Source organism: Vulpes vulpes, chromosome 11 (genome assembly GCF_048418805.1).
Source record: "Vulpes vulpes isolate BD-2025 chromosome 11, VulVul3, whole genome shotgun sequence".
Classification (NCBI taxonomy): Eukaryota; Metazoa; Chordata; class Mammalia; order Carnivora; family Canidae; genus Vulpes; species Vulpes vulpes.
In genome coordinates, this window is record NC_132790.1 from 86,067,101 (window position 1) to 86,211,279 (window position 144,179).

At 42.7% G+C, this 144,179-nt stretch overlaps 2 protein-coding genes across 4 annotated transcripts; one reads left to right on the forward strand and one right to left on the reverse strand.

Annotated features, from left to right (window-relative positions):
- The first annotated feature begins 52,408 nt into the window (after nt 1-52,408).
- On the forward strand, nt 52,409-73,556 carry MRPS22 (mitochondrial ribosomal protein S22). 3 transcript variants are annotated; one of them, XM_026018573.2, is made up of 8 exons: nt 52,409-52,612; nt 64,184-64,347; nt 65,434-65,598; nt 67,626-67,769; nt 68,066-68,149; nt 69,410-69,555; nt 72,403-72,511; nt 73,422-73,556. In XM_026018573.2, the coding sequence occupies exons 1-8, from the start codon at nt 52,441-52,443 to the stop codon at nt 73,515-73,517; spliced, it is 1,080 nt and encodes a 359-aa protein (XP_025874358.2). In that variant the 5' UTR covers nt 52,409-52,440; the 3' UTR covers nt 73,518-73,556. The 3 variants fall into 3 exon arrangements, with proteins under 3 accessions (XP_025874358.2, XP_072583065.1, XP_072583066.1); XM_072726964.1 differs by lacking the exon at nt 52,409-52,612 and adding an exon at nt 52,680-53,055; XM_072726965.1 differs by lacking the exon at nt 52,409-52,612 and adding an exon at nt 63,169-63,222.
- Nucleotides 73,557-74,034: 478 nt separating this feature from the next.
- Nucleotides 74,035-103,787, reverse strand: COPB2 (COPI coat complex subunit beta 2). The gene is made up of 22 exons (XM_026018572.2): nt 103,608-103,787; nt 95,456-95,593; nt 91,918-92,004; nt 91,397-91,523; nt 90,403-90,551; nt 88,342-88,488; nt 87,418-87,517; nt 86,427-86,569; nt 86,007-86,206; nt 84,166-84,276; nt 81,960-82,048; nt 81,769-81,875; nt 80,442-80,585; nt 79,692-79,822; nt 79,205-79,412; nt 78,082-78,192; nt 76,897-77,111; nt 75,396-75,488; nt 75,122-75,302; nt 74,888-74,956; nt 74,658-74,729; nt 74,035-74,415 (listed from the first exon to the last, which is right to left on the reverse strand). The coding sequence occupies exons 1-22, from the start codon at nt 103,608-103,610 to the stop codon at nt 74,320-74,322; spliced, it is 2,721 nt and encodes a 906-aa protein (XP_025874357.1). The 5' UTR covers nt 103,611-103,787; the 3' UTR covers nt 74,035-74,319.
- Between the last annotated feature and the right edge of the window lie 40,392 nt (nt 103,788-144,179).

Consider the following 144,179-nt stretch of genomic DNA (forward strand, 5'->3'; position numbering starts at 1 on the left):
GTGTGGTGCTGAGCCATGGGGAGGGCGTCTCCAGAAATGTCTGCAGAGACAAGCCCCAGTCTCCTCTCCTCCCTTGGCGCTCCAGGCAGCCTCCCCCCACGCACGTGTTCTGGCCAAATTGTTCCTTGGTTTATCTCTGACCTCCACTGCAAACCAGGCTCACTCTGACAAGGCTTTGAAGTCAAGTGCCTGAGTCTCTCCCTGTGAGGCTGGGCCTAGCCCAGCTGGACACGGGCTGAGCACAGGGCAGAGGTTGGGGTACACGTGGCTGGAAGCAGGAGCAGGGAAGGCCCCCAAGTGTGGGCTGTGGAGGTGGATTGGGAAGAGAAGCACTAGGAGGGGAGGGTGTATGTGTGGGGTGCTGGGGCTTGTGGAATGGGGGTTGGTGTGGTAATGGGGGAGAAGGCCTGGGGGGGGTTGGAGGTGGGTGTCAGATGGCTTCAGGGTTTGGCAACCAGTAGCTGGTGCCCAGGGCCTACCCATGAGCGAAGTGCTGGGTATTTCTGGGCAGCAGTCCTAAAAAGCTAACATAAGGCAAGTGTTGGATCTACTGCTTAAGTGGCATGTACTGAGCTTCCCCGGGGTTCTCAAACTCTCAGCCTGCGTCAGGATCGATCACCGGGAAGGCCTATTAAAGCACTTACTACCAGAACCCACCCCAGAGTATCTGCTTCGGTGGGGCCCAGGATTTGCATTTCTAACAGCTCCCTGGGGATTGCTGCTAGTCTAGGGACCACCCTCTAGAACCGCTGCCTGAAGTCTGTGCTTCCCCACTGTCTGGGAAATAAGGGTGAACCAGAGCCAGAGCCAGGGAGGCTGTGTACACTACAGGGAGGCAAAGGGGACCTCGAAATTCATCTTTTCAGAGTTAACTGTTGGAGTAACATTGGTTGAGGTTTTATTGGGTCTCATCTGCCTACATTATCTTATCAAATCCTTATAAGGACCTTGCCAAGGGGGATTAGCACTCCCATTTTAGAGAAGGATAAACTGAGACAGAGTTGAGTCACTTCTGACCAGCAGCAGAATTAGGATGTGAAGACGGGCAGGCAGGCCGGCCCCAGAGGCCACGTGCTGGGATATAATACTTTGGCCCTTCAAGACAGACCATGGGATCAGTTCAGAGCCTGGAGAAACCCCTGTTCATGGAAGGCTCAGGGTAGGCCTGGGCATGCCCCAGGGCAGTACTCCCTCTGCCCCCTGATGCTGCCGACCCAGGCAGGAGCCTCCCTAAGGCCAGCCAGATTGGCCTAAAATGGGGGATAGTCAGGGGGGAAATGGAGGGTGAGCAGTGAGGAGGCCTGATTTACCCTCGGAACTGCTGCTGACCTGCTGGGCTCCACTGACAGGTGCTGCCCCTCTCTGGGCCAGTCTCTGCATTTATATAATGGGGGACCAGAGAGGGCCCTGTTGTGCCTTAGTACCTAAAGAGACTTCACACAGAGAGCAGCTCCCCCTTAAACGTGGCCAGGTTCACAGTCCCCTGTGGGTCTTCTCCTGAAGCCTTCAAGGAAGTGGGGACAGAGACCAGGCCCTGACTTTCACAGGATGCCCCCTGTGTCCCACACTGCTGGGCCCTGCCAGAGAAGAACAGCTCTCCGTGGAGTAGGGCTGAGCCCGTTGTTAGCTCAGTCCTATCTGATAGCATCAGGAGTGCTAAGATGTTGGCTTAGCTCCTTCTTTTTTTTTTTTTTTTCTTTTAAAGCTGTTTCTGAACCTCCTTAGCCTATATTTTATTTTTCAGTTGAAAGCACTCCTCCTGCCCCCCTCCAATCTACTTGGCTGTATAATTCCTGGACTGAACGTGCTCTCGGTGATGTGAGAGTGTATATGTGTATCTGGGTGTGCACGGGCCCTGTGGACGCATGTGGGTGGCTGTCTCTGCAGAGGAGGGTGGTGGCACGGTGCGGCTGGGTGCACAGGCATGAGGGTCTGAGCGCGCACTGCCTCTGCGCTTCCTGGATGGGCACTGACTCCTAACTGTGAACAGATGTGCCTCGCAGGGCCAGGCAGGGATTGCAGCTGTTTGGCTGCCAGAAGGCGGCTAGTTCTGGGGGTCTAGAAAGGAGCCTGGAGCACCTTGACCCAGCAGAGGAGCACCTTACCCTTGGTGGTGCTGCTGCTGGCCAGGAGGCTTCCTCTCTCCGCCTGTGCTGCCGCGCATCGTGTGGGGGAGACAAGGCCGCCAAGCTATTTATCAAGCCCTTTGAAATGGTTGGGGGCTGCTGGCCAGGCCCGCAGCTGGGGGTGGGGGCGTGGAGGGTAAAGCAGTGCTTTCTGGGCCTGACTTGGTGCTGACCCAGCCTCTTGCTCCTCATGCTCTTCTTTGGCCATTCAGTTTCCTAGGCCCACAAGGCAGTTGTCTGAGAAAGCGGGGGTTCCCTCCTCTTCATTCATTCCCCACCCTCTGGGGGAAGGAATAGTTGCTGGAGGATGGAGAGGGGCAGGAGGGCCTCTGCATCCCAGGGCAGGCCTGAGAGCCAGGAAAGGATGGTCTTTCAAGGGCCTGGCTTTGTCTGTCCCCTCTGTGGGTTATGAGGCAACCCTGATCTCCCTCCTTAGCCCACAAAGACCCCTAAAGGAAGACAGAGTGGAATGGCATCCACTAGAACATCCCTATGTCTGCCAACCCTTTCCATGCCCAGTGCTTGGCATAGCCCTTGATACATAACAGGCACTTACAAAATGTTTATGGGCTGTTTCATAAATATTGCTGAATGAAGAGGGAAAGAGCTAGAAGCTTTGGGGTAAGGGTTGGTAGAGAAAATGAAGATGAAGAGGCCAGAGAAATGCCAAAGAGAGAAGTAGGGAGCCCAGCTGGCTGTGAGGTGCTACACAGGGAGGGATGAGAGAGGGAAGAGGGAGAGAAGAGGAGAGAGGTGCAAGAAGCAGCTGGCAGTGAGGGCAGGGAGGGGAGATTTGCCCCCATATTCCCCAGCTGTAAGAGCCTGGGAACCCAGTGCTCACCCCACACCTGCCCAAGTGCCGGCACCAGCAGGATCACCCCCGGCCAGCAGGCTTTCTCTCTGCCTTCCCTCAGCAGTGGGTAGCTTGGGAATGGATGGTGGGAACTTCGAGGCTGGTCTGGATTCTTTTTTTGGGGGGTGGTGGTGGTGGAAGTGCAGGTTCCTCCTCTGTAGCTTCAGAGAAGTGCATCAAAATCAAACCTGGTGGGGTGAGGGTGAAGTAGGGCATGGGGCAGAGCGGCCATCTGGACATGAAGGCCGGGCTTGCTCTTAGAAGGGACGTGCTTTCCTGAACAAGGTGCCCAATCACCGTGTCACCTCATCACTGTCACCACACAGTTGCTCTGGAGGATCAGTCTGTCCATACTGCAGCTGAAGAAACCGAGTCTGAGAGAGGCTAAGAGGTTTGGGGGGGGGGGTGGCAGGGAGAGATTGGCGGGGGAAGGGACCCAGATGTGCCTGATGCCAGAGCCCAGGGGTCAGGACGGGGCAGGAAAGCTTCTTGGAGGAGGTGGAATTTGATCGGCTGAGACTTCGGTGACAGTAAATTGCATTATCTGTAAGAGCCAGTTGGAGAGAAGAAACCCCCTGTGTTTTCTTAGTCAGGAGAGATGTCCTGTCTCGGGCTGCCACGGCTGCCACCCTGCATTAGGCTGCCCCCGGGGCCCCCTGCATGGAGCAGGGGAAATTAGAGCCAATCAAGGCGATTTCAAGGCAGCAGCTTCCTTCCCAGCAGCCCGTGGCCATGCCTGTTAACCAGCCTGCAGCCCCACTAGCCTGATACCACGAGCAAATGGCCCCTAATGGGGACCAGACCTCCTCTGCCCTCCCACCTGCCTGCCTGTGTGTCGGCATCCTGTGCGCTGAGCTGAAAAGTTGCCCTGGGGGCCCCTGTCTTGCCTGCAGGCCCTGAGTCCTCTCACCCGTATGGGGCCAGAATGGGGCTGGGGAAGGAGGAGGCTTGATCCCTATGCGTGGCCCCTACTCTGGATCAGGGAAGCTCCAGCCTGTGGGGTGGGCAGGGCAGGGCTCAGCTCCACCTCAGGCTGTTGTAACTGGTCATCTGGTGACTCCAACCTCTGGGCCTTCCTCTGCGCACCGGAGGGTCCAGGAGTGCTGTTCCCACTCTACCAAAGGGAACCCGAAGAGGCTGGGTGCCAGGGCTGCTGGAGAGATTTCTGCAATGTGTATTGCTCTCGTCCAGGTCCTCCTCTCAGACCCCATCTCCCTAGACTTGGTTGGAGTCCTTATCAGTCCTCCTCTGGGATTCTTGGACTCACTCTTTATGGGTCCTCCTGCTTCTGATCCCTCTGCCTCCTGGCTCCCTTCCACCCTGCTGTTGTTGGGAGATTTTCTAAAATACATTTGATGCCATTACTTCCCGTCTCCATGGTCCTCTGTGGCTCCACTGCCTTCAGGGGGGAAAAACAAAATTCTGAGCTGAGAGGACCGCTCCCGGGGCCCCTGTCTTGCCCACTTCCCAAGCCTCTTGTCTTGAACGAGTGGCGACTATGAGTGAAGCACTCTCCCGGGGCAAAGTAAATAAGGGTGCCCCAAAGCTCGAACTCACAACACTGAGATTCAGAGAGCTGAGATCAAGAGTCGAGCACTTAACCGACTGAGCCACCCAGGTGTCCCCAGATAAGCCATGTCTTCATGTAGTCTGTTTTCGAATCAAAATTAACGCCAAAAAAATTCCGTGATAAAATATCCAAATTTTGAATGAAGAATTGGACCAACAGGGCCAGGATTGATGAGGGAAGTGGTGAGTTGTGCAAGGCAGGACCAGATGCTGCCTTTCTGTGGGCCTTGTGCTGGTCCTGTGTCTGGATGCACTCATTCTCCACCATCCAGCTGGACCGGGGTTAACCGCTCAGCATCCCCCAAGCAACACCTTGCACTGCTGTCCCCTCCTCCTGGAATTCTCTCCCAGCTCCTTCTCTGTTCTTCACCTGGATCTTTTACAATACCTCTGAAACTCAGCTCTGGCAGCCCCTCCCCTATCCCCAGGTTAGGAGACCTTCCACGTACCCCCCTACCCGGCTCCCCTCCCTCCCCCAGCACTGCCCATTATTTGGCCTCTGCTCCTTCAGAGTGGAATGTTGACTTGGTCATCTCTGCATTCTGAAAGCCCATCATGGGGGCTGACGCAGATTAGGCTTTGATGGTTTTTGGCTGACTGATGAATGAATGGACAAACGAAAGAATAACAGGGCTGTGGGTCATATGCCATTGCAACTAAAACTTTAATGACCAAAACCAAACAAAACCCCTGAAGTTCCTCAGACCCAGATGGGTCCACATGCTGCCAGCACCATAGAATAAGTGCTGCAATGTTTTGGCCCAATAAAGAGATCCTAGCAGTCTCTGAAACTCTCGACAATGGAATTTGACCTATACTTATTAAAAACACTTTTTTTTTTTTCCGTGAATAAAGCTCTTCAACTAAAAGATAACATAAGAAGAGGGAGATCATGCTGGCCAATCCTCTCCAAATAAGGCAAAACCCAACTTTCTTTTATTTTTAGCAATGATTTTCTCAACTGTAAGAAGGCACAGTTCCATGAACCAGCCTTGCATTTTGGTCCAACAGACCCACCAATTCCAGAAAAGTTTCAACAACTCATGAAGATTTGAATGCCCACGATAACCCAATCACCCCCTTTAGAGATGGGGCCCCCAGACAAAGCCTGAAGCATGAGTTGGCGCCCAGTTGCCCTGTCCCCAGGACTACTCCCCAGCCAGAGTGGACAGTTTGAGGTGAGGTGGGGTGTCCCAGAGCAAGCCTGGATTCTCTCCTCAAACTTCTGGAGAAATTCAGTTTTGCATTTCCCTGAAGTTTGGTGGATCGGACACCAGAACATCCTTGAAAATTCATATTTTCTGGATAGTCTGACTGAACCCCCACTAAGAAAAAAAGACTGTCAGTTAACTTCCTTGAGACTCCTGGAGAGCTCAGCCCACAGCAGAAATGCTGGAAGAAGTTAAAGCACCTCATTATTACTATCCATACCCTCACTGTCCTCATCTCAACAGACTGGCCTGGTTCACTCTAACCTGAGAATGAGCCACCTATAAACTGGATGGCTGGAGGGAAATGCCTGGGCCCTCCTGTGGTCAAGTCAGGAGCGCTCGGTGCGCAGGGACTCATCTGGAAAATGGGGGGTAACGTCAGGATGAGCTAATCAATGTGAAAGCCAGAGAGCCTGCTGTCTTGCCATCCCTGTTTCCAATATGATTTTTATGGCCTCCAAGCTGGTGTCTCCTTGTATTCTTTCTCTGCCACAGACTCCTTTTACTCCTCAAATTCCTCCGTGTTTGGCTAAGAACAATGTGTTTTTCCTACATTTGTCAAGTTGCTCAAAATTCCTAATGCTCATTCATGTTCTTTCCAAGGATTAGCAGAACACCCCTTGCTCGTCTTTCACCACACTCCCTCCGCACGTGGGGTAAAAATCATACTTGGGTAGAACCTTGGCTATCAATGCCCATAAAATGGAGACTTTGGCGAGACTCACTTGCATGGGGCAGAGTGGGAATGAGGCTGAAAAGCAGGCCTGAGCATCTTTAATGACGTGCAGAAAGAGAGGGGCCTCTGCCTGCATGGGCAGATGTGCACAGCTGTTAATGGAGAAGCCCCTAATACTGCGACCAGCGCAGAGTAACGGATACCCTCAAATGCTTCCTAGTGGAGTTAAGAATTTTTTGTTGATCGTGCCTTTGAACTAAGGTCATTTAAGTATACAACAGATGTTCCTCTGAGGGAAACAGACTTATAAAGTCAGGAACACAGAAGGGACCTAATGGTTTACTGGGGGTGGCGCATTAAGTTCATAGCAGTTTAACTCCTTTCAATGTTAAACAAAACAATGACGCAATTTTATGCACAATAAAAACCTGTCAAAACAATCATCCTGGGCAGTGGAGGTCCTTTCAGTCATTCTCCTTCTAAAGATGAACTGAGGGCACAAGTGACGGACATTTCTGGCTTCTCCGTGTGGTTAAAGCAGTTGGTTGGCAGCCTCAGCAGTTCAAGGCTGAATCATCTGGGATGGTCAGAGTTGGAAGCGTGGGGGGAGCGGGAGAGGGCAGGCGTAACATTAAAAGGCAGAAAATTCATGGTCTGTGTGGCTTACAGGCCTTGCTAGCCTTCGCAGGTGGTATCCACACTCACCTGGGAGATGAGGTTGGTGGGGAGCTAGGTGAATCCCATTCCTGTACCTGCTTCCACATGTCACACTCCATCATTAGAGCTTTATCATTCAGACCACAAATAGTTTTTTGAGTGCCTGTGAAGCATCAGGCCCATCCAGCGGGGTGTAGCATTGACCCCCTCAGGGGCCTCAATGGCAGTGTGGTTCTCCCTGAGAGAAGTCCTGGAGCAGAGCAAGAGAAAACTGGATTTGAAGTCAGATCAGAGACTGAATCCTAGCGCTGGTCTTTATTAGCTGTATGACCTTGGGCAAGTTGCTTAGTACCTCTGAGCCTTTCTAGCTCATTTGTGAAATAGAGGTGGTCATACCCACATCACGAGATTATTACCAGGCTTGAGCGAAAGAAATAGATGAAAATTCCCAGTATGGTTCCTGGAACGGAGTGGATATTTCACTTCCCTTCTCAAGGAAGAGCTAGGCAGTGTCCTGTCATTAGGGAGCGTATAGTTTAGATGGGCAAACTCCGTGTGCATGGATTCCACTGGGCCTTAAGAACGCTGGTGCTTTAGAAGCTGAGCAGAAGGCAGGCCACTTGGGCTGGGGGACCAGGCATGGGTTCCTGGAGGCATAGGCCTTGACCTGGGGCTGGTAGACTGTGGAAAGGAGAGGAGACATATGGGTCAGATGGGGCCCAGCGAGTACAGGTGCGCTGGGAACCCTGACGGCGTGTTGGAGGCCCACAGTGAGGCAGCCCGTCTGGCTGAAGCATATGGTTCAGTGGATTACTGGTAGGAATTAAGGTTACTGGGGATGTGGGGTACAGACTGAGAAGGGCTTTGAATGCCAAGCTTGGCTTTTTCTGAGGCAGCCCGGTGGCTCTTTGAACTAGTGGACACTAATAACATTTGTATTCCAAGATTGTTGAGTTCACAAATGGGAAAAACCCAGCACACTCCCCTGTGTCCTGTGTCCATAGCAGACATTGCTAATCAATCTCAGCCTGGAGGCCTGGAGACAACCGGGGAGCTGCTATAATAGTCTATGTGGGGGTGGAGGTGTGTCCTGGGTGAATTTGTTCAGTTACTCAAGAGCGTGGGGAGAAAGGGTTCACTGGGAGTGTAGGATGATTTTCATCTTTGCTGCTCCTAGGATCAGACTCCGGTCTGGAACCTTCTCAGCAGCTTCCTGGCTGCTCAGCCCGCACCATCCTGAGCAGTCTCTGGTGCCCCCTGTTGGATCCCAGATCAGAGTCGCCGGCTGCAGCTGGCCTCCAGCCGCAGAGCCCTGGCCCACAAGGAGAGAAGGCCTGGGCTTGGGGCCGGCAGCCTGGTCCATGGACCCCTGGGTCGGAGATTCAGCAATAAGCAGTGAGTTGTGGTTTCCCATCTGCGCCCTCTTTGGCAACAACGCACATCTGAAACGTCTGACTATTTGGGCAGGAGCTTGGCAGGCTTGGCCTCACTTCGGAAGGGGGGTAGAATTTTCCCAAAATGACAAACCATTTAAATCTTTCAGGACTTTCTACAGTTACCAAGGTGCCAGAAATAGAAGGCAAATCTGCTTCACATTGTGGTAATTTCCTTCTTGATTTGCATTTCGAGCCAATTTTGATCTACGGAGATGGCAGCTCCCAGAGCTGAGTCCTGCCTTGAAGGGAAGGGAGAAGCGTGGAGGCTGCTGGAGAGGAGAGGCCACCCTTCAGCCAGCCAGGGCCCCCCACCCCCAGGCATCTGTGGGGGGCTTGCCTCCATTCCACCCGGCCCCTTCAGAAGGGAAGGGCAGCTCCCTCTGCTACCAGAGAAGCCTTGAGCAGCCTGGGGAGGTTTCATTCGGCTGCTTTCACCCCTCCCTGAGCATCACCTCCAGCCACACTCCAGCCACTCTTCACCAACGTGGTCACTGTAATCTCTTCCGGGAGACTGGAAGATTCTCTGCCTCCCTGCTCCACCGTGTTATATGGCAGCCGGGTGGTCTATTTAAAGAGCAATGCCAGTAATAGCAGAGGCTGACCCCGATGCTCTTCTAGGTGCCTTGCGCACCATGACCCAGTGGGGGTGGCATTATCACTTTCCTCATGCCCATTTTATAGAGAAAGAAACTCAGTCTGCTCACCCGTTCTCTATTCTTACTATCCTTTTAATTTGGTTCATTCACTGTTACTGATGAGCCTAGGTGTGTCTGGAGCCAGACTAGGTGGGTCCTCCGGAGCTCAGTTCTGGCCCACAGGGAGCTCATGTGAGTGAAGGGGACACATGGGGACAGTGAGCCCTGGTGTAGTGTGCTAAGTGCAGAGATGGTGCCCTGGGTGATGGGTTGTCAGGGGGGTGCCCTCCTGGCAGGCTTCTGTGCTGACTGCCTCCACCTTTACCCTGGGAAGAGCCAGTCCTCCCGGCCTGTTGCAGGAGAGCTTTGTATAGCCCTCGGCCAGGGGGGTCCTGGTGACCTACACCTTAGAATGCTTTGGGCTGCAGGATCCCCGGGTTGCTCAGGAGTTGAGCGTCTGCCTTTGGCTCAGGGCATGATCCCGGAGTCCCGGGATTGAGTCCCGCATCGGGCTCCCCATAGAGAGCCTGCTTCTCCCTCTGCCTGTGTCTCTGCCTCCCTCTCTGTGTCTCTCATGAATAAATAAATAAAATCTTTTTTTTAAAAAAAAAAAAGAATGCTTTGGGCTGCAAGTGACAGAATTTATGACTCAAACTACTTTTTAGTCAGTCTTGTTTCACACTACAAGGAAGGCCAGAGGCAGGGTGGACAGATCCAGCAGCTCACTGATGGCTTCAGGGACCCAGGTATCCCTGTCCCTCTTCTCCGTTGTCCTCAGTGTGGGTGCCATGCTAAGGACGGTCCCCTGAGGTTGAGGTGGCCACCAGTGGCACTCGGGATTGTGTGAGAGAAGCAACCAACCATGGCACATATATCCTCAGGGACAGTGGCAAGTCTGGACCATGAACAGGTATCAGGGGTCTTATTAGCTTAGGGCAGAGTTTTCCAAACTTTCTCAGTGACAGCACCCATAGTGCCTCAGAAATTTTCATGGCATCCTAGGCTAAAAGAAAATATCTAACAGTTTTCCTTACTAATTACTTAGGCACCAACTAGTGAGGTGCAAAATTAGTAGTAATTTAAAAAATTAATGCCCGTAAATTGGAAAAAGTCCTCTTTTTTAAAATTTTATTTATTTATTTGACAGAAAGAGAGAGAGAGAACAAGCAGGGAGAGTGAGACAAAGGGAGAGCGAGAAGCAAGCTCCCCACTGAGCAGAGAGCCAGATACAGGGCTCGATCCCAGGACCCTGAGATCATGACTTGAGCTGAAGGCAGATGCTTAACGCCTCTTTTTACAGCATTCTTAATTAACCATAGTTATTTACTAAAGGGCTGTGTGTGTCTGTTGGGCACTACCCAGCTTCCCCAACCTGGGAGTTAGACTGAAGCCCACCATTCTTTTTTCCCCCTACATTGATTTTTGTGCAATTCTTGCTTTTTATGATAGCAGCGCAAAAAACCTGACTTTACAGAGATACGAGGTCATTAATGAGCTCGAAAGTACCTTGAGCTAGTAGTTTTTGTGATTCTGACAGATGTCACTGTGTTTCCCTCGAAAAGCTAAAATATCACTTGGTGCTACAGTAAATTCACTGACACACCTTGGGGCACCTTCATGCGTGGTTTGGGAACCATGCACAGAGGATAATTATTGTGCCTCTAGGATGCTGGCCTGAGAGAGATAAATACCTGAATAAAATTAGGGTTCTGTTTTGAAAGAAAGGGAGCAACTGGGTGCTGAATTGGTAACAGAATCCACTGAAGGGGTCTTTACACCTGTTACCCGAATGTGGAATTTCAGCCATCAAAGAAAGAGAACTACCTTCTTCTAGCAGCTACTTCCTGACGCTGCCCACTGCAGACGCTTAATTCCTGTTACACAGAGTCATTTCACTTGATTTCAGTAGGTGACTCTGTTAACACATCAGTAACTGGCTCAGATTCTTCACCCCTTTTTGTCACAGGCTAGTGAAGCCTCTGAGCCCTTCCCAGAAAAATGAGATGGAGGAAACTAATGTTCACGTGCTGCTGGGCCCCTAATTCACTTTGCCATTTTAGGTACATTTTCTGACCACCCTCAACCTCAGTTTCTGGTTGAGATCTATGAAATGCTGAGAGGCACTCGCGCACGGCCTCCTCCAGAGCCTCCTCCAGGGCCTCCTCCCGCCCTGGAGTCAGGGCTTCCTCTCGCTGCTGAGAGAACTGGGGTGCTGAGGACACCTGTTGACTAGAGCCTAAGTGTCCCCTGAGCCAACCACCTGTTCATCCTGGCAGGTTCTGCCTTGAACAGGTGGCTGCCCCTGGTAACAGGGCACATCTCTGATCCTGGCCTTTTTCTCTCTCTCTGTTAGGATTCTGTCCTGATCTCACTGCCAGCCTCCACCACCTGTAGCCAGATCCCTGCTCCAGGCTCCCCAGAACCCAGAGGAAATGTCTGCACGCTGAGTCAGTGAAGCCCGCAGGTACAGTTTCTCTTGGCCACTCCACGGGCTTATCAGAGTGCAGTGTCCTTGTTCCCCAGTGAGTGAGTTCAGACAATCTCTTTCCGGAGATTATGTTCCCAAGCCTCTGTGCAGCCCGGGGCTTTGATAACCACCTGGTGAAGCGGCCTTCAACTCCCCTCCTGGGGAAGCTTCGTGTCATGTTTCGGAGCTGACTGCCTGAGGGGCACTGCACGGCCAGACCTGGGGGTCGGATGTCAGATGAGCAAGTGCTGGTCACTGCCTGGGCCAGACAGGGACAGGGTCAGGCAACTGCCAGGTAACTCATGCCCTGTGGGCTGGGAGCATTTGCTCTCTCTCCTTGCTGGATGTGTCAACCTTAGAGGACCTCCTTTGATTGTGTTGGGGTTTATGCTCTACAGCAAGCAAGAGTGATCCACCTGTCAGACTTTTTGTGTGCTATTCACTTTGTGTCAGGCACTGTTTTAAAAGGTTTCAATATATAATTATATCTAATCCTCATGATAACTTGATATAGGTCATTTAATTTCCTTCATTCCCATTTTATAGAGTATAGGATTGAGACAGGCCAGTTACATAACTTCCCAAGAGCATGCTATTGGCAAGTGGGAGGGCTGGGCTATGAGATGAGACAATTTGGGAGCCGAGTCCGGATCCCTGCTTCCTCTACTGCCAGCCTCTGCCAGGGGCTGGGGGCCCTCGTAGACCACCCAATTCCAGCGTCCTGCCTGACCAGTGAAGACCCTAAGGACTGTGTTCATCCAACTCACAGTGGCAGAGATTCTGAGACTTGCTCTTTTGATCTCCTGGGCCCAGAGCTCTTTCCAAAGATGTTTATAGTTTTCTTTATTTCGTGGGGAAGGTGGCCTTTGAGTGGTGGGGAAGACGGGGTAATGTTTGGTGCTTGGAAACCCCAGAATTGATAGTGGTGGCAAAATAACTGGATTCACAGCAACAAGGTCTGTGGGTTGAGGGCTCCTCTATCATTGGCACCGAGCACAGAGTGGTGAATTCTCTGTTTATCAAGTGTAAACTGGTTCAGTCCTCTCAGAGAAGGTTGGGTAACAGAGACCAAGACCCCTAGAAATGTTCCTACACTTTCCCCACCAGTGCCACTCTTAGGAATCTGTCTCAGGGCAATCTTTTGAAATACAGGCAAAGCTTTTCATGTCATCACTTTTGCAATACCACAAAACAAACTGGGGAATGCTCATATAAACCCTGGCTAAAAAAATAAAAAATAAAAAATAAAAAAAAATAAACCCTGGCTCAGTCCAGTGAAGGAAGACCATGCAGCCTTTAAAAATGGTGTTTACAAAGAGAGTCTAATGGAACAAGAGAAAGCCTGCAGATTTAAGGTGAAGCCAAAGGTGGAGAAGGTGAGCACAGAATGACAAAATGATAAATGCTTTAACACCTCAGTTATTTGGAAATAAAAGAATGAACAAAGGAAAAAAAGACTGGAAGGAAAATCCTATGATATTGATTGCTCCTCTGCAGTTTTCCACAGATTTAGCTCTACTTTGTGTAGTTGGAAAAAACAACCAACCAGCCAGCCATAACAATATTTAGAAGTGAACATTCCGGGGGTTGGTGAATCTCCAGACGCAGAGGGCAAGGGCAGCCCCAGCCTCCTCTGCTCCCACAGGGCCCAAGGGAGGGGTGGGCTCAGAGACTGTGAGAAGAGCCATGCTGAACTGACCTGGAAGACTCGCTGCCCCAGTGGGAGGTCAGGGCAGGGGATGTTGCTCCAGCTTACCCTCGCTGGAGGAAGAAGTGTGCATACCTGGGTGGGCTGGGGTGGCTCCTTCCTGCAGCCAGCTGAGCTGACTTTGCCTGTTGCTTGGGGTGGGCCCAGGAAGGAACAGGCACATTGAGAGGGCGCCCCAGATGGCTGGCCAAGACTTGACCTGTAGTTGGGCTTCCCTTCATCCCTTCTGTAAAGCCAAACAAAGTCCATGTTGCCCTGGGAAGTGCTGCACTTTGAGTGGGTGGGAAGAAGCAGAGAGGGTCCAGGCCAGATGCAGTCTGAGTTCAGGTCTAGTTTAAAGTACAGAGAGATGGCTGGAGAGTCAAGGGCAACCTCCTACATGGTCCAGGACTCCCAGCCAGTCCAAAGCTCTGGACTGGCATCAGTCCACCAAATCCAAGCCACAACTCTCCCTGGATACCCACCTCCTGTGGAACTGAGGGTCCAAATGGCTTGCGCCCCAGGTAGGCCACTGGCTTAGAGAGTGAGGGGACAGGGCCGACACATAGGAGATGTGGCCTTCAGCAGAGTGGACTCCAAAGGCCCTGCTGCACCATTCATAATCATATCTTCTGTCTATTGCGTGCTTGTCTTGCTGTGGTGCACCCTGTCCTGGGAACTACTCAGATGTCTACACAGAGGTCAGTTGGATGAACAGTTGGAGCAGCCTGGGACCCGCCCCAACCCTTGGTCTGCTGCCTGGGGGAATCAACCATGACCAGCAGGGAAGGGTGGGGAGTAGGAGTTGGCCTCCAGAAGAGCCACAGGGTGCTGAGGAAGGCCCCTGAAGAGCCAGCAGAGGGACTCTCCACGTGGCAGGGTTGACAGTGAGGCTCCACTGGGTGGAAACCTGAGCTGTCCATGGCTCTCCTCTGTTCATGTGATTCCTGTGTTCTGCTCATTCCTGAGCCTCCTCTCCACCCACCCACAGACTCACGGCCAGATTGGTGTCTCCGGCGCTGTGCAGATGTGCACATGGGCCCCACGCTGCCCCCCACTCGCCCTGGCTGCCTTGGTCTCCACGCTGGAGTCTGACTCACCCCCCCAGGAGCAGTCTCGGGTTTCCTCTGCTGGATCTCGCCAGGACTGTTCTCTCTCCGTGGTGGCTGGACTGGCCCGCAAAGCTATGCCTGGCATGTGTGTGGTCACGGGACAGTTACGGAGTTACTTGGTGCTGGTTATTTTGGTTTTGCGTTTTGTTTGTTACTGTTTCTTAATGCTGCTTAGATGAGACAGAGATGTGGTTATGTAAAAAGAGTAAGGACTTTAGGCCGTCAGTGGCAAGAAAACTCACAGTGCAGGGCGTCAGTCCTTCTACCTATTTTATCGTACTAGCTACTGTGTACTGAGTGCTTGCTGTGTACCCCGCCCACCCTCATCATGTTTCCCCTGATTCTCAAAACAACCCTAGGAAGTATGCATTTTGGGGGTCACTCATTCACCACACAACTCTTGGAGTAGTTGTCACCACCCGCCCGGCATTCTTACCACCCCTACTATAAGGTGAGTGACCTAGGCTCAGAGAGGCTCAGCAACTTGCCAAAGCACTCAAGGCAAGGAATGAAGGGAGGTGAGGGAGGATTGAGGGGTGTGGGCTTAGATCTTGGGAGGCCGGTGTTTGTCAGGCTGGCGAGGTTGGGGATTGCTGCTGAGAATGAGACCCTCAGGAACACGACTTAGAACAAGCAGGGATATATGTGTGTGTCTGATGATTTATTGGGAAGGGACATGGCTCTGGAAGTATCCACGTGCACTGACTAATGAGCCTGGGGTCTGCTGCAGATGAGCCCAGTTCATTCTCCAGGCTCCCCAGACTTGCACTGAATGAACACTGAGGCTGAATTTGAAATCATGAAATTTGTTTTATTGGATTTGACTTTCTAAAAAGCTCCCTGTAAAGCTCAGATTACTCCCAGCCCCCATTTCCATCCAACGTTCTTAGCGGACACGTACCAGGTGCTTGAGCCTGGGCCTGCCGCTCTGGGGAGGGAGGGAGAGAGAAAGAGCAAGTGTGGGGCCTGCACACAGGCAGAGGGGACGAGACCAGCATGTGTTTCCATGCACCATGGGCTGGAGAGCTCACGGGTGACTTCATGGAGGAGGTGGCCCGTGACTTGGGCCTTAAAAGTAGGGTAGGAGCCAGACTGGTGAGACAGAGGTAAGGACATGCAGGGAGAAAACACAGCAGGACTAACGGAGGGTACAGTTTTACGCACAGTTGTTGTGGGCCAGGGTCTAACTTGAATGGCGTGGAGGACAGTGGGTGTTCTTTTTTCCTTTCCAGTTATCGAGCTGTAATTGACAGATACCCCTGTATAAGTTTAAGTGTAATGACTTGACTTTCATATATTGTGAAATTATGACAACAATACATTTAATGTTCATCATCTCATAGAGACACAAAAAAAGAAATAAAAGAAAAAACGCTTCTTTCTCAGTGATGAGAACTCTTAAGATCGACTCTCTTAACGACTTTCAAATATGCCATAGAGCAGGGCTAGCCATATAGTCATCTTGTGCTTGACCACCGTGGTGCTTATTCATCTTCTACGTGGAAGTTTGTCCATTTTGGCCACCTTCCTGCAGTGCCTCTCTCACTGCTCCTGCCTCCCTCCAAGTCTGAGTTCCTTTACTATGACTTTGATTTTTTTTCTTTTTTTCAGATTCCACATGTAAGTGAGATCAATACAGTAACTGTCTTTTTCTGTCTGACTTATTTCAGTGAACATAATGCCCTCAAAGTCCTTTCATGTTGTCACAAATGGTAGGATTTCCTTCTTGCATACAGCTGAATAATATTCCATTGTATATATCTACCTCAACTTCATTATCCATTTGTCCATGGACATGTAGTGGTTTCCATAGCTTAGCCTTTATAAATAATACTGCCGTGAGCATGGGGGTGCAGATATCTCTTCGACATCATTGATTTCATTTCCTTTGGATGTCTTTCCAGAAGTGGAATTTCTGGATCATATGGCAGTTGAATTTGTAATTTTTTTAATATTTTATTTATTTATTCAGGAGAGACAGAGAGAGGCAGACATAGGCAAAGGGAGAAGCAGACTCCACATGGGGAGCCTGATGTGGGACTCGATCCCAGGACCCAGGCATCACGATCTGAGCCAAAGGCAGATGCTGAACCACTGAGCCACCCAGGCATCCCTATTTGTAAATTTTCGAGGTACCTCCATACTGTTTTCTATAGTGGCTGCCCAGTTTACATTCCCACGAGGATTCCCTTTTTCCCCACATCCTCACCAACATTTGTTATCTCCTGTCGTTTTTGTGGTAGCCATTCTTAACAGGCATGAGGTTTTGATTTACATTTTCCTAATAGTGGTGTTGAGCACCTTTTCATGTGCCTCTTAGCCTTCCATATATCTTTTTTGAGGGGGAATATCTATTTAGTTCTTTCCCCTTTTATTTTTTTTATTTAAATTTATTTTTTATTGGCATTCAATTTGCCAACATATAGAATAACACCCAGTGTTCATCCCATCAAGTGTCACCCAGTCACCCCCACCCCCCGCCCATTTCCCCTTCCACCACCCCTAGTTCGTTTCCCAGAGTTAGGAGTCTTTCATGTTCTGTCTCCCTTTCTGATATTTCCCACTCATTTTTTCTCCTTTCCCCTTTATTCCCTTTCACTATTTTTTATATTCCCCAAATGAATTCATTCTTTCCCCTTTTAAAAATTTGATTACTTGGGGTATGTGTTCTTTGAAAGCTTAATCTAAGATGTTCCTGCTGAGAAGGAAAAGCAGAATCCCAGATCGCATATGAAGAGTAGAAAAAACCTGTCTTGAATTTCTTGCCACCCACTCCCACCTGAAAAATCATACCTGGAATCCCTTTCTGGTGAACTGCCCATTCTCTTTCAATTACCCACAAAGATTAAGAGGTAGTATGACAGGGTGTGAGGTCAGCCTCCAGATCAGAGAGTTCTAGTCCTGCCTGAGCCATTTCTCGGTGCTGTACTGTAGGCATATTGTTTAGACTCCCTGCATCTTATTTTACTTAGCTATTTAAAGGAGATGATGATAACTTCTATTTCACCCAGTTGTTGTGAGGATTGAGTGAGATATAACACTAGAGGTCCCAGTGTCTCTGCAGCTCAGATTGTGCAGAGCATATTCAAGGAAGCCTGGTCCACAAGCCAAAAGTAATTTAAAAAATATTTCAGTCTTCATGCATGTCTTGAAGAACTTAACAGGAGAGCCATTCTGTAGCTCTCAGAGTGATTCTCAAAGTCACTCTCCTTTTTCCTCAATTCTCCTGCACCTGCCGCAAAAATCCTCACTCACCAAAGGGCTTTTCTGTACTTTCCCTAGTGATTATAGCTGAATTGCATCATAACGTGGCAAGTGGAGTGACCCAGTGAATGCTCATACTGTGTGTGTGTGTGTGTGTGTGTGTGTGTGTGTTTGCGTTGTTACAGAAATAGTGCTTATAAAGCACTTAGCACAGAATCTGGCTCTTTAAGACCTCAGTGCATTCTGTTATTAATAGGAAATACTGTGGGGGCACCTGGGTGGCTCAGTCACTTAAGCATCCAACTCTTTATTTCAGCTGAGGTCAGGATCTCAGGGTCCTGAGATTGAGTCCCACATTGGGCTCCCTGCTCTGCAAGGGAGCCTGCTTGTCCCTCTCCCTCTGCCTGCTGCTCCCTCTGCTTGTGCACTCTCTCTCCCTCTGTCAAATAAATAAATAAAATCTTTTTAAAAATAGGAAACATTGTGAAAGCACATAGTAACTGTTCAAAAATTGGAGCTCAAAAATATAATTATCTAATACAAATAAATAGTACTTTTTCTCCTAAAAATATTAAGTAACTGAAAACTGTTATTTAAACCTTGAAAACTTGAAAAAAGTAACTCCCCTAATGTTTTAGTTCCATAGATCTGCTTCCTGAAATAGTGTCTGTGGATTGGCAAGGGAAGTTCTCTCCCCTGGCCAGCTCTGGCAGCCTTTCTGGTTCCCTTTGCCACTCCTTGTCCCCCAAACCTCAGTGAGCACTGCTCCAGGCACAATTCAGGGAGCTCTGAAGCTGGAAGGGATTTCTGGGATCCTTGGCTTCCAGAACAGGGGCCACCAGAAAGGAATTCCAGGTGGGAGTGGACAGGCAAGAAGTCCCAAGTCACTTGCCACTTGTGTTCATTGGAGTTGGTTGGAATCTTAGCTGAGAATTGTGTGAGGACAGAGGAGAGATGGACAGTACCGAACAAGAGCCATTCATTCATTCATTCATTCATTTATTCATGAGTACCTGCTAATTATGGCAGACTGTCATTTCCAAAGATAGCCACACGTCTGTATTTCCCCCTACATGCTTTTCTTACAGTGTGACTGCCACTCTTCCCACTGAGAAGCGGGTACCTATGTTTATTCCCCTTTAATCTGAAAGGGTGTATGTGGCTACCTTAAGCAACAGAGTACAGCAGAAGTAATGCTGTGTGACATAATATTAAGTTATAAAAATGGTACAGATTTTTCTTGTATTTGTCTGACTCTCTGTCTCTTCTTGGATGCTTGCCCTTGGCACCCAACCACCCAGAGGAAGCTTAGACCACATGGAGGGACCCAGCTAGTACTTGGTCAATAAGCAGCATCAACTACCAGCCGTTGTGATTAGTCCTTCAGATGGTTCTAGAGTTTAGTGTAAGGCCCTAGATGCTGTGGGTGTGATGTCCCTGCTGTGGTAAATTCCTGGCCTCTGGAGATGTTGGATAAAATAAATAATTGCTGTTTTGAGGCACTGATTTTTGGGATAGTTTGTTATGCAGCGATAGATTGCTGATACATAGGCTCTGTGGGGAGGCTGGGCCCTCAGAGTGGAAGCGTCGTCAGGGTCTCTGGGGAGATCTCTAAGTAAGCAGACGGCAGTTCTCTTGCTCGATAAGGCAGGATAGAGAGAAATGCTGAGGATGTATGTCAAATTCCCCTGGGACAGTGGGGTGAGGACTCAGAAAGGCTTTTTGGAAGAGGTGACACTTTAGTTTGCTCTGGAAGGGCGGGTGAGAGTTAGGCAGGGGGAGGATGGAAAATGGGGAAGAGTGTGGGGAGAACCTGAACGAGGGCCAGATCCCTGGGAGATGGCTTTCAGGGAGTTATCTGGCTTTTCTCACTCGCGCCATGAGTGATGGGTCTCTTGAAGAAATGCCCATAGTGTGGGGCCTCACACCTGGCACAGGGCCTGGCATCTGCCAGGGCACATCAGGACTGTGGCCTCAAAACCCAGTGCCCAGCCAGGTTCTGGGCCCAGGCAAGGTGCAGGGCAGTGACCCCACTGACCACAGTGGGAATTTCTCCTGGACTCTGAAGGGTCAGCTTCTGAAGGGACTGGCAGCCGGCAGTGGTGAGCGGAGGGTCAGCAACCACAGCCAACGCACTGGGCTAGCACCGGGACCTTTCAAAATGGTGCCCTGCTCAGGGGGCAAAGGTGTTTTTAAGATGAATCACAGCATCAGTGATCTGACCTCCTTAAGATGCTTCTGGTCACTCCTCGTGATCCAGCGGCACTGCATGAACTACCCTTCTCTGAACATAGCTTCTCCCCAGTTTTCTTGGGTTTTGTCCTTCTCCATTTTCACCTCATTCCTCACTTTAGGCGTCCCCTCCTCTGGGAGGACCTCAGAGATGCCCCCAGGCTCCTTAGGACTATACACCCCCCTCTGTCACAGCCCCGAGATGAGGGGATGTCCTGGCCTGCTTACTCGTGTGCCTCCCCGACTAGGCTTGGAACAGTGGGGTATTAGAGTAGGTGGGCTTGGGGTGTCTGTGCCTTTGTGTATCTATGAGTATCCTGCATTTTGGGTCTGTGTGTCCTCTCTAGGTACGTGTGCTTGCATATGTCTCCGGGTGTCCATGTGTGTCTAATCCTGGATGTGTCCATATGTAACTTCTGTGACTGCGTGCCTGTGTGGGTTGCGTGCCTGTGTGGGGATGCTCCCTCCGGGCTGAGAGCGGGGGGTAGAGGCAGTCACCAGTCAGGAGCCAGCCAGCTATGTCTTCATGGAGTCTTTTGCCTGCCAGCCTCCCAGGACAGCCAGCCCCAGCCCAGCAAGACACTCTGTGCCCTCTCTTCCAAGTTAGGACGTGTGACACAGACACAGCCACGGCCCTGCCCACCCTCCATCCCCCCCTGCCTGGGTGGTGTGCATGTAGACATGGCCAGCATCTCCCTGGTCTCCGTGCTGCTCAGTAAGGAATGGATTATAATTCCTGGGCAGGCTGCATCTGCAACCAACTTGAGGGAAATAATTGTTGAGCGAGTTGAAAGAAAAAAAATCGTAGCAAGGAACTTCAATCCAGCCAGCCATCCGTGTCATTAAATTAGGCTAATCTAAATCCTCAGAGCCTAATTTAGCAGCCTCCAAGGCCAGCTGAAGCCTTACCCTACATGGCTCTCTGGAGTTCCCAAGACAGTGTCCCCAGCAGAGGTGAGCTTCGGGGGACACGGTGGGCAGTGGCTTCGTGGCCTGAGGACACGCAAAGCTCTGATGGACACCAGCTGCTCCTAAGGGACCTGGCTATGCAGGACTGAGCTGGGGGACAGGCGGGGTTCTTGCTGGCCCTGCCCCTGCGCCAGTCCCCAGCAGCACCCCGGGGGCCTCATCTGTGCTGGCCCAGCGCACAGGGCTGTTAGCAACATCAGCAGGGAGGGGCTGGCATGGGGCTGAAGCTGAATTCCCTCAAAGTCACCTTAGCCTTGCTCCTCTGAGCTACATTTCTTGTCAACACCAATCAGTGGGTGAATGGAAGAAAGAATGCAAGAGCAGTCTGTGCTATAAAATACTACTTTTGTAATGACTACAGTGAATCATTAATTCCTTTGCCCGTTTAGACACTTTGGGATTCATTAATTCAACCATTGGTCCCCTCTGTTATTCATTTTTTTCTTAGACCCTCTCCCTCCCTCATTCCCTCTGATTTATTCATTCATTCACTGGCCCTTCCTATCCCCCTGCTTCCCTTTCTCCCTCCTTCCATCCCTCCCTCCTCCCCTCCCTTCCCTTCTTTCTTCCCTCCCTCCCTCCTTTTATTCCTAGCTTTGAGGAATTGCCTGGTAGATGCTCATCCCAGTGGCTGGCCAGAAATGAAAAGCACTTGAGGCCTCTTGCCTCAAGGATCAGTGTCTAGGCCAGGCCCCTGAACTTGTTCCTCTTCTTCCATCCTTGCCCCTGGCTCCCCACTGCTCCCTTACTGGCATTTCTTCCCTGCTCCCCTCCCTAGGAGTGGGGGGGTGGAGCTGATGGTGGCCTGTTGGGTGCGCCTTTGCCAGGGGCACTCAGGAGGAAAGGTGCCGAACTGACCTGATAAATGAACCAACAGGGATGTGTGGCCTGGCCCCCCTCCCCCTTTGATCAAAAGCCTCTGAACCCCTGATGACATCCCATGGCGTATTCCTCTATTAATCAGAAAAGCCTTGACAGATGTAAGCAATTTGTCTTTGGAGAGGACTGGAGGGGGGGGCGGCAAGGGGAGGGAGCCCGCTCCAGCCCCGTCAGCGTGGAGAAGATGCTGAGGGTAAGTCTTGAAATGGGGGCTGAATTCATGCATACTAAGAAGGCAGGAGAACCAAGAGCCAGGCAGATCAGAAAGAGAAGCGTTTTCATTTCAAAGCATATTTCTTCCTTGATTGAATAGGGCCCCCCCACTTCCACCACCAAACCGGGATGCTGGAATGAGGCTGGGATCCAGGGGTTAATCCCACCCAGACCCCTTCAGGGCTCAGATGCTCAGAGCAACAGGGCCTGGCAGGTGGGGTTCAGGTGTGGATTCTCTGCCAGAACAGCAGTCAGCATTCTCCGAGTGCCCTGTGGCTGCTTCGGTTCCTGCCTGCTGCTGATGGTGAAGCTGAGCCTAAAAACACCGCCAGCCAGCCAGCGAAGCCACCATGGAGCAGGTCCAGAGTTGGCCCTGGAGACGCAGAGAGGAAGTAATGTCCACTGTCCAGAACACCCAGCCTAGACCACCAGGCAGATACAGAACCCAGGAGATGAGTCTTGGCACGGGGTGGGTAAGGGAGGGAGTGGACCTGGTACAGTGGGGACAGAGAGGGGACACCAGATCGACAAGCTGGGGACACTTCACAGTGGAGGAAACATAAGCTGGGTCTTCCAGGATGAGTAGATGTGCTCACATGGGAAGGGCCTTCCCTTCTTTGTCAGTTTGGAGAACTCCTCCTCATCCTTCAAGACCCACTGGGCCGCCTCCTCTCTCAGCCTCTTCTCTTAATTCTTGAGTCAGAAACTATGTCCCACTCCTCTCTGTGTCCTAGTGGCCAGCCCAGGGCCTGCGTAAAGTAACAACAAATGCTCCCTGAAGTGAGTGGAACAGAGTTGCAGACAGTGGGAACGGCACCTACAAAGGCATGGAGGCAGGCAGGAATCAGCGTGGGGGGAGGAGACAGCTCCGGCCTGTGTTTACTCGGTGGGGCTGTGGCCACACAGGGTTGTGTATCAATAGGGAACCTGAACGTTGAGTTGCACATCTCAGTTTTTATTCAGATATCTGGCGCCCTACAAAGGCAGCCCAAAGATTCGGCTGCCACTAAGGGGTATATACAATCTTATTCTCATTGTGGTTTTTTTTTTTTTTTTTTTTTTTTTTAAAGAGAGAGAGAGAGAGAGCTCCACAAATCCGTTTAGATGCTTCAAACATAGATTTTAAATCTCGCTCTTGCAAATTTCAGAGACCAGAGCCACAGCCAGTGTTTTGATCATTTGCCTCCTTCCCTTTCCAATAAACACCTAACATACTTTGCCAAGCTTTCTGTGGTCGGGATTTACAGATCTGTGACTCACCCAAGTGAGCCAGGGAACATGAAAAGATGTCGCTGGGGAGAAATATGCAGGAAGGATGGGAGAGGTCAGCGCCTCCACCAAGCAGGACAGACTCCCACAGCTTTTCCTAATAAACAAGTTTCCAGGGCCCTTTGAATTCTTCCGGAGAGGAGAGGAACGTTAGCATTCACATGGAGGGGAGGAACCTCATGGACAGTGACCACGTGGGCCTGGAGCCTTAGAGGGGGTGTAAGCTCGGGCAGGAAGCAGAACTGGGAGGTGGGCTGATACCCGTGTGGTTGCTGACAGCCATCGTTGAGCACCTACTGTTTGCCCATCCCGCAGAGGAGGTGCACTGTCCTGTCTGGGGTCTTGTGGCCAGTAAGCGGGGAGCTGGGATCAAAGCTGGGGTTTGTTGGTTCCGAAGAGCCTATCGTTTCGTGTTCCATGATTTGGACAGTGTTGGGTCTTTCAGAGGGCTGTGACCTGGGGCCTCACCGGCGGACCGCTCATTGAAACATGCGCAGGATGCTCATTGATACCAAGGCTCTCAAATCAGTTCCAAAGGAGTTTGGGGGTAAGAGGATTTTAAATAGGATTCACCCCAGGCTTAGGGTATCCTCTGAATGCTCTCCAACCGGCAGGGCAAACGCTCTTCAACCAGGCCCGCGCACATGTAAGTTCCATTCCCCGTGTCCACACTGTTTCCACCACCTTCCTGAACCCCTGTGAGGCCAGTGCAGCCTCCCCCACCCCTGCACACAGCCCACTTCGGCTCCTCTGGCCTCCGTTTATGCCTTGGTCTCTAAGTGCCTGAGCATGATAATAAAAAGCTGTCCTGCTTACTCAGTGCTTTCTGCGTTAGCTCCTCAATCCTGCCAAGAGGTGGGTCCCACTGTCTTCGTTTCTCCGATGAGACAGTGGAAACTCCAGGAGGTTAAGTAACTGGCCAGAGGTCACACAGCCAGGAAGTGATGGCAGCGATCCGAATGTCTCATCTGTAGGACTGGAGAGCCAGTGTCCCCAGCGCCTATGCTCTTCTGTCTGCAGGCTGCCTCACACAGGCTCACTGCCCTCCTCTGGGCTGCCACTGACAGGGGTCCATCTGGTTAACACTGGCTTCCCAGGTGAGGGGACCAGCCCTTTCATCTCCTACTGTGATTTAAACCCAGCTTTTGTAAGGCATTTTTATCATGGTCAGACCGCAGCATGTGGCTTCTGGAAGGTCATTCTTTGCATGAGGAGGCCTATGGTCATGTGCATCTGTGCACATATGTGACACCACCTGTGCATGTGACTGTGTGAGCGTATGTGTGCATGTGAGTGTGTCGGTGGGCAGGGATGGGAGGCAAGAACAGAGAGGAGTGGAACAGAGCTTAGGACGAAACAGGAGATGAGAGGAGGTCTAGTGTTCCCAGGGCTCTCTGCTGCACCCAGCATGGGGCAAAAGCAGAGTGAGCACCCTGGCAGGGGTACAGAGACTGTAGGCTCTGGGATGGGCAGGCCTCTGTGAGGCAGACGCACTCCTCTATGATACACTTGGCCATGGCTTCCAGGCAGCTTGGCACAGGTTGTATAGACCCACAGGGAAAAAAGACAAGCTTCCTACCAAAGCAGGACCTGCCTTAATGATGAGGTGTGAAGAAATATAGTAAAAACTGCCATTAGCTGAGCACTTCTTATGTGCTAAGTGTGTTGTGTGCATGAATGTATGTAATCCTTATACCCTTGCAAGGGGTACATTATGAATGAGGAAACTGACCCAGAGAGGTTAAGAGACTTGCCAAGCAAGTCACAGCACACCGATGTATATGGCAATATGAATCAGGTAAAGGACAGGGCTGACTTCCAGTGACCGAAGCTGAGTGCCCTCCTGGGAGCCATCAAGTCTAAGCTGGTAGGGGTGCCCCATGCCTCTGATCAAGGAGGACCCATGGGTTTCTCACTATTGGCAGAGTATGTGTCAGCAATGTTGACAGAACTTTGGAGAGCTTTGTATCGGAGTCTTGAAGGTCGAGTAAAGGAGACCCCTGGGCAAGTGCATGTTCTCACCAAGCTCATCCTGCCTCTGGGTCACTGAGCTGGCCTTCCCCTTCCTTTCCTCAGTGTGATTCTTACCAACTTATTGGGGCTGAGTTCCAGGCCCACCTCATCCAGGAAGCCTTGTCTAGTCCAACCATGTTGATCATACCCCCCAGGCATCCCCAACCTGGCCCATATGCAGGATGGCTGTGACCCAACCTGGATGATCCAATTTGGTGGAAACACCACAGCCTGGAGGCCCAGCAGAAAGCTGGCTGGAGAAAATGGAGAGGGAAGGGAGACAATGAGCCACTGTCATCTGCTGAACAAACGCAGCGGTGGGAAGCTATCAATGGCCTCTCGTTTGGAAATGAATTCTAGTCAGAGCTGTTACTAAGCAGGTCCTTGAAGAGTGTGCAGATGTGAATATAACCAGCATACTGTTTTTATTTTTATTTTTTTTAAAGATTTATTTATTTATTTATGATAGAGAGAGAAAGAGAGAGAGAGAGGCAGAGACACAGGAAGAGGGAGAAGCAGGCTCCATGCCGGGAGCCCGACGTGGGACTCAATCCCAGGACTCCAGGATCGCGCCCTGGGCCAAAGGCAGGTGCTAAACCACTGAGCCACCCAGGGATCCCCTCAGCATACTATTTTTAAAATCCCTCTGAACATGCATTCTAAAATGAGTGAGCTGACTTTTTTTCTCTGAAATCCCACCTACCCACTTAGGCAAAGCCATGGGGTTTGTGCTCTAGGGGAGGAGCCTAGAAGATGGTGCTCCATAGGGCAGGGACGGAGGAAATGTCAAGGGGAGCCTCTCAGACTCCAAGGGGGAAGAAAGCCTCTCTTAGGCTTGGAAGGGAGAAGGAAAGAGAAAGAAGGCAGGAGGAGTGGTCCTGACTATATAGGTCCTCCAGCTTCCCCTACAAGCCCTCCACCCCTCCCCATGAGACCCAAGAGAAATGTGGCATAAGCTGCAGAGAAGTCTGAGGGTATTTCTGACTTCAGGGCTTATTTATGGTTCCCATGGAAGTAGACAGAAGATTTTGATCTCTCTTAGAGAAATCCACCATCCAGCATGGTGCCACTGCCCAGAAGACAGAGTCAGCCATGGCTGGACAGGGAACTATGTGGATAGTGGATGGTCTTCTTTGGTCTTCCTCTAGAGGACTTGGGAGTTGTCCACAAGTTCCCACTGGAAGATATAGGAAGAAGAGAGCAGAACAGCTGAGGGGCTACCTTGGTGAGGGTCAAGGGGTCCCAGAATGGAGACTGGTATGGGGGAGGCTGAGACACAGGGCATGCAGTACTGAGGACAGGGCTGGGCACTGAGGTGGGGGAGCCCGGTGGGCATGGGCCATGCTGAAGGAGACCATGAGTTCTCAGCCTTGAGCTCTATCAGAGGAGGTCAGGAGTGAGTGGGTTGAGGGAACAATTCCAACACTTGTCTTTCACTTTCCCAAGACTCCTCCACCTACCAAAAAGGGCCACATAAGCTTCCCCTACTCTTAAAAGCTATTTTGGGAAGAAAAAGAGGAAAGCAGGAGAAAGACAGCCTTTTTACTTGAAAGGAACTGGGATTCCTTTTTTTTTTTTTATAATTTATTTCTTATTGGTGTTCAATTTGCCAACTTACAGAATAACACCCAGTGCTCATCCCGTCAAGTGCCCCCCTCAGTGCCCATCACCCATTCACCCCCACCCCCCGCCCTCCCCTTCCACCACCCCTAGTTCGTTTCCCAGAGTTAGGAGTCTTCATGTTCTGTCTCCCTTTCTGATATTTCCTACTCATTTCTTCTCCCTTCCCTTATATTCCCTTTCACTATTATTTATATTCCCCAAATGAATGAGAACATGTAATGTTTGTTCTTCTCCAATTGACTTACTGCACTCAGCATAATACCCTCCAGTTCCATCCACATTGAAGCAAATGGTGGGTATTTGTCATTTCTAATGGCTGAGGAATATTCCATTGTGTACATAAACCACATCTTCTTTATCCATTCATCTTTTGTGGACACCGAGGCTCCTTCCACAGTTTGGCTATTGTGGACATTGCTGCTATAATCCCTTTCGTTGTTAAGCTCAGTGGCCGCCTGCTTCCCTCGGCTATCCTGAGAGAGAAGATCATTTACAGAAAATACAAAGAAGTCTCAGTTTGGGCCTTAGTACAGTGTGTTAATTTTTTTTTTTTAAATCATGAAACAAGATTAATCTCAGGTTTGGCCATAAGTTAATGCTGAGGGCACAGTATGTCACATGTGAGAAATCTTCTCTCTCTCAGATCATTTACCACTTATCATTTTAAATTATATCATCATTTATTACTTGAAATGTCCAGAACCAGAGACCTTCAAAGACCCACTCCTTCTTTCCTTCAAATGGGAAAGTTCTTGCTGTACTCCCTCACTCTTCCATCCTGGTTCCTACGTACTTCCATCCTGCTCCACTGTGCTTCCTTTCTGCAGGCAACAGGAGCGAGGGCGGGGATGGGTTCTCTAGGGGCCCAGCTTAGCGGCTACCCCATAGGGAGGGGACCTGACCAGCTAGAGTGCAGATTGCTGGGCGGAGCAACAGATCTAAGCTTTGTAGCCTGAAACCACATTTGCTATCTTAGCTTTTGGCTGCAATTAACAACTCAACTGAGGGTGACTTAGAAAATACAGATACTTAACAGAGAAACTGAAAAAAGGTGGCTCCAGAGTTAGTTCAGTGGCTTGAGGATGTCATCAAGTACCAAGGCTCTTTCCAGCTACTTTCCTATCCTTAGCACATCAGCATTTTGGCACCCGTGTATGATGCTTCGCAGTCACAATATAGCTGCAATAACTCCAGACATCACATTCTCATACAAGTGTATTCAATTTTTAGCTCATCTACCTCTCTTTTCTGCTAGGAGGACTTCCTGACCAGGGGAGCGGGCTCATGTGCCCACTCCCCAGACTAGGTCCTACACCCACGTGCCCTAGATCAAAGACATCTATTATCAGATAATCAACGTTCTCTTAGCAGAGAGGAAGGTTGGCATGTGTTTGGGCCAGAAAGCCAGCAGTGTTGCCGGTGGTTCAAGTAAGGCCAGGCAAGGAGAAGAGCCAGGGTAGGAAGCCTCCTGAGGCAAAAGCTAAGAGGAGACAAAAAAGAGAATTTAGAGTGGGTCACTGCTGAACCACCCTGTAGATGATGATGGTGGCAGTAGGGATCGAGCTACAAGTGCTGGAGCACTTACCTTGTGTCACACTTGCTCACAGCAATGCTGTTGTTTTACTCACAGGGGAACTAAGGCCCACTCCATGTGCTAGCATGGGGGGCATCATTATTGTCCACCACTTTGGCTGCTGGTGTGGGATGCTGGGAGCATTTCAAAGCAGCTACAGTACATAGATTCCTTCTTCCCTCTCCCATCACTATTTATTTTATTTATAGGATTTTATTTACTTATTCATGGGAGACACACAGAGAGAGGCAGAAACATAGGTAGAGGGAGAAGCAGGCTCCCTGCAGGTAGCCTGATGTGGGACTCGATCCCAGGATCACACCCTGAGCCAGAGGCAGATGCTCAACCACTGAGCCACCCATGTGGCCTCTCCTGTCACATATTTAAAAATACTTAATGAGTCTCCTGAGTCTCCTCCATTAGACTCCTCAAAGGTCCTCACGTTCTAGAGAACAAAATTGACAAGGTCCCTGATCTCATGGAGCTACATTCTGGTGGGAAGTGCAAGAGATTGTCTCAGTCAACAAGAAAGACACTGTGGTCAGGACATTGTGACAAGTTGGTGCCACCAAGAGTTCCTGGAGGGAGAGCCCTGTGTGTACTGGACGGTTTGAGAAGGGCTCTCTGAGGAGAAGGTGGTTGGGTTGAAACTTTAGTATGAGATGGTACAGCCGCGTGGTAATCTGGGGGAAGGGAATTCCAAGCAAAGGGACAGCAAGAGGCAGGCTTGGGGGTTGTTGGTGGCATTTAAAGAACAAAAGAAAATCGTCCTGGCTGGAGCCTGGCTGGAGCCTGGCTGGAGGTTGGCTGGGCAGGGATGAGAGTGTTGTGGTGAGGAGTCTGGATTTTTTTTTTCCAAGAGATAGGAGACACAGGAGAGCATCAGCAGCGGGGGCATGCCTAATCTGAGTTATGCTTTTGGATATGTACTCCTGCACACAGAGCTCTCCCTTTGCTGTGGGGCACACTGACCCTCGTTCTGTGGGCATTGGTCATGTGTCCCTAGGAGGACTGCAAGTTCTGGGAGATGAGAACAGAATGGTGCCTCCTCTTGCACCTGCATGAAGCCATCAGAAGTAAACTAGTGACAAAGAAGCCAGTGTCATGAGTAGATACTGGAAGATCCTATCTTCACCTGAGGGAACCTGATGGCAGCTGTCCTGGGTGGAGAGGTGTCTGCTTCTCTGAAGTGCTGGGTCCACCACTTCACACAGTGCAAAGCAGGCTTGGAAGGGAATATCCTTCTTCCCTGGGAGAGGTTTCTCCAGGGTGTTGGGGGTCCTTCTCCATCCGGCCTCCCCACACAAGCTTGGGAGCAGCCCTGGGTCTCATTAGGAGGAGACTGTCAGATGATCTCAGCGTCCGGCAGATCATACCCCCAATGAGATCTGATAGGTAGCAGACATGTGTGCTGGGGGTGACCTGGTGAGCAGCTACCCCTCCGCCCCCACCCGCCAGCCAGGGGGCTTCCCCCGCCCTCGCAAGGTGCTCTCAGAACTCGACTCTGAATACACGAAACATGAGGCCGTCCCCCTTAATCAGAGCTGACTTATGGGAAAATTAAACACAGAAGGGACACACCAGCTCCAGGGAAGTTTCCTTCCCTGGCTTCCTGAGGCTCAGCCCTGACTCGGAGCACCATCAGGGGGAAAGGCCAACCCTGCTGTCGGCCGGAGAGCTGTGACCCCACGGTGGCAGCTGCATCTAGGTGATGTGTTCCTATTGACTGGAACAGGGAGACTAGTAACGAAAGACGGGAGAGAAATCTTTTTGTTTAATGTTGTATCTGCTGTCTAAGTCCTCATGGCTGGATATCATTGATCTTTCAGAGGTACTGAACTGAAGTCTCATTAAGTTTTTCCAGGTGTGTCAGGTACAAATTATCTAACTCCTTCTGAAGCCATTGGAAGGAATTCAGGTTCTGCTTGAGGCAGTTTACAATAGAGGGTTTAGGGGGCCAGGCAGAGGGACTGTCAGGAGGCCAGGTCAGGAAACCTGGAGAAATGGCTCAGGATGTTGAACTCTGTGGAGGGGAGACTGAGCTAGACTGTGACTCGACTCCGCTGTCCCCACTTGGATTGAAGGACAGGCCAAGAGTCTTCTCCTTTGAGCCATAGTGAACTTGCACATGGGGCAGCAGGGTGATCCAGAGCCAGGGGTCTTCTGCACACACCCTCATTTGTCCAGAGAGCCCTTTGAAGGCCTGCTGTGGGCTCCCTCTCCACTTAAAAAGACCCTTTCTCATGAGGATTTAAAGCATATGCTTGCTTGGCCAAGGCTGTCAAAATGCATCACAGAGATGGTCCCAAACCAACCGCTGAGCACCCCCCTGTCCTGATCAAAGCAGAAAAAGCAGACGTCCCGCTGCCCGTGGATGCTGGAGCAGAACATGGGGAGAGCCAGCTGGGACTACAGGCTGACAGCCCTGCTAGTCATGGGTTTGGGGGTGGGGGAGCTACCATCTATGTGCTGCTGACCAGTTAGGCACCTGGCTGGGCCCTATATCCAAGCTATCCGAGATGGATCAGTGACTACTCATGTCCAAAGCTAGATCACAGCAGCTTGGGCTAGACCAGGGAATCAGAGTCTGGCAGGGTTGGATGGGGAGGGGCCATCCCTGCAGGAGCTAAGTGAAAAGTTAGAATGCACAGATGGTACTTGTTCCCTGGAGGTGGGTGGAGGACCAGAGGAGATCCTGGAAGCCCCAAATCTGAAGCTAACTCTACAATAGCCACCTCGCTTGAGCACCCGCCATACACCTGGCATTATGCCAGAATCGTCATGCTAAGCCTTGTGCAATCCTCCTACTGGGCCTTGGGGGTGGGCATACTGATGCCTCCCAATTTGACAGATAACACAGTGAAGCACAGAGAGACTGAGTACTGTGACCAACTTCACCCAGCCAGCTTGTGGCAGAGTTAGGATTTGAACCCATGGCTGTATGAGCCCCAAGTTGGAGCCCCTGATCCCCAGCTGTATCACTGCCCAGAGATCAGACCAGACATAGCTTCGTCACAGAGGAAAGGTGATAGGGGGCTGAGACGGTGGGGCACAAGGGCTTTCCAGTGGGAGGCTGGAAACAGAAGAAGTCCGTGCATGGAGAACCCCAGCTTAGCAGTTGCACACTCAGGGGAAGATTGAAAGAGGAGGATTAGAGCAATTTGGGAGAGTGGGGGCATGGGTTTCCTGCTGGTGACCACCCAGCCTGGATCTGCTTAGGGATGGCCAGGGCATTTGGCAGGGCCAGTGAAGAGCAACCCATATTCTCCGTCTCATAGCTCTTCTTGACACCCTTAAGTCTGGAGTGTGGCCCCATTCTCTGTAAACTCCTCTTTAGAGGAGAAATGAGTGGTGGCTGGCTTATGGTCATTACAACAAAGAGGCCATTTTCAGAAGAAAGCTCCAAATCATCTTGGGAGATGATCCACTTGGGATCCCAATGGCCTTGCCTTGAGATGACTTCTGTTGAAGATTACTGTGTCTAGGAGAGAGGCAAGATCGCCCAGCTTCCTGGACTCTGTTGTACTGGTTCCCTGGCTCAGACAGCCCGGATGTCTCAGGACATCAGGCCACTCTGGTCCTGTATTTCCTTGGAAGTGTCTATTAAAACCATCTGCCTATTTAAAAGGATTTGATTGCTTTCTTATTACAACTATAAGAGTTCTTCACATATTCCTGCTGTCACTACATCTGTGGGATCTCAGGGCTCCCTTTTCCCTTTTCAGTTTTGTGATCCCCTGGTTAATTCTGTGAAATGGGCTCTGCCAAGCAGATGCTTTCCCTCTCCTGATGGAGACACCTGTTCACACCTGGCTCCCCACCTGTCCAACAGGGAAAATGACTCCACATCCAGGTGGTTGTGAGGACTCAGTGAGGAGGTACCAGTGAAGAGCATAACATAATGGTCTGAGACCTGCAACCAGGGAGTGGCCCCGACCGGGACCCCCAGTGCAGCACCTTGTTTCTATCATAAGCTGAGGGGAGAAGCAGAGTAGTTGAGTTTAAGTGGGTCCTACTGAGAAATCAAAAACTTCTGACCTCCCAAATGCATTCTTAAGAAGCAGAAACGAGAGCCCCAGACTGGCAGATACTAATTCAATACTTAAGTATACAAACAACTGAAAAAGGCCAAAAGATTTGAATAGCTGCTTTGCAAAAAAAGACATCTGAATGGTCATCAGGCACATGAAAAAATGCAAGTGTCATTTGCCATAGCGCAATGCAGATTAAACCACAGTGAGATATCAGGACACCTCCACTAGGATGGCTGAAGCTAAGAGACTGACCCATACCAAGGGTCGAGGAGGGTGAAGAGCAACCAGAGCCCTACTGCTTTGCTGGTAGGCTGCAAAAAGATATAACCACTTTAGAAAACAGTTTTTCAGTTTCTTATAAAGGTGAGCAACACCCGCACAATGATAGAGCCACCCCGCCCACAGGTGTTTACCTGAGAGAAACAAAAACCGATCTCTCTACAAAGACTCGTATGCAAATACTCACAGAAGCTTTGTTCCTAATAGCAAAAACCTAAAAAACAACCTAATTGTGCATCAGCAAGGGAAGGAATGAATAAATTGTGACATATTAGTGCAATGGAATACTAATTTCACTCAGCAATGAAATCGGCCAACACCTGGTGTTGGATAAATGTCAAAATTCTGCAGAGGGAAAGACATCAGGCACGGAAGAGTACACACTGTATTTTTCCATGTATATGAATCTTTAGAAAAGCCAAGTGGAATATATAATGATGGAAAACAGATTGGCGGTTGCTTAGAGCCAGAGGTAGAAGGGAGTATTGACTAGGAGGGGGCCCGGAGTGCTTCAGAGGGATGAGGATGTTCTATATGTTGATTGTGCTGATGGTTACATGGGTATGTAAATTGTCAAGAATCATCAAAACATAGACTTAACATGGGTGTAGTTTACTGAGTGGCGTTATACCTCAATAAAGTTGACTTCAGGGGTATCACTGAGACATGAGGCAGAGGGTCTTGACAAGACTGGCGTATGAGGCAGGGACACACCACCGGAGCCCCCTGTGGATTACATCCCCTTCACATCCCCCTGTGCTGGGCATCTGTGTTTGCTCCCCCACCCCTCCATCCTGTCTCTGAGGCTGACTGGAATGGACTGCGTGGATGGCCCCTTGCCCACGGTCTTCCTGTTAAGATCCGCCAGCAGCAGGCACCAGCAGGAGATCTGAGGGCAGAGGAAAGGGAGTTGCTGCAGGCCGCTCCTGCCCCTGGACCTTCAGGTCACAGCCCCCCTCAAGACAGTCCTGCTGGATCCCTCTCCCTTCTGGGTTCTGGGAGCCCTCCTGTCGTCCCACCCTTTCTGAGTCTGCACCGTCCCACAGCGCCCTATACTTGCACACACACACTGAGCAGTCCATTGGTTAAACCCTCTTCAAAATATCCCAATTCAAATGTGCCACCTCGAGGCAGCCCGGGTAGCTCAGCAGTTTACCACCGCCTTCAGCCCAGGGCATGATCCTGGAGACCCAGGATCGAGTCCCATGTCGGGCTCCCTGCATGGAGCCTGCTTCTCCCTCTGCCTGTGTCTCTGTCTCTCTCTCTCTCTCTCTGTGTGTCTCTCTGTCTCTCATGAATAAATAAAATCTTAAAAAAAAAAAAAGGGCCACCTCTTGCTTGCAGGGATCCCAATGGATAGAGCACACCACCTTTTTGGTGAAATAAAACAGAGGCTCTGACCCTGGCGGGAGAACCTGGGGTGCAGGTGGAAGTGGCAGAGGAAGGGCCAGGGGTCCCACATTTGCCATTAATGTGCAAGCTCTGATGCCATGGCCCATTGGAGCGGGCCCCAGGGGGCACAGTCCTCTTCCAGAGCCTTGACCCAGGCCTGGGTGGCAGACAAGACGGCTGCAAGAGGCCGGGGCCATGCAGGTGGCACACAACAGCCACTGCCTGCCGTACCACAGCCTGCTCAGTCCGCCGCGGCGGCTGCCTCTTAACGGCTGCTACTGTGCGCTCGCGGTTAGTGTGGCCACCTTTCCTACGTGATTTCATCTTTTCCTCATGCCAGCACTTGGCTGAGACACTACCGTTTCCATTTTTTACACATGATGAAATGGAGGTTGAACCAAAGCAGGTAACCTGTCCAAGGTCACACCGCTTACAGCTGGCAAGCCCAGCTTCGAACCCAGGTCTGACTCCTAGGACACCTTGCTGCTGCTGCTGCCCTTCCTTGCTAATCTTGGGATTTAAAAAAGCTCACAGCTTGTTTGGTGGTACCTCCACCTGTAAAACCCAAGGACCCAAAGGATCGATTTTCTGGCATCCTCCAAAATGCTTCAACGAAGTCCCAGACCCCAGGCCTTGCTGAGCTGAGAGGAGGGGAGGCAGTTGGCCAGGCCATTTCTCCACCCGCATCCCCCCCTCACCCCAGGTCCCCATCATAACCTACAATGGAACAGAGCCCAGAGAACTCACCTCGTTGCAAAGGACACTCATCCTTGACATGGGGAGATCCTCTGTGTTCCGATGTCATGATGGGGCATTGATAACACGTGTTGGGCTGCCCACGGCTCTGAAACACCTTGTAAGTGTGTCCCAGCAACAGCGCTGGTCCCTGGGCTCCCCTTCAGCTGGTGGTGACCAAGGCTGATCTTGTCTCATGGGCCTCCCTGCTGATCCCCCAAACACCCAACTGCACATGCTGTAATTATTTTTGGAGCGTATAAAACATTGATGTAGAGGTTAGAGGATGTGTATATATATAATGACCCCCCTGTACATTGCCAGGATCTTAGAAGCCCTATGTGAGCATCCCCCCATTGTCCCTTAGACTAGGGTGCCTTAAGAGCAGCACTATGACACTTGGGGCAGGATAATTCTCTGGGGAGTGTGCGTGGGGCTGTCTATGCATCGTAGGCTATTCAGCAGCGTCCCTGGCCAGTAGCACACTCCTACCCCCCACATTTGTGGCAATCAAATATTTCTTCAAACACTGTCAAATATCTCTTGGTGGGGGGCAAAATCACCCCAGTAGAGAAGCTCTCCCATGGAGAAAACCACCATTGTGACTTGGTGACAGTCAGGACTTTGATTTTTAGATTTGTAACACCCATGAGCACATCCCTAAAGCAACATGGTTTTGTTTTGCTTGTTCGGAAACTTGGTAGAAATGGACTCACACATTTTGTACTCTTGAGTCTGGATGGGATGGCTCCTACCGCTGCGTGTAGCTGCCTGCCGGGCGTTTTCATCGCTGTGCAGCATTTTGTCGTGTGAACACGCCACACTTTGCTCTTCTGCATTCTAGCACTGATGGCCCCCGGGCTGTTTCAGTCGGGCTGTGGTGAGCAGGGCCTCTGGGCACTTTCGGCTGCTGCTCTCCTGGTGCACACGTGTGTGTGTGTGTGTGTGTGTGTGTGTGTGTGTGTTTCTCCAGAGCACATACCTGGGAGTGGAATTTCTCCAAGGAGTCATAAGGAATGGACATTGTTTTTTGACTAGTTGCATTCAATTATCCTCCTGCTGGCAGGGTGTGAACATTCCTATTGTTTCACATCTTTGCCAACCTTTGAGATGACCAATTTTTCAACATTCGTCAACTTTTGCGTGTGTATATGTTCTGTTCCTCTTCACACCTGTTAGTCTGCACACTGTGGGGAGCCTGTCCGCATGCTCTCCCCAGTGATCGGAGCCTTCCTCTGACTCAGCTCTCCCTGCCTGCATTGTATCTGCCTCATTTCTGTCCCCCCTTTCTCTTGCCTGGGTGCCCCACAAAGAGGGATGTGTCTGTGTCCTCCAATCTCACCAGCAGACCATGTGTTGGATGAATGAATGGATAATTCTATTGGGGGGGGGATCTACATATGTGTTAGCCTCTCCTTCTGACAAGGGGAGAAACTGCAGCCCCACCCAGTGGGGTAAGGCACAGGCCCAGAGCTCCATGGCGAGGCAGGCAGAGGCTCTGGACTCTTAACCCAGTGTTTCCCAGTGGGACCCACACCCCAGCCCTCCCCCATCACCCCACTGCTGCTTGGGCTGAAAGAACAAAAAGACCCTAGAGTCCTCCTCCTTTTTATTGTTCCCTACCTACCCTCATTCCCAAATACACTTTGTCCTGGAAGCCACTTGGGGTCTGAACAGGGGAGCAGTGGGTAGGTTGGGGGACCTACCCTACTTCCCTGAGGTAGCTGGCTTTTTGGAAGGCCTTGCTTGGGGAGGGAGGGCATATGCCTGTAGGGTGACCAAGACACAGCTGCAGTGTGAGCCGTGTTTGTCTGTTTCTCTGCCACATTTGGGCAACACTGACAAAGACTGTCATTTCCCATCCAGGAAGGCTTGGGGAGGGGCAGACAGATGGGCACTAGGGAGACAGAAGCTATGGAGGCCAGTAGCCTGAAATCCTGAGTGTGGGAACAAGGGGAGAGGCAGCAGTGAGGGAGAGCCTTCCCCCCAGACAGAATGCATGGGTGATGGCCACTGGGCCGGCCTGGCCTGGTGGAGGGAGGAGCCAACAGGTGGTAACTAGCAGGTGCACTTATTCAGTGCCCACTGTATACCTAGCATCCTATTAAGTGCTTTACTGCATCATCCTATTTTCCTATCTTAAAGCGAGGGTTGGCATCCTGTCCTCCATTATACAGATCAGGACTTTGAGGCTCAGAGACTAGGAGCAGCTTGTCTTGCGGGCTCTGCTTCTGCAGGCACACACTCCAGCCAGGGCTGTTGAGTGGACTTAAGACCCTTGCGCTGCAGCACATGCTCCTTGAAGGCAAAGCCACAACAAACCTAAGCCTCGTGAATCACGGAGGGCAGGACCCAGAGCAGAGAGTGGCTCCAGCAGCCTCCAAGAACCAAGCAAACCTCTCCAGAGCTTGGAGGTAGGTGGTGTGTGTGTAGGGGGACAGGTGTGAATGCAGCGGGTGGGGTTGGAAGATCAGGGGGACCCTTGAGAGATGAAAAGACTCTACAAGAGTGGGAGACATTTGGGGGTTCAAAGTGAAAGACCATTTTGGTTGCTAAGGCTACTGTCCACCATCTTTCTAGAATACCTCCCAGTCCTTTTCAAAATATGGACCATTTTGAAGCCCTTTCACCCAGACGACCCCTCATCAAGTCTGAGAAAGTAGAGTTGCCACATAAAACACAAGATGCCCAGTTAAATTTGAATTTCAGATAAGCATCAAATAATGTTTTAGTAGAAATGTGTCCCAAGTATTGCCTGGAATATACGTGTAGGAAAAGACTCTTTGTTGATGATCTGAAATTCAAATCGATCTGGGCATCCTGTATTTTCATTTTGCTAAGTTTGGCAACCTTAAGAAGGAGGCCTGGACTGGTATCCCCATTTCACCTGGAAAGGAAGGGAGGCACAGATAAGTTGGGTGGGGCATGGCTGGGACCCGCACCGTGCACCCTGATCCCAAGCCCAGGCCCTTTCCACTGCACGCAGCTGCCACCCCTGAGAGCTAATTGCTGAACAGAGTTGCAACCTGACATCTGGGGCATGTGTCAGACCACAACAGAGCCTGTCTTCCCTTTCATCAGGCCGGGCCGGGGGAGCTGCCGGAGCCCTCGAAGGGAGGGAAAGCTGGAACTTCAAAGGCCGTGTCGCTGAGGATTCCAGCTACAGCCTTCCAGGTTTGCATTTGGCTTCATTTCTTGGACTCACTTGGCTCTAGGGACTGAGGTTGTACTTGTATGTACCGAGAAGAGATTGCTTCTTTTTTTTTTTTCCCCCGGGGGAGCGGGGGGATACCACCTTCACTAAATGGTACGTGGCCATTTTCCAAATCCTTTTACAGGGATCCATTAATCCTCACGTCAACCCTATGAAGTGCCTTCATGGACTGTTGTCCCCATATTACAGATGGGGTAATTGAACAGGAAGCACTCTGGGGGCTGTCCAGGACACACAGAACAGGGCTGGCTCTGGTTCAAAGGTCTTGTGAGGCCACCACAGGGAGGGGAAAATTATGTGATAGGCGGACTTGCTCCCGGGTCTCAGAATGTAAATCTCACTGAGCCAGAACCCAACAAACCAAGTCATCCTAGATTTTGCCTTCTTCCTCTGCCTTTTCTGGGAAGGAGGCGGTCTCAGGAGGCATGGAAATAAACTAAGATGTGAATGTTCCTCCGAAGAAGTGGTGCCCACATATGTCTTCAGGACAGGTCAACCCCCACTAATGTCTGGCTCTTCTCCTCTTCCTGTGGGCTTTCTGTTGCTGGGGTTCAGAGTTAACATTCAAAGTCACCAACAGTGATGGGAACTATGTACACTGATATTTCAGAGAGATTATCAGCCACAGGCAGAGAAAGGGAAGCAATTTTGGGTGCTACTTTATTCCCTAACAGAAGCACCCCCTGCCCCACCCTCTGGCCAGCCAGAGTCTCCTGGCCAACAGTCCCAGCCAAGGCTTGGTGATCAGATTGCTGTGGGGGGAGACACCATGCTATATGGGAGGGGCCCCCCAGCTGCAGCACCTTCTCTTCTGGTGTGTGGCAGAGGGGATAAACCCCATCAGCATCCCACGTGGCCATGTGTCACAACCTGTGGCTAGAGCAGAGGTGGGTCCTGACTTCCATACATTTCATTCCTCAAGTATATCTGTGTGTGTGTTGGGGGTGGTGCTGCCGTGGGTGCCGTAACCAGCTTCTCTCCTTGAGACGGGCCCAAGCTGGGCTCCTTGCCTTCCTGGGAAGTGGGAAGTGAAGCCTCAAAAACACAATTTGTGGTATCAGTGCAGATGGGAACACATCTGTGTATGTGTCTGTGAGCGCGTGCACGCGTGCATGCAGTGACCTAGACAGTCCTGTCCCCCTGAGACAGAAAGGACAAGTGAGCCTCTGCTCTTGGGCCCATTTCAGTAGTCAGGAAAAGTTAGAGAAGGAGCAGCCATCCAGAGTCACCATTAAGAACCACCACAATGACAAGGCCGCCTGTAGGTGTGTGGATCAACAGCTAAGCCCACTGCCTGGACATCCCCTCCAAGGTGCCAACACGTAAGGAAAGTCACCTTATACCCTCAGACCCAGCTTATGCACCAGCTGAATACCACAAGGAATCTCAACTGATGCCATATAGGACCACCCAGCTGAGCCCTACTTGAATTCCTAACTTACAAAATTGTGAGAAGTAATAAAATGGTTGCTGTTTAAACATCTTAGAAAAAATAAACCAGGGTATAATACACGTTGATTACAACAGCCTCCAGGCTGGATTCTCACTGTTTCATTCTCACTGCTACTGGAGGGATCTCTCCAAGGGCTGCCCCCTGTGGGTGGAATTTCTCTGATGGCTGGGGTACCAAGTTCAGATTCAGCAGCCAGGCACTAAAACCATCCTACTGCCCAGTCCTCCGCACCCCCATCTGCCTATGTCCTCTCATTCCAGCCTGTGCTCCGGGCTCCATTCACCCGACACTTTCCAGTCCCTGTGTGCCTGTGAACCCACTCCCCCTCCACCCTTAATCCTGTTGGCCTGGCTCAAGGTCCCTCTCCCTTCCACCCCCTTCTGGCTTCCCTGACCCTGCCCATAACAGCCATTTTGTACATGTCCCAAGGCTGTCCAAGTTTATTATCTTTTTGTGATAATCACATCTCACAGGTGCCTAGAACTTCCCAACAGACAAAGCACTTTCCCAAGATACACTCATGTATTCTTCATGGCAACCCTCTAAAGCGGGGATCACTCATCCTGCTTTGCAAATAAGCCTCAGAAAAGTTACCTGCAAACTCTGATTCTAAATCTGTTTGTGAAAAATGGGCTTGCTTTCCAGGCCTGATTCTTCCTGACTCGTGCTCTTTCCTCTGCACACGTTGAAAAATCCACAGCAAAGGACTTTGGGCAAAAAATGGGGCTCTTCAGTACCAGATGGGAGGAGGACTCGGCTTTCTGGCTCTATTAATCCCTTTTATTAAAGCAAGTCTCCCCAAAGACAGGGTTTAGAGAGCTTTATCATCAAGCTTCCGAATGAGAGGGGTTTGCGTGCCTGGATGTGGGTTATTGGCAGTTACAAGGTAGATGGGGTCTTTGCAGCAAGGTCGCTCTCTCTCTCCCCCTATTGTCAGCCTTCTGCTCCCCACTGCCCCTGCATCCTGGGAGATCCCCTGCCTCTTTGGTTCTCTGTCCTTTTTAAGGAACCAAAAGGCTGCATGAAAGGGGAGGACACACTCTCCCTTTCCAGTGATGCTGACCATGGAGGGTTGGGGGGGAGGCGGGGGAGGGGAAAGGCACCCCAGGACTACATCATCTGGGAGGACTAGGTCCAGGCACTAGTGTCTGGGTCCCGACGGCGGTCCCACAGCGCCATCTAGTGGCAGCCAGTGAGTACACGCGTGTCCTCACGCGGAGTGGGGCTCTAGGCAGGAACCCAGAACACCTCCTAAGTGCCACAACCTGGGCTAGGAAATTTTGCACAGTAAGTGGCTGGATCACCTTGTTAATCCTCCCATCAACTCTGCCTGGCAGGAGAAAGGGACGAGGCTCAGAGAGAGTAGGTGGCCCTAGAAAAACTTGGTTCCTTGCTAGGACAAGTCAGAGCTACTTCCAGCAGTGGCTCATGTCCCCCTCCAGTGCCCTTAGCCCGCAACCGCCTGTGTCCCACCTGTGCTCCCGACTCTCTCTTGCCTCCTGAATGATCGATTATCTGCACTCTTCTCCCACCAAGTCATTTTGGGGGCAAATATAAAATGTCTTACAGAAGTAGTGTCACTCACTGAGTACCTGCCCTGTGCCTGAGGCTGCTTATAATTTTTTGAGTATTCTCACTAAGTCCCATAGCCATACTGAAAGGCAGGGATTATCAATCCCATTTTATAGAAGAGAGACTGAATCTCAGCGTAGCAGAGTAATGCACACAAATTCATCCTGCTGTACAAAACAAAACTGAGACTTACACCTTTAAGCCCTTAGATCCCTGGTTCCCTGGAAGGACCTCTTGCTCTTATCATCATTGTCTTAGAGCAGCCTCTGCTGTGGTGGAAGAAAAAATTGGCAACAAGAAAAAAAAACATAAAACAGTAGTGATCTTTCTACAAATTCAGATCCATATTCTCTTCATGGCTTAATAAAAATGGGCATCATTATTGTCACCATCATCGACATCACATATTCCACAAACATAATGAATGCTGTCACTGTCACTGCAGGAGGCCAGCGTGAATCATGACCCTTATGTGCCCTCAAAGTCACCATGATTGCCATTCTCTGGTTCTGATTGGGGTGGGCTCTTCTCATAACTGCCTGGAGGCCTGGACTCTTCTCTTCTAATTCTGCTTATAGTTATTCGTGTGCTTATTCATTCATATATTTAATGGATATTTGTTGAGCTCCTATTATGTGTTAGGCGTTGTGATGAATACTGAAGAAATAGTGCCCAAAATGCCCTGCCGTCACAAAGCCTGCAGTCTGGAAGATAAATAGATAATAACCAAGTAAACTAACAAGCATTTGATCACAATCTTCATAAATGCTCTGAAGGCAGGACTGGGATACTATGACAGCATGTCATGGAACCCTGCCTTAGTCTGGAGGCTCCCTTCCCTGCAGCCAGCCTCACATGCTCCAGCCCACACTAACTGCACTAGAGGAAATCCTCCAGCCTCAGGGCCCTGCATCCTGGATATTCAGTGACATTTCTGGTTCCGTGGGATTGCATTGCTTTCTTTGAGTTGCCTCACAGTTTGTATTACTTTGTGAGTCTTCATGAATTATAATTTTTAAATCAAAAGAAAAATGTTCCTTGGAAGTCCGAGTTTAGAAAATTCATGTTCTAATTACTCCCTAATGGTATCATATATGCATTCGTGTCCTTCAAATTCCATTGAGGGAGACCTCCCCTTCCACTGGAGATAGAGGAACAAGGACTAAGATATACCTGAAGGAAATAAACAAAAATATATAAAAATATAAAATGATGATTTGGGGATCCCTGGGTGGCGCAGCAGTTTAGCGCCTGCCTTTAGCCCAGGGCGCAATCCTGGAGACCCGGGATCGAGTCCCACGTCAGGCTCCCAGTGCATGGAGCCTGCTTCTCCCTCTGCCTATGTCTCTGCCTCTGTGTGTGTGTGTGTGTGTGTGTGTGTGTGTGACTATCATAAATAAATAAAAATTTAAAAATAAAATAAAATAAAATAAAATAAAATGATGATTTTCAGAATACTAGACACCAGGCTCTGAAGGGCAATGATGCTTGAGATAGGAAGCAAATGAGGTGAGTCCTACAATTTTTACATGTTACTAACTTGAGAAGTTCTTCAGGCTATAGCACAGAGAAGGAGAACCCAGCCAGAGACCAGAAAACTCCCTGAGCTCAGGAGATGGAGTTGAAAGTCCAGGGAGACCAAGGTGGCTAGAGTTTGCCAAATATAGTAGTACCAAAGAAGCAGGACCTCTGAAGATCCACAAAGTGTTCCCTTCAGCAGAGTACTAGTCAGAGAATGTATATGGAGATACTACCTGAAGCTTAGGCAAAGGCAACGTCAGAAAGGAATAGAGAACAGTGGACAGCACACACAAAGGGCTGGAAATAGTGACTGTTCCCACCAGCAAGAAAAATTCATAAATTATGGGATATCATGTAGAATATTTGGAAAGGTCTTATCTGAGTAATGGAAATAATTAGCCCTATGTGGAGCACTGTTCCCGACCCACCTAACAAATCATAAAAGAATATCCAAAAAGATAGGATGTTTTCAACTCACTTAACAGAATCCCAGACCAAGGCACAAGAACATGTATAGGAATACTGAAGTATCCAGCACCCAAGAAAGTAAAATTCACAAGCTGTAGCAATCTAACAAATATTAACTGTCATAAAAAAGCATGAAAACATGATTAATAACAAGAATAATACATCTAAACTGATGCAGAACTGACACAAATATTAGAATTAGCAGAAAAAAGACATTAACAGTGATGATAAATAGTTCATCTATTCAAAAAGTTAAGTGGAGACATAGAACATAACAAAAAAAAGGCCTGAATCAAACTTCTGGAGATGAAGTGTACAATGTCTGAAATTAAAAGTAGACTAAAAAAAATAGACTGAGTTAGATTAACAGCAGATTAGACTCAGCAGAAGAAAAGATTAGTCAACTTGTAGTCACATCAATAGAAATTATTCATAATGAAACACAGAGAAAAAGATTTTTTTAAAAGGCTAGAAGATTTTTTAAAAGGATAGAGTAAACTGAGGGACAACTTTAAGTGGCCTTATATATATGTAAATGGAGTCCCTGATGGAGAGTGAGGGGTTAGGGAGTGGACAGGAAAATATTTGTAGAAGTTATGGACAAAAATTTTCCACATTCACTGAAAACTATACACCTACTGATCCAAGAAGTTCAATAGAGCTAGAGCATAAGATATGGGAATAAAATTACACTAAAGCACATCATAAAGTATTCGAAACCTAAGATAATGAGAAAAATCTTAACTGCCAGAGATAAAAAGACACATTATGTGCAGAGGTACAAAAAAATGAGTGCAGATTTCTTGTCATAAAAACATAATATGGAATACATTAGAGCCACATCTTTAAGTACCAAAAGAAAAAATTGACAATTTAGGATTTTATACCTTGCAAAAAATATCTTTCAAAAAATGAAAGTAAAATAAATATTTTTTCAGACAAAAAAAAAAAGATGTAAAAATTTGACATCAAGAGAATGAAGAATGCCTTTGATGGGCTCATTAGTAGTCTAGACATGACTGAGGATAGTATCTCTGAGTATAGGAAGACACATACATATTAAAAGTAAATGGATAGAGAAAAACGTACAATACCATTACTAATCAAAAGAAAGAGCGTCACTGTATTCAGACAGAGCAGACCTTAGAGCAGGGATGTTATCAGTGATAAAAGGCACATTACACAATAACAAAGAGGTCAGTTCTCCAGGAAGACATAACAATCCTTATGTGTATGTACCTAACAAGCACATCAAATATGTGAAGCAAAACATCTTAGAACTCCAAGGAGACTAGATGAATCTGTGATTATAGTTGAAGAATTCAGCAGCCCTTTAACAGAAAAGGACAGATTTATCAGGCAAAAAAAAATCAGTAACAAGACAGTTGAACTCAATACCACCATCAATCGGCTAGTACGATTGACATCTGTCAACCACTTCATCCCATAACATCAGAGTATATATTCTTCTCAAGCTCACATGGAACATTCACCAAGATAGACTATGTTCTGGGTCATAAAACAGACGTTAGCAAATTTGAAAGAACAGAAATCATACAGTGTCTGCCCTCAGATCATAGTGAAATTAAGCTAGAAAACAATAACAGGAAGATATCCAAGTGCACACTGAGCATTTACTAAGGTAGACTATACTTTGGCCCATAATACAAGTCTCATTTAAGTTATGCGAAGTATGTCTCTGACTGAAATGGAATTAAATTAGAGGTGATTAACAAAGATGTCTGGAAAACCCTCAAATATGGAGGAATTAAATAGCCCATGGGTTAAAAAAAGGAGTAACAAAGAAAATTTGAAAGTATTATGATCTGAATGACAATGAGAACACAACATGTGAAAATTTGTGGGATGTTGCTAAAGCAAATCTTAAGGGGAAATTTATACCATGAAACACCTATACTGGAGAAACAAAAGATCCCAAAACAATAACCTCAGCTTTCACCTTAAGAAACTAGAAAAAGGGCAGCCCCGGTGGCCGTGGTTTAGTGCTGCCTTCAGCCCGGGGTGTGATCCTAGAGACCCAGGATCAAGTCCCATGTCAGGCTCCCTGCATGGAGCCTGCTTCTCCCTCTGCCTGTGCCTGTGCATCTCTTTCTCTCTCTTTCTTTCATGAATAAATAAATAAAATCTTTAAAAAAAAAAGAAACTAGAAAAATAAGCAGAATAAAGGGAATAAATAATAAAGATCAAAACAGAAATCAATAGAAAACACAAGAACAGAGAAAAAAACTGGTTCTTTGAGATGATCAATCAAATTGATAAACCTCTAGTTAGACTCATTAGAAAGAAAAGAGAATATACAGATTATTAATATCAGGAATAAGAGAAGTGATATATTTATAAAATCTACAGATTTAAAAGGCTAATTAGTTAATATTATAAACAATGTGCCAATAAATTTAATAACTTAGATTAAATGGACAAATTCCTTAGAAGATACTATGAAAGGTCACTTAAAAATAAAAATAAAAAGGTAATCTGAATAGCCCTGTATCTATTAAAGAAATTGAACTTCAGTTAAAAACTTTCCCACAGTGAAAACCCAAGGCTCAGATGGCTTGATGGGTGAATTCTTCCAAACATTTATGGGAGAAGCAATACCAGTTTTACATAAACTCTTTCAGAAAATGGAAGAGGATGAAAGATTTCCCAACTGACTCTATGTAGCAACAATACTCTGATTCTAAAACCGGACAAAGACTACAGAAAAAGTAACTACAGATAAATCCTTCATGAAGATAGAGTAAAATTTCTAAAAATGTTACCAAATCAATCCAACAATATGTATTTTAAAAAGAGACATGCTTATCAGATGGGGTTTATTACAGGCATATGGGATTGGTTAAACATATGAAAAGCAATCAGTGTAATTCACTATATTAACAAACTGCAAAAGAAAAACCCTATCATCATCTCAACAGATTCTTAGAAAGCATTTGATGAAAATCAAACATCCATTCCTGAGAGAAATTTCTCAGGAAACTAGGAATAAAATGTATTTCTGCAACCTGATAAAGGACATCTATGAAAAATCTACAGCCAGCATCACAGTGTGAAAGACTGAATGCCTCTCCTCTAAGATCAGGAACAAGACACTGCTCTCCAACATTGTACTGGAGGTTCTAGCAAGTATAATTAGGCAAGAAAAAAGGGGGGAAAAGTCATCCAGATTGAAGAACTAAAAGCTATCTTTATTCACAATGTGATTATTTATGTAAAACATCTGATAGAATCTACAAAGAAGCTACTAGAACTAAAAAGTCAGTATTACAAGTTTATAGGATACAAAAACAATACACAAAAATCAGTTCTATCTCTAAACTAGCAACAATCATACATTAAATCTAAAATAACATTTATAATAGCATCAAGAATATGAAACACTTAGGAATAAATATGACCAAAGATATGATCTGTACATTGAAATATACCAAACATTGCTTAGGGAAGCTAAAGTAGACCTAAATAAATGGACAGATTAATGGGTTCATGGGTCAGAAGACTCAGTATTGTTAAGATATCTATTCTCTCCAAATAAATCCATTTGATTTGGTCAGAGATCTTAGATTTGATCTGAGATTTGACATAATTTTAATCAAAACTCCAAAAGAATTTTTTAAAAAGATTATTTATTTGAGAGAGAAAGAGAGCACAAGTAAACATGCATGCACACAAGTACCAGTGTGGGGAGGGGCAGAGAGAGAGAATCCCTGCTGAGTGGGAAGCCCAACATGGGGAGGGGGCACTCCCAAAGGCTGATCCCACAATCTGTGGGATCATGACCTGAGTGGAAACCAAGAGTTGGATGCTTAACCAACTAAGCCACCCAGGTGCCCCTCCAGCAGGATTTTTATAGAAACTGAAAACCAGATTCTAAAATTTAAATGGAAATGCAAAGAACATAAAATAGCCAAAACAACTTTGAAAAAAAAGGAAAAGAGAACTAAATTGGAGAACTAACACTACCTGATTTCAAGATTTATTATAAAACCACATAATAAAACAAACAATGTAGTGTTGGCATAAACATATAAAAATAGGTCACTAGAATAGAATAGAGACTTCAAAAGTGTGCCCACACAGATATAGATGGCTGATTCTGGAACGATTGGCATAAATTTGCAAAAATATACTTCAATCCATACCTCACGGTAATATACTGTTAATATAAAAAATTAACTCAAAATGTACCATATACCTAAATGTGCAATGTAAAACTATGAAACTTCTAGAAGAGAACATAGAAGAAAGCTTTGTTACCTTGGGTTAGGCAAAGCACGGCCCATGAAAGAACACACTGATAAATTGAACATCAAAATTAAAAACTTCCCTTAAAGATGTTGTTAAAAGAATACAATGGCAAGCTGCAATCACGGAGAAAATATTTGCTTATGTGCATGTCCGTACATATTTGAATACATATGCACATTCATGGCCACCCGTGCATATACACGTGCACACATATAGATCCCCTGAAGACACATACACATTTGCACGTACACACACACATAGGCACACACGCTTAGAACACCCTAAGAATTTATATTCTGGTCTTTTGGTTCTGGCTTCCCATCAGCAGCAACCACTGCATCCCACTGCCAGCCTCTCCCAGTCCAGACCCCAGGAATCTTCAGGACGCTGCAGTTCTGAATCAAAAGTGAAATTATGTTCAGGTCCCTGATCTGGTGACTGCATGCAAGTCAGGGCAATCAGATGCGTCACATTTTCTCATAAAAGAAATTTCTGACAGGCTTAGTAACCTTTGAAAATACCAGCTCTCTGTCCAAAGGACTTCCGGAGTCCAAATCGAACTGAAAAATAATCTTGTGACAGACCACCCGGTTCTGAGCTGATGGGAATTACTTTCAACCCAGGCCAGCATGTCCCTCTGACAAAATGTTCCACATACCAAACCTGACAGCAGCCGGCTCTCGGGAGCAAGGGAGCCAAGTGTCAGCTATTATAGATCATATCCATGATGGCTGTGACATGGGGTGATTGCTCTGGGCCTCCGTCATTGTGGGGGCACCTGGGATAGTGGGGAGGAGCCAGTCTAAGTGCCTTTAACATTTATGTCCCTGTGCTATCGGACGGAGATTCTGCCTGTCATCAGAGATAGATGTAGCCTTGGCCTCTGGCTATCATTTTCTGTTTCTAGTGTTCAGTTTGGGGTAGAACTATAGTTCAGTGGGTGCTGTCAGAAATAAAGAGACAGAGTGTCATGCGGAAAATTGGAGATAAACAGATTAACTCCAGGGTTGGAGGAAGTGACTCATCCGCCCCCACTGTCTCACGGTGGAGGACAATCTTCCTGCTTGCTCTTTTTGGGCCCCTTTCTGGGCTCAGAAGACAGACTATCATTTCTGGAAGTCTCAGTGTTTTTCCTTACCCCATGAAACACATGTGAAACAGCTTTTCCACCATAATGTTGCCAGGGACCCCAGAGTGTAGCCCCGTCTTTGCTTTGAATAAATTGGATGGCCTTGGGCAACACCTTTAACTTTGGAGCCCCAGCTGACACTATAGAAGATGGTCATATTGATGCCTCTCCTGTCTGCTTCACCAATTTGCCATGACCAGCAGGACTGATGAAAAGAGTACACTCCAAGGGACAGGGACAGTGGCTGTGCTTTGTCACATCTTTCAACATGCTCACCATTGCTCAGGGTGTCTCTGCTCAGATCTGGACTTGCACAGGCTTCCAGGCAAATGTTTTCCATCTTCCTCTAGAACTATCAGGAATAACTTCCTGGCTTCCAGATCCTGGTTCCTTTTCTCCTGCACTGCTGTGAGTGCCCTACCACTAGAAGGGTGCTGTTTCTTCAGGTTCTGGCATCACAGCCAAGTGCATACCCCCCCCCCCCCCCCCCAAGCAGCACCATCAGACTTCATGTTCCTGCAGCTGCCAACACAACCCTGCTTCTTCTCAGCCAATGGCTTTGCTTTCTGTTGCTTGGAGAAAAGAGGCAGAGAGGCAGGAAGGTCTTCTGATTCCTTCCTCAAAACCCATCCACACTCAGGCACTTGGGTGGCTCAGTTGGTTAAGCATCTGCCTTCTGCTCCAGTCCTGGAATTGAGCCCCACATTGGGCTCCCTGCTTGATGTGGAGTCTGCTTCTCCCTCTGCCCCTCTTGTGTGCTCTCTCTCTTTCTCTTTTCATAAGATTAAATAAAATCTAAAAAAAAAAAAAAAAAAACCTATACATACTCAACCCATTTTTCACTTCTTGCTTCCTAGTACAAAGACTGCTTTCCATCAGTGGCCAGTGTTCCCACTTAGGGCCTCTTACTCTGCAGCTTCCTTGGGAACCTCCCATCATTACTTGTCCCTTCTCATTTTACTATTTGCCTCGTTACCCATCTCTTCTCAGTGCACAAAGGGGCTTTGGCCATGGAATTTGTGTCTGTGGGAACATGTTGGGAATTCGGAGCTAAAACGGGCATGGAAAAACCACTCTGGGTGAAGACAAAAATGGGGCACATGTGGTCCTTGGGGAAGATGGTGTTTTGAAAACTATGTAGAAGTTTCGAGGGTGTTGCTGGAGGTTAAGTTTTCCAGACTGTCACTCTTCTTTCTCAGGCCCTGTCTTTTTCTCTCCATCCCTCTTCCTGACTTCTGCCCCCAGATCCTCATCTTGAAGAATTCTTAAATCCCAAGGCAAAATCCCAATCCCTTTAGGAAAACAATGAAAAATTTAGACCCTGTAAAACCACTGATAGTTGAGTCTTTGAAATGTTGCTACACTTTTGTTTTACAAATAATAAGAACGAGCAGCCCCAGTGGTGAAGTGGTTTAGTGCCGCCTGCAGCCCCGGGTGTGATCCTGGGGACCCGGGAATCAAGTCCCACATCAGGCTCCTTGCATGGAGCCTGCTTCTCCCTCTGCCTGTGTCTCAGCCTCTCTTCTCTCTGTGTGTCTTTCATGAATAAATAAATAAAATCTTTAAAAAAAATAATAAGATCATTTCTTGCTCCACAGAACTGAAGATCCCAGATTTGACCTGATGAATCCTACCACTAGAGGCATCCAGGGTGTTGTGGGACCCTCAGTTAGAATATTGCACTGGTGAATACGACCTCAGTTGCTCTTACAGGGCCAATCAGTTTCCCTCACCAGGAACTTGAATTTCATGGAAAGCATATAGTTGGAACCCAGGCATTCTGACAGCAGCCTCCTGGAGAGATTTCTCTTGAGTTCCTGCCTCTGGGGACCCTGGAGCTTCCACTGTTCAAGGCCTTCTTGCGGTTTGGCTGATCAGCGTTCCCTTTAACTCTGTGAGATATTCAACATCCTTCCCATCACTTCCATCTCAGTTTTAGACAGGAAAGATTGCTGTCACTTATAACCAGATAAACTTAATTGATAAAAAGTAACTCTCTATAACTTTCTCTCTGAAGATGTTCAGAAAGGAACTGACTTGCTGCCACCCAACCGTCTTGCATCCATCCCATTTGTGAAATACCAGGCATCAAATCCTGAGAACCCTTTATCCTCAAAGTCTGCAAGATAAGTGCCCTCATTAAACCTCTTTTGTAGGTGAGGAACTGAGACTCTGAAAGATAGATGTGGGCATCTGTCCAAGGTTACAGCTAGAACCAGGCATTGTGGTTGATATATGTCAGTAAAACTTAGTGCGGCCTAAGTAAAGGACATCAAATGAAAGGAACTGGGGAGTGTCCCCAGCCAAGATACACCTTTTCCCATCTCTTTCTCAGTGCATGTGGATACTTGTTTGACAAGTATTTTTTTAAATTTTTTTGTTTGTTTGTTTGACAAGTATTAACATCCTCTTTTAGCCAGGCCTTGAGACGAGTTCTTAGCACAGGCACCAGACTATAGGGAAGAGAAACACATCCTGGACAGCTGGTAAGAAAACAATAGGATCATTAAGTCATTCATTTTGTCATTTATTCAACAAATGTCTGCTGTGTATAGAGATATACCAGGTTAGCCCGCAGTATAATAAAATATATAGAGCGATCATCTTCATGGGATGAAAAAAAATAAGAAAATAATCATAAAATGAGAAAAGAGTGATGCAGTAAAGGAGTAAGGTTCTGAAACAGAATGAGGTGTATGAGTTGGTGGGGATGAAGGTGGTGGCGGCAATCAGGCTTTGGAATCAGGAGCTTTATCTGGCGTGTAGGAAGGACTGTGATAAGTTTGAATGGATAAGTCGAATAGGCAGTTGGGTTTAAACCTGAGGCTGGGAAAAAAGGTTTGGGCAGGAAATGGAAATTTTTTAGAGCCATGGAAATGAAGGAAAGGTCCAGGGAAAAGAGAGGGAGATGGTGTAGGTTTTATCTTTGGTTCTATGCACACAGAGGGCACTAATCTTTTTTTTTTTTTTTATTGGAGTCCAATTTGCGAACATTTAGCATAACACCCAGTCTCATCCCGCCAGTGTCCATCACCCAGTCACCCCCACCCCCCGCCCACCTCCCTTTCCACTACCCCTTGTTTGTTTCCCAGAGTTAGGTGTCTCTCATCTTCTGTCCTCCTCACTGATATTTTCACTCATTTTCTCTCCTTTCCCTTCATTCCCTTTCACTAATTTTTATATTCCCCAAATGAATGAGACCATATAATGTTTGTCCTTCTCCGATTGACTTATTTCACTCAGCATAATACCCTCCAGTTCCATCCACGTCGAAGCAAATGGTGGGTATTTTTCGTTTCTAATGGCTGAGTAATATTCCATTGTGTACATAGACCACAGCTTCTTTATCCATCATCTTTCGATGGACACCGAGGCTCCTTCCACAGTTTGGCTATTGTGGACATTGCTGCTAGAAACATCGGGGTGCAGGTGTCCCGGCGTCTCATTGCATCTGAATCTTTGGGGTAAATCCCCAACAGTGCAATTGCTGGGTCGTAGGGCAGGTCTATTTTTAACTCTTTGAGGAACCTCCACACAGTTTTCCAGAGTGGCTGCCCCAGTTCACAGTCCCACCAACAGTGCTAGAGGGTCCCCCTTTCTCCACATCCTCTCCAACATTTGTTGTTCCCTGCCCTGGGCATACACATGGCCAACAAGCACATGAGAAAATGCTCCGCATCACTGGCCATCAGGGAAATACAAATCAAAACCACAATGAAAAAAGAAAAAAAAACCACAATGAGATACCACCTCACACCAATGAGAATGGTGAAAATCAACAAGACAGAGGACACTAATCTTTTCCACAGGCGCAGGAGAGGTCTACAAGGAATCGTAAAGTTGCTCAGTTTTGCCTCCCGCCTCCCTCAACCAGACTACATTTCCCAGAATGCCGCGCGAACCTCGCGAGGCCCGGTTGCTTCCAGCTGCTTCCGGCGCAGGTGCCCCTCCCCGCCACCTCCGGATAGTCATGGCGGCCCTCAGAACGTCTGTGACGCTGTGGAGCCTCCTGACAGGTTCTCGGAACTCGGAGCGGGGCTGTTTCCGGGCCCGAATTCGGCCCCAGCTCGGCGCCCTGCTCCAGCCGCCGCCAGGGCCCTGCGGGGTGGGGCTGCCATGCCGTCGGCTTGCTTCCGAGGCGGGTAAGTGACCGGCCAGATGTCCGCGGGCGCGTGGTCCGGGGAGTCCTAGCGCTCGCTTCCGGCCGGCGACAGCGCGCGGCCGCGGGCCCCTCCCCGCCGTGCGCCGCTCTTCTAGCTGCGCGCGCAGGCCGGGCCGGCTCCTGCACCTTGTCGGGCGGGGTCTGTGGTCGCCAGCAGTGCCCGAGCTCGGAAGTCTGCCAGCGCCGTGCTGCACGTAGGGGACACGGCCAGCCCAGCGAGTCTGCCCTTGAGGGGACCGCTGGCGCAGTGGGGAAGGGGCAGTGCAGCGTGACCCAGAGCGGCGCGCAGACTTGGTCGGAAGGACCGGGAAGGGTCCCTGGACCTAGGACCAGAGCTGAGACCTGGCTCGCCGTGCCGGGGCAGCCTAGGCCAAAGTGCTGACGGGAGACTGAACACAGGGAGTCTGGAAACCCGCGTTTGAGGTGGGACTCCTTGGTTGGTGAGGCTTGGGTATGGCTGGGCTCCAGGTCTGAAAGGAGAAGTCAGCCCCACGTCTCAGGTTTCCGGCTTGAACGTTTGAGTGGGAAGTATTCCCATTTATACCAAGACAGACAACGTTAATTGTAAGATTTTTTTTTTTTTTTTTGGCGGGAGGAATGAAGGGGTGAGGGATGCAGAGGGAGTAGGTGAGGTGAGATTGGAAAGGAGGCAGAATTAAACGTCTGTGTTTGCACATATTAAATGTGAGGTACTTGTGAAATTTGAGTGTAGGTACACAGTCAGATGTAGGTACACAGGATGACCCCAAACACGGTTGTATCTAAAGTGAGAAGCGTCGGGTCAGAGTGGTAACTCTGGGACGCCCGCCCGGGTGGCTCATGCCTTCGGCCCAGGGCGTGATCCTGGAGTCCCGGGATCGAGTCCCACGTCGCGCTCCCTTCATGGGGCCTGCTTCTCCCTCTGCCTGTGTCTCTGCCTCTCTCTCTGTCTCTTATGAATGAATGAATGAATGAATGAATGAATGAATGAATGAATAAATAAAATCTTTTTTAAAAATCTAATTTTAGATTTAAATCTAAAAAATCTAATTTTTCCTATTTTAAAGTAAAAGTGGAACGTCTGGGTGGCTCAGCAGTTAAGCATCTGTCTTGGGCTCAGGGCATGACCCTGGAGTCCCAGGATTGAGTCCGACATCGGGCTCCCTGCATGGAGCCTGCTTCTCCCAATGCCTGTTTCTGCCTCTCTCTCTCTCTCTCTCTTTCTCTTTCTCTCTCTCTTTCTCTCTGTGTCTCTCGTGAATAAATAAATAAAATCTAAAAATTAAATGAAAGTGGTAATTCAAGCTGGGGAAATGGTGAGATTGAGGAAAGAGCAGTGCTGAGCACATACTGTCTGAAGTGCTGGGTTCCAGAGGTGAGTTCAAGACCACGTCTGGCCTTCGGAGGAGCACATTGTTTAGTGGGGAGCACGTGAAGTAAGCAGACTACCTTAGTTTTTTTTCTAAATGAAGTTGGAAGTCGTTGGTGAGTTTTATTTATTTTTTTTATTTATTTATTTTTTCATTGGTGAGTTTTAAACATGAACCTTGATTACATTTTTTTTAATTTTCAGTTTTACTGAGACATATTTAACATACAGTACTGTATAAGTTCACAGTGTGCAACACAATGACTTGACTTCATATATCATGAAATTATTACCACTATAAGTTTAGTTTACATCTTTCCTCTCATGTAGATACAAAGAAAAAAAGTTTTCTTGTGATGAGAACCCTTAGGATTTACTTTCTTAACAACTTTCATAGATATCATTCAGCAGTGTTAACTGTATCCATCATGTAATATATTACATCCTAGTTCTTCTTTTAACTGGAAGTTTGTACCTTTTGACCACCTTCATCCAGTTCCCCCTCATGCCCTGTTCTCTGGTAACTAGAAGACCACAAGTCTGATCTCTTTTTCTGTGAGTTCTTGTTTGTTTTAAGATTCCACATATAGTTGAGATCATGCAGTATTTGTCTTTCTCTTGGTTTATTTTACTTAATGCCCCCATGGTCCATCCACGTTGTCACAAATTGCAAGATCTTTCTCTCTTTTTTTTAATTGAAGTATAATTGACACAATGTTACATTTCAGGTGTATAGCATAGTAATTCAATAAGTCTGTGCCTTATGCTGTGCTCACAAGTTCAGCTACCATCTGTCACCATACAGTGCTATTACAGTTCCTTTGAGTATATTCCCTAAGCTGTACCTTTTATACCTGAGACTTATTCTTTCCATAACTGGAAGTCTGATCTCCCACTGGCCTTGGCCCATTTGACCTCGCACCCATCTTCCCTCTGGCAACCATCAATTTGTTTTCTGTATTCATGGTTCTGATTCTGCTTTCTCTTTGTTTATTCATTTGTTCTGGTTTTTTTTGTTTTAATATCATTGCATAGTTATTTACATCTATTTATTTAAGGAAGAGAGAGAGTGTACACGAGCAGGGGGAGAGGTAGAGGTGGGGAGGGGTGGGAGAGGCAGAAGGAGAGGGAGAAGCAGACTCCCTGCTGAGCAGGGAGCCTGATATGGGGCTTGATCCCAGGACCTGAGCTGAAGGCAGTTGCTTAATCAACTGAGCCACTCAGGTGCCCCTATTCATTTGTTTTGATTTTTAGATTCCACATATGGTGAAAATATACAGCGTTTGTCTTTCTCTGACTTATTTTAATTAGTATTGTACTCTCTAGGTCCAACCATGTTATTGCAAATGGCAAGCTCTCGTTCTTTTCTTTTTTTTTTTTTGGCTGAGTAATATTCCATAGTGTGTTTGTGTGTGTGTGTGTGTGAGAGAGAGAGGTATATACATACCACATCCTCTTTATTCATTCATCTATCAGTGGACACTTGGGTTGCTTTTATATCTTGCTTATTGTAAATTATGCTGCAGTGAACATAGGGGTGCATATATCTTCTCAAATCAGTATTTTTGTTTTGGAGAGGGTAAATGCCCAGTAGAGTAGAATTACTGAGTTATATGATATTTCTGTTTTTCGTTTTTTGAGGAACCTCCATACTGGTTTTCACAGTGACTGCACCAATTTACATTCCCACCAGCAGTGCACTAGAGTTTCTTTTCCTCCATGTCCTTGCCAACACTGGTTTGTCTTTTTGCCATTTTGTGGTTTTGATTTGCATTTCCCTGATGATTAGTGATATTGAGCATCTTCTCTTTTTTTTTTTTTTTTTTTTTTTTTTTTTTTTTATTAGTCACACACAGAGAGAGAGAGAGAGAGAGAGGCAGAGACACAGGCAGAGGGAGAAGCAGGCTCCATGCACTGGGAGCCCGATGTGGGATTCGATCCCGGGTCTTCAGGATCGTGCCCTGGGCCAAAGGCAGGCGCTAAACCGCTGCGCCACCCAGGGATCCCTTGAGCATCTTCTCTTATGTCTGTTGTCTGTTGCCATCTGTATGTCTTTGGAAAAATGTCTGTTTAGGTCTTTAGCCCATTTTTAATCAGACCGTTTGGGGGTTTTTTGGTGTTGAGTTGTATTAAGTTCTTTATATATTTTGGATATTAATCCTTAATCTGATACATCATTCGCAAAATCTTCTCCCATTTAGTAGGTTGCCTTTTCGTTTGTTGATGGTTTTGTTTGCTGTGCAAAATTTTTATTTTGATGTAGTTCCAATAATTTATGTTTGCTTTTGTTTCCCTTTCCTGAGAAGATATATCTAGACAAATGTTGCCATGGCTGATGTCAGAGAAATTACTGCCAGTTTTTTTTTGCTCTGAGTTTTACGGTTTTGTATCTCATATTTTAGGTCTTCAATCCACTTTGAATTTCTGTGTATAGTGTAAGAAAGTGGTCCCCCTTTATTCTTTTGCATGTAGGTGTCCGGTTTTTCCAGCACCATTTATTGAAGAGACTGTTTTTTTCTCTGTTGTATATTCTTGCCTCCTCTATCTTAGATTAATTGAATGTGGATTCATCAGGGATACTGGCCTGTGTCTGCTTGCTTGCTTGCTTGCTTTTTTAAAGTGTCTTTCTGGTTTTGGTATCAGGGTAATACTGGCCTCATAGAATGTATTTGGAAGCTTGCTTCTATCTTTTTAGAATAGTTTGAGGAGAATACGTATTAACTCTTTACATGTTTGGTGGGTTTTAGCCTGTGAATCCATCTAGTCTTGACTTGTGTTTGTTGGGAATTTTTTTAATTACTGACTTAACCTTATTACTCATAAAGAGTTTATATAGATTTTCTGTTTCTTCCTGCTTCAGTTTTGTAACATTGTATATTTCTGGGAATTTATCCATTTCTTCTAGGTTGTCATATAATTTTTTATAGTAGTCTCATATAATCCTTTGTATTTCTGTGATATTGGTTGTTACCTCTCCTCTTTTATCTCTGATTTTGAGTACTCTTTTTCTTCATGAGTCAGGCTATAGGTTTATCAATTTTGTTTATCTTATCAGTTAACCGGGTCTTGGTTTCAATGACCTTTTCCATTTTTTAAAATTGTCTCATGTATTTCTGCTCTAAACTTTATTATTTTATTCTATCTGATGTCGGGCGTTGTTCTTTTTCTAGTTCCTTCAGATGTAAGATTAGGTTGTTTATTTGAGGTTTTTCTTGATTCTTTGGTAGGCCTGTATTGCTATAAATTTCTCTCATAGAACTGCTTTTTGCTGTGCTCCAAAGACTTGGGGCTGTTGTGTTACCATTTTCATTTGTTCTCATAATATTTTTTTATTTCCTTTTTGATTTCTTTGTTGGCCCATTGATTGTTTAGTAGCATGTTGTTTAGCCTCAATGTGTTTGTGTTTTTTCTTTCTTTTTCCTTGTAATTGATTTCTAGTTTTGTACTGTTATGGTTGGGAAAGATGTATGACATGATTCAGTCTTCTTAAATTTATTGAGACTTGTTTTGTGGTCTAACATGTGATCTATCCAGGAGATTCTTCATGAACACTTGAAAATAGTGTATATTCTTTTGTTTTTGGATGGGATGCTCTGTATATATCTACTAAGTTCATCTGATCTAATGTGGCATTCAAAGACATTGTTTCCTTATTATTGATTTTCTGCCTGGATGGTCCATCCTTTGAGTAAGGAGGGGTGTTAAAGTGCCCTGTTATTTTTTTATTGCTGTCAGTTTCTCCCCTTATGTCTGATAATATTTGCTATATGTATTTAGGTGCCTCATTGTTGGGTACATAGATATTTACAATTGTTATATCATCTTGTTGGATTGAATACCTTTATCATTATGTAATACCATTCTTTATTTCTTGCTACAGTTTATTTTTTAAAAGATTTTATTTATTTATTTATTTATTTATTTATTTATTTATTTATTTATTTAGAGCCTCTGCACACATTTGCATGTAGTACATGGGGCAGAAGGAGAGGGAGAGAGAATCTGAAGCAGACTCCCTGCTGAGTATGGAGCCGGATATGGGGCTTGATCCCATGACTGCAAAATCACAATCTGAGCCAAAACCAAGAGTTGGATGCTCAACTGACTGAATCACCCAGGCACCCCTACAGTCTTAGTTTTCAAATCTATTTTGTCTGATACATGTATTGCTACTCTGGCTTTTTCCCCCCTTCCATTTACATGGAATATCTTTTCCCATCATTTCACTTTCAGTGGCTGTGTGTCTTTAGTTCTGCCATGAGTCTCTTGTAGGCAACACATAGATAGGTCTTGGGTGTTTGTGGTTTTTTAAATCTATTCTGCCACCTTATGTCTCTTGTTTGGAGCATTTATTCCGCTTACATTTAAAGTAATTATTGATAGGTATTGTACTTATTGCTATTTCATTAGTTGTTTTCTGGTGGTCTTTGTAGTTCTCTGTTCCTTGTTCTTTGGCTCTCTTCACTTGTTTGGTGGCTTTCTTTAGTGTCATGTTTGGTTTTCTTTTTATCTTTTGTGTACTATAGGTTTTTGATTTGTGGTTACCATGGGTTTCATATATAACATCATGGGTGTATAGCAGTCCCTTTTAAGTTGATGGCTGCTTAAGTTTGAATACATTATAAAAGTACTAAGTTACTACTTACTTTCTCTATCTTTTAATATATATGATGTCATATTATACATTTTTTTATTTCGTGTATCCCCTATTTTTTCCTAATTTTAGTAGGTATAATTGATTATACTGCTTTTGTGTTTTAACATCCATACTGACTTTATAAAGTGATTAACCTACTACTTTTACTATATGTTTGCTCTTACTAGTGAAACTTTTTCCTTTCACAATTTTCTGACTTGTAGTTTTTTCTCCCTGCTTAAGTTTTTTCCCCCTGCTTAAAGAATTTCCTTTAACTTTTTTTTTTAAAGGATGGTTTAGTGGTAATGAACTCCTTTAATTTTTGTTTGTCCAGGTATCTCTGTCTCTCTAATTCTGAATGGTGGATAATCTTGCAGGGGAGAGTATTCGTGGTTGTAAGTTTTTTCCTTTCAGCACTTTGAATATGTTCTGCCATTCCTTTCTCACCTTCAGTTTTTGCTGAAAAATTAGGTGACAGCGTTACATGGTTTCCCTTGTGTGTAACTGCTTGGTTTTCTCTTGTTGCTTGTAATATTTTCTCTTTATCTTAAATTCTGAATTTTAAATACTTTAAATTATTATGTGTCAGAGCATGGACCTTTTTGGGATTTTTGTGTTTCCTGAATTTTAGCTATTATTTCTTCAAATAAGTTTTCTGCCCCCTTGTCTCTCACTTTTTCTTCTGGGATCCCTATTCTCACTTTTTTTTTTTTTCCTGTTGTTCAGCTTGGCTGCTTTCCATTACGCTGTATTCCAGCTCATTGATCCATTCTTCTGCATTTTATAATCTGCTGTTGATTCCCTCTAGCATATTTGACCTCCCAGTTTTGTATTCTTGAGCTCTGACTGGCTATTTTATTATATTTTCTATCTTTGTCAAAGTTATGAATTCATCTGTTCTTTTCTTAAGTCCAGTTGAGTATCTTTATAAATGTTACTTTGACCTTTTTATTAGGGATATTCTTTATCTCTATTTTGTTTAGATCTTTTTCTGTGATTTTGTTTCATTCTTTCAAGACTTTTCAAACGTAGTGTTTTTGTGTAGAAGAGGTCCTGTGGTGTCCTGTACCACACCTCTTGTCACGAGACCAGCTGTGTGAGCTGTATGCACCTTCATATTGATTGTTGTGGGCATGCTGTACTGGTGGTCGGGACTGGACCTGAGCTCAGCTGGCTCAGTATCCTGCTTTGTTAACTGCAAGTACACTGGACAGCATTTGCTATCTTTACTGTTGAAAGGTCTGGCTGCTGCTGCTGTGGACTTGCTGGTAAGTGGTCTGGCTGTCTGCAGTTAGCTGCTGTGACAGCTGTGGGCCCACTGAAGAGGGCGGGATTTGCTCCCTGTGTAGGCAGGTAAGAGGCCTAGCTGCAGGAATTGAGCACATGCTGGTGTGTGGTATTATCTCCCCTACTCTCTCCATGACAGGAGTTTCTTTGGCAGGGTGCCTGTCAATGTAGGTGGGTTGGGTGGGACAGGTCCACAGGGCAACACCACAGCAAGGCACCCGGTGCTAGCAAGGTAGATGGAGAGTATGTTAGAACTGGTTCCCAAAAGTGTCTGGCTGTGTAGTCTTGGGGAGGGCAAAAAGAATGGTGTCCACCATCAGTTTTGTTCCTGAAAGTTCCTGCAGATTCCTGTCTTTCTGGCATAGGTCCTTAGGTTAGGCAGGAAGTCTCTTTCACATATGCCCCAGGCACTTTTCAGACTGCTACTTTTTTTTTTGCTGTGTCTGAGGTGAGTTATTTAGCATGCTGGGTCTTTATGGGCATTGTTTCAGTTTTTTAACTTCTGGCTCTCCCAGAGTTTAAAATCGGCCCCACTGATTTTCAAAGCCAGACCTTATAGGAACTCCTTTTTCCAGTATGGGTCTCCCAGGGCTGGGGGAGTTACATCTTGTGGTCTGATCTTGCTCCTCTGTTCTTTTCTTTGTTTTGTTGAACGAGGGGTTTGGTTCCTGACTATGGCCTTCATTCTATAATTAGCTGTGGAAGATCCGTTTAGCCAGTGTTCAGTTCATTTTCATAATTGCCACGCATGTAATTATTACCTCAGTGTGCCATGGGATGAGGTAAGCTCAGGATCCTCGCACTCCACCATCCTTCCTGCATTCCTCTTCTTTGATTTTCATCAGTGTCTTTTAGTTTTTAGTATATAGAGATCTTTTACCTCCTTGGCTAAATTTATTCCTTAGTATTTTATTGTTTTTGATGCAACTGTCAGTGAGATTGCTTGCTTTCTTTGTCACAGAACTTATTACTATAGAAATGCTACCAATTTTTAAATGTTTATTTTATATCCTGCAACTCTACTGAATTTGTTGATTAGATCTGGGAGTTTTTTGGTGGAGTTTTTAGCATTTTCTGCATATAAAATCCTATTGTTTGCAACTAATTGGAGACAGTTTTACTTATTCCTTCCCAAATTCTGATATCTTTTATTTTTTTTTCTTGCCTAATTGATTGGCTAGGACTTGCAGCATTATTTCAATAGGAGACATCCTTGTCTTAATCCCAAACTTAGAGGAAAGGCTTTTAGTCTGTGGGTTTGGTATATATTATGTTGAGGTATGTTTCTTCTGTACCTGATTTGTTAAGAGCTTTTATCATGAACTGACGGAGAACTTTGTCAAATGCTTCTTCTGCATCTATTGAAATGATATATGATTTTTCTATCATTCTATTCATTGTGATGTATCACGTTGACTTGTATATGTCAAACTATCCTTGAATCCCAGGGATAAATTTCACTTGATCATGGTGAATGATCTTTTCAGTGTGCTGCTGAATTTGGTTTACAGGTATTTTGTTAAGAACTTTTACATCTATAGTTATCAGGGTTATTGGCCTATAGTTTCTGATAGTGTCCTTTTTTAGCTTTAGTATTAGACTAGATTGAGTGCATTCAAAGTGGTATGGCTGTAGAATCTGGCTTTTGTTTTTTTTTTGTTTTTTTTTTTTTAAAGATTTTATTTATTTATTCATAGAGACACAGAGAGAGAGAGGCAGAGATACAGGCAGAGGGAGAAGCAGGCTCCACAGAAAGAGCCTGACATGGGACTCGATCCAGGGTCTCCAGGATCACACCCTGGGCTGCAGGCGGCGCTAAACCGCTGCGCCACCAGGGCTGCCCAGAATCTGGCTTTTGTATCAAGATAATGCTAGTCTAGTAAAATGAGTTCGGGGATATTCCCTCCTGTTCAGTTTTTTGGAGGAGTTTAAAAAGGATTGGCATTAATTCTTCTTCAAATGTTTGGTAGAATTAACCTGTAAAGTCATTTGCTGCTGGGCTTTTCTTTGTTGGGAGATTTACTATTGCTAATTGAAACTCCTTAGTAGTAATAGGTATGTTCAGATTTTTTGTTTCTTCCTCAGTCTTGATAGGTTGCATGTTTTGAAGAATTTTCCTGTTTCTTCTAGGCTGTCCAGTTTGTTGCTACATAATTATTCACATTAGCTTCTTAGGATCCTTTGTATTTCTGTATCGTGAGTTGTATCGTTTCCTTTTTCATTTATAATTTTCTTGATTTGGATCCTCTCTCTTTTCTTGCTTAGCCTAGCTGAAAGTTTGCCAATTTTGTTATCTTTTCAAAGAACCAGCTCTTAGTTTTGTTAACCTTTTCTATTGTTTTGGCTACATTTTTAAGAGATTATTCTGGTTGTTCCGTGGACCAGGGAGACTGGTTAGGAGGTTAAGCCAAGAGATGAGGATGGCCTCGATCAGAGTAATGGCAGTAGGAAATAGAAGATTAAAGAGAGATTTATGAGGTATAATAGGCAGTATATTCTATATTAGTGTTTTCTGTTTTTTTTTTTTAATAAAATGGGGATAACTAGTATTTCCAGGGTGGTTGTGAGGATTTGATGTGCTTAATATGTAAGGTATTTAACTCAGTAAGTCGTGGCATATAGTAGATATCTACTATATTAGATATCATTGCTAATGTTAGTTATCATTGCTGTTACTGTTACTACTGCTGTTGGCTAGATGTGGAGGGTAAAGGAAAAGTCAGGAATGTCTGTAAGGTTTCTGGCCCACATGACCTGTTGGATGCTACTAAAATAGGGAAAAATAGGAAAAGCAGATTTGAGACAGAAGAAATACTGAAGTACACATGAGATATCCACGGGGTAGGTGGATTGAAGATGATCTTGACTGGAAGAAGATTCAGATTTTAGGGTCCCCAGCATATAGAAGTAATTAAAGTTATAGGTGGCGAGAATATCATACAGCAAGAATGTAAGAAAGGAGAAGAGTATGGTTCAGAATTTTTAGGGCCATCAACATTTATAGGACTAGCAGAGGAAGAAGTGGCTGGGAAGGAATGGTATTTTTCCCCCATTTTTTTTTTCCTGATGGAAATAGAGGAAGTTAGATAAACGGATGGGTAAACTGTAAGGCAGCAGTGATATCCGGGTCTCCTCTCCTGCCCATGGCTCTTCTGTGACACCGCATGGCCTTTTCAGTCTCACGTCCAGTGATCCAAGCCTGTGTTTCCTAGTTGCAGCCCCTTAATCTGGAATTTCCTTCCCTTTTTTTCTCTGTCCTGTTCAGGCCCCTGGAGAAGCTACCTTTGACCTGCCATGGCCTTCTCTTCTCTGAGAATATGTATGTAGCACTTGCACTGGGGAGCACCAAGATAGACTAGAGTTGTTCTAGTTTCTAGAAACAAACTTTGGTTTAAATCCTGACTCTGTGACTTAACAGCTGGTTGTCTTTAGGCAGGCTTCAATATCCTTATTTATCTTATTTTGTGAGTTGTAAATACTCCTGAAAACATTTCCTGAAAATGTATGTAATGCCTAGCATCTAGGAGACAACTCTGTAAATATTATTATTATTACATTACTTTTTTTATTTTAAAGATTGATTTATGTATTTGAGAGGGAAACAGTCCTCAAGCAGATTCCCTGCCAAGATTACACCCCAACGTGGGGCTCGATCCCACAACCCATGAGATCGTCACCCAAGCTGAAACCAAGAGTGTACACTTACTGACTGAGCCACCTGGGCACCCCTTATTAATTTATTTTTAAGATTTCTCCACATCCAACATGGAGCTCAAACTTACCACCTCGAGATCAAGAGCCACATGCTCTACTGATTCCAGGTGCCCCACATTAATTACTTTAAAAAATTTTATTTTAGAGAGAGAGAGAGAGAGAAATCCCCAAAACAAGAGGGGCAGAAGGAGGAGAGTCTCAAGCTGCCTCTGTGCTGAGTGCTGAGCCCAATGTAGAGCTTGGTCTCATGACTCTGAGATCACAACCTGAACTGAAACCAAGAGTGGACGCATAACCAACTGAGCCACCTGACACCCCTTAATTACTTTTTTGTGTTGCTTTCTCCACTAGATTTTGAGTGCCTTTTTTGGTAGTATTCTCATTACTATTTTTGTAAATGTGCAGTAAATTTCATCAAGGAATGAATGAATGGAGTTTATAGGTATTAACATTATACATATTGAGGTAGACATTTTGTTAATCATTTCTGTTAGCTTTTCTGTTCAGAGATCTTATTAGCTTATCATTTTTATTATCTTCTTATTTACTAAAATCCATGTTAACAGAATCTGGTAGTTCAGAGATCAAGAAACCTACATTTATGGATGAGGAAGTCCAAAACCTACTCATCAAGATGACAGGCTTGAATTTGCAGAAGGTTTTTAAGCCAGCTATACAAGAACTGAAGCCACCAACCTATAAGCTAATGACCCAGGCACAGTTGGAGGAGGTATGTAAATGTAGAAATATTGGTAGAATGCCTTTCTTGAAAGGGTTAATACACAAGATTTCCAGAGGCCCCTCCAGAGTGATAGCTGCTCTTCCATAAGCACTCATGATGGGACTTCCAGGCACAGATTGAGAAAAGAAATGGGAGCAGGCAGGCAGAGAGAAGCAGGGAGCATGGCCGAAAATAGGCAGATTGGAGGATGTGGGTCAGGCCTATGTGTCCACATAGAGCCTCCTTTGCTCCCAAACCTGGCTGAGCATCCTTCCTTTGTCCTGCCTGGCTGAGCTTCCTTCCTAAGAAACCTCTTCTGTGAGCTTCTTTGAGGCTGAATGCTTTGGTGGGATTATGAGATATTGCTGAACCACATCCTACTCTAGGTACCAGGGTCCTCCTGGAGTCATGGGTATGAGTGGTTTATGGAAAATGCTTTGATGTATGAATCTATGAAGCATTATTTCTCCTTTTTCTAATTCAAAAGTAAGTTACAGTCATAGCAAAACATTCAGATATCTAATAGTACATCCCAAGAAGAGTAAAAAGTCCCATTTTCACTTCTCAGAGGTAATCACTGCTAACAGTATGGCATGGAGCAGTGTGGTCAGTGGTTAAGAGCATGGGCTCAGGAGTTGGGTTGCCAGGGCTCAAATCTCAGTGCTGCAACTTTGTAGCAGTTTACTTAACTTGTGTATGCCTCAGTTTTCTCTTCCATGAAGTGTCACCTAGCTCAGAAGGTAGTTGTAGGCATTAAATGAGGCGGATACATTCAGAGTATTTGAACAATATATGGTGCATAGTACATGCACAATAAATGAAATCCTTTATTCTATTTCAGGCAGCTTTTGTGGCCCTCGGTCTGTCTCAGAGTATCCCTTTGCTATGTTGAGAATGGTTGAACCTGCAGGTGGTACTCTCCGCCACACCACAGAGTTTGCAAAGGCCAGGGCCCGGGAGCCTTTTCACTTAGTGGCTACAGCTTCTTCTTCTCTGTAGTTCTTGGCATTTTTTAAATCAGCGTCTGCTTTTGTCAAAAGATCTTTCTGGTTTGTAACCCTGTGGCTCTCTTTAAGAAATATTTTATTTTTTTAGGCTACAAGAAAAGCAATTGAGGCAGCTAAAGTACGATTAAAAATGCCACCAGTTCTGGAAGAACGAGTGCCAATAAATGATGTGTTAGCTGAAGATAAGATATTGGAAGGAACAGAAACAGCCAAATACGTATTTACTGATATATCATATAGCATACCACACCGGGTGAGTACATGTCTAATTGCAAAATGATCTTTATTTGAAATATGTGGAGATGGGCCCGAGGGATGAGGGTCAACATCATTGTGACCCGGTATCTCTGAATCTTCCAAACCAGAATTCCTGTGACTGGGTGAGACCCTTCTGGAAGATCCAGCCCAGCATAAGGAAGAAGAGAAATGCAGACCAGCCCTACATCAGCATGTTACCATTTCCTTACAGATTACGGACCCACTTTATTCCAGACTGACTGCAGAGACAGAGACAGGTGTGCTAAGACAGAACTCGGGGTTTACAGACAGAAACCCATCTCCAGACCACAAATAGGCAGAAATCTTCAAGGCAATGGGAGAAGGGGATTCTTTCTACCCAAGTTAGGCTAACCCCATTAGCTGAAACATTTTGAGAAAGTGGTTTCTTTCCTGTAAATTCTTGATACCCAGACTTCCCAAAGGATTTTCACTTTTTAGAATTTGCAGCAAGAATGACAGGTTTTCCCTAATTTTCAGACACCACTGCTGCTTCTGTTTTGGATTTTATTCTCTAGATCCTCTTCCTTTGATGGCCAGTTCCAAAAGAACACTCCGGCACTTATAAAATAGATCACTTTTGTATTGAATTTTTTCAACTGAGGGTGAAACAAGCAATTTACAAGGTAGCCCACAAAATGCAGAATAGTGCGTAATGCTGTGGTTGGGAGAAGGGCCACCCCACATTAGTCTTTTTGTCATCTGTGATTATGGTTAGAAGACATGATTTGAGCGATGTCCACGTCTGTATATCAGCCACCTGTACACCTGACATGATGAACAGAGATCACAGTTTCATTTTAATTAAAATTTTTGCTTTGGGGTGCTTTGAAGGCTGTTTATGGGAACATCTTATAACCTGAAATGGAGAAAGGACTTAGAATTCAAATTACCACACTCCTTTTGAGGAATAATTGTTATTTAGACATGTTATGTTTTATTTGTAGTACTTGATCATAGTTTTAATTATATTATCCTAAGAACACATTCAGAGACTCTTACACCCGAAAACTTGAAAGTACCGTTTGGTTAATTTAAACATTAATCAGATGTGTATCAGTTACCTGCTATGTGCAAAATTCTGTGTAATCACTGCGTGTTGCAATGAATTGTAATATGCAGTTCCTGCCCCTTTTCAGCTCTCTGACAGTATCTGAGCAGTGTCAAGAATCTTGCACGTGGGGGCACCTGGGTGGCTTAGCTGGTTGAGCGTCTGACTTCAGCTCAGGTCATGATCCCAGGATCCCATGATCGAGCCCTGCATCAGGCTCCCTCCTCGGCAGAGAGCTGCTTCTCCCTCTCCCTCTGCCACTTTCTTGCCTGTGTTTGCACACTCTGTCAAATAAGTAAAATTAAAAAAATCTTACACATGATAAATTGCCAGTCAACTGGCACAAACAGTGGGTAGAATTCTGAGGGAAGTGAGCTCATAGCCTAGGACTTGGTAGTTGGAAGAGTGAAGAGACCAGAGGCAGGTGGACTAGTCAGTCTCTTACACATTTATGTCTCATGTCAATTCGAGGAATTATAGAGGTGTGGAATTAAGACTCCACATTCTTGGGTTTTTTCCTTTTATCCCAGGGACTTTAGAAGTAGATCACAAAGTAGTAAAGTCTGTTTCAGTGAGACTTTAGGATGGGATGGGAAAGTGAAGCAATTTAAAAGATCTCATAGCACTTCTTTCCTCTGAAATGGATTTAGATGAATCTGACCAGCTTTTTTCCCTTGAACCATTTTATGTATTAAACCCACTTTAGGACCATAGTTGGCAGTTAGTAAATACTTTCATTTTAGATTTCTGATTGTCAAAGGCACGGCAGTGATTAGTGAAAGAAGTATCAAATCTTGCCAAGTCTTTGAGGTTTAAAATTATCATATATGATTGCATTTTCTATCTCCCAGATGCATTTTATATTTTGATTGCAAATTATAATGGTGCTTAGTGGAACATTGGAACTAGAAATAAGTCTCCACAAACTTACCCTCAATTGTGTTCTATTTCAGGAGCGTTTTATTGTTGTCAGAGAACCAAGTGGCACACTACGCAAAGCTTCTTGGGAAGAACGGGACAGGATGATACAAATTTATTTTCCAAAAGAAGGCCGTAGAGTTTTAACACCAGTAATTTTCAAGGAAGAAAATCTTAGGGTAAGGTGACTTTAGTTTCATTGAGTCAGTAGTGATGGTTTCTTTGTGGAACAAGTTGGTTCTGGTGCTGCAGGGCATTCTGCTTTGGTAAACACAGATACATGTTTCTAATAATGACTCTACTGTTATCTTGCAATTGGCTTAGCTGGGATTTGAATTTGGTGTGACAATTATGAAGCCTGTATGATTTCTGCCTGCCTCTTACTGGGCACAGAAGTGGATGGGCACATCTGTCATGGCATCAGGGCAGGTGTTGATTTTTCTCATCTAATTCCAACTATGCTTCGTGGTTTTAGAACATGTACAGCCAGGACCGACATGTTGATGTCCTCAATCTCTGTGTTGCCCAGTTTGAGCCAGATTCTGCTGAATATATCAAAGTGAGTATATTTTATAGTTTCTAAAGTGTGGGCTTAAGTATGGTTATGAGTAGGATTTTTGCAGAAGGGAAGAACATCTATCATAACTGAACATCTATTGATTACCTTATGTATACCAGATATTTTATCCTCACAACAGCCCTTGAATTAAAGATGGGAGAATTTAAGCTTGGAGAGTTATGTAGCGTGGTGCAAGTTGCACAGCTAGTAGGTGGCAGCATTAAGGATCCAAACTTTATAGCAGAGCTGCTTCTCTTTTCATTTTATCATACAGGAACAGTCATTTACTAAAATTTGCCAAAATCTATTTTACAATTCAATTTAATAAGTAATCATGTAGTGCTCTCTATGTATAAGATAGTATTGTGGATAGCATAGGTGATGACATGAACTAGCGTAAGATGTACTATCAAAGCTTGCAGTCCAGAAATGATTGTGAGAAGGGTGCTAGATGAGTATGCAGATAACTATCACCTTAGGTTTAAGATGTTAGGTGCTAAGAGAAGATTAGAAAGTGCTCTCAGTGAAGGTTTCATATGGGTCTTGAACAGGGTTCTAGAAGGGCAAGGAACATTGTGAAGTTGGGTGAGAAGAGGTGTTTCAGGCAGGGAGAGGAAACAAAGTGTGCTTGCAAATGGCCAGTTATCTGGTTTGCTTTTACATGCAATATAAATGTATGGGAGGTGTTCAAGGTTAAGCTAGAAAAGTAAATGGGGCCATGTGACAGGTGACTTCAGATGCGAGGCTCAAGAATCTGGACTTCAGTCAGCAGGCCTTTGAAACCTTTTGAACACAGGAATGCCCTTATCTTAGTCCTCAGTTTGCAAGATCAATCTGGAAGAACTGAAGGAACAGTAGTTAATAAGGTGGAACGGGGTAGTTGATGGGATAGGGAGAAAAGGGAGGAGTGAAAAAATAACGATTTTTTAAAATCCTCTAATGACCAAGATAATCACCATTATCCATTATTTCTAGTGGTCTACATATATGTAATAGGTGCTGCATAAATAGTGCTTGGCTGCTGAAAAGTAATTGGTTTGGCTGTAAATGTGCAGCAGACTTGTTCCAGGCTGCACACACTTCTACAGTGGAGGGTTGATCTAAACCATACCTGTTGGTTAAAGAGAGTAGAAGCAGGTATACGTAGACCTGGTTTAGTGATACTTTCTGGGACAACAGTCAAATAATTGTGTATCCAGTAATGCTCACTTATTTTCATGTTTATGAAAAAAATTGCATTTTATCATTTTATGTGGGTAGATTCATCATCAGACCTACGAAGACATAGATAAACATGGGAAGTATGACCTTTTACGTTCAACAAGACACTTTGGTGGAATGGCTTGGTATTTTGTAAATAAGAAAAAGATTGATGGTTTACTGATTGACCAGATTCAGAGAGATCTGTAAGTATGATCTTAGTAAGTAAAAGAAATTCTATTACAGTAAATCTGTATTTAAGCTATTTTCTCCCAGTGATGACAGTGTATAGTCCAGTGATAAATACCCTTCACTTATTTATGTGTTTGTTCTTCCAGCGTAACCCAGTTTTCTCAGCCTTTGCTTCTGTGTTAAACAGGGCTAGATTCTTTAAGAGTAAGTGGCTGTGGCTCTGTATTATGTATCTTGAATACTGACTTACCTTGGCCTCACTGGTGTTCCTTGGTATCAGTGAACTTTCCAGACGCTTAAAGGGGATTAAATGGGCAACGTAAGACATAAGCCCTGGCAGGTGCTTGTTTTCCCCAGTGGAACTGGGGCTTTTCAGTAAAAGTCATTATTTATGAAAACACTACAGTTTTTGATATTCCTTGCTTTTGCAAGATTTTTAAGGCACTGACAGAATTACAATTTTTTTTTTCCCAAAGTCGCATGAATCATGGAACGTCTACTGTATTTTAACTGGTGTGCTCCCAGGTTTCTAGCTGAAACAATAGTGTATTTTACAGCTTGTGATGAAACTGAAAAGAAAATTGTTTTTGACTATCAGTTGGATTAGAAATGCCAAAATGACAAGGAAAAGAAACCAGCACAGCTCTAAGGAAGTCCACTTTCTACGGAAAGTCCTTGACTGACTCAGAAGTCTGAACTACAAGAGGGTAGAGATTATGGCTGCCTTCAGACTATAGGGGGCTGTGACTCAGCTTATCCTCCATGTCATCTAATCAAAGCCATTCACATAAAGGTCCTAAGGCATTTGGAAATAGAAGGTTCCACAGGTATTATCTAAGAAATACAGCCCATATTTGGAAACAGCACCATTTCTCATAGAAGCAGCATTCTTAATGGTAGATGTCTTCAGGCCAGCCCACTTCAGCAAGTGTAGTATAATCCAATTCAGTGGGCAGAAATACACCTTCATCCCACATAAATAGGGGGCTGGTTGGCACTCATGAGGATACTCAAAAGGGATCTACTTTCAAGTGAGTCGACAGTGACATCTGTGAATGAATTTTCTTATGAAGTTTTTTGGATCAAATCATTCTGAAATGATTTTATTATAAAGACATGTAATATTTTTGTAAATAATTAGAATTACAAGAAATGTGTAATTGAACATTAAAGTTCTTTATTAAAGTGTACTAATATAGGCTATTATAGTAATACTCATTACCACATGAGCTTTTATATCTGAAGCAGTTTACTTGTATACCGGGAGGGAGTTTTGAGTACTTAACCATTCCTGTAGGATTTCTGCCCAGGACAGCATGCTGCAAACCCCAGACTAGACAGTAGAGGGTGCATGTCCTCCTAAATGGAACCCAGGGCAGAACGGGATTCTGCAGTTTATTTCAGACTCAAGTCCCACTGTTGGTTTTGAGAGTCTTTAAAAATTTTTTGAACATGTAAATTGATTTGCTCTTATTTTCAAATACAGGCTGGGTGTTAAGCTAACTTATTCAGTAAGATGCAGGCATTATACTTTAGCATGAATGTAATGAAGCCCTAAAGAGGAATCTAAATATAGAAGCCCAGTTAAGCTCTTTAGAGGACCACATGCCTACGCTCCAAAGCTCCAAAGAGAATGTTATCATTTGGGGAATTTTGCTGTCATGTTTATTAGACTCTGTTAAATTATAACAAGCACAGTGCATTTGTAATGAATATGTTTCAGTTTTTTTTACCTGAAACATTTTACTATATGAACAGCACTGGTTTCTCAGTTCTCCCAGAAGATGGCCTTGAGAGTGGACAGACCTTGGGATAAGCCTAGAGGATTTCTCTCAGGTCACCATGGCTTGAGAAATTATTTACCTCTTTCCACACTGTCAGGCCACTCTTTATCCCCCAGGGCAGGTATAATAGGAAAACGGGGAAAATTAGTGAGATAGCTGGGGGAACACTGAATTAGGATATCTTCACCGCTCCAACCCCAACTGGAAGCCAGTAACTCAGTATACATAGCACAACCTCAAAAGCACAAGCATTTTAGAAAGGTTATTTACCCCTCAGCTTTGAGATGGCAGATGGCAGGCAAGTGTTGACTATGTGAGAAGATAGTGATTGGTTTGGGGAAGGCGAAGGAGATTCTTATGCTAATTAAAATTGTTTAGAGTTTCTAGAAAGGTAAGTACAAGCCAGAAGAACTGAATTCTAGATTGCTGAAGCAGCACCTGACATTCCTTCTGATGCAGGAAGCAAAATTTTAGATTTGCTTCACTAGGACACTCATTTTTAACCAATGGGTTCCTATGAATAGACTGGGGCCTGGGAGTCTTTCCTTGTATTCTCAGGCGTCTCATAGAGGCATTTATTCATTAATTTGGAGTCTTAATGAAAATTTGTTAGGAGAGGTCAATGCTAATGAACTTGAAGGCTAGTGGCTTTGAGCATCCCCTGCACACCAGCTTATGTGGGATGAAGGTGATATTCCTGCCCTCAGAGTTAGATTACATTATTTGCTGGTGAGGTGGGTTGGCCTGGCACCCACCCATCTACCATTAAGAATGCTGTTTCTATGAGAAATGATGCTCCATTTCCAAAAGAATATAGTCACATTTAGACTATATTCAGGTTCATAAATTGGGCACTGCCTGTACAGATTCCTGCCCACCTTAGAGTACATATGAAGCTTAAACTGGCCAGTTTACTGAAAATGCCTTTGAAAATAAGTTTGAAAATATCAAACTAAAGGCTTAAAAAATTTCTGGCCTGAGGAAAGTCTCAAGTGTAACTCAAAGTTGGCACACATTTATAGGACTGTGAAGCAAACGAAGAAAACCCACTGATAGCAGTAAACCCTTTCACTCTAGAGTCGATGATGCCACCAGCTTGGTCCAGCTATATCACATCCTCCATCCAGATGGCCAGTCTGCTCAGGAGGCCAAGGAGCAGGCTGCTGAGGGATTACATTTAATTAAGGTAAAGGGATTTTTCCCACACTGGCTGTTTTGTGGTGATAATGGAGTTGGGAAGATTCTGAAGTGGGTCATATTTAATGGTAACTAAACAGATTGACACATACAGAAAATCTGTGGTCTTAAAATAGTAACTAGAGCCCCATATTTCTTCATCTGATAATAGAAACAGATGGGATGGGGGTGTGGGAGCTGCAGCTGGAGTCCAAGCAATTCAGATAGTAGAGCAGCATCTCCCTTGTGATCAGGTCACCAGAGGGCAGGGTGGAGTACAAGGCAGCCCATGTTCCTGATCACATTCCTGTCCAGAATGGGAGAAGGTGGTGCTTGTATATTACTAAGCCTTGGTTGCATTATCATCTTGAACTGCATACCTCGCAGAACCACGGGCTTATTACATATATTTCTCTGTCATTATATAATTTTCGCCTAATGCTCAGAACAGACATAGTTTTGTGGGTCTGGCTTCTCTCCCAATCTTATTTTATGCATACTGCAAAAGCATTTCTAAGGATACAAATGACCAGTGATGAGCCCACCCCCTAGGAGCAGAGAGAAACTGTGGTACTAATTCTGGTTTTCTGTGATATTTGGGGGAAAATATTCTTTAAAGTGAAAAATTAGTTTGCTGACTTTCATCCTCTAAATTTATCTTGACGATCTGGCAAGAAGTACAATGTCAGGTTTTAAATTTTTTTCTGGAAACAAGGTAAGGGAGATGGCAGTCATATCAGGATTCTTCTGGTGTTTAGAATTACTGTAGCTTGTTTGGTCCATGTAGTAGTAGGCTTACTGTTTCATAGTCAGAAAAACAATTGTGAACCTTGGAAGACTTTTTAAACTGGACCTTTGCTAATGCAGAAATGGGAAACTTTAGTGTATGTTGCTTAATAGAGTTTTTTTTTTTTAAACAGGTCTTTGCAAAAACAGAAGCACAGAAAGGAGCATATATAGAATTAACACTACAGGCTTATCAAGAAACAGTCATTAGCCATTCTGCAGCTTCCTGAAAACATTTTAAAAATAAATTTCATTTTACTAAATTGTAACTTGCTTTCTCTGTTAATGTGAATGTCAAAAGTATTGAAGGGAGTTTCCTGATGTTTCTAACAGTGCCTCTACTGAAATACAAAGAAATCTTTGATACTCCACTCATTTTCCTAGGTTTTGAGAGGATGATAATTGAGAAGTATATTTGAGTGTTTGGTTAGAATTTCTCTAATCAGGTGCAGTGTAAACAACAAAAAAGCACTTCTATCTCTCTATATCACTAAACAGTTTAAACAGAGCCCAGCTTAAAGAGGTCAGAGGAGCTGGGTTTCAGATCCTGATTTGAGAAACAGATAATTAACTACAAGACAAAATTAGGGTTGAGGCATAAAAACCCAAGTATACCAACTTGGTGGGAACATGGTCAAGAAAAAGGGTTACGAGAATGTGGGCTGATCCCTAGGTGAGGTGTAGTTTGGTTCAGCCTTCTAAAACAAGGAGCTTATTTTCATTATTTAGAAAGGAAACTTTCAAGTATTTTTGTTAATTCAAAAGATTTTATGAGATACAGTCTAATGACAGTATGAAAAAAAAAATCAAAGCCCACATTTGGTTTACTTAATAAGGAAACAATGATTTAGATGCTGCACGTAAATGACTCCTAAGATGAGAAGAGCAGTGTGCTCCCAGTGGGCCACAAACAGCCTTTCCATATAAAATCTAAGGAGGTTCTCAAGAGTCTAAAGCACTGTGGTCAGGGTGGCGATCGATACCTGTCCATTATAATGATCTGTGTAGTGGGGTTCTCAAGAAACATTACACTCAATCATCCAAAATATCTTCATCCAGGTTGATGTCTGTTGTGTCAATATCTTCTAATTCCAAATTATCCAGATCTATTTCCAGTTCAGGTAAACTCTGCAAAGAAAAGAGTTATATAGCACTTTGTTTCTCTGATAAGCTTTTGAAGCTACCTCTGATTCATGATCCAAAGAGAACCAAAGCAATAGTCAAAAGGGACATTCTCTCATTTCAGAGCCCCTGCTCTGAAAGTGATTACGTCACTTGAAATGCAGAGGCCTGCCCATCCTGCAGCTGTTCATGGGGAGAAAGGAGTGCACCTGGGGTTCCCATGCAAAGTCTGGGTATGATGTCTGTACCTTTTCTTCTTTGTTGGCTGTGTGGGAGGTGACAATTACTGGAGTAGGAGAAGCAGGTTTCCCATCAAGTTCCTGAAAAGCCAAGTGGAGATACATATATAAAAATGGAGAATTTGTTCAGGTAATTTTCCCCCAGTGGAAGGCTACTCAGGATTAGGAAATGGGAGATGACACTTAAAATGAACAAATCTTAACCAGATTATCTCAGGCAGTATTCTGAGTATTCTGACCTGTTGAGCTGCAGATCTTGAGGGCTGAAAGCCTTTTGCCTCTTCCATAACATTTCTTTCTTCATTTGGCTATCAGAATAAAGTAATAATGAAATATTCTGAAGTTATAATTCATTTATGAATTTGATCCAAATCTCAATTATCAGCTCTCAATCCAACAATAAAGTATGTAAAGTAGGAACACACTTCTACACTCTAGTCACACTGAATGAGGTCTGCTCCCTGGCAACTCACCGTGACAAGTGGGTATTGCTTGGCTGGCCACAGATCAGCATGTGTTTCCTTCACCCATTCTTCTACAACAAAGGCTTCTTTTAATCCAGGAAAAAGGTTTTCATATTCTGTTGGATCTGCAAGGGATTCTGCTGCTTTCTGATTGACTTTTGAAAGATTTTCTCTCCAGAGTTTCACCACCCTATTGTAGAGATCAAGGAACCAAAGGGAGACTTGAGTAAGTGTGCTCTAGTTTTTATCTGAAACATTTGTTCCTAAAATTAAAAGTCTGTACCTTGAAACCTGACTGGGTAAGTAAGTCCGGGCTAGGAAGGCGGCTTCTGGCAGTCGACCTGTTCTAATCAAGAGTTCCAGGCAGGCATCTAGCCTAAAGATGAAAAAGGAGAGGCACTATTACCAAGAAGAGACAAATGTAGATGTAGTATTGCAAGGTTAGCATTCTCTCCCCAACTTCCACACATATACCTCACACCTCATTTTGTCACTGAGTCATTTACTTATCATCAGTGTGTTTACATAATCAATGGACTCCAAGAACGTGAAGGGTAGGACAGGTTTGTGACCATTTTCGCTCTCTCGACAACCTGTTTTAACAACTCCTAAGAAGAATCTAAGGGGGCTTTTCAAGGCCAGCTAAGGCAGCTTAGACAAGCACATTTTCAAAGGCTTTCAGGAGATACAGGAGCAGAAACTTGGGTTTCACAAGTGGGAACATTGAGGGCAGTGTCTCCAATGTGGGCTTGTGCTGGACAATCCAGTGGTCTCTAGCAGGAAAATGTCCTAGTGTCTATTTTTTTAATTTCAATTTTTTTTGAAGTTTGGTAAAGTAGACAATGTGTAGAATTCACAGGTTTTGGGGGGAAAAAGGGGTTTTTGGCTTTTAGAAATGTAATACACTACATATATATTACCTAATATCCTCGGCATCAAATGAAAGTCAAACAATATTCTGCAATAACACATGAATACTAAATGTGATAATAAGAACAAGTAGCATAAAAGCATAAAATAATATACTTCAGAGTTAAGGTTTTGCCATCAAATAAATTATAGGAAACTGTTTTCAGGACAGTTTTTGGTTTTTGAATTATGGACCTATTCCTACAGGTATACAAATTTATAAATACATATATTATAAAAACACACTGGGATACACTAAGCTTTGATGATAAAGTGTGAGGTTTAAAAAGGCACTATGCAGGGGAAGGTTACTGAATATTTTTGTGTTTTATTTCATAATATGGTCAACTAATGTTGAGGTGATTTGGTTTGCACTAACTGCTAGACTTTGAGAAGTATATGGTATTTTTATGCTTTACAACTGGACTCAATTATAGAAGTACCTGACATCCTCAACCCCCTTTATTCTTGCCATGGACAGGTCAGAATTACCCAATTTGGGTAAAACTATTGGCCATTTGGGTACTACAGGAACAGCACAATAGCTTCCTGCTGTGTTAAAATAAAATGGCTCAGCCAGGGAGAGGCCAGGCTTTTGAGAAAGGTGTTTAACATTTCTCTCGGTCCAAGCCTCCTTAAACAGCACATTTTGCTTATTTCGACCAAATGTGTCAAGAGCATCCCTTGCTGAAGGTGAACGCCACCATGGTAGCACTGTCCTTCCTCGGACTACGCCTACTAGCCAGGGCTACGCCAGGTGCCTGTCCGTTCTCCAGGGTTCATTCTTCCTCTGTGAACCACCCTCATAGTCATTGCAGAAACCAGTGCTTGAAATTACTATGCCCACCTCTCTTAGACCTTGCATTAATACTTACTTGCCCTGTAAAAAGTAGCTCATGAATGCCACGTTATTCTTGCCATCTCTCTCTGCACCCTCTGCTAGTTTGTTCACCATACTAGCATTTCCAGAGGCAGTGGCCAAGAGCAACAGGCCTCCATAATCCTGTGCATGGTGCAGGCACTCTTGGGCAAGGCCAAACTGACATTTACTAATGGCAAGTTCGGCAAGTTGTTTCCACTTTTGTTCTGACTGTAAAAAAAGAGTTTCCAAGTTAAAACATCTATGGAAATAAACATTTGATTTTCAACATAACAGTCTTCTGTTAACCTATTACTGGGCTGCCAATGGGAGATATTTCATACATATACTGAGCTGTGCTTATTAAGCTGGTTCTATCAATCAAAGTAAGAATGGAATGACAAAATGTATAATGAGAAAATGGAAGTCATTCGCATATACAAAATGAATTCAAACAAATCAATTTTAATGATGCATGAATAATCATCAACCCATTATAATTTTGTAATTACACAGTAAAACTAAAAGTAATACTATCTAATTGGAGTTTTAAGGTAATTAGATTGCAGTTATTTTAATGAGTGATTTAGTACCATTTCTGAAAAGTGTAGAGCATTGTTTTTTATATTCTTAAATATTTAACAATGATGTTATCTGTTATTTGTAGCTTCTCAAAAATCAAAATGCTACACATTTGGATGATCTCAATGTAGCTGAAATTTATTTAGCACATCTGAAATGAATTTACCAATAAATGCTAGACTTAAACCACAATTGGGGGCCCTTAATACATAGCAGTTCATTAAAATCATTAAATTGTGTCAAAATATTAAAATCTTTAAAACCAACAACTTTCTCACTAGTTTGGGATAATGGCAAATTACTGCTTTGTCTGTCTGTACTCTAAGTTCCCAGACTACAATATCTAATATCTTACATCTTCTTTTACAAAACAGATCTCCTATAAGCTATTGAAAACACTTTTAAACAAATTCACAATGCTAAAAATAGATCTCCAATAAAATTCATTCATGTAAAGACTAACAAAATGCATTTTTTAAGTGAACAAATAGAGGCAATCATCCAAAGAGATTTACTAATTTGCATTTCAGAAAAATTTAACAAGAGAACTTACACTAAACACAAAGAAGTAGCTACTAACCTTTGAATCAATTACAGAAAATCATGACTTAGTACATACCTCTGCTTCTACTGCTAATTGGTATGCGATTTTCAGTTCTCCAAGCTGTAGAGCAAGTTCAAAGCGATGCTCCGGATCTGTGGATACTGTAAGAGCTTGCTGCTTGAAGCCCTAAACAGAGAACATATGTAACTGTGTGTGCAGTCTACATGTGTATATCACACACAGCAAGCCAGCCATTTAGCACTCTGTTGAACTAAGACTACCTTGCTAACACACAAACCCCACTGCCTAAACATAATAAATAATACTCTTTAATGAGAAGACAGAAAAACGAAGGAATCATTAAATTAATTGCTAAGAACAAACCTGCAGGCAAAATGCAGTCCCACAATGCTATTTTCTAAGCACTGGAAGGTGACTGATGCTTAACAAACTCATGTAAGACTAGTAAATCAAAAATGCAAAAGCAAGCAAATGTCAAAAAGACAAAGATTCTGGAAAGCTGAGTGAACTAGAGGCATTTCAAAGAGAGGCTCAGTGGTGTAGACCTAGCCGTTCACAACCTACTCACTAAGCTGGGCTCAGAGATCATGTAATCCAGTCCCTCAAAGAAAAGCAGTTAAATGTAAAAGCTTCCTTCCAATTTTTCCTAATCTGTAGATCATTTAGCAAATGTTTTTGCTTGTAGGTCCTGACACTGATAGGGTATCGTTACAGGACTTGACTGCTGGTCTTATGTCTACTTTATTCATCAAAGGGCAGGAAATCTAAAACTGTCTTCCATATTCCACAGAGTCATCAAAACAGGCTTTTAAACCAACTACTGTAATTATCAAATTAGCTTCTCCCCTAAGACAAGGAGTACCGATGGGAGTATATGCACTGTGGGCAAGTTCATCAGCTCTATGGATGTGGTGCATTAGACCAAGCTGAGACTTCAAGAGACTCCCCTGGAATGAGGAAGAATGCTCGGTTATGGGGTGGCCAAGAAGGAGTTGCTGGATCTCCAGGAAGGCTGTATCATTATGTTTAAAATGTTTTAACTTCCCAGACTACACAAACTGCCCCCTCTCCCTCTCTCTTTCACGTATAAATAAATTAAATCTTTAAAACAAAACAAAACAAAACAAAAAAACACCCAAAAAGAAAACCAGCAAACAAACAAAAAAATCCCTCTTACTTGCTTTTCCAGAAAGTGTGCAACTCTGGTCCTCTGTTCTTTTGGAATGGTAGGAAGAACCTTATCAGCCATGCTAAAGTCCCTTCTCATGACAGCTGTCTGGTATTCCAGCACGGAAACCAGCAGAGAATAGCTAACAATGTTCAGTTCTTTATCACCCAGATAAAGCCTGTTGTCTTTAGGAATATAGCCCAGGAGATACATTGTCCTGTAACAGACACAGAAACTAATTAGGAGTAGGCCCAAATCAGTAGAATGATACACACACACACACACACACACACACACACACACACACACAACCTGCCTCTTGCTCAGAATCTTTTCACTTTGATGCAATTTTGATCAACAAGAGCCAACCTACTAAAACTGTTACACACTGAAAAATCAAGCCTATCACTGCTACAAACCAGCAATAGGTTTTGTTTAAAAAACATAATTCTGAACTTAGAATGCTTGACACAAAAGTAAAACAATATTCAGTTACCTGTCCAAGTGGGCAATGGTGACTATTTCTCCTCCAACATAATAATTTAATCTGTTCACAGAACTTGTGTAAATGAAGCAATCGCCTACCCACAGCCCTGTTTTCACAATTTCCTGAATCTCACCAAGAACCTGCGGAGAGAAAAATAGTCTATTTTATTACCTTATTGAGAATTAGAAGTCCTGTCAATCATAAAAACTGAGTATGACTGGGGTGATAAGGTACAGTAAGGAATGCAAAGTAAAATCCTACTTCAAGAAAGAAAATATTTTCTTGAAATTTTTCTATCTTCTTTCTCCATTTAAAAACAGATTCCTGGATGAGTATTTGTAATGCAGAATCTCACTGCTGCATCAGAGCTGTGATCTAAACTCACACACATGAAACTGGAAAGGAAGTATTTCATAAAATCTTCCAGGACCATCTCCACAATAGATGACTTAATTTTACCATTTGAGAGCTCATTTAAATCACTCTGGGTGAACTGTCTTAAGACCAAAACACCTTCTAATTTCCTTACTGAAAGGTATCAAAGTGAATCTAATGATTTTCTAAAATCAAAGTGCAAATTTCTTTTAAACATACATACTTTCAAACTCTGATCTTTGAGTCAAGACTTTAATTTTCACATTTCACTGGAATTCCTTATATGTTCACTTTCTCCAAAACTTAATAAAATATGAAACTCAGTGAAGTTTATACAAATATAAATCACTTACAAACAAAGCTAAAGTTGTGTTGGTGAATTACCTCAAAGGCGTCTTCAATGCCATCTTCAGTAACTCCCTCATGTGTTTCCTGTGCAGCCAAGACTTTTTCAGACAGATACTTCAAGATAAAAAACGACTCCTCGGTGGCAATACAGACCAGCTCTCCAGAGTCAGACCAGAAAATCTGTAACATGGCAAGCAGACACACGGACAGTTTTGGATTTCTGTGTGGTATGACTAACTGCATACACTTAGTTTCTAACAAGATTTGTTTTTCTTACATCAGGATAATAAATACGCATTTGACAAGTTTATATAGTGCATGGTGTGTACATATATGTACAGATACATATACCACATATATACATATACGTACATATGTGTATATCCATATTTGGAGGGTAGATGGGGCAGTGCCTTGCTATTTATTTTATTTTTATTTTTATTTTTCTTATAGTGCCTTGCTATTTAGCTGAGAAATGGAAAGACCAAGGGGAGACAGGAGGAAAGCTGTTAGGAAGCACTGGACATGCTGTCATTTAGAAGCAGCAGCCCATTCCCTATTGCTCTAAAAAAGTGTTTTTCAGCCTTTTTTTTTTTTCCATTATCACCCTCACCCACATACCCAGGAATCTTTTTAGACATTTTTTTTCCCTCACCTCCCCCTACAAAATACCATGGATACTATATATGCTTATACATATATAATGCATATACATACATACATGGTGTGTGTATATATATATACACACACACATAACATATATATACATCTAAGTATCTACCCTTTATAGATAAAGTGCAAATTTTCTTCACCCTCAAGAACCAATTTTTTTCCACCAGGGTGCTAGTGCCCACTCAGAATGCATGCTATAAAAGACACAACCAGGACCCTAGGGAGGTGGATTTGTCTCCAAAGATTTTTGTCTGACAATGAAAGGTGTCAAAGAAGCAGGTAGTTCCAGAAAACTTTGCCACTGGAGACATTTACCTGAAGTTTAAACAGCCATCATCAGGTAAAGTATGAAAAGGCTTCCCGAATGGTATGGGAGCTCCTAGGCCTTTCCAAGTCAAGAGCTCCCTGACTTCTTATCTTTAAAGCATGCTTTTTATACTGTCAAATCCATTTAAAGTATGAATGGCACTTGGCATTTCTGTAACTTTTGATGCTTTTCAAAATACCCACTGTCTACTGCCTCATTCATATACCACAATTCTGATTTTCTAAGCAATTTTGAAGTAAATGGTACTGAGTCCAACACAATGGAACCAGGACAGCTGAGTATAAGGACATTTCTTTGCCTCAGGGACCCAGAGCTCCTCACAAAGCTACACGTTCCAGAAGTAACAACTGAGGGAAAACTCACGTGTTTGGGCTGAATTTCAATTCTGCGTATGAGTTCTGTATTGTCCCAGTCATAGAAAGCTAAGCCATTTACAGATCTGACTCCCAATAAGAAGCCTCCATAGATACCTGAAAAGAAAAAAGATTTTTGTTTAGCTGTTTCTGAGCTATTGCAAAGCTTCCAAAAATGTGTCATATATAAATAGCACTCACTTTCAGCTCCAAAATCTGGTTTAAATGATTTTTTTTCCTTAAAGTTCTTAAATATCTTTACAACACTATTGCTCTCTCTTATTGCGTATCTGAGGGAGAAAGGAAGAAAAACATAGCATATTATATACCCAATCATACTTCCATCAAATGTTAGAAATTTTTTCAGATATATTTGAGTAATGATTATGGGTTTTACACTAATACACACATTATTAGGGTATACAAACTATTTCAGAAACTAAGACCCAACATCACTCGCTAAGTGAGTGATTAAACTGGTATATTCCTGCAATGGAACACTGCAAAAATGGGAACCAATCACTGATTCATGCAACAACCTGGATGAATCTCAAAAACATTATGCTGAGCAAAAGAAGCCAAACGTAAGAGTGGATACTGTATGATTCCATTTATATGAAACAAAAGACAAATCTAATCCACATGGTGACAAAAAGCAAATCAGTGTTTCCTGGGGCCAGAGAAATGACTGTTAAGGGAAAACAAGGGGATTATTTGGGAATGATAGAAATGTTCTATGTTTTCATTGTGCTGTTGGTTGGATTGTATACATTTGTCTAAATTCATTGAAATGTACATTTAAAATAGTGCATTTTGTATAAATTATACCTCAATAAAGGTGACTTAAAAAATAAAGAAAAATTTTTATAAGTGGTGTAGACATTTTTGGCAACTTAGAACAGTGTGTATATTCCAGCCTCTTGAAAAGAGGGGCTGGGGCTGTGGCTGTTGCTGGATATTCAAGAGTACTTAAGGAAGTGATCTGATAAGCATTCCTATCAAGAGAGGAAAGATGTTAAGTAGGGCTTTGGCTGGATAAAGCTAATTTAAAAAAAAAAAAAAAAAAAGGCAAAAAGCAAACTATCAAAACAGAGGGGATCCCTGGGTGGCTCAGCGGTTTGGCGCCTGCCTGGCCCAGGGCGCCTGCCTGGCCGAGGGCGTGATCCTGGGGTCCCGGGATCGAGTCCCATGTCAAGCTCCCGGCATGGAGCCTGCTTCTCCCTCCTCCTGTGTCTCTGCCTCTCTCTCCCTCTATGTCTATCATACATACATACATACATACATACATACATACATAAACCTTAAAAAAAAGAGAGATATATAAAGAGAAATAAAGCAATCCATGAACTGTAAGTATTTTTAAAAGATGATAACAAAGTACATTTTAGTATATGGGACTGTGCATGTATGAATATATTTAGGAAATTTATGAAAAGAACACAACAAATTCTTACTTCTCAGTATATCTTATTGTTAAAAAATTTAAAAACACACATCTTCACATGTAAAACTAAGGCTCAGGTTACTTGGTGTTGAGGACAGGGGCAATACAAAATATGGAGGAAACAAAGCTAAGAAAACTGAAGATGTAATTCAGTTGTGTCGTCAGAAAAAACCAAAGCCACGGGTGTCCTGGTTGGCTCAGCGGTTTAGCGCTGCCTTCAGCCTGGGGCCAGATCCTGGACCAGGGATCGAGTCCCACGTTGGGCTCCCTGCATGGAGCCTGCTTCTCCTTCTGCCTGTGTTTCTGCCTCTCTCTTTCTCTCTCTCTCTCATGAATAAATAAATAAAAAATCTTAAAAAAAGAAAAAACCAAAGCCCTGATATTTATTACATGCACCAAAAAGGAATCAAGAAGGAACACTTGGTAACTAGTATGTAGTATAATTATAAAGAATTATAAATAACTAGTACCTAGTGTGATAATTCAGAGATTTTTCCTGCTTTTAATGAGAATATTTTATAAGTACTCTATATTCAGGCAGAATTTGTTTTAAGAACAGCGGTTGGATAACATCACAGAAAAAAGATTCAATGAAGTTCTCATCAAGATGACATCAGATTGTAGTCTCTCCCAACTAGCTCTGGACCCTAACAGTCAGTACCTGAGGATGCCAGGTCACAAGGAGAGACTACTTTGTCTTGAGCCCAGAAGCACCAAGCCCTGCCACAGGCTCTATTAAGGAAATGGGTGCTGGGCCCCCGGTTTAATGGGATTATTAGATGAGCTTGAGTGAGCTTGCTGAATACCAAATACAGAAAGGGCAAAGGCAGCTCTGATGAGAATTGTCCTTGAACACGGAAAAGCATAGCCAACACCAAGGCTTTGGAACACGTTTCATATAGCCGCACACAAATCACCCATCTGCAATCAGTGCCAGCTGGACAGCCCCAAGCCAAAACTTACTCTGAAGAATCATGGGCCCAAGCAAACTCCTGGGCAGATCCAAAGCTCTTGTTTCTCAATGCCATTGCTGTGTAGATAATATACTCACCATCGCCACACACCACAACAAACCTGCAAATTATGGAAGCCAGGGAGAGAAGTAGGATCAGTGACATGTGGAAGTTATGAAACAATGCTTCATCTTCATAATAAAATACTTCTAATAACAAATGCTACTTCAGCTGACTGTTATTATTGAATCTGGTATTTTTTAAAGTTACGCATTTCTTCAAATACAGAGCTACCCATACATATTCCATCCAAAAACATACTATGAAGATGAGGTTTTGCTAAAAAACCTTCTTGCAGTGGCCTTCTCTTATAAACAAAGGAGACTTGAGGCAGAAAGAATGGCTGGAGATGCACAGGGGCCAGGATTCTAATAATTCAACAGATTTGGGGGTGGGAGGCAGGAGGGCAGGAGAGGGAGAATCTTCAGCAGACTCCATGCCCAATATGGAGCCCGACTTGGGCCCAGTCTCACAACCCTGAGATTGTGACCTGAGCTAAAGTCCAAAGTCAGACACTTAACTGACTGAGCCACCCAGTCACCCCTCAACTGATATTTGTTGAGCACCAAGATGAGTAGCACTTTATTCATTACTTTTATACCATAAGAAGGTGCTACTTTGTTGCAAGATTATCTTAATTTTAAAGCATATCACTGGAATGAATAAAAATACTCACTGGAATGAATAAAAATACTCATTTTTAATGACTGTTAAGTTTATCAAAATAAACAGAATATTTTAACATTTAGTGAAAATAGAATATTGTATATAGTCAAGTAAAATTTTCTCAAGATATAAAACTCTCTGTAAAATATTGTATTAGCTGCTATTAGACTGCCAATGGTAAAATGCAAAACTTAGAACAAAAAAAAGTGTTTTTTATGATATCAAGGGAAAAAAATTTAATGCATTCTTCATCTTCCTAAGAAAATTATATTACAATTACAAGTAACCATGGATACCATTTACTGAACAAGGCAGCACACTTGGTTTACAGTTCGTCTTTTTCAATACCCAGCACAGAATTATAAGACACCCAGATCTATTGTAAAGTAACTTTTAAAGGCGCACAGGTGGGATGCCTGGGTGGCGCAGTGGTTTGGCGCCTGCCTTTGGCCCAGGGCGCGATCCTGGAGATCCGGGATCGAATCCCACGTCAGGCTCCCGATGCATGGAGCCTGCTTCTCCCTCTGCCTGTGTCTCTGCCTCTCTCTCTCTCTCTATGTCTATCATAAATAAATAAATAAATCTTTAAAAAAATAAAAATAAAAAAAATAAAGGTGCACAGGTTTAAACCTATGCTTCAAACTCTTTTAAAAGATGTTCAGTGCTTTCTAAATCATAAGAAATGAAAATGATGGTTCAAATATAGATAAGCAGAATTATTACCATTCCCTCAATTTTTTCAAAGGACACATACTTCAGAGTCAGCTTTTCTTCCTAAGTTAGCAAATTTTTAGAGCACCTAAGGAGTCTCAGGATAAGACATGGTATCTGCCCTTGAAGGAGCACAAGGACACAAACCCCATACATTTAAAATGAATAAATACAAAGTATTTAACTGTTCAAAACTGTGTGGTGGGACAGAGCCAGGAAGGTAAATATGCTTACATCCTGCATGCCAACTTGATCGATGGACATGCTCCCTGCCAACTGTGTTGAGGATTGTTAGGCTAGGGCAAAGCTCATCAGGAATGCCCACCACAGAGTAAGAGTGGTATACACTATGGATATGCAAACACTGCTCTAACATACACAGAAGCTCAGAGGGAGATTCTGGTTATGGCTTACCGTCCATTAGGATTGTGCTGAATAGTCTGGGGGTATATTTCACAACTGCCCATGTCCTTGACTGCTAATGGCAGTCTTTCTCCATCTTTAATTTCAGCATCTCCCATTGCTTTTAGGTTGGCCTGCTGGACTTCTGAATGCTTGGCCCAAATTATCTTTCCATTGGCATCCATGGACATGGCAGGTTCCTCCCGACCAAGCTGGAAGAATGATAAATAAAACCACAAAATAAACATTTCTATTTTCACTTAACAGAAGGCTTCTTTTTTCCACTTTAAATCTCCAGTACTTACTCTCTTATGCTTAATGAAAGAAGAGCCAGTTTAATAAAACTGGTGGCTTAGAAGATGATTGTACTAAAATACAAGGAAAACTTCTTCCACTATGTTCATTTATTCAGAGAGTATAATTAGAGATTACCTTAACAATGATGCTCCCTTCATCATAGCCCAAAGCAACATTGTTGGACCCTCTCAGACTGGCCACACACCACACCCTCTCCATTCCATAATTCAATGTGCTCTCAAGGCGGTACGTGCTGGAATGCCAAATACGCACGGTTCCTAAAAAGAACAATGTGAATGCTCCCTTTTAATCTGAACATCTAACAATGAACTGTGTCAGGTGAACCGGCCACAGGGAAGTCTTTATTAGTTTCCTGGTAGCTTAATTTTTTGACCTATAGTCTGTAGGTGATTTTATAAAGCAACATAAATAAGTGAATAGAAAATTTTAAGAAACTAAGAAATGTGATTTTCCATGTAAAATAATGAATTTCCTAGGTACACTGCCTACTATATACCTGCAGATGCTTTACACACATGTGATCTTTTCTTTTCACTATAATCCTATGGGGCAGATATGTCTGTTCTCATTTCATAATCTACTCAAACCACTATCTATGAAGTGGCAGCACCTGAATTTAATCCCAAGTTTTTAGACTCCAAAGTACTGACAGGCTCTTTCACAGTTTTTCTTTAGGACTTCTGGGCATCCTTTTACGTAAGTAAGAGAGCCAAAACACACTAGGAGGAGGAGGAGGGTAAAGACAACAATGTCCCTTCACTCTCCTAAAGCTCAAGTATTCTCTAATAAAAAACAGTAAAGTTATCAGAAACATCCAGTTACAATGCAGGGCACTACCTGGCTTAAACATGCACTTAGGGATCCCTGGGTGGCTCAGCAGTTTAGCGCCTGCCTTCAGCCGAGGGCCTGGTCCTAGAGTCCTGGGATCAAGTCCCACATCAGGCTCCCCGCGTGGAGCCTGCTTCTCCCTCTACCTGTATCTTGGCCTCTTTCTCTGTCTCTCATGAATAAATAAAAAAATAAAATAAAATCTTAAAAAAAAAAAAAAAAAAACCATGCACTTAGTAATTATAAGCACAGGAACAAACGTACATTTCTAACTTACCATCTTCTGAACCTGTGATGATGATTGGCAACTCAGGATGAAAACTGGCACAAGACACATTTTGAGCATGTCCCTCCAGTGTCTGTACACATGTCTTATTCTGTAATCAAGACACACAAAAAAATATATTTTAAATATATCTATTTTTTTAATGAAAAACAAATAACTCATCCTTAATTTTTCCAGTGCACAGATACATAAGTGATAATGGTTGTGAGAATTTAAATAGTTTTTATATATAGAAATTTTTGAAACACAATTATCTTATGTGCATATTTTTTCTAATTCTTTGACAATACAGGGAAATGTAATTGCAACTATCACATTTAAAGAAGAGATCTGATTTTCATCTGAATATTCCCCGCCCCGCAACTTCTAAGATAATACCTTTAATATTTTTATCTGTACTTAAACACAAATCTGAATAAGGTGCTGAGTAACACTGGCTTTCTAAGCCTCATTTTATTAATAACTGTTTATGGAAATTTTGATCTAAGAAACAAAAAATCTGTCTCTTAGAGATAAAAAGCATAGTAACAAGAAGTCGTAATTAGGTTTACAAAGCCTATGTGACAACTGGCTATACCATGGCTATGTCATAGTATTATTTGTTGATCTGCTAGTTTTCAAATATGAACAGAAGTCTACCAGTGAGGATACTAGAGGATGTAATACTTCATTTTAATCAAAATGATTATAATTTCTACTGTTGAATGAAAAGTAAACATAATGGCATTTTATTTTAAAATCTCGATAGGTATTTGTTTTCATTTTTATGGAGAACTCTGAGACCACTATTTAGATGCAAATACTGAAGCATTATTACTATGAATGGAGTTCAATAATAAAGTTTTAAGCGTACTGAAGAAAACAGTGAAATCCATGTCTAATATACAGCAAAGCAAGATTATGAAAAAACTGTACCTGATAGTCCCATATTTTAACAAGACGGTCATCTGCACCTGAAATGAGGTATGGTTTATCGCCACCACTGTAGTAATCGATGCAATTCACGCCTTTCTCATGTCCTTCCAGAGTGAAGTTTGGTGAGGAAGAACCCAATTGCCAAACCTTTAGAGACCAACAGCATCTGCCAGTCAATAAGAGGCCTTGCTTTTCAGAAGGCAGTTCCACCACACTTAATACATTAGATAAAGTGTCAAAGCCCAGGAGAGGAAAACTAAAAACTAAAGAATGTATGTATTTTTTTTCATCCATTTGTTTCCATTCTTTCTCACCTTACTTGAATTTCCAGGGGGCAGAATGACTACAGTGTTCTCTGAAAATGCCAATTTCCAGGCTTTATCCCTAGAGAGTTTTTCCCTATCCCTACAGATTCTTCAGGAATCTAGATTTTTTTTTTTTAACAGATACCCCAGTAATCCACAGGCTGTGGTCTGAAGAACAATTCTTTAAAGGTAAGAAGTGGTTTTTATGAGAATTTTAATATAAAGATAATAAAAGTGGATTTAATTTAATAAGGTTTATTAAAAAGAGAAAATTACCACTTAACTAAAAAATTTAGAGTATGGAAAAGTAGTCATACATTACCATAGCACTAGTATTGAGCTTTATCTTTACAAATAATTACTGAGAGCCTCCTACATAAGTGGCTAGGAGGTATAAAAGATGCGTAAACAAATGTTTACCACTGAATACATATAATAAACTTTACTAGAACCAAAGATAAGACAGTTTATGTTCTCAAGATATACCTTTTATTGAAGAAAGTTTGAAACTAATTTCTCAAAGTTTCCAACCTATGTCAAAAACAAGGACAATCCAGCAAAAGGGGGAAAAAGGTCAAAACCCTAAGATATTTGGACAGATATCATTTAACAATAAATTATCAAATAACATATAATATTTTACCTAAGTTAAAGGAAAATTAATAAAAATGTTACATAGATATAAACATACATGCACACATGAAAGCAAAAATTAATGCAATTATCATTTTAAATCTATGCATATAGAGATTTTAAATACTGTAATGGAAAAAGGAGTATGACTACTCTCATGCAACATGTATTAAGTGTCTGGTACAAGCAAAGCACTGTGTTGCTGGCTACTGAGTGTCTGTTTGAAGGAGTGGGAGTGATACCAGTTCCTACCCCAAACATCAACATTTTGGAGGATAAAGATTTCTGAAGACACATTAGTTATCATTCAAAATAAGGGCCATAATAGAGACAAAAAGGAATGGAAGGAATGGGATGAGCATGGCTGGCTCTGTCTGGGGATGTAATGGAAGTCTGAAGAGAGCCTCTCAGAGTAAATAACTGTGCTAAGCCTTGAAAGATGAGTAGTTCTCCAGAGGAAAAAAAGTCAAAAGGGAAAAATAAAGAGTATCATAAGTAGAGGTAACAGCTGAATAAGGTTCTCTAGAAAATGGTGGGTAGGCAGGGTTATAGGAGATGTCTCATAATATTAGCTGTGGCTAGTCTGGAAACTCTTGTATTCCACATTAAGGTATTGGGACTTTATCCTTAGATTGGGAGCAGAAAGGTCAAATCCATGTTTTAGAAAGATACTTGGCAGCAGTAGGGAGAAATAAGAAAAAGAGAATGGAGGCAGATGAAATTTTAAAGTAAAATAGATTAATACTCAGCTGAGGTCAACAACAAATACACTGAAAGGAAATAGGAAACAGAATACATGAAAAGGAGAAGAAACAGGAAATAAGAAGAGATACTGACATCTTTCTTATTCTAGGTTTGCAATGGTTTACAAATGGTTTACAAGTTTTGTAATAGATTGCTTTGACATGGAAAAACACTCCTCCCATTGAGCACAAGTTGTCATAATATTTTACTAAAAAGAATTATGTCCTTCTGGACCAAAGTGAGAAGTCCTATTTTGACTTCAATATGAGCTCTTGAGAGAAACTTCTAAGCAGGAATAACTTTCTGGACAGCCAAGAACACAATACCTAAAACAATGATATTTTGCCATCATAATGGATATAAATAACAGACACCCTACCTTGATGGTCCTGTCCAAAGATGCACTGGCAAACTGATTGTTATCTTTGGGATTGATCACAATCTGCATGACATAATGAGTGTGTCCTTCAAACACTTGTGAGCAGGACCATTTTTTATCCCAGTCCCAGAGCTTAATAAGCATGTCATCTAGGCCAAAAGAAAGTCTCAAGTTAGTTGCAATTTATATTTCTTTCATTCAGAAGATGCAGTCTTTGTTCCTTTTAAGGCAGGAAATCTAAGAGAAATCATACATTCCATGATTTAAAGAAACAGAATCAGAACTGAACACATTTTTCAAAATCCTTATTTATCCTATGAATAAACTTAATTCTCTATAGAAGAGTGGCGATAAGAGAGAAAAACTACTAACAAACATAAAAATTTCATGAAAAAATTTAGAAAGACTCTGGGCTTTACAGAATGACAGAAGAGTAATACAAGTTTGATTAGAATCTAATTATGACTGAATAATGATGGCAGTGACTAGGGAATAAACATTCTTCTTATAAGAATGGTGAAAAAAAGCTTTGAATTACTTCTCAGTTTTAACCTAAAAATGTTTCAAAGAGCATTACCAAATCAGTGCAATTTGTTTTAATTAGCCTCCAAAAGTCTACTGTTTTAGATTTAATACTGAGAGCAAACTAGTCTGAATATGAAGATAAAACTGACGAGGGTATATGGCAATCTGGCAAAAACTCACCCACCAGCATGTAAATTAGCTTTCTGTTCAGCAGATGTTTAATCATCTAGACCTTCAGGCCTTCCCTGACAGGAACCAGAGCAATTGCTACACAAATCCTAAGTAGAGTTGATATTTCATTAAATACAAAAGCAAGCGGCACTGATAGCACATTAATGGATTTAAATAGTTTAAAGGCTGCTTGAAATTAGAACTCTACATGTAACAGCAGTGAAAAAATTGCATGTCTCACTGAATGAAAATTAATTACTCAAAGAGATGCACATGACCAAAAGGAGTCCTCTCTTACCGCTGCTAGTCAGAATGAAAGGCTGGGTTGGATGAACAGCAATACAACGAATATAGTCTGAGTGTGCTTCAAACATATGAACTCTCTCCAAAGTATTGTAATTGAACACTCTAATCTGCATGTCATCCTAGAAATGGAAATTTAGAAATCATTATTATTGTTATGAAGTAAACTATGCAAAATATGTAGGGGTACCTGGGTGGCTCAGTGGGTTAAGTGTCTGACTCTTGACTCTTGATTTCCTCAGGGTCCTGGGATCAACCCCGGCCTCGGGCCTGCTCAGTGAGGAGTCTCCTTCTCTAGCTCTCCCCCTCTACCCGCCCCCTCCCTCGGCTCCCTCTCCCTCGTTCTCTTTAAAAATAAATAAATAAATCTTGAAAAACAAGTGTATTATGGGCTCCGGGTATTAAGTACATGCCTCAAAACATTACACTAATTAACAAATCAAGAATCAAAATTATTCACATAATCACTGACCAATTAAGAAATTGAAAGGATTAGAAATTCATATAATTACTTACCGCTCCTGTCACAACCCAATTCTTTCTTGCAACAAACTTTGCAGCTCGAACAGGAAGATCACACACTTCAAATGTTTTCACCAAGGTCTTTAAAATTTAATAAGAATATACACTTTTAGTTATGAGAAAATAACTGAAAAATCCATTGTTTTATATTTAAAACATCCAATTATTTAGGTCACTCCTAATTTAAAACTATTCTCAGGCTGAAGCATGAAAGCTCAACCACCAAATGAAAAAAAGATGATTATCTTTTCTTTACTAGTTTCAAAATTAAAATATTATAAAGGATAAAAGACAGCAAATGTCCACAAGATGGAATTCCAGATCCTCTGTGCTCCAGCCTGCCCTTCCTATCTCTCTAGCCTCACCTTTGGCTACTCCCAGCCTTACCTTTGCTCCTCCTGTTCTCTCTGACTGATAAGCCTGGGTGCACAGAACCTTATACTCCCCTTCCATAATATAGTACCTTCATAACTCTGTGTTTAATGTCAATCTTTCCTGCTAAGCTCCCCAAAGGCAAGAATCTTGTTCACCGTGTTCCCAAAGCCTAGAACAGTATCTGGCAAACAACTGATTTGTAATAACTATCTGTTGAATGAACTGGTTCTTAGTTTTTTCTTTTTAAAACTAAATCTATTAACTCACAAACAAGATACAATTTTTTGTACACTTTAGCAATATGTTTCCATATAAATGCTATTTACCTCTCTTTAGTGAAGCATGAAACAGTGATTTTAGATGTCTCTTCAAGGTGCTCAAAATGGAATAATAATACATACAGGATAAAAGTAGAAAACTAGGAGACCATCCTAGGAAGAACAGATAAATGCATCTCTTTGTCCTACCACTTTGATGCCTTATTTTTTTAAAATTCTGAAAATCAAACTATCATTTTGCAATCTCTTTTTGTACCAGAGAATAATGATAAACAGCACAATCTTACTAACTGATTAACCACGTGCACTAAATAAAAGAAACTTACACCTGAAACTATGTTATATTGTATGTCAACCATACTAAGAAAAAAAAAAAAAAAGGTATAAAAGAAATAAAAAAAAAAAAGAAGAGACTGGTTCATAAGAACCGCTGAGCCTACTGTGGTTTCTGAAGCCAGACCTCAAGAGATTTTTCACACAAACAGAATAAATGGGCACATCAGCTCGACTTATAAGACCACTCCCAGCTGACTACAATACAGCCACTGAAAACAGAACAATCTGTAGGATGACAGACAAATCCATGAAAGCTCTTGAGGGGCCAACAAATCCAGGGGACTGCTGAGCAGTACAAATAAAGCAGCTGCAGAACAGAGTTCAGGTCCATGTTAAGTACTGTGGCTGATAGAAATGACACGAGAGATGTCTCCACATTCTAGAAGCTAAACAATCTAAAGAGGAGGAAATGCTACACACTTAACATGCACTTAAGTTAGAAAGATAATGACTAACACTTGTATGGTACCTTATAGATCTCCTAATATTATCTAGTTTGATTTAATCCTTTTGACAATCTCATGATATAGGGGAGACAACAATACCATCTTCATTTTAAATACGTAAACTGATCCTTAACATGGTTAAGAGGCTTGCCCACATCATGTAATTAGCAGAATGGCCTCAAATTCTAACATACTGATTTTTCACCATCGAACTCACACTTCGAAGACTTATTTGAAATTCAAGTACATTTGAATTACTTTCAAAAACTTTTTGCCTCTTTCGAGAATTTTGTTCTCAATATACATGAATGGCAAGTAACTTCTGTTGGTGATAAATGGAGAGAAAAAAAGAGGGAGAACCAAAAATAGAACAAAGATTCAATAAAGACTTACTCAATATCTACTCTAAGTTTGGCTGTCAGATATGCAGTTGGAAAAACAGTGGAAAATTAGACTAGGATAATCCCCGTCTATCCCAGGACCTCCATTCTTGAGGGAAAGAAAGAAATTAGAAGTCACCAACAAGATATATTATAAAAGTAGAAGCAGATGGCCCTGCCAAAGGGCACAGGAGGGAACAAAAGAGAAACACCAGGCAAAGTGGATAAACCAGATAAAATAGAGTTATGTTGGGATCCCTGGGTGGCGCAGCACTTTGGCGCCTGCCTTTGGCCCAGGGCGCGATCCTGGAGACCCGGGATCTAATCCCACATCGGGCTCCCGGTGCATGGAGACTGCTTCTCCCTCTGCCTGTGTCTCTGCCTCTCTGTCTCTCTTTCTATCATAAATAAATAAAATTAAAAAAAAAAATAGAGTTATGTTACGAAAAACCCATAGAAAGGTAAGGCAACTACAGCTGGGATTTAGAGTATACTATAGTGAAATGGTAGTGCTGAGAAATGGCTAAATGGAGTTGATAGAAGAGATCCCTAGGAAGAATTACGCCGTGTGGTGGGAGTTGGAGAAGGCATCAAATATCTGTTAAGCATAAAATCACAAAGATTTTAAACCTGTGAAAGCAGAAGTAGATCCCCCCCGCCAAAAAAAGAGGAGTTAGCATGCATATTAATGCATACTATCTGCATTAAGACAAATGGATTCATAAGATAAAGATGTGAAACTGCAGGGGTCAGAAATCCTGATACAGTCCAACAGTGATAAATGGAATATTATTCATTAGCTCAAAAAATAATTGCCTTATGTGCCAGACAATGTTATCAGCACTGGCATAAACCAGAGAACAAAGAGTTAATGTGTATAAAATGTCACTGATGCAGTCCTGGTGTAGTGTGCATTCGGTGCCATTATAGTGATCTAAGACTGTAAGGTTGTTTTTAGGTTTATTCCTGACCTTGGTTCCCCCTAAGCCTATTTTTGCCATTTTAAATTACTCAATGTGAATTTTGTCTGGATATTAAGAACTTAACCCTGATGTTGAAGATATTGATTGTATAAATAGACATGTAACTGTACGGAATAGTGTTGACTATATGTTCTGTATTTTGAAGGAAAAAAGATGAAGAACCATCAAGAAAGACCGTAAAATATGAGATAAACCAATCTGAAGGATAAATTACTCAGGTGAAAAGAACAAAACAAGCATTTAAGACAGATAATCTGCAGAAAGCACATTCTCGTATGTATAATCAAAAGGTGATTACAAATATTTCTCTGACATACTCTAGAATTTGTATGGTTGGTTGAAAGTTATCTACATATCATCCTATCAAGCACTTGGGAAAAAATAAATGAAACTAAAAATCCCATTCTTAAGTCCATTAGAATATTCACTGAATGAAAAATTAAGTACTATTAAATACTTTATCTAGAGCAAGTGACCTTATATTGGTGGCAGTTTCCTTCACTTCAAAGAGTAACACTACCTATATCAGAATTTAACATTTAATTATTGTACATAGCAAGACCCAAATGTTTCCTCCCACAAGCTATAACCCCATAAATGTTAGTTCCTCTTTACTGAAAATGTTTTGGACCAAGTAAGAAAGCAATGTGCATATCTACTGGACTCTGTGTCTTCTCTTTCATTATAAGCACAGTCTAACACATTGTTTCTAAAAAGTCCTTAAAAATTCCTACCTGTGTTTCATGATTCCAAACACACACACTGCCATTGTAAAGACTTGCCAACATCCATGGCTCTGTAGGATGCAAATCCACACTCTTAACTCGATCCGATCGAGCAGTTAGCTTTCTCTTTATATCAAGTCGCAGAGGCTAAGGAGAAACAACATAAAAAACCCTCATAACATTAAATTGCTACGCCAAATAAAACATGTTTGAGATCTTAACAAAAAACAATGCATTAACAGGCCTACAAAACAATTCAGTTTTTACTTTGCTAACCTGTAGACACAATTTCAAGCCTAGGGCGCCTACTTCATTCATACAAACATAGGAGTATTTAAATTTAAATTTACAGTAGTGGTTGTCCAACTTTTTGGTCTCAGGACCACTTTCCACTCAAAACAATTTCCTAAAAAGCTTTTACTTATGTAGGTTATATTTATTGATATTTATAATGTGAAACATTAAAACTGAAATGACTTTAAAATATTTATGTATTAATTCATCTTCAAATAACAAAAATAAGCCCATTACACGTGGACTTAAATGATATTTTATGAAAAATAAGTATATTTTCAAAAGAAATTTAGTGAGAAGAGTGGCAACGCTTTTTTTTTTTTTTTTTTTTAAGATTTTACTCATTTGACAGAGAAGAGAGAGCACAAGCAGGGGAACAGCAGGCAAAGGGAGAGGGAAAAGCAGGCTCTCTACGAAGCAAGGAGCCTGATGTAGAGCTAGATCCCAGGACCATGACCTGAGCCAAAGGCAGATGCCCAATAGACTGAGCCACCCAGGCACCCCTCTGTTTCACATTTTTTGCAAAACTCTTTCACATTCTGTCTTAATAGGAGATAGCTGGTTTCTCATATCTGCTTTGGCCTTCAGTATGTTGTGATGTTTTTCTGGTTAATGTACATAAAAAAAAAAAAAACAACTTGGCCTCACAGGTAGTTGGAAAGAGAAAAATATTTTAATAACTTTTTTCAAATAGCTGTGAATATTCTTCTTTCATACACACCAAAACTTGACAAGTGGTAGTTTCTTAAAGTTTAGCTGCAATATAAAATCTGAAACTACATAAATGAACTTTTTGTACTTTGTTACATATTGGTCTATTATGTATTTTGAATGGATCTTTCACTCAGGCATCTTTTGTAAGATCATGCATTGGTCATCTGGAAAATTTTGGTTTACTGAATAAAGCAGAATTTCCAAATTTTGACACATTTCATTACATAGTGGCAAAAAGTCATATTCATTAATATCACCATCTACCTCAACTGCTAAGTCTTCAAGTATTAGAAATCTATCCAGTTCAATGACAGTTTTCTAAAATCCTAATTTTCACTTAAGAGCGCCAATTTTATTATCGAAAACACAAATACTGTCAGGCACCAGATAGCTTCTTTCAGTTTTTAGAAAATGTCTGCTAAATAAACATAGTTTGTCACCGTTTCATGTAAGCTTGCAACACAAGTATTTTGTGCATACTTCTGTCATTACACAGAATATTTAAAAGATGTATACTCAAGTATTGAGATGTAATAAAACTAATATTTTTTCCTGCTTCACAAATGACATTCTTAAGTGAGACTGGCTTTAAAAAAAATTGTGTGGTAATAAAGAATATATCATCAGTACAACCTGGTGACCTTCCACCAGCAGTTGTTTTACATTCCATTACTTTTACAGCAACAGTGCAAATGATCAACACAGAGCACTTCCTGGAACAGTATGGGGGACTCCTAGGAGACTAGAGATCACACTTTGAGAGTCCTTGGTTTATAGAGTATCTAGTGACTAAATAAAAAATATCTTCTAAATCACAATGTTCTGTCCATGTCATTAGTGCCCTATGAGAAAATATTCTGAAGACGTGTTATTCATGAAGTCTTAGTAATCCTAAACAATAATATCAAACAAAACAGTATGGTATTGGCATAAAAACACACAGGTCAATGAAACAGAATAGAAAACCCAGAAATAAACCCATGCATATATGGTCAATTAGCCTACAAAAAAGGAGCCAAGAATATACAGTGAGGAGCAGATGGTCTTTTCAATAAATGGTGTTGAGCAACTGGACAATGATATGCAAATGAGGGGTGCCTGGGCAGCTCAGTTAAGTGTCTTGACTCTTGATTTTAGATCAAGTCATGATCTCATGGTTGTCCGATCAAGCTCTTTGTTGGGCTTTGTACTGGGTGTGGAGCCTCCTTAAGATTCTCTCTCCCTCTTCCCCTCTTTCCACCCCTCTCCTTCTCCAAAAAAAAAAAAAAAGAAAGAAAAAGAAAAGAAAGAAAGAAAGACAACGAAACTGGACCACTATCTTACACCATAGTTAATTATACAAAAATTAATTCAAAATGGATTAAAGACTTGAATGTAAAACCTGAAACCATAAAACTCCTAAAAGAAAACACAGGCAATAAACTCACTGACACTGGTCTTGATGAGTTTTTGGATTTGACACCAAAAGTAAAGACAACAATTACCAAGTGGGTCTACATCAAATAAAAAGCTTCTGCACAGAAAAGGAAACTATCAAACAAAATGAAAAGGCAACTACTGAATGGGAGAAAATATCTGCAAAACATCTATCTGGATAAGGAATTAATATTCAAAATGTATAATATATAAATATAAATATAATATTCAAAATATATAAAAAACCCATACAACTCAATAGCAAAAGAAATCCAATTTTAAAAATAGGCAGAAGTTCTCAACATTTTCTCAAAGAAGACTACAGATGACCAATAGATAGATGAAAAATGTTCAATGTCACTAATCATCACAAATGAAAACCGCAATGAGATATCACCTCACACCTGTTAGAATGGCTATTATTAAAAAGACAGGGGGCAGCCCAGGTGGCGCAGCGGTTTAGCACTGCCTTCAGCCCAGGGCATGATCCTGGGGACCCAGGATCGAGTCCCACATCAGGGGGAGCCTGCATGGAGCCTGCTTCTCCCTCTGCCTGTCTCTGCCTCCCTCTCTCTCTCTGTGTCTCTTGTGAATAAATAAAATCTATAAATAAATAAATAAACAAACAAACACAGGAAGTAACAAGTGAAGATGTGGAGAAAAGGTCCACTGATAGATGTATGCATAAAGAAAACGTATATTATACATATTATATATAATATTTCATTGTACATATGTATGTTTTATATACATATATATGCATATGATACACATTATTTGTATATGTATTATTATATACACAGTGGAAAAAGATTTAAAAAAGCCTTGTGAAGTGTTTGCTTTGTCTCAGGAAATTATCTCTGCTGAAATTATCTAGTAATCATCTTGTGTTGAAAAGTAACCTTAAATTTCTATTCCATTCATGATCATTGTGCAAGATCACAAAAATACTCACACATACATGAATATTATTCAGACATAAAAAAGAATGAACTTACTACTTGTGACAACATGAATGGACCCTGATGGTATTATCCTAAGTGAAATAAGTTGGAGAAAGACAAATACTGTATGACCTCACTTATGTGTAGAATCTTAAAACAGCTCAAGCTCATACATGCAGAAAACAGACTGGTGGTTGTCAGAAGCAGGGGCTGGGCAAAATGGATTAAAGAGGTCACAGGGTACAAACTTCCAGCAATAAAATAATTAAGTCATGGGGGATGTATAGTTAATACTGTGTTGCATATTTGAAAGTTGCTAAGAGTAGAACTTATATAAGTTATGCAAGAAAAAAATTACTGTAACCATGTATGGTGACAGATGTTAACTAGACTTACTGTTGTGATCCTTTCACAATATTAACAAATACCAAATCATTATTAATATAACATCATGTCAATTATACCTCAATAAAAAAATTGATTTCTTTGGAGAAAAGTATTTTGGCAATATTAGTAAATGGTAGGTGAATGTGATGTGTGATCAATACAGGTTATATCCATGTCCATGAAGGTCTTTGTAGACAAAAGGGAATGTTTACAGCATTTTAATGGATTTAAGTTACAGGAACCTAATGTAACTTTACTGGAACCTAACTAGTTACTTAGTAATCTAATATCAGAACCTAATTCTAATCAGAACAATTTTATTTTTTAATTTTTTAGAAGATTTTATTTATTTACTCATGAGAGACACAGAGAGAGAGAGAGAGGCAGAGACACAGGCAGAAGGAGAGGGAGAAGAAGGCTCCATACAGGGAGCCCGACGTGGGACTCAATCCTGGGACTCTGGGATCATGCCCTGAGCCAAAGCAGACGCTCAACCACTGAGCCATCCAGACATCCTTAATTAGAACAATTTTAAACAAAAATTAAAATACTCTCCAGGGACGCCTGAGTGGCTTAGTGGTTAAGCATCTGCCTTCGGATCAGGGAGTGATCTCAGATCAGGGAGTGATCTCGGAGTCCCAGGATGGAGTTTCCCATCGGACTCCCCAGGGAGAGCAAAGCCTAATTCCCCCTCTGCCTATGCCTCTCTGTATCTCTCATGAAAAAAATAAAATCTTTTTAAAAATTAAAAAAAAAAAAAAAAAAACAACTCTCCAGTCAGACAATGCTAATCATTTAAAAGAGGAGTTTTCAACCTGGATTCATCTAAACAGACAAGAAAATGACGTAAATAAGTATTTTTTTCAATTCTCCCAAGCATACCAATGAATTGGAGAAAAGCCAATTCATTATAAAAAATTATGCCTTAGGGATCCCTGGGTGGCGCAGCGGTTTGGCGCCTGCCTTTGGCCCAGGGCGCGATCCTGGAGACCCGGGATCGAATCCCACGTCGGGCTCCCGGTGCATGGAGCCTGCTTCTCCCTCCGCCTGTGTCTCTGCCTCTCTCTCTCTCTCTCTCTCTGTATGACTATCATAAATAAATAATAAAATAAAAAAATTAAAAAAAAAAAATTATGCCTTAGGTCAGTAGTCTTAATTTCCTCTTGGACAGAGACTGGGTAAAATGGATTTAAACTATGTTTCCCCTTCAAAAGGTTTTAAATACAACTTAAAAGTTTATTTGACAAGTTACCACTGGATCTTTTATTTTTGTGATCTTCCATTATGATCATGAATGGAATAGAAATTTAAGGTTACTTTCAACACAAAATGAAGACTTACTGTCTTCACTAGATAATTTCAGCAGAGATAATATCCTGAGACAAAGCAAACATCTCACAAGGTTTTTATTTTTATTCATTTACTACTTTCAACCTTGTTATTACTGCTATGCATGCCTCCTCTGCTTTTAGCAATAACCTAGATCTCTTGACTTTAAAAGATCAAAGATCTTTGGTTCTTCTCTATAACTATCAAAAAAATAAAATACTTCTACTGCCATGCCTTCCTCTCCATCCCAAAGTCTTTACTTTCTTTTCTTTTCTTTTTTTTTTTTTTAAGATTTCATTTACTTATTTGACAGAGAGGGAGACAGCATAGTAGGCAGAGGGGCAGGCAGAAGAAAAGGGAGAAACAAGAAACACACTCTCCATTGAGCAGAGAGCCCAATGCAGGGCTCAATCCCAGGATCATGAGCTGAGCCACCCAGGCACCCCTCAAACTTCCTACTTTCAAACAATCATCGTCACATTCCTTGGCCATTCAGGGAAGCAGGGACTTTTACTTCATCCTTAATTTTGCATGACAAATTTCAACTCCTATAACTGGTCTCTTTAGCATGAACAAACATGAAGTGTCTTTTGTGTGCCAGGAACCACAGTGGGAGCTTTCACAAAGGTCAACACACCTCATCTTTTTTCCTCTAGCAAATGAGAAAATCCATCACTTACCATATGGATGTTTAATGATTACTAAGTAAAAGTGATGCTATGGAAAGGTGAGCTGGGAGACTAAGCAATTCTAGTGTAGCTCCAAATACCCTCAATTCACAAATCCCAGTTTTAAAAAGCACAGCCAAAATCTTTTGCTATTTTTCTCCCAACATGTGATTACTTTGAATGAGACATTGTATAGGACACCTCTGGAATACAACTATAAGTGAGATTATTTATATTGTACCCTTAATTCTAAACGTCTTCCTTCATCTTCCAAAAGCTGGGGGCATTTAGGTTTCAGCTTCAATGCCACTGCCACCAATATCATCTTTTGGATTACCCTAGCCAGAACTATCTTTTCCTAAGGGATCTTTTTTTTTTTTTTTTTTTCCTAAGGGATCTTAAAGAAGTGAATTTTAACTCCTCATATTTGTATAATTGTCTCTTTTTGCTTTATAGAGTAGATGCTCCTTCAGGGCAGGGTCACTGCTTACTCATGTCTTTATCTCCACAGCATCTTATATATTTGGATATGGGGGGTTTAAGGACAGACGGTGTAACTGAGGTCTACAGAATTATGCTGAATTCAAATTTCAGTTCCACCACCCATTTTCAATATGCAATATTGGACAAGGTTACCTAATTTCTCTGAGATTCAACATAAGTAAAAGAGGGGTAATATTTGTATGTACGTTTCAGTGTTACAAGAATTAAATTCAAAATTAAGCAGTTATGGGTGATAACTGGGTGGCTCAGCGGTTTGGCGCCTGCCTTCTGCCCAGGGTGTGATCCTGGAGTCCCGGGGTCAAGTCCCACATCGGGCTCCCTGCATGGAGCCTGCTTCTCCCTCTGCCTGTGTTTCTGCCTCTCTCTCTCTGTGTGTCTCTCATGAATAAATAAATAAAATCTTAAAAAAAGAAAAGTTAAGCAGTTAGAATAGTGCCTGGCCTATCAAAATCACTCTATAAACATTATTTATAACTCATTTTCCCAGCTGGGTGAAATTAGGAAGCAAATGTTTAGCAAAGTGTGCAGACACACAGTAGACACTGTGTGGTAAAGAAGTGAATAAGTAAATTCATGTTTTGTATCTTATACAAAAAAATCTTAAACGCATTGAAGAATGAAGGACATTTCATTACGAAATGTCCATTACTGAGAGCACAACAGATCCCAGACCAGAAAAGAACACTGGTGACATGAGATGCACAACTAAGAGACCCTAGATCCTGCTGAGGACCTCAACATCCTTACCCATGAACTTCTTCATGGGAGGGAAGTGTGGTGCCTGTGAGCGAACCCACCCAAGTTCCTGCCACACTGTGTGCTTCTCTGCTCGTTTTTCTAGAAGTATCCATAACTTTTACCAGTTTCCCCCAAGGACTCAACCTCAGTTGTTAATTCCACCTCTGCCTCGATTAGCTTTGTGCAAACTTAAAAAGTCTGAGACGACTACATTCAGAACTTGGGACTTACTCATCCCAGAAGGTCTTCGAGCTCCAAAATCTTTGAACCTACGCTTCATAACAAGTAAAAAAAAGAAGGAGTGGGCAGGAAAACGTTTAAACATAAAATACTGACTTTCTTACATTATTTTTTCCTCATAAAGGATATTCTCATACTATTGTATATTTTTTTAAATTATTATTATAACACTCGAGCAAAAGAACTTTAGGGTATTGGGGGGGGGGGGAGGGAGGTGAGAATAATAATAAAAAAAAGTGTTGCCCGTCGCGACTGCCATTCTGATCAGCCCCTATATTTGCAAATGCAGAAAAAAACGTCAAGGGCAGCCCGGGTGGCTCAGCGGTTTAGCACCGGCCTTCGGCCCAGGGCGTGACCTGGAGACCCAGGATCGAGTCCCACGTCGGGCTCCCTGCATGGAGCCTGCTTCTCCCTCTGCCTGTGCCTCTGCCTCTCTCTCTCTCTCTCTGTGTCTCTCATGAATAAATAAAATCTTTGAAAAAAAGAAAAGCACGTCAGTTTTATAAGCAGCATCCTAGCCCTTCCTTGGCCTCCTAGAAACTTATGTGGGATTCCCAAAGCATCTGAACTTGCACTTCTGACTCCACGTACACGTCACCTCATTTCAGAGGGGGAGCTCCTCTGCTCTAAGGCCGCAGCGTCGGGGAGCACACACCACGAGAGCAGGGACAAGCCCAACAGGAGAGTAAAATCCGCTGCCCCTGCTCTAAGAGCAGAATGACTTAGGTCTGGCCAAGCCCAGGCACCGCCTCTCCACACCGCCTCCCTCACCGGAACTCACACTGGACCAGGAGCCCACCAGGCCTGAGGCGGCGGGCGGCCCCAGCAGGAGCCCGGGCCGCTGCTTACCGCAGCCCCCAGGGGAGAGGCCCAGGAGCGGGCCGCACACAACCAGGCCCCGCTCCCTCCGGCAGGGTCTGGACCTACCATCGCTCCGTCGGTGCGAGCCCGGGAGCCCTTACTTGCTTCCCACCGGCGACACACACCCCGAGAGACCCAGCGACCCGCAGCCCAGCCGACTGACTGACGTGGAACTTCCGGGAGGCAGTTCTCGCGAGAGTGCAGGCCGGGGCCGGGGCCGGGGCGCCTGCGCAGACACGACGCGGCCCGACGGATTCCGACGCCCTCCCCAGTTTCCTAGGCGACGCGGCCCTCTAAGCCGCTGGGAGCTTGCCCCGCCCCCCCGCCCCCCCCCCCCGCCCCTCCCCGCCCAGGCAGTTTAAGAAGGTGGGGCGTGGGCTTTACCGCCGAGCGGAATGGCTTGCGGCTCCCGAAAGTGGAAGAAAACTGGAAAACTAAGGAGGAAAAAAAAGATGAGAAAAACGAAATGCTAGGTCCCCTTGGACGCCGACGGCGGTGGGGGGAGGGCCCCCTTGGTGGAGTTGTGGCTTGAGGAGCGTGGTCGGGCTCGGGGTGGGGGGAGGGATGGGGAGAAGAGGGATGGGGGGAGAAGAGGGAGGATGGCGAGGGGAGGGATGATGGGGAGGGGAGGAATGGGGAGGAGAGGGATGATGGGGAGAGGAGGGATGATGGGGAGGGGAGGGATGATGAGGAGAGGAGGGATGATGGGGAGGGGAGGGATGATGGGGAGAGGAGGGATGATGGGGAGGGGAGGGATGATGGGGAGAGGAGGGATGATGGGGAGGGGAGGGATGATGGGGAGGGGAGGGATGATGGGGAGGGGAAGGATGATGGGGAGAGGAGGGATGATGGGGAGAGGAGGGATGGGGAGGGAGGGATGATGGGGAGGGGAGGGATGATGGGGAGAGGAGGGATGATGGGGAGAGGAGGGATGATGGGGAGAGGAGGGATGATGGGGAGGGGAGGGATGATGGGGAGGGGAGGGATGATGGGGAGAGGAGGGATGGGGAGGGAGGGATGATGGGGAGGGGAGGGATGATGGGGAGAGGAGGGATGATGGGGAGAGGAGGGATGGGGAGGAGAGGGATGATGGGGAGGGGAGGGATGATGGGGAGGGGAGGAATGGGGAGGAGAGGGATGATGGAGAGGGGAGGGATGATGGGGAGAGGAGGGATGATGGGGAGAGGAGGGATGATGGGGAGGAGAGGGATGATGGGGAGGGGAGGGATGATGGGGAGGGGAGGAATGGGGAGGAGAGGGATGATGGAGAGGGGAGGGATGATGGGGAGAGGAGGGATGGGGAGGGAGGGATGATGGGGAGGGGAGGGATGATGGGGAGAGGAGGGATGATGGGGAGAGGAGGGATGATGGGGAGAGGAGGGATGGGGAGGAGAGGGATGATGGGGAGGGGAGGGATGATGGGGAGGGGAGGAATGGGGAGGAGAGGGATGATGGGGAGAGGAGGGATGATGGGGAGGGGAGGGATGATGGGGAGGGGAGGGATGATGGGGAGAGGAGGGATGATGGGGAGAGGAGGGATGGGGAGGGGAGGGATGATGGGGAGGGGAGGGATGATGAGGAGGGGAGGGATGATGGGGAGAGGAGGGAGGATGGGGAGGGGAGGGAGGATGGGGAGAGGAGGGATGATGGGGAGAGGAGGGATGGGGAGGAGAGGGATGATGGGGAGGGGAGGGATGATGAGGAGGGGAGGGATGATGGGGAGAGGAGGGAGGATGGGGAGGGGAGGGAGGATGGGGAGAGGAGGGAGGATGGGGAGGGGAGGTGAAGCAAGGCTCTGAGGCCTCAGTACTCGCATGGGCTAGAGAACGAGGCCCAGCGAGCTCTGTGCGAGCCCTGGACCGGAGCACCGGAGCACCGGAGCACCGAGGGAGGCAGGGAAGAACTGGCCCGACTCGGGCTTCAGGTCTGTGAGTTGGAAGGAGGCCGAGAGCCTTCAGCCTGGAGCCCCGCCCGCCCTGGGAGATGAGGACTACCCCGCTAGGCGTGATCACTTACTGAGCATGGCCGGTCTCATTCACTTATTTAACAAATATTTATCGATCTTTGGCTATGTGCCAAACTAGTTTCAAATCACCACATCAAATCCGAATTCTCTCTATGATGCTAATAAGAAAACTAAGGCTCAAAGAAGGGCCCTGGGGGCACCTGGGTGGCTCAGTTGAAGAAGCAGGCTCCATGCAAGGAGCCTGACGTGGGACTGGATCCCGGGACTCCAGGATCACACCCTGGGCAGAAGGGAGGCGCCAAACTGCTGAGCCACCCAGGGATCCCCATGTTCCTCATATTTAAAAAAGTGAGGTTGGGTAATTTCTAAGGATCTTTCCATTTCTACTATTCTGTGTTTCTGTGATATTTAATAGTAGAAGAGCAGACCTGGAACTGGATTTTGATGCCAGCAGTTTTATCTTATGAAGTGTATATTGAGGGACGCCTGGATGGCTCAGTGGTTGAGCATTTGCCTTGGGCTCAGGGCATGATCCCTGGGTCCTGGGATCCAGTCTCACATCAGGCTCCCCATGGGGAGCCTGCTTCTCCCTCTGCTTGTGTCTCTGCCTCTCTCTCTCTCTCTCTGTCTCTCATGAATAAATAAAATCTTTTTAAAAATGTAATTTGAGACTAATAATTGAATACTTTGCTTACTCCGTGGAGTGATTGAGGATCACAGGAGTTAGTTGTAAATTTTACAAATATAGGGCATACCTAATTTGTTTGAATCATGGAGCTACCAATATTTCTGATTCCTGGGTACTCTCGCAATTGAGGAAAGTATCTTCAGACTTGGTACATTACCAAGTAATGCAAAATAAAATGACATCATCTCTATTCTCAAGGCACTCAGTTGGGGGATACTTAAATCCTTATATACCAGTAGGCACCCAGGACCTATTTAGCTGATATTGATGAGGGTTGAGCCCCCAAGTGTCATACTCACTTTGACTATATCTTTTCTCATTTTTCCCACTGCAGTTGTTGTATACTATAAATTCATTTTTCTTTCAACCATTATATACTGAATTTGTACTATACCCAAAGCACTATACCAGGTGCTGCCTGAAAATTATACCTATAAAAATTTAGTCTTGGATTTGGTTGAAAGAAATTACATTTTAAAGAAAATTGTCACATATGAACTAATGCATAAAATAACATTAAATATATATGTGTATATTCTATATTTTCAACTGCGGGTTTAAAATCTTTTGTTTACTCTGTAGTTTAGAGGAGCCTGGAAGGTTAGGAAAATAGCTCTGGGGAAGAAAAGAAATATGGACAAGCCTAGCAAATTGGTAAAGGGTTTCCCAGGAGGTTGATTGCAATTGATCAACAGATCTTAAAGTCTTACCTGGTCAGTTTCTAGGATGACTGTTTCAACCCTGCCTTTTTTCTGCTGTGGGGGAGAATTCCAAATGGTAGTTCAGCCAGCAATGCCTCCATCAGTACTCTATATACACCTTGTTCTCCCTATTCGATTCCCACCCCTTCATAAAGAATTGAGGAAATGAAAACAATTCCTTGAGGAAAAGTCTAGTTGATATTTTATTTTTTTTTAAATTTTTATTTATTTATGATAGTCACACACAGAGAGAGAGAGAGGCAGAGACATAGGCAGAGGGAGAAGCAGGCTCCATGCACCAGGAGCCTGATGTGGGATTCGATCCCGAGTCTCCAGGATTGTGCCCTGGGCCAAAGGCAGGCACCAAACCGCTGCGCCACCCAGGGATCCCCTAGTTGATATTTTAAAAAATAAATAAGCCTGCCTCCCTCTCTCTCTATCTCTCTCTCTCCCTCCCTCCTCCCCTCTGTGTGTGTGAGATCACTTAGCAAAGTTGTGAGTAAGCAACTGAATCATAACCTAGTTTGTCTCTTCAAAGGGAGATCATACCGAATAGGAGTACCCTGTACTAATCAAGTACAATGAGAATAAAGTTTTCAGCCAGGGGTATCAGTTTCCTAAAGGAGGCATAACTTGAGCAGGACTTTAAGGTAAAGAGTATGTGACATGTTTGAGAACCACAAAAAAGTCCAGTTTGCATGGTGTTTGTTTAGAAGGGCATTGAGGGAGAAGGCTAGAGAGGAAGGACAGAGCTAGAACATGAATATTCTTAAGTAGGGAGGCATTGGGCTTTGATTTAGTAAGCAATTTGGAACCATTTGGCCAGAAAAGAAACCTGTTCATATCTGCACTCTGTAAGGTTTACCTTTTGTTGAGGTGTATGAGGAAATGGATTGGTACAGTGAAATACTGCACAAGTTTAAGGAAAGTGTGGAAATTACATTAATTATGAATAAATTTTGAGCGCCCATTGTGTACCTAGCATTGGAATATGCACTTTGCTTACTGCAATTCCTACAGTCACACTAAAAGACATTATTTTCTCCAATTTATAGATGAGAAACTGAGTAATTGCTTAAGTAATCTCCTCCATGCCCCAGTGCTCAAGAATGAATGACAGACTTGGGATGTGAATCCAAGTTTATCTCCAAAACAAATGCTTTTTTTTACTCAACTGTTTTTTCTTCCTTTTTTTCACTAAGAAGCTTTATTTCACTAAGAATGAACAAGATACACAAATGATTTGCATTTGTTATGAGTTAAGGGGTTGGGAGGCATCCTAATGCTAATGTTTTGAATCTAATGAACCTAGAGGAACACCTTTAATTAGAGGAGAAATGAAGCTAGTAAATGACACAGAGAAGAAACAGAATAAGACATCTAGGAAAACTGTATGCCTAAAAGGAAAAGAGAAGGAGACTGTAATAAGGTGAACAGCAGTTTAGATGGCATTAGAAAACTTAAAGAGGTTTAGTATTTGGAAAAAAACCTCTTGCCAATGAATTAAATGATTATGAGGACACTAGCAGCCTTCAAAAAAGTGTTTTCAGTTAAGTAATGCTAAGGGAAGCAGGTTTGCAAGGGATTAAGAAATGATTGGATGATAAGGAAGTGGAAGTAAGAATAATCTATTTTATCCAAAGAGTAGTATGGAAAGGCAAATGTTGATGTCTCCCTGAAAGTGAATCGATTGTTTCTGTATTTAGGGTGTAGTTGATATTACTTCATAATAACACTCTAAATGGGTGTATGCAAGTAAACAGACCTTTGAAGTGTGAGTAGGAACTAGCCAGACAAATGTCAAAAGGGTATATGCAGAGCATTTTAAATGAAGGGAAGAGAGAGAACTTTGATTTTTCCAGAGAACTAAAAGTGGTTTAGTATGTCTGGGGCAGGTAGTAAGAAGGGGGAGGACTGAGAATGGGAGTAGAAAGATAGGTGAAGCTCAGATCTTGCAGGTCCATGATTGCCAATTTAAGGAGTCTGGACTTTATCAAGAAGGCTCTAGGGAACCATTGAAGAATGTTAAGTAGGGTAATCTTCATGCTCCATTACTGATTCATCATTTCATGTCAGTAACTTTCCCTATTAGAGGAAATGTTAAGGTTTTCAGCTAGATTTCTACATGAAATGAATAAGGAGAGTTTTGACCACATAATCACATACCAACCATGAGCAGACTAAATTGAGTTGAAGAACCACTGAGCTGTCTTCCAGGAATGTAGCTTTTGGATGCCGACACTAGAGGCAAAAGCTTTGATTGCGAAAGCATTGATTAACTACAGTGTGCTGTGCATTTCATCTGATTTAAAAGTTGTTAAAATAAATTTACTCCATGTGATGTGGGTCTTAGGATGAGAGAATGTTCACTTTTGTTTACCTGAAGGCATAAAAATCTAAATTTTTAGTCCTGTTTTTGGTATGGGTATAAATTTTACCATTTGAAAGAATGCACTAACTTCATGTTTAATACAAATTTTTAGAGGAGGCAGGGTTTAAAGTGAGCCTTGAACAGACTAGAGGAAGTGATGGCACAGATTGGAATTGTTAGACATTGAAAGCATAGTAGTAGAATTCTGGGAACTTGTCATTTGGTAAACTCCATAGTGTTCCACATGCCAGAGCATTCCATACCCCACTCTTCACAGGTGGAGTGCTAAGACCACCATGTTAGGTCTTGACTAACAGGCTCTGGAGACTTCTCTGTCTCAGGGTTGTCTTGTGGGGTGACTTTTCCTGGTCTCAGTTACATTACCTGCAAAAAAATGTTGGACAAGATGACTCTGAAATCCCTTCCTACCCCAAGTTTCTTTCAACTTTGAAGTGTGATTCTGTGTTCTTGTCAAATAAAGAGGGCAAAGGGATGTAGCATGTATTAGTAGACTTCTGTTTTCACTTCATATGTCAATGCTGCAGTTCTACCCACATATTTCACAGCATGCATCTCTCTTTTTCTCTGGAAGCCATCTTTGATCAGCAAATTTTGGGTGAAAGTTCATTATCCTTTGAACAATACTGCACAAACCTGAGGGTCCTAGGGCTTAGGGCAAGGAATCTGATGCATGTGAGGGGACCAGGGGCAGAAGCCCAAGTGTACATCGTATGCAGAGGTCCTTGGTGAACATTTTCTGACAACCAATGCTTAACTTTCTTTCCAGAGAAAAGATTTTACAAAGTTTTACATAAGCAAGTTGATAGGTTTAGAGCAATTATGTTTCCTTAAGAATTATGTCCTTGTAAGTGACAGTGCTGCATATAAATAAATGAATAATAATGACAAATAGCCTGGATATCTGGCATGTAGCAGTTACCTTTAAATTAATTGAAAAAAATTTAATGTAAAAGTGAAATATCTGGAGTGACAAGGCACTGCACAGTATAATTTCCATCAAATTGCCTTATTCCACTTTCTTCTAAAGAATTTGTCAGCTCAAGTTGATCTAAGGGCATTACTGAATTTGAATTCAAATGTAGTTCAAGCCCAAGTTTTAAAAAATGAAGTCCTTGGGCTCTGAGCTCCTGATACGCTTTTGTACCTGAAGATGATAATCCAAATCATATTGAGCTGCAGTACTACAGGACTTTTCATTTGATGTCAAAACAACTTCACATTGATAGTGCTTGATCCATCACTAAAATCCAAATAAAGGTACTGTTGCTAGGAAGAAGAAATTTTTTCTTTTGCTTAAATATGACTATGCCTTGGCATATCTTACACTAGCAAAGAATGCAGATATAACTTTATCTTGAAAAAGTTTATATATAAAGTGAATGTTAGCTAATTGGATCATATATACATTTTATTTGCACACATACATATATATTACAGGTGGTTTATATTTTCTAACTTTTTTCTGTTATAAACATACCGTGTAATAAGATTTGTATGCAAATATATAGCAAAGGAACTTGTCATTTAAGGGAAACTTATTTTGAATCTGACTATAAAGCAAAGAAATACCTCTTATTTTCTGCATAAGCCTGGGTTTTCATTTTATAAAGCCCATTGAAGGTGCAACAAAATGATATAGTTATATCAGGAATGAACAGTTTGCCAAAAGAGAATATGAAATTCCTGTTTGAGTGTTCCAAGGAACGTAAGAACCAGGCTTTGCCAAAGGAAGTTATCCTATAGATTTTTTGTTAAGATGTATTCCTGATAGAACTAGACAAACAGCAGCTGTTTTGGAAGATTTAAACGTGCGAGGAGGGTGGGCTTGGTGGCTCAGTCGGTTAAGCATCTGATGTCTGCTCAGGTCATAATCCCAGGTTCCTGGGATTGAACCCTGCATCAGGCTCCCTGCTCAGTGGGGAGTCTGCTTGTCACTCTGTCCCTCCTCCTGTTCATGCTCTCTGTCTCTCTCTCTCAAAATAAATAAAAGTTTTTTTTTAATAAATTGTGCAAGGGGGTAAGATGAGGCAGGGATCAAGAGGGAGGAAGGTCTGCTTATGGTAGCCCAGTGGAAGAGGTGTAAGCAGGGCTTGTATTCAGCTGGTACGTATTATACGTGTGTTAAAGTACAGTTGCTAGATAGCTGCTACTTTGAATGTTTCCACTGCCATAGCTCATCAGGCCCCTCCTTTGGGCTTCTCCATGTTCTAGCCACTTAAGGGGTAACAACTTATACCACAAGGGGCACCAGAACCCTGGTCTTGTGCAACAGCCACCACCTGGTCTGATATTGGGAATCTTTTCTGTTTGATGAGCACCAGTGCTTTTGAGTCCTGTCACATATTTTAAGTATCAATCCTGCCTGTAAGGTAAAGATAAGGTAAAGAACTGGTCCTTGATGCATCAGTAAATGAGGAATCACTGAAAGGAGAAAGAGTGGTTTTCCACCAACAAGCTAAATTCATGGTAGGGCAAATTATAAGGCAAGCTTGGTTGATCTTTGATAGCTGCTTTCAACCTCTCAGGTACCCCTTCTTGCTTTTCCATCAAGTCTGTGGGCCACTACAGACCTTGTTCTGTAACTTTCTCAAACACCAGTCTAGTGAACTTCTCTCCTAGTCCTTGACTTTAAAGTGTAATGGATCAACACAGGTTTTTCATGTCCCTCCCAGAGTGTCCAGGATTTTAGAAGAGACCATAGACTAAGAAAAGGGATCAAATTCACTTTTGAATGGTGGTTGAATTCCAAGTAGCACTAATTTTCCTTGAGCACATCAAAACTGGATCAATCTACCCTTTTCTGATATGCTCTTTAAGAAAAGTCCATTATCAGTTGCTCTTTTGAAGATAACTTCTTTCTCTGGTTGCTTTCAGATTTTCTCTATGTCTTGGTTTTCTGCAGTTTCATTATGAGTTGTCTAGGCATGGGTTTTGTTCTATTCTGCTTGGAATCCATTGAGTTTCTTAAATCTGTGAATAGGCATCTCTCCTCAGTTCTGAGAAATTCTCAATTTCTATGCTAGTTTCTCTTTCATCTGTTCCTGCCATGGCAGCATTCGAACTTTGTACCATACTCTCCACATCTGTTATATGCTTTTATGGATTTCTTTTTCATTCTTTCAGTACTGCCTTCCATATAAGGTCTTCTGCTTCACCTTCCAGTTCATTATTTCTCCCTTATATTGTCAATATGTGCAAATGTGATCATTGAGTTTTTCATTTCAATTACTATCTTTTTTAGTTTGGTTCTTTTTCAGATATGGGGTGTCACTTTTTATTGCCTCCTTATAGTTAATTTCAAGGTTGTTATTTATTTCCAGAAACATATAGGTATAATTGTTTTTAAACCTGAGTCTAACAGCTGAATTCTGTATTGTCTATTTCTTCTCTTTTGTTTTGCTGTTTCTTATTCCTTAGATGCTTGGTTACCTTTGATTGGAGAATTACCTGGTCACTATCCTAAATTATTTATGGGGGTACTCTGAAGTCTAGTTTGGATATGCCTCTCCTCCACCCCCAGAACCTTTATATTGGTTTCACCAGGCACCTGGGAGCAATAACAACTGAGATCTCTTCACACAAAATTCATGGCTTCAGAGTCTCTGGCTTATCCAGGCTGAGTGTCCACACTGTACAAACCCACAGGAGGGTGGTCTGTGGCCATAACTTCTCGAAGACTTTTTTTCCTTTTCTTTTTAAATTCTCCTGTCTTATTAATTGCCAAGGCAAGCTTTTCTGCAGCCTCCTGAGGTTGAGGGGCAGGGGAAGCAGATTGAGATGTGGTTTATCCTTAATCTGCATATGTATTAATTTGGGGTAGTTGTCTTACAATACTCTCTAGTTGCTGCAGGGCCCTAGGTCTTACCTGGTATCCATCCAGTCCCTAGTGGCCACAGCAGTGTTGGCAGACACTCTTAGGGGTTTTGATTATCCAGTAGTCTTCTCACTGTTTGGTAGCATCCAGATATTGGCCTGGATGCTATTGAACAGATATTGACATGAAAATACCTTATTGTGTTTTCAGGTCTTTAGCTATTTTAAGGTTGTAGTGTTTGTTTAAATCAATTTGAACAGTATTTTTTGTTTGTGTTCTCAGTAAGAGTGCTGATCTGAATAACCTAGCTCGCTATTACCTGAAACCTATATAGACAGTAACACCAAAGCAACCAAAACCAATCTTTCTTTCTTTCTTTCTTTCTTTCTTTCTTTCTTTCTTTCTTTCTTTCTTTCTTTCTTCTTTCTTTCTTTCTTTCTTTCTTTCTTCTTTCTTTCTTCTTTTTCTTTCTTTCTTTCTTTCTTTCTTTCTTTTTCTTTCTTTCTTTCTTTCTTTCTTTCTTTCTTTCTCATTTTAATTTTTTTTAGACAGAGAGTGTGCGTGTGAGTGGGGATGGGTAGAGGGAGGTTTGGGGAGAGGTAGAGGGAGAGAGAGAATCCTAAGCAGGCTCCCTGCTCGTGCAGAACTTAAATCAGGGCTTGATCTCATGATTCTGAGATCATGACCTGAGTGGAAATCAAGAGTCCACAGACGCTCAACTGACTGAGCCACCCAGGTGCCCCCCAAAGCTACGTTTTTTTGACAGGAGGGCAATTTTATTTTTCCTTTTTTAAATTTCAGTAATTCATCAGTTGTGTATAACACCCAGTGGTCATCACATCACATCCAAAGCTACATTTTTAAAGGAGGTGAGACAGAGCCTTTCCCAGAGCCTCTGAAAATTGACCTCATCTATTCATGATGTGACAGGGTAACATATTGACATATTTGGCAAGAATTTCCCCCATATTTCTTCATATGCCTATTTTCTCTCAGCATCTCTCAGCTTTGACTCTTCTACAGGCTCTGTTCAATCATCTGTCTCAAATTCTCCTTCCATTCTCTCCACCACTGCTATCTCCTTTACCTGGAGAATATGAGAGAAAGATTCACATCAGTCACCAGTATTCCCAGGTTAAAGCAGGATCTTGGATCTCTCAAGGGCAAAAAAAAAAGTACATACACATATACTTTTTCATACAATTTCAACACTTAATGGAATCTATGTTAAAACCCAAGCTCCAAGTCTATGATATAGACATTGCAATTAAATTCAACAAACATTTCCTGATGATCTTTTATATATTTGGAATTATGAAGAGTTCTAGAGCTAGATAAAAAAAGACACCATCCCTACCCTAAAGTTGCTTAAGTTAATTATAATACAATAAAAACATTGTCCTCACAAACATCTCCAGGGTGAGTTCTCTTCAAAGGGGCTTTATAAAATTATTTTGCCTGCTTAAAAAAAAAAAAAAAAACAGGAAGATTGGATGCACTGTAAATTCCATTTGCAGCAAAAGGAGCAGGGACCTAGCCAAATATCTTAGCGCCTATAGCCACATGGTCAAACAAGTGAACAATCAATGACACAATATAACGATCATTCTGCAGGTGTCTGCAGCACTTACACCCTTGGAATGGAAGGATATGTTCCCATGAGAAGCTGGGGCCAATGGCAGTGGTAAGAGCATTCATGGGATGCCAAAGAGAAATGCAAACGCACATTGCCACCAGGCACATTGCCTGGATAAGGAGGAACATAAATTTTGCTTTCAGCATTAGGAAAGTAGGCAGAAACACCAGAAATGTAGCCACATCTTCCAACAGTCAAGATCACTGTGAATAGGGCTCTTAATATTTTAATGCAGCATTAGAATGTTTTCCACGGATCAGATATGTTCCATTTGTCTTATCCCCTAATGATCTCATTTGCAATTCACTGAAAAGTTAGGGCGTATGGTACCCACCCTCAGTGAGATTCACCAAAGAGCTATGATGGGGTAAGTTCGTTAGCCTGTAACTACCTAGTGGAATTGCATCATACACTTCAATTTATGAAAACTCAGGTATTTGGGATCAAAAATAAAGATAGCTTAAATAATACTAGCAGTACCTCTCTCTTTCTCCTGGAAAGAACACAAACCAGAAGTGAATCTGCTATTTCTTCAAAACCCTCGAGTTCCTCTGTATCTCCCATGATGAGAACCGTTCCCTCAGTGAATGAGTCTAGGTAATTTCCTATATCACACCTCTAAATGCGATCCATCTATTATCTAGAGCTAATCCAGGAAACACTGATCAAAGGGAAAAATGGCTATATTGGGTTATTAGGTCCTGCTACTGATACAGTAAAGATCCTTGATGTCCAATAGGCTTCACTACCTGCATTGAGCTCCAGGAAGAAAGTGAAAACCAAAGACAAAAGGAGCACCAAGACAAAAGATGGAGGTGGCATACCATCAGCTTTGGGAAATTAAAAAGTCTTCCTGGAGAAGGAGACACTTAAGAATGAGCCAGATTATTTCACAGTTGACCATCTATCACAGAGAGTTTGATGCCTTCCATACAACAACTCTGAGAGCATCTCTATTTTGTAAGTGAAAAATCTGGCAGTCACAAAGGCTACATAACTTGCTTAAGGTCACACAGTATGTGGTAGAGCTGGGCCCCAAACCAGGTGGATACAGTAAGGTAACATTCCTACCTGTTATAAGGGTAATGTTAAGTTGATGAGGTTCTTAGAACTCTTAATAATAAGTGAACACTCAGTAAATATTAATTATCTTTCCTTCTGCCCATATTGTATCCCTCTATAGCACCTAGCTCAGAAGCAAATGTTTAATAAAAAGGCCAAGAAAAAGTGGGGTGGAGGATGGGTTGAGATGTGAGAGCAGGAAAAATTATACAAATCACTGGGGCTTGTCAGTGGACCCAGGGCAAATCCCATGTAAAGATTTCTAAGGATATAATAAAATCAATATACAGAAATCTGCTGCATTTCTATACACTAATAACAAATTCAAAGAGAAATTAAGGAAACAATCCCACCTACAGTTGCATCAAAAAGAATAAAATACATAGGGATAAATTTAATCAAGAAAATGGAAGACCTACACACTGAAAACTATAAGACATTGTTGAGAGAAATTGAAGAAGACACAAATAAATGGAAAGATATTCTGTGTTCATGATTTGGAAGAATTAATATTGTCAAAATGTCCAGAATACCCAAAACAATCTATAGGCTCGGTGCAATCCCTATCAAAATTCCAGTGTCACTTTTCACAGAAATAGAATAATCCAGAAATTTTCATGGAACAACAAAAGACCCTGACTAACCAAAGCAATATTGAGAAAGAAGAACAAAGCTGAAGCGTCACATTTCTTAATTTGAAACTATATTACAAAGCTATACTAATCAAAATAGTATGGTATTAGCATAAAAACAGATCCATAGATCAATGGAACAGGATAGAAATCCCAGAAATAAACCCACACATTAATTTATGAAAAAGGAGCCAAGAACATACAATGGAGAAAGGGCAATCTCTTTAATAAATGCTGTTGAGCAAACTGGTCACATGCAAAACCATGAAACTGGACCACCATCTTATACCACACACAAAAAATAATTCAAAATGGATTCAAGACTTGAATGTAAGACCTGAAATCGTGAAACTCCTAGAAGAAAACATAGGCTATAACCTCTTTGACATTGGTCTTGGTGATAATTTTTTGGATTTGACTCCAAAAGCAAAGGCAACAAAAGCAAAAATGAACAAGTGGGACTATATCCTACTGAAAACCTTCTGCACAGCAAAGGAAACCATCAACAAACTGAAAAGTTAACTTACCAAATGGGAGAAAATATTTGCAAATCATCTATCCGATTAGAGGTTAATATCCAAAATATATAAACAAACCATACCACTTAATAGCAAAACAAAAACAAAAAACCCAATCCAATTTAAAAATGGGCAGAGGATCTGAATAGCCAGTTTTCCAAAGACAACATGCAGATGACCAGCAGGTACATGAAAAGATGCTCAGCATTACTAATCATCACAAACAAAAACTATAATGAGATGCCACCTTCCACCTCTTAGAATGGCTATTATTAAACTATCATCAAGCATTGGTGAGGATGTGGAGAAAAAGAAACCCTTTGCATTATTGGTGGGAACATAGTTTGGTGAAGCCACTATAGAAAATAGTATGAAGATTCCTCAAAAAATTAAAAATATAAATACCATATGATCCAGCAATTCCACTGCTGAGTATTTATCCAAAGAAAATGAAAACACTAACTCAAAAAGATGTATGCATCCCCATGTTCATTGCAGCATTATTTACAATAGCCAAGGTAAGGAAACAACCCAAATGTCCAACAATAAATGAATGGATGAAAAGATTGTGGTGTGTATGTGTGTGTATATATAAAATGAAATATTATTCAGCCATTAAAAGAATAAAATCTTGCCATTTACGATAACACGCAGCCCAGGTGGCTCAGCGGTTTAGTGCCTGCCTTTGGCCCAGGGTGTGATCCTGGAGCCCCAGGATCGAGTCCCATGTCAGGCTCCCTGCATGGAGCCTGCTTCTCCCTCTGCCTGTGTCTCTGCCTCTCTCTGTGTGTCTGTCATGAATAAATAAATAAAATCTTTTAAAAAAAACATGTATGCATGGATGCACCTTGAAAGGATTATGCTAAGTGAAATAAGTCAGAGAAAGACAAATACCATATGATCTCACTTATAGGTTGAATTAAAAAAAAAGCAGCTCAATCTCATAGATACAGAGAACAGATTGGTGGTTGTCAGAGGCAGGGAATGGGGTGGGGTGTAGAAATGGTGAAGGGGATCAAAAGGTACAAACTTACAGTTATAAAATAAGTAAATTTTGGGGTTGTAATGTGTATCATCATGACTAGAGTTAATAATACTCTATTATATATTTGAAAGTTACTAAGGAAGTAGATCTTAAAAGTTCTCATCACAAGAAAAAAATTCTGTAACTATGTATAGTAATGGATGTTAACTAGACTTACTGTGGTGATCATTTCACAATATATATGGATATTGTATCATTATGTTATACACATAATGATAATGTATATAAATTATATAATGTATATAATTATACCTCAATAAAAAGGAGTGAAAGCTTGGGGGAAAAAAGGATTTCCAGCTAGTCTTCTATTACTGAAGAGTTGAAAATAAGATCTTTGCTGGGACATCCAAACCTACCATATGTATATATTTGTTGATTGACTTCCAAAAAATACTCATATACACATATGGTATTATATGATATAGTATATATTAATATATATGTGTGTGTGTGTGTGTGTGTATTTTTTTTTAATTTGGATACCACATGGGAGTAGTTACTTTCATTTTTTTTCCCTAACTCATGTACAGTGGGCATTGTTTTGGCTGTCTGTATACCTTTTCTATTTGAGAGAATTCCCCATCCCCTGGCAGCCTGAGCTCAAGCATGGCCATGTACAACTTACACAGTGCTCCTGTGTATGCTGAATCTTGAGAGGCTGGTCAGCTGGTGATAATTCATGGTGGAGTCCAGTAGCATAGAGGGCATGACGAGTGCAGCAGAGCCCATGGAGAAGATGCAGAGGCCTAATAATCATGGTGCCTGCAGAGGCTATGGTACTGTGTTGAGCAAACAGATTCTTTTGTGGTTTAGACCTTCTTTCCTGGCCAATGTGCTTTTGATACATGCCTAGAATTGTTTTCAACCAAGAGCCCTGCTTAGTGTGGTATTCAATACCCTGTCCACAAACAAAAGATGATATGAGGGTCGCAACAGTAATTTTTGAAACCTGAAAGAAAGCCTCCAAATATCACAGTGATTTTAACAATAGCCAAAGCAACTTTGGAATAGCAAATAACCATTCCAAATTGGCCTTCAGTTAGGTTACCATTTATAGAAGTAATACTGCCTTCTCCCTAGATGTATGGGTAGCGAGAAAAAAAAAACCAACCAGAGTCAATCATAAAACTAGGCCTGACCCTTGACTCTATGTGGTACAGTTGGTTTCTTGGGTCATTTCTTATTTTATCCAAAGCCAGGTCAGACTGTCCAGGTGGAATGTTCATAAAAACCAAAACCTTAGTGTGAACATTTTCTTTAAGGTCAGTGTAATTTACAATCTGTCCAGAGAAGCTTTTAGAGATGTAGAATGTGATGTAGAATGTGACTGTAATCCACAATGCACTCTCATTACCCTTCCCTCCTATTAGAAATTGATTCTGGCACAGCTCCTTCAGGTGGAAAGTGACTCTGTCAGCAACTGCTGTTTCGTTTTTCACACATTGGTGTTCCCCCTACCAGAGTATTAAAGCCTCCTTAATGTTCCTTTAGGAAAGGTTAAAAACAGTTATCACCAACATTTGGAGTTTCATATCTCCCTGTTATTTCTACTGTGCTTTGCTCCTTGGGCAATTAGCAATCATGTGGAGTGGAAGATCTTTTCCTCAAATTACCTGAGCTTGACTACTCTGTACGCCAAGTGACCCTGCGGGAAAACACGCCCAAGCAAGTCAGCTAGCCCTGGCTGTCGTTGGCAGCATTTGTCTCCCTTTCCCCCTCTCCCTATGAATCTTCCTTGCACTTTAGGAAAAGACAACACTGACACCAAACTACTGACACCTTGCAACTTGCACTTTAGGAAAAGATAACACTGTTACCAAACTACTGACTGCTTGCAACTTGACTCTAGACCTTGCAACTTGACTCTAAACAGGACTTTTTCCATAAATGAGTCGAAGCTGACAAAAAGGATGGCTAGCCCATCTCTGTATGTGGCTATTAGCATTCCAATAGCTTTCAGAGTATTGGGTAGTGTGATGATTCATTTTATCTGTCAACTTGATGAGATCACAGATACCCAGCTATTTGGCTAAATGTTATTTCTGGGGGTGTCCCCAGACAGGGTTTTTCCAGATAAGATTAGCATTTGAATTGGATCAAGTAAAACAGATTTCCCTTTCCAACATGGGTGGGTACCATCCAATCTGTTGAGTCTGAATGAAACAAAAAAGTGGAGGAAAAGAAAATTTGCTTTCTGCCTGACTGCTTGGGCAGAGACATCCATCTTCTTCTCCCTCAGGCTGAGACTTACACCATCAGTTCCCCTGGTTCTTAGGCCTTTGGACTTGGATTAAATCACACCACTGGCTTTCTTGGGTCTCTGGCTTGCAGATGGCTGGTCGTGGGACTTCTCAGCCACCATAATCAAATGAGCCAATTCCCCATAATAAATCTCTTTATCTCTCTCTCTTTCTCACTCTCCCTCTCCTATTGGTTCTGTTTCTCTAAAGAACCATGACTGATACAGATCGTGTCTCTTATGAGTGCTCAAGGTGCTCCCTTCCTGGTACCATGCTTTTCAACCTGTTTCAATTCATGCATACCCCCTTTGGTTAAAGATAAAATATCCTTTCACCCCATTACACCCCATTTCACCTCAAACATTATATCTTTCATGAGTAGATGTTAAGTTTAACTTTCTTTAAACTTACAAATTTTTGAAGTTTTCAACATGGAAGCATATTGAATATGCCCTTTAAAAATGAAGTAGATTCCCTAGACTTTCACCTTTCATCAAGCTGTAATAAGATGTCCCAACTCTCTCGCTAAAGTGGTGTCAAAAGAAGGTCAGTAGAAAGCTAGAACCTTTATCCTCACTGGATAATAAGGAGGCCCACCCTTCCACAGTGTCAGCAGAGACCATATGGGAGCCTGGGCTTCCACCTTGATCTATCAGTAATGAAGTACTCCTCCTACCCACGGGGTGGTAGCAGAGGAGGCCTAGTGGAGAGTTAGCAATAAGGAGGCCACCCTCTCTTCCATCCTTATGAATTTATTGGAGGCCATGTAGGGAATACCAATGAGACACTCCTACCCCTCCCAGCTAGAGAGGTATTAGAAGAGGCCTAGAGGCAAACTAGAACTCCTACCTCTACCTAACAGTAACAAGGACCTCCTCCCACCCTGCTTTCAGATATCAGTAGAGGTTAAGTGGGGAACCTGGCTTCCAGTGGTATCTGGCAATAATGATATTCTCTTCTCCGTCTGACCCCCGCCACTAGAGAAGTATTAGAGGAAGTCAGCTAAGACAAAATGTTCAAATAAGATCAAGAGTCAAATGTACTACCCAAAGTGTCCAGATTTCAATTGAAAATCACTCATCATGGAACCTGGGTGCTTAGTGATTGAGTGTCTGCCTTCAGCTCAGGGTGTGATCCTGGGGTCCTGGGATCAAGTCCCACATCAGTCTCCCTGCGGGAGCCTGCTTCTCCCTCTACCTATGTCTCTGCCTCTCTCTCTCTGTGTGTGTATCTCATGAATAAATAAATAAAATCTTAAAATAAATAAAATAAATAAAAATGATTTATAAAAAAAGAAATCACTTGTCATACTATGAACAAGGAACATTGCAAAATGAAGGAAAAGACAATAGATGTCAACACAAAGATGCCTGAAATGTTAAAATTATGTGACAAAGAGTTTAAGCAGCCATGATAAAAATCTTTCATGAGCAATTATGAACATAATGGAAATAAATGAAAAGTAAAAAGTAAAAAGAAAGTCTCAGCAAAGAAATAAAAGAAGAATATTCACATCATCAGTGTCCTGGAAGGAGAGGAAAAACAGAATGAGACTGATAAAGAATTTAAAGAAATGACGACTGGCAACGGCTCAAATTTGCCAAAAGACATAAAGCATAAACGGATTTGAGATGCTGAGAGAACTCCCAACATGATAGACCAAAGGAAATCCATACCAAGAGTACATTATAGTCAAACTTTGGAAAATTAAAGACAAAGAAAAAATATTGAGACCAGTAAGAGAGAAATGATACTTATGGGGAAAGGCAATTTTTTAAAAAAGATTTTATTTATTTATTCACAAGAGACACAAAGAAAGAGAGAGGCAGAGACATGGGCAGAGGGAGAAGCAGGCTCCTTGCAGGGAGCCCGATGTGGGATTTGATCCTGGATTCCAGGATCATGCCTTGAGCTGAAGGCAGACCCTCAACCACTGAGCCACTCAGGCATCCCTGGAAAGAAATTTCAATCACAGATTTCTCATCAGAAATCATGGAGGTAATGAAGGCACATTTTTCATATGCTGAAAGAAAGAACTATCAACTCCAAATCCTATATCTAGCAAAAATAAACCTTCAGAATTGAAGAGAAAAATCGAGACATTCTCAGATCAAGGAAAATTAGAAAATTTGTCACCAACAGACCTACCCTATAAGAATGACTAAAGGAATTTCTCACAACAGAAAGGCAATGATAAAAGAAGGAAAGGTGAAACATCGGAAAGTGGGTGAAAAAGCATGGTAAGCAAAAATATGAGTAAATACAATAGACTTTTCTTTTCTCCTATGTTTTCTGTATTATGTTTGATAATTAAAGCAAAAATTATACCACTGATATAGTTCTAAATGTATGTGGAGGAAATATTTAAGACAACTTTATCATAGGTGGGAGAGGGTAAAAATATGTGAAGGGAGATAAAGTTTCTATACTTCACATGAACTGGTAAAGTGATATCAGTTGATCATGGTGTTATGTATTTATAGCATAACACCTAGATTAACCACTAAAAAAGCTATACAAGGAGATATACTAAAAAAACCATAATAATAGAAGTTATATCAACCTTGAGAAAGAACAAAGCTGGAAGTATCGTACCGCCAGATTTCAAGATATACTACAAATCTATAGTAATCAAAATTATATGATACTTGCACAAAAATAGACACATAGATTGGTGTAACATAATAGAGAGCCAGCTAATTTGATCAATTAATCTATGACAAAGAAAGTGGGAATATACAATGAGGGGAAAAGACAGTTGCTTCAATAAATGGTTCTGGGAAAACTGGACAGCTATTTGCAAAAAGAATGAAAGCAAACCATTTTTTATGCCACGCACAAAGATAAGCTCGAAATGGATTAGAGACCTAAATGTGAAAGCATAAAACTCCTAGAAGAAAACATAGGCAGTAATCCCTTTGACATCAATCATAGCAACATTTTTCTAGATATGTTTTCTAGATATGTCTCCTTATACAAGGGAAACATAAGCAAAAATACTTTTGAGACTACATCAAAATAAAACAATCTTTTGCACAGCAAAGGAAACATAACAAGATGAAAAAGCAACCTACTCAATGGGAGAAGATATTTGCATATGATATATCTGATAAGAGGTTAATATCTAACGTGTATAAAGAACTTACAAAGTTCAACACCAAAGAAACAAATAATCTGATTAAAAATAAGTGGAGAACCTGAACAGACATTTTTTTCAAAGACATACAGATGGTCAACAGACACATGAAAAGATCCTCATCATCACAAGTCTTCAGGGAAATACAAATCAAAACCACCATGAGATATCACCTCACACCTCTCAGAATGACTAATATCATAAGGTCAAGAAATAACAAACGTTGATGAGAGTGTAAAGAAAAAGGAACCCTCATGCTCTGTTGGTAGGAATGTAAATTGATGCAACCACTATGGAGAATGGTATGGAGGTTCCTCACAAAATTAAAAATAGAAATACTACATGATCCAGCAATCCACTAATGGCTATTTAACCAAAGAAAATGAAAATATATATGCACCTCTCTTTATTGTCATATTATTTATAATAGACAAGACATAGAAGCAACTCAAGGGAAGGCAAGTAAGGGATGGGCAAAATGGGTGATGGGTAGTGGGAGATAGAAGTTTCTCAAATGCATGAGTCACTGGAATGAAGAGTACAGCATAGGGAATATAGTAAATGGTATTGCAATAGTGCTGTATGGTGACAGATGGTAGCTACACTTGTGGTGAGCATACCATAATGAATAGAGTTTTCAAATCACTATTTTGTACACCTGAAACTAATGTGACATTGCATATCAACTATACTTCAATAATAATAATTAAAAAAAATCTTTCCATAAAGATAAGTCCTGGACCAAACAATTTAACTGGTAAATTTTTACCAGATATCTAATGAGAAGAAAATGAAATTTTCACTGACACCTTGAAAAAAAATGGAAAAAGAAATATTTGCTAATTCATTCAATTTGGCCAGCATTATCTTAATATCAAAGCCAGGGAAAACTATCACAAGTAAAGAAGATTATGGACCAATATAACTAATGAATATCGATACAGAAATCCTCAAAATATACTAGCAAACTGATTTGAGCAACATATAAAAATGATTAGACTATGACCAAGTGGGATTATTTCATAAATGCAATGATTGCTTAATATCCAAAATCAATCAGTGCAATACACAGTAGAATAAAGAACCAAAATATCATTTCTATAGACCCAGGAAAACATTTGTCAAATCCAAAATCTCTTTGTGATAAAAACCTCAAATAAGTTTTTAGTAAATAAAAATTTCTGAGACCTACTAAAGAGCACCTATGAAAAACTCATAAATAAATTCACACTTAATGGTGAAGTATGAATGTTTAGGAACAATATAAGCATATTTAATTTGCACTCTATCCAGCATTATATGGGGAATATTGCCAAGGAAATTCTCAAGAACAGAAATAAAATTCTATAGTTTGGAAATGAAAAAAACAAAACAAAACAAAACAAAACAAAAAAACAACAAAAAAACCCACAACCCACCATTATGGCTAAATCAAAATGAAATTCCTTTTTTTTTTTTTTTCAAAGTAAGCTGTATGCTCAAAGTGGGGTTTGAACTCATGACCCTGAAATCAAGAGTTGCATGCTCTACTGCCTGCACTAGCCAGGTACCCTCAAAATGGAATTCTTAAAAAAGTTCAATTAACCCACAGGAAGGCAGGGAAAAGGAAACAGAAAAGTGAAAAATAGAACAAACAGAAAACAAAAAATAAAATGGCAAACTTAAAATTGGAAAGATAGTCACATTAAATATAAATGATCTAAATACAGTAATTAAAAGACAAGGATTGGCAGAGTGGGTTAAAAACTGACCCAGTATATGTTATCTAGAAGAAACTCATTTCGAACGATATAGGCAGATTGAAAGTAAAAGGATATTATATACACATTAGTCAAAAGAAAGCAGAGGTAGTTATATTATTTCAGATAAATAGACCAGAGCAAAGAAAATTTCCAGAGATAGACAGACATTATATGATGCTAACAGGATCAATCCACTAAAAAGAGCAATCCTACATAGGTATGCACCAAATAATAGAGCCACAACTATGTGAAGCAAAAAGTGATAGAACTAAAAGGAGAATAAGACAAATCCACAATTATAGTTGGAGACTTCAACACCCCTTTCTCAACAATTGCTGAAGCAACTAGACAGAATGTCACCAAGGCCATAAAAGAGCTCTGAACTCAACACCACCACCAACAAACAGGATATAATCAATATGGACCATGCCACCAAACAACTCTAGAATACATATTCTTTCCAAATGTCCACAAAATATATACCAAGATAAACTGCATATTGGGCCATAGAATAAATTTAAAAAAAAATTAAAAGAATTTGAAATAATACAGTGTGTTCTCTGATAACAATTTAATCAAACTAGAAATCAATAACTGAAAGATAACAGGAAAATCTCCAAACACTTGAAAACTAAACAATACACACCCAAATAATCAATGAGTCACAAAGGAAGTTTCACGGGAAAAGAAATCCATTGAATGGAATGAAAATTTTAAAATGTATAAAAAATTTGGAAGCATTGCTGACAGGGAAATTTATAGCACCAAATGCCTACATTAGCAAAGGGGAAAAGTCTCAAATCAATAATATAAGCTCTCACCTCAAGAACCTAGAAAATGAAGAACATTATAAATCCAAAACAAGCAGAAAGACAAAAAAAAAATCTGTTCTGTAAAAACTGGTTGTGAATTTGAAACAGAAAAATAATAGAGAAAAATTAAAGAAATAAAGGGCTAATTCTTTTTTTTTAAAGGGCTAATTCTTAGAAAATATCAATAAAATAGACAAATCTCTAGTAAGACTTACAGAAAAGAGGGTGGACACAAATTATCAATATTAAAAATGAACAGGGGCTATCATTACAGACTTTTCAGAAATCAAAAGGATAATAAAGAATTTTTTTTTTCCCGGCCCCACCGATAATAAAGAATATTATTAAAAACTTTGCATAAATATGACCACTTAGGTGAAATGGATCAATTTCTAAAAGAAACACAAATTACCACGACTCGCAACTAATATGGAATAGACTATTTGAATAGCTTTATGACTATTAAGGAAATTGAGTTCATAATTTTGAAACTCCCATAAAGGAAATCTCTAGGCACAAATGGTTTCCCTGTAAAGGTCTACCAAATGTTTAGAAAGTGATTAATAATGCTACATAATCTCTTCTAGGAAAAAGAAGAGAAGACTTTCCACTTCACTTTATAAAGCTAGTATTACCCTAATACCAAAACTAAACAAAAACAATACAAAAAACCCTCACCCTATAGACTAATATCCCTCATGAACTTAGAGACACAAAAATCCTTATTATAATTATATATTATGGCACATGTAATTCATCCATACATAAGATATTTCACGTTGAAGCTTGATATATAGCTATAGTAATCAAGACTGTGGTATTGGAAGAGAGATATCCCCATAGGTCAATGGAACAGCATAGAGAACCCAGAAATAGATGCACACAAATATATCTGATTGTAATAAAAGTGCAAAAATAATTCTACAGAAGAAATGCAAATGATACTGGAGCAGTTGGATATTTATGGGAGAAAAAAAGAGAATCAAATGATACTGGAGCAGTTGGATATTTATGGGAGAAAATGAAGAGAACCTCATCTAAGTCTCATTCTTTTTATAAAAATAAAGTCAAAGTATACCATGGACTTAAAAGTAAAACATAAAACAGTAGAGTTTTTACAGAAAAAATAGGAGAAAACCTTCATACCTAGAGGTAGGCAAAGAATTCTTAGACTTGACACCAAAAGCATAATCCATGAAAGGAAAAAGTTGACCATTGGGACTTCATCAAAACTGAAAACTTTTGGTCTCTGAAAGACCCTTTAAGAGAATAAAAAAGACAAGCTACAGACTGGGAGAAAAATTCATATATCACATTATCTGACAAAGGACTACTATCTAGGATTTATAAAGATTGCTCGAAACTCAACAGTAAAACAAACAGTTCAATTATAACATGAGCAAACAGCCTGGAGATTTCACCAAAAAGAATATACAGAAAGCAAATAAACACATAAAAAGATGTTCATCATTAGACATTAGGGAAATGCAAATTAAAACCACATGAGATCACTATGCGTTAATCAGAATGGCTAAAATGCTGATGAGAATGCAGGACAAATAGACTACTCATACATTGCTGGTGGGAATGTAAAATAGAAAGACTACTTAGGAAAATGGTTTGGCAGTTTCTCAAAAAAAATGGAACTTGCATCTACTCTACAACTTAGCCATTGTACTAGGCTTCTATCCTAGAAAACGAAACTTATATCTACAAAAAAAAGTCTGTACACAAATGTTTACAGCAGCTTTATTTGTAATAGCCCAAACTGGAAACAATCCCGTTGTCCTTCAACAGGTGAATGGCTAAAGAATTTGTGGTGCACATACACCGCGGAATACTATTCAATACTGAAAAAGGATGAACAATTGATATATGTGACAACCTGGATGAATCTCCAGAGAATGATGCTGAGTGAAAAAAGCCACTTCCAAAAGGTTACAGACTGTTTGACTTCATACAGCATGCATGGATTAAATGACAAGATTATAGAAACGGAGAATAAAGTAGTAGTTGCCAGGGGTTAAGGGGTTAAGGATGCCAAGGGCAAGATGCCACATCTACTTGAGAGGGAAGTAGATGTGGCTAAAAGGGCAGCATCAGGAATGTTTGGGTGTGGTGAAGTCCTGTATCTTGACTCTATCAATGCTAATATCCTAGTTGTGATATTACACTATAGTCTTGCAAGATGTCACCATTGGGAAAACTGTCAAAGTGTATATGAGATCTCTGTATTTTTTCTTACAACTGCATATGAATTCACAATGATATCATAATTAAAAATTCAATTAAGAATATCAATACTTTGTTCAAATAATGTATTTTATTATTTATAACACAACTTGTGTCCTAGGCATTTAAACAAGTATTTATCAAACTTTTTATTTTGAACTACTTTTAGACTTAAAGAAAAATTGCAAAATAGAACAGAGTTTCCATATATCCTTCACATATACACTCCCAATTGTTAACATCATATATAAACATACTATAATATCAGAACTAGGAAATTCATATTGGTACAATATCATTAACCAAATTCAAGACTCCAAACCTCACTAGTTTTTCCATTAATGTTCGATTTTTCTTGGTGTTCCAGTGTCCCACTCAGGATCCTACATTGCATTTCGTTATCATTTACCCATGTTCGGTGACCAGCCCAACTGTTACTCAGTCTTTACTTGTCTTTCACAACTTTGACATTGCCAAAGATTAGTTGTTTTGCTGAATGTTTCTCATTACCGACCTGTCTGGTGTCTTCTTGTGACTGGACTGAGCTCTTGTGTTATGAAACCATCTGAAAGCTTCTAAAATTAGGAAGGATTCCTAGGGAAAGGGAGGGGTTGGGAAGAAGTCCTAAGAAAAAAAAGATCCTTTCTCTTCTGAACTTTTTGATGTGTCCCTGGGAGAAAGACCACAGAAGTCCCAAATAGACCTGACAGCTCAAGAGTGAAAGGAACCTGTGTCCCTTTCCTGTGCAGACAGATCGGGGGACCTCTCACCCAGCAAGGACAGGAAATATCAAAGGTATTACATGAATCCTCCTCACTCTGCCACCACATCTAGATGCAATCAAGAGGCTGGATAGACCCTCCAAACTGGTTCTTCACTTAGTAGAATAGAAGCTCAGACTAGAATGTATTTTGGATTTTACAAAAATAAAGACCACATTTCTTAAGCCTCTGAGCTGTGGCCTGGAATTTATACCCATTTGTAAAAATTGAATAAATGAGGGATCCCTGGGTGGCACAGCGGTTTGGCGCCTGCCTTTGGCCCAGGGCGCATCCTGTAGACCTGGGATCGAATCCCACGTCGGGCTCCCGGTGCATGGAGCCTGCTTCTCCCTCTGCCTATGTCTCTGCCTCTCTCTCTCTCTGTGACTATCGTAAATAAAAAATAAAAAAAATTTGAATAAATGACAGTGAATATTGTGAATAATGGTTTATATGCACAAAAATGTGTGGATGAGTATGAATGTGTGTTTGTTTCAAGAAGAGCAGCATGTTCAAAGGTATAAAAATAGAAGTTGGCATGTGTGCTTTGGGAACTGCAGATCATTCATGGGAAAGTAACCAATTGGCTCTACTTGTCAGGATGGGGGTAGGGGGGTTCCCATCCATACTGTGTTGCATTCCTTCTACTACACAGTGACCTGTGTAATGTACCAGGTTGTGACGCCATAAAAACATCTATTTATGAAATGCCATAACCACCCTTGGAGTAATGGTGGCCACATGCCTTTGGTTCTCCAGGCCACCCCAGAGGGTGTACTGCCATTGGCCATGAAGGGGAGCCCATGGCACGTTTATATGGGTAAGTGGGAAGACTTGCCTCTTCTTCCAGGTGATAAGCAGGTGAAGTGAGAGCTCAACCAATTCCACCACCAATAAAACTCCCCAACACACTGCAGTCCTTTAAGGACTGAATCTGTTCACATTTCTAGACTTACAGAATGATGGGATTTTAGACCAATGAGGTTCCTAGAGGGTCCAGCTCCCTTCATTTACAAAAGAAGGGAGTGAATTGCAAAGAGGGAAGGTTTGCTTGTGTAAACATGCCCAGTAAGCCAGTAATTGAGTCTTTGGGCTCCAGGTTCCCAGGCCAGTGTTTGTGGCTACTTTACCATGTTTTTTTTTTTTTTTTTTTTTAAGATTTTATTTATTTATTCGTGAGAGACACACAGAGAGAGAGGCAGAGACATAGGCAGAGAGAGAAGCAGGCTCCCCGTGGGGAGCCTGATGGGGGACTCAGTCCCAAGACCCCAGGATCATGACCTGAGCCAAAGGCAGATGCTTAGCTTCTGAGCCACCCAGGTGTCCCTACTTTACCATGTTTCACAGCCTCCCCCCAGGAAACTACTACCTGCCTCTCCAGCCCACCTAACTCCTATCCAGCTTTCAACTCCCCTACCCCCCCATATATCTCATGAACTGGACTCCCCCATGGCAATTCTTGTCAATACTAGTAGTTGGTAATTAAACAAGTATTATCGTAATGTCTTCTAAGGTTGCTCTGTCAGCTTAAATATTGTTTTTTTTTTTGTTTTTTTGTTTTTGCTGTTGCTTGACTTTTTAAGCCTTTGTACATTACCTTATCCAATAAAACTTTTTCATTCCTGAGCATAGGCTTCATATTTCGTTTGCGTGTATGTTCCTGCAACAGTACCAGCACGGTAGCTTGCATCAAGTGGATACATCATAAGCATTGGTGGATTTGATGCTGCTAGCGTAAGCTCCCTGCAGTGTACTATGTGACACAAAAGAGTGTTGTATGAAGGCTAATAATATGGATTCAAGAGTCAGTAGGCCCAGCTTTGGCAAGTTGCCAGACTTGGGCAAGTTTGCTTTAGGGTTTTGTTTTGTTTGGCTTTTTAAGTTTTCATTTAAATTTCAGTTAGTTAACATACCCAATTAGTGTCATATTAGTTTCAAGTGTACAATATAGTGATTCAGCACTTCCATACAAGACCCGGTGCTCATCTCAAGTGCTCTCCTTAATCCCCATCACCTATTTCACCCATCCCCCCCAACTCCCCCTCTGGTTTGTTCCCTAAGGTGCTTCAGTTTTGAGCCTCAGTCTCCTTATCTGCAATATGGGATGATGATAATTCTCCTAAAACCGACAAGAGGATTAAATCGATCGATCTCCCTCTGGCACATAACATACTTATATATACCCCTGGTCACAGCCATAAACCTTCAGTTGATGGCAGCTATTACTACTATGAACGTCATGTCATGGGTTAGAAATCATTGAAGGTCTATTAACTCCATGGAGCTCTATGGCCTTAAACGAATCCTTCCACAGTCATTTCAACACCTCATAGAAGGGTTAGAGGGTCCAGGCAGGGGCATTTGGGTATATCCCCATGTCATCCACTTATTCTTACTCTACTATGATCCTCATAAAAATAGTGGTGTGCATTTTATACATAAAATCGTGTATATGTGTGTATATGTATATATGTTTTGCACACACAACACACATCTGCAGAGCACCCCTTCCTCCAAATACAAAAGAAACACCTATTGCCCTTCTTGGGGTGGCCATAGTCTCTCCTTGCATAAATACTTTCGGCCACTAGGTGGTGTCTCAATTCTTCTCAGCGCAGCATTTTTGCTGGTTCCCACCAGGGAGTCAGCTCTAAAAGTCTAAGCGAATCTTTCTTTCTCAACCTACTGCAGAGTGTGCAAATCATTTCCTCAGCTGATTCAGATGTATTATGATGTGCTGGGAAACCTGAGCATTCTCTCACCCTGTGGAGATTAATTACCTTGAAATATTCATTGGATTAAATGTATTTAAACATGCACTGTTTAAAGCTCAGTAATGCAAAATGCCATACTCAAGATATATATTATGGGCATTAAATAATTAAATTTAGTGTGAGAGAAAGTGAGACAGGGAGGGAGAGAGAGATGAAGGTGAGAAAGTGGGAGAGGGGGGAGCCTTATTTAGTGCTTGGCCAGGGGTGAGACTGACAGGAGCCAAGTCCAAAGCTTTCCACAAATTGGCTCAACCCTGGCTTTGCTATTGCCAGAATTATGTGACCTTGGGCAAAATACTTAACCTCTCCAAGTCTCAGCTTCCTCATCTTTAAAAGGGAATGATAGTACCTTAGAAGCATAAATTTCATGTGGCTGAGATGTGGAATCACTGAGCGTCGTGCCTGACACATAGTAGGCACTCATAGAAAACGAGAGTCAAGGTTTGTTTAGACCCAGAGATGGCCTTGGTCCTGGCTCTGTGGTGCTCTCCCTTGGCTCCAGGAGAAGCCCGAGAGTGTGGGTGTTAAGTACACAGACTCAGGAGCCAAGGTACCCTGGTGCATGGCTCAGCTCTAGTGCATACCAGCTGTGCAAACTTGGGAAAGCATCTTACACGCTCAGTGTCTCCTTGCGGTGCCTTGCTGGCTCAATCAGTTAAGTTCCCAGCTCTTGATTTCAGCTCAGATCACGATCTCAGGGTCTTCTCAAGCCCAGTGTCTGGCTCTGTGCTCAGTACCTGGAGTCTGCTTGAGATTCTCTCTCCCTCTCCCTCTACCCCTCCTGCTCATTCTCTCTCTCTGTTTCTCTCTAAATAAATCTTTAAAAAAACCCTCAGTGCCTCAGTTTCTTTATCTGTAAAAGAAGATAGTAATAGCACCTTACCTGATAGGGCTGCTGTGAGGGACAAATGAGTCACCACCTTGAGAGTGATGAAATTAGTATGCACCACATGGTCAGAGTTCTCCAAGTGTTGGTTACTATGATCATTGCAGGTTCAATTCAGATCCCACCTGTGTTTAGTTCTTAGCCAGTGTTCACAGCCAATGCAGGGGCTATATCGCTCCGGCGACCCTATCCTGCTTATCTCGGTGCCATGCTCAGACCCTGGACCTTCTGGAAGCCCTTGTGCAGGCCTGATCTTCTCCACGTGGCACCTGCTCCATGCTCTAAGCGTAACCTCCTCTCTGTTATGTACTCAGATTCACCCCTCCTTAGTCCTCTGGCAGCTATAGGAAATGGAGCAACCCAACTAATTCATAGTGTGATGTTAATGGCTGAATATAAGCTCCAAGGGGACAGCAGTGTTATCTGTTTTATCCCTAGTACTTAGGAGGTGCCTGAACATAGGAAGTGCTCTATAAACATCTGTTGCAGGACTATCTGGACCTGTGGGAACATAAAACCTTCACTGAAAGTAATGCATGCTGAATGGTGGGATTTCCAACATCTTGACAACTGAAGAGGAAAATGTTGAAGGCAGGATCCCTGAGACCACAGTGGCTAGGGGACCTTTTACTTCATTTACATATACAGTTATTTTTGTTTTTGATTTTTACTATTTAATTAACTAATTTATTTATTTATTTATTCATGAAAGACACACAGAGAGAGGCAGAAACATAAGCACAGGCTCCTCAGGGAGCCTGATGCAGGACTCCATCCCAGGACCCCGGGATCATGACTTGAGCTGAAGACAGATGCTCAACCACTGAGCCACCCAGGTGCCCCTACTTTTTATTTTGAAGTGAATTCTGACTTACAGAAAAGTTGCAAAAAAAAAAAAAAAAAAAAAAAAAAAAGGATACCTATTTCTCAGCTTATCCTGAATGTTAATGTTAACATCTTACATAGTGCAGTGATAAAAACCATGAAATTAATGTTGGCACTGTTAATGTAACTATCTGTGCTGTGAATTATCATGAACGCAACTATAGGCCTAATTTGAGTTTCACCAGTTCTTCCACTTATGTGGCTCTCATATTGCATTTACCTGCTACGCCTCCCCAGTCTCCTCCAATCTGTGACAGTTCCTCAGTCTTTCCTTGTCTTTGGTGACCTTGCCATTTTGAAAAAATACCGGTCAGTTATATTGTAGAATATCTGTCAGTTGGGGTTTGTTGGATGTTTTTCACTATTAGATTGAGGTTATGGATTTTTGGCAGGAATACCACAGAGTGATGTGACCTTCTCAGCATATATATCGGGGGGTATATGATGTCAATATGTCTTATTATTGGTGATAATTAACCTTGATCACTTGGTTAAGGTGGTGTCTGCTGAGTTTCTCCACTGTAAAATTGTTATTTCTCCCTTTAAAATTAATAAATGTCTTGAGGGAGACTATGCAAATACTCTTTCCCTCAAACTTTCCCACACTAATTTGAGCATCATTGGTAGATTGGCCCATAATTATTACTATAGTGTTTGCCTAACGGTGATTTTTTTTTAAATCTTCCTCCTTTCTTTTGCATTTATTTATTGGAATTCTTCTGCAAGGAAGGGCTGTCCCTTCTTCCCCATTTATTTATTTATGCAATTAAAATGTTTATCGGTATGGAATCATGGATATTTACTTTATTTTATGGATAATGATCCAACGTTTGTTTGTTTATTTATCAATTTGTTCCAGTGTTGGCCATGGGGGTTGCCTTCAGTTTGGCTGTGTGTCTTGTCACATGTCCCATCCTTGTTCGAACCCTCCCATGAGGTCGTATCTGGTAACTGTAGAGACCACCTGGGCATGGACTATCCCCATTGTACCCTGGGGATGAGGTCCAAGGAGGCAAACCACTGTTAGGGCTGGCTGGACTTAGAAGCCAGGTCTCTTGAATGCCTATCCTGCTCTCTGCCAAGGCACCAGGCTGTCTCTCCACACTTCTCGGTCTTTGTTTACCATGAAATTCCCATAACCCCACCCTTCCTTCCCCCTCTGATTCCTGGGGCTCATCCAGTCACTGGAAGTGGGGCAGGAGGCCAGGTTTCTGACACGTGTCTTAGAGGGGTGGCCTTCTGTGTCACCTCTCTGCTACCAACACCCTTGCAGGCAGTCAGGATTAGTTTGGGAAGGTAAATATTTAGGTTATTATTACTGCTGTAGTTTTACTACTGTTAAAAGTAAAGCATCTCACTTTTCAGCTAGTGTGGTCACCCAGAGCTTTTTACCAAAGTGTAGGCACAACTTATTTCTCCTTCCCACAGTAATGAATGCAAACAAGGCTTGTTAAAAGGCGCCAGAACAGTTAAGTAGAGAATGGTTTCCTCTACAGAGAGAGGAATAAGTAAAAGGATATCATTAGGAAACTTCAAGACATATCCAGAATGTGGATGCTCTACCAGAAAATTGGCTTGGATTCTTTTTTTTTTTTTTTTAAGATTTTTATTTATTTATTCATGAGAGACACACAGAGAGAGGCAGAGACATAGGCAGAGGGAGAAGCAGGCTCCATGCGGGGAACCTGATGCAGGACTCTATCCGAGGACCCCAGGATTACGACCTGAGCCAAAGGCAAACAGTCAACCACTGAGCCACCCAGGCGTCCCTGGCCTGGATTTTTTACAAAGGCAGTGTCATAACACAGAAGTGGTGGGAGTTTTGTAGTTTAAAAGAAGCTAAAGAGACATAAGAGCCAATACAATGTGTCAATCTCCGATGGGGGGTCTTGATCGTTAAAAGTTGTGAAAGTCACTTGGAGACACTTGAAATTTGAATTTGGACTGGATATTAGACACCAGGAAATTATTAGTTTTCTTAGGTGTAATAATGGTAGTATCATTCTGTAGGCACTGAAGTATCAGGGGTGAAATGTCTTGATACCTGTACCTTTTTTTTCCAAATAATCCTGAAGAAACATTCACAGAGTAAAGCAAATGTGGCAAAATGTTAACAGTTGTCAAATGTCGGTGTATAATACAGCAGTGTTCCTCTTTCAGTATTCTGTATGCTTGAATTTTTTCAAAATAGAGCCTGAAGATAAACTACTCCTATAATCTTGTTTTATATCCTCCGTTTATTAAGAAAACATCTCTTCCCTTCTATTCCCATTAAAATGACAAAAGTAAGTTCCATCCTGCTGAAATGATCGCATAACCAGGGATTCAGGAACTCACATTAACAGGATCCAGTATCAAGCCCGGATCTGTGGAGAGATGGTTGCGATGAGGAGTAGAGTTCTGGTCTCTGCATGTCTAGTCTTAAACCCCAGTTACTCTGCTGTTTGGTCAGTGACCTAGGCTAAGGAACATAACACTTCTGAGACTCATTTTCCACAACTGTAAAATGAGGATAGTAATGTATTATTTGTTTCGAGAACCAAGGGTTCCATTTGTACATGTCATATCAGATGGGTATGGGTATCACCCCCAACAGTGGAGAGTGTAAGACCCACCACAAACAGCAGCTGCTGTGTTAGGACCATCTTGTGAGGCTCTGCAGGCTGTCCAGTCCTCCAGGGGTATGCAGGGAATGTGAAGATGATAGCTCAGGCCCTGAGAATCAGATGTTGGCTGATAAAAGCAGGACTGGGGACGAGATAGCAAAGGGGTCTGTCTTTAGGGACCTCAAGATCATTTGAGCAAATGGGATTACGTATGCAATCACTGTGCCTTCAAAACAGTGTACCTTTGGGTTAGGGGGATTAGCTTATTAAATGCTGACAATATTTTAAAATTCTGGTTTGACATAGCTGCTGCTGCTGCTTTTTCTTTTTTTTAAATACAGAAGCCTCGATAATAGGAGGGCTGACAATTGGGTATCTTTATGCAAAAACATGATCCTTGACTGTTACGTGATGCTACATGAAAGAAATTGGAATTGAATAGATCATAGACTTAAATGTAAGAGCCAACTAAAAATCTTCTAGAAGAAAATATAGAATAAAACCTTAGTAATCTTTGGTTAGGCAAAGATTTCTTAAATAGGACACAAAAAGCATGAGTCATAAAAGAAAAAGTATTAAATTGGACTTCATCAAAAGACAGTGTCTTCAAAAGCCACCATTAAAAAAGTAAAACAGCAAGCCCCTGATTGGTAGAAAATGCTTGTAAAACATATGTCTAACAAAGGACTTATATTTAGAATACATGGCAGATTTCTTACAACTCAATAATGAGAAGATAAACAGCCCAATTTAAAAAATGGACAAAAGAGGGGCACCTAGGTGGTCTAGTTACTTGAGCATCCAACTCCTGGTTTTGGCTCAGGTCATGATCTCAGAGCCCTGGGATCGAGCCCTGTGTTGGACTCTGTGCTCAGGGGTGGACTCTGCTTGAGATTCTCTTCCTCTTCCCCTCCCCCTGCTTGTTCTCTCTCTCTCTCTCTCTCTCTCTCTCTCTCTCGCTCTCTCTCTCTCTCTCAAATAAAGGAATCTTTTAAAAAATGGGCAAAAGACTTGAACACTTTACTAAAGAAGCTAAGCAGATGGCAAATAAGCACATGAAAAGATGCTCAACATCATCAGTCAAAAACACAATGAGCTGCTACCACATGCCCACTAGATGACCAAAATTAAAGAGACAGTACCAAGAGCTGGTTGGTAAGGATATGGAGCAACTAAAACCTTCATACACTGCTGATGCAAGACAGTAAGGTTACTTTGGAAAACAGTTGGCAATTTTTTATAAACTGAAACATACACTTAACAGAACTCCTGGAAATTTTTTTTTAAGATTTTATTTATTTATTCATGATAGTCACACACACACACACACACACAGAGACAGAGACACAGGCAGAGGGAGAAGCAGGCCCCACACAGGGAGCCCCATGTGGGACTCGATCCCGGGTCTCCAGGATCGCGCCCTAGGCCAAAGGCAGGTGCCAAACCGCTGCGCCACCCAGGGATCCCTTAAAAGATTTTATTTATTTACTCATGAGAGACGCAGAGAGAGAGAGACAGGCAGAGGGAGAAACAGGCTCCACACAGGGAGCCCAACATGGGACTCGAACCCGGGTCTCCAGGATGACACCCTGGGCTGAAGGTGGCGCTAAACCGCTGAGCCACCTGGGCTGCCCAAACTTCTGGAAATTCTACCCCTAAGTATTTACCCAAGAGAAATGAAAGCATATGTTTCCATAGAGGCTTGTATGTGAATGTTCATTGAGCTTCACTCATAATAGCCCCAAGCTAGCAGCAATCCAAATCCCTATTAGCTGGTGAGTGGATGAAACACTATGGTATGTCCACATAATGCACTGCTATGCTGCAATTAAAAAAGGAATAAATATGGAAAATGTGGGTGAATCCCAAAAACATGTGAAGTGAAAGAAAGTAGACACATAATTACGTAACTGCACTTACATGGCATTTTGGCACATAAGAGGTGTTCTGGGAAAGATAATCTAGTGGTGATGTGGAGGTGACTTGACTTGCAGAGATCCCCAGGGTGGTATACATGTTAGAAGGTGGGTGCTGGACAGCCCCAGTGGCGCAGCGGTTTAGCGCTGCCTGCAGCCTAGGGAGTCATCCTGGAGACCTGGATTGAGTCCCACATCAGGCTCTCTGAATGGCGCCTGCTTCTCCCTCTGCCTGTGCCTCTGCCTCTCTCTCTCTGTGTGTCTCTATAAATAATAATAAAAAAAATCTTAAAAGAAAAAAAAAGGTGGGTGCTGTAACCTTGACCTGACCTTGTGGGACCCTGGGCCAGGGGGATTAGAGACAAAGTATGAACATCAAGTATGAACAGAGGCTTGGCTTCTCATCTTAGGTCTGCTAGGGATGAGCTGTGTGCCATTGGGAAAGTCATTTAACCTCTCTGGGCCTTGTTTTCTTCTTTTCATCTGTAAAACAGGGATTAAAAATCTACTCCCAAGGGAAGTTGGAAGTTAGAGTTATAGGTAAAGTGTCTCATACTCAGAATAGAAGCATAGCTCTTTGAAGATTAATTTCCTTCCCTCTTGGTTTCTTTCCCTTTGCCTCTCATTGATATGTGTCTTGCCCCTTCTCTCTGCTGCTTTTATATAAGAAATGTAAGCACAAATGTGTCTAAGATGGGTCAAAATGTGTCTTTTGGCCAGCTTCACCCCAGCACCAGCCCTCAGTTCAGCACACCTTGGCCACTGACATCCTACATGACCTGGGCAAGTCACCTTCCTTCTCTGGACGTCTTCTTCAGAATGAAGGGCTTAGGCCAGGTGATTGCTCTGGGCTCCAGTTTCAGCTCCTTCACTCTAAGGGTTCTAGACCAGGAATGAAGAAACGGCAGAGCTCAAGAAGCAGTTGCTTATGAAAGTCTCAGGGAACAGCGAGATTCTTTTGGTGCTGGGCCTGGGCCTGTGGTTCAGCTGTGAGTGGAAAGGGGGCCTTTGGGAAGAGTCAGTCTAGAGTCTAGAGAGGGATGGTAAGTTCAGAGTGGTTCCTGTTTCCCCTCCTGCTCAGCTCTCTGTCCAGCAAAGTGTTGTGAGGTGGGTGGAGGCACTGTCCTTTCTTGGAGGAAGATCATTTCTCAGGACAGGGTCACTGAGTGTTCTAAACCAGAGGTGCTGGCCTGTTCTCTTCCTTGGCACAGCAGACTCGGTAGATTCCAGCACTGAGTCTGATCACTGCAGTGAAAAATGAGGCACCAGCCCTTACTCCTGTGGAAGTGAGGGGTGAGGCAAGCTCAGGGGGTGTCACTGGTTGCACAGGTTCAATACAGCTCCTGCCCCCCATAGCTCAGCAGCACCCACTGCATGAAGAGTAAATGGTAGACACCACCATTGAGCTTGTGATCTTGGCCTCTGAGAAGCCATCCTTCAATTAAGGTGCTGAGTGGCCTCAGAGAAAAGAGCCAAATGAGAGCCATTGAGTTCCCTGGGCTGAAGGTGATTGATCTCACTAGACAAGTCCCTTGTCTTCAAGCCCTGCTACATAGTAGCTTCCAGATTGGCCTGCTGCATCAGCCCTGAGCTGTATGTAGGCCAGTATTTTGTCTCTAAAGGTCACATACTTTGTTAAAAAAACCATGTAGTGGGGATGCCTGGCTGGCTCAGCAGTTAAACGTCTGCCTTTGGCTCAGGTCATGATCCTGGGGTCCTGGGATCCAGTCTTGCATTGGGCTCCCTGTGGGGAGCCTGCTTCTTCCTCTGCCTCCCTCTCTGTGTCTCTCATGAATAAATAAATAAAATCTAAAAAAACTCCAAAAAACGAAAAGCAAAGAGCCCCCAAGCCATGTAGTCACCTAGGCCTGGGTTCAAACCCAGTTCTTTTCCTTCAGACAAGTGACTTAGCTTCTATGTTTCTTATTTTCTCATCTGAATAATGAGATTAATAAACCTACCTGGTGGAGTCATGGGGGAAGGGGATAAGCAGGAATACAAAACATCCAGTGCAGTGCTCTGTACATGGTGGATGCTCCATAAATAATGATTATTCTTACAGTTGTTTTTAGGACCTCATGCACAGGAAAAGATCACATATCCCAGAGTGTTTTGGATACAACATGGTTTATTTTACTAGGCCAGTAGCTCTCAGAGTGTGGCACCCTGACCAGCAGTATCTGAGAACTAGTTAGAAATGCAAATTTCCAGACTTCACCTCAGATCTTCTGAATCAGAAACTCTAGAGAAAGGCCCAGTGAGCTGTTTTAATAAGCCCTCTAGGTGATTCTGATGCCTGCTCAAGTTTGAGAACAGTTGTACTTTTTTTGTTTTTTTGTTTTTTTGCAAATTTGAGCATAGAGAATTTAAGATAGTGTCATACAATATATTAAGTGGTCTTACTTTATGCATCAAGTTTGAAATAATACAAATCCCCCCGAATAAATATATCATCACAATTTGCATCATTTCAAAGCTGGCAAGTGAATGAATTTTGAACAGCATTTATACTATATATACTTGGTAGTGCCATCTTAGTTGGTATCATTTAGGATGCTGTCAGCAGTAGAAAATCCTGACTAAAATGGATTTTAGAAATAGGAAAATGTATTCGTTCACATGACAAGAATTCCGCAGGTGGGTGCATCTGGGAACAACAGTTCATCAGGGTCATGTGGCTGCTCTGCGATTCTGTTCTGCATGCCCCTATGTGTTGGTTTGCCTCCAGGATAGGGGTATTATGAATGCAGCAGTCCTAGATGTCACACTCAAAACTTGTCAACACTGCAAGGAAGGGGCCTATTCTTGGGATCTTTATTTAGGAACCCAGAAGCCTTTCCTACAAGATTCTGGAAGGTTTCCCCTCATCTCATGGGCTATTCCTAAACTATACAGCCACTTCTAAACCCATACCCACAAGGTGGGAAGAACATAATTGGTTTATAGCAACCTTTGAGTGTTGTTATTGGTTGAATTGTGTCCCCACTCCCCGCCCATCAAATTTCCTTGTTCAAGCCCTAACTTCCATTACTTCAGAATGTGACTTTACTTGGAAATAGGGTCACCAGAGACATAATTAGTTAAGATGAGGTCTTTCTGGAGTAGGGAGGGCCCCTAGTCCTATACGAATGGTGTCCTTATAAAAAGGGACACATGGCGAATGCCATGTGAGGCTGAAGGCAGAGACTGGGGTGATGCAGCAGAAGCCAAGGGATGCCAAAAAATCACCAGCAAACTACCAGAATCTAAGAGACAGGCAGGGAACAGATTCTTCCTACAGCCCTTAGAAGGACTGACCGTGCAGACACCTTGATGTGAGACTCCTACACTCTAGAACTGTGAGACAATACATTTCTTTTGTTTAGGCCTCCTGCTTTGTGGTGCTTTGTCATGGCAGCCCTAGCAAGCCAAAAAAGTGGTGGACCAGGTGTTGGGGAGTCAATTGCCATGACCACTACTACGCCTGCGGGTAAGGAATGTTGTACTAATATCTCTACCTCAAATACACCTAAAATGTGAGACAAGGAGTTCCATGAGCTAGAAAGTGCCCAGGCTTTGGGATCCAAAGATTGGGCTTTAACTGTATCCCCAGCTAGCTATGTGACCTTGGGCAAGGTAGACTCTCTGACTCTGAATCACTAAACTGTAAAGTCCACCACTGAATTATATCATGGGATATCCATTGTTGGCATGGAAATATTCAGACATTCCCATTTCCCAGCCCACCAAAGAGAATACCCTCCCCTCCTCTTAATTCTCGACTTGGCTGCAGTCTGTCCCTACCTCAATCCTTCTCCACCCCACCTCTACTCCAGGAGAGTTTGAAACTGTTTCTGTAGAACTAATTGGGTAGAGAAGGACAAAAGAAGACAATAGGGGGTGGGAAGAGAAGAAAGAGAGGGAGAACTTGGCCTCTGGGGGAGGAGGTCAGTCTGCAGAATAAAGCGTTCAGAGAAAGAAGAGAGGAGAGAGAAAAAAAAAAGGTTGAGAAGGCTGAAGGTAGAGAGACATAATTTTGAGGACCTTTTGGCTGGTGAGGGGCTTCAGAGCAAGTAGAGCGTAAGAGAATTAGGCAAGAGAGAAAAGAAACTTCCAAGGAGATTTACTAGTGGTATAGATTAGATCTATCTTTATGTTTTTCAAAAGCTTCAAGTAAGAATGCAATTCCTGAGCTCTAGAGAGAGAATAAAGTGGGATCACTAACTCACCGTCCTGGAATAGTTGATGAAAGAATCACAAAACTAAAGCAAGCTTCCTCCTGCCAAAACAAAAACAAAAACAAAAGCAGACAAGGGAACAAACACTCCTAGTGGCAGCCAGTCAAGGAAAGGGATGCAACTTTGTGCCATACAGTTCAAAACACAGTGGTCAGGAAATGAGACTGAGAAGTCTGGCCAGAGGTGTCATGACTTGTAAACTTTCCCCATAAGCCACTCAGATGGAAGTGAGTGAAAAAAATTCCGAGAACTCACATACCTATGCCCCAGACCAGAGCAAGAGGAACTAAGGGAGGACTGCCAGCTTAAATACAGGATACTTAGTTACATTTGAATTTCAGATAAATGATAAATAGTTCTTTAGTGTACACCCCATGCAATATGGAGGACATACCTATACTAAAACTGATTTGCTGTTGATCTGAAATTCAAATCTGACTGGGAGTCCTGGTATTGTATTGTTATTATTATTTTGATTAAATCTGGCGATGCTAGACTGAGGTAATGAACAGATATTCTGTAGAAAACTAAAAACAAACACGAAGACAAAACTAGAAAAACAAACAAAAAAAAACCCCTCAAGCAGAAGTCCCTAACAACTCTAGAGTCTCACTGATAGTTGGACTCACCATTTCATGGGCTCCTTTCTGAATAGGGACACCGCTGTAACAACTCAGGGAGCTGCCTCTGGCTTTAATAAAATCCCCGCAGAGAGAGAGCCAAAGTCCACATGGGCTCTGGGTTCCACATGACTTCTACATGAATTCTCCTCCCTACTGCACCATCAGGATATAAAAAAGTGGAGAGACTTGCATCACCCTAGCCTCTGGAACTTAGAGAAGAAAAATGGCTTTGGGTATGGAAGGAGAGCGTTCATAAAGAAAGCCTTTTCAGAGTTACCTCCATTATAATGAGCAAAATAAAAAAAGAATGCATCACAAGTATGAAAGCAAGCAATATGTAGAAGGCAAAGGATAGATGAAGAATCTTAGCTAGAAGAAAACCCAAGAAATGAAAGAAAATTCCCTCTGGCCATTTTGAGGCAGCTGTTTCTGTCCAGCTGGCTGTTCACCAGATTTTTATAGGAATGGAAGAAAAAGAAAAGAAAGAAAAGGCTTAGATTTCTGATTAACTCTCTACTTTGGGGAATTCATGCTCAAGGCAAAAATCAAAGAACTGCCCCAAACAAACAAAACAACATATATAATAGGGATATTTGTTCTACTACTGTTTATAAGAGTAAACAAAAATGATTCATATAGTCATAAATCGGTTAAGTAAATGGTAGAAATTGATACCATAGAATTTGCATAGAGTGTTGAGAATTGAGACTGAGATCCATGTTTCCTATTTCTGAGTAAAAATAATTAGGTTATGGAGCAACACATAAAGGAAAATCTCTTTGATGCTCTGCAAACCTGTGATCATGGGCTTCTGTTCATAAAAGTGCCCACAAGGGTGTTTTCCCAAGATGTTACCAATGGCTTTCATGTCTCACGGTGGGATTTCTAATTTTTCCCTGTTCTCTGCACTTTTCTTTATGGAGTTTACCTTTTCCTTTCACATAATACATGTATTGATTTTATTTTATTATTATTTTTTAAACTTATACCCTCTTTTGCTTTTCTTGAGCTCAGGGGCCTTTCAAGTTACCTGAAGTACTCTGGGAGGAAATAGACCAGATAGAATATGGCCAGGTCACATTTGCTTTGTAACGAGTAGCTGGCCCGGCCTCTGGATGGTTCTGCAGCCTGAAGGCCCTTGGGGTGTCTTAGCAACAGCTGCTTGACCTGGAGTTCCCCATGACCAGCTGAGTAGATACCTGCTGGAGCACCAGACTTATGGCAGAAAAATTGCTTTGGAAAGCAGAATGGAGCCATGAAAGAGTGAGAACCCCCAACTTATTGGCCAGGCAATCTTATTTCTCCCCTCCATCCTCAGTTTCCTTGTATAAAATGGGGTTAATGGAACCTATCT

Bases quoted from the DNA above. Each gene is read 5' to 3' on its own strand.
- MRPS22 (XM_026018573.2), top strand. From the start codon at position 52,441: ATGGCGGCCCTCAGAACGTCTGTGACGCTGTGGAGCCTCCTGACAGGT. The intron at 65,599-67,625 runs GTGAGTACATGT...GTTCTATTTCAG, and splicing joins CATATAGCATACCACACCGG to GAGCGTTTTATTGTTGTCAG. The intron at 67,770-68,065 runs GTAAGGTGACTT...TCGTGGTTTTAG, and splicing joins TCAAGGAAGAAAATCTTAGG to AACATGTACAGCCAGGACCG.
- COPB2 (XM_026018572.2), bottom strand. The intron at 77,112-78,081 runs GTATGTACTAAG...CTTTTTTTACAG, and splicing joins AATTAGCAGTAGAAGCAGAG to TCAGAACAAAAGTGGAAACA. The intron at 74,957-75,121 runs GTGAGTTGCCAG...TTATTCTGATAG, and splicing joins AGCAATACCCACTTGTCACG to CCAAATGAAGAAAGAAATGT.